Source organism: Erythrolamprus reginae, chromosome 4 (genome assembly GCF_031021105.1).
Source record: "Erythrolamprus reginae isolate rEryReg1 chromosome 4, rEryReg1.hap1, whole genome shotgun sequence".
Classification (NCBI taxonomy): domain Eukaryota; kingdom Metazoa; phylum Chordata; class Lepidosauria; order Squamata; family Dipsadidae; genus Erythrolamprus; species Erythrolamprus reginae.
In genome coordinates this window covers 21,710,677-21,854,855 of record NC_091953.1, presented here as the reverse complement: position 1 = coordinate 21,854,855, position 144,179 = coordinate 21,710,677, and the positions used below count along the sequence as shown (strand labels likewise).

Sequence of the window (144,179 nt, the reverse complement as noted above, 5' to 3'; positions counted from 1 at the left end):
AGGAGATGGGTGATTGGAAGGATGAGAAAACTAATAGTAACAGGGCACATTTATGCTTTCTGATCAAGGGAGCTTGATTTTCCACCTTTTGAATTTGGAGATAAAAGCATACATGCTTTCAAAAAAAAAAGCTCTAACCATTTGTTTGTTTGAGATACACTTAGTTATTGTCATAGAGTACAAATAAGCAATCAGGAAACAATCAATATGAATATAAATCGTAAGGATACTAGCAACAAGTTACAGTCATAAATGGGAGATGAGATCTTTCTTTCTTTCTTTCTTTCATTCACTAACTATACCTTTTATTTATTTATTTGTTTGTTTGTTTGTTTGTTTATTCCAATACAAATTGAAAGTTAAGGAGAATAAAAACGTGTACTAGTAAATATCAGGGAAGGGATAGAAGAAGAGATATGAGAATAGAATATATCAATGAAGAGTAGAGGAAGGATGTATGGATGAGAGAAAAGATATATAAAATATAGGAGAGACAATTGGACAGGGGACGGAAGGCACACTAGTGCACTTATGCTCGCCCCTTACTGACCTCTAAGGAATCTGGATAGGTCAACTGTGGAAAGTCTAAGGGGAAAAGGTTGGGGGTTGACACCACGGAGTCTGGTAATGAGTTCCACACTTCAACAACTCGAATCTAGGGACTCAGGGCGGCTCACAACAAAAACTAGCATAGATCCACATAAAACCCTTTCAATTTAAAATGGTTACAGTCACCCATATCCCATCCTTGTCCTATTGCTGACCCCAAAGGTGCTGTTATAATTCCGGGCCAGGATCCGGACCGGGACAATTTCCTAGGCGGGTGCGTCTTCTCACCCGCCTCCGGATTGAATTATTGCCCGCCTCGTTTTCGCAACAGCCTCTGCTAGAGGCGTTCACTTAAAAAAAAAAAAAAGGCGCCGCACCATCAACCGGGAGGAACATCCCTAGAAATCATCGAGGCGGCCGTGAGCGGTCGGACGCAGCCGGCTGGCAGTGGCGCAAAAGAGGGACCGAGAGAACCGGGCGCCAAAAAAAGACGCACGGTTGTGAGGAGGTGAGGCGGGGCGGGGGGCGCGTTCATTTTCCCGCTCAAAATCGAGTGAGCAGATCTGGCGAGGGTACCTGGGGAAGGTTGCGGAGTGCATGAGGGGAAATGGGAGGTTTTAATTTTATTTCTTTAATTTTATGTGTTTATTATATTTGTCAAATAAGTCAAACAAGAGCTGTGTAAGAGGCGTGCCTAAGTGCACCAACGTGCCTCCCGTCGCCTGTCCTAATGTCTCTATGTCTTATTATTATTATTTTTAATCTTTATTAATTTTCTACATATAAAAAACAGCCAAAACAAACAAAACCTACATAGAGAAAAAAGAAGAAAAGGATAAAAAATGGACAGACAAATGTGCTTAAAGCATATAAGACGTTAAGTTTCAATAGTAAAGTTTAGGTCTTATTATCATCGTGTATATGAATATTGTTATAATATCTCTAATGTTATCCTAACCTTTTATTCCTGTATATTAATATGATTATTTCTTCACATTCCTACATTATGTACTTGACAAAACAAACAAATAAAAAATAAATGAAGGATTATAGTTCGGGTTAACATAAACAAGTATAAAGAAGTGATAAAAAGGATAACTCAATAATAATAATAATAATAATAATAATAATTATTATTATTATTATTATTATTATTATTATTATTATTATTATTTATTAGATTTGTATGCCGCCCCTCTCCGCAAACTCGGAGATCAATGAATAAGTCAAGAATGCTGTTAACCATCCATGTAGTGTCCTTCTGTCTTATTATCCTTTTTATCACTTCTTTATACTTTGTTATGCATACAAACTATAATTCTATACTTCTTTGACAAACATAATAAATAAATAAATAAAAGGACAGGGACTGTAGGCACAATGGTGCACTTATGCATGCCCCCTATTCATGTATACAGTATTAATATTATTTCTTCACATTCCTACATTATGTACTTGACAAAACAAACAAATAAAAAACAAATGAAGGATTATAGTTTGGGTTAACATAACCAAGTATAAAGAAGTGATAAAAAGGATCACTCAATAAACTCAATAAATAAGTCAAGAATGCTGTTAACCATTCATGCAGTGTCCTTCTGTCTTATCCTTGTTATCACTTCTGTACACTTTGTTATGTTCATACAAACTATAATTCTATACTTGTTTGACAAACATAATAAAAATAGATAGATAGATAGACAGACAGACAGACAGACAGGGACATTAGGCACAAGGGTACACTTATGCACACCCCTTACAGACCTCTTAGAAAAGGGGAGAGGTCAACTCTAAATAATTAAAGGTTGAAGATTTTGGGGTTAAGGCAAGAAACAACAGAGTCAGGAAGTGAGTTCCAGGTATTGATCACTCCGTTGCTGAAGTCATATTTTCTGCATTAGTTTATATCTATGACGTGCTCTTGTGTTGTTGTTGTTGAAGGTTATTATTATTATGTACCAAAAAAAGAAATATATTTTGATTGTTATTAAAATACTAAGCATTACGAAAATTATAGAAGAGGTACACCTATGTCAAAAGTTTGGAAAACACTGGTCTAAAATGCTATTGCTAAATGCTATCCAACCTGTTGGAGCTAACCGGAAGCATCTAAGCCAGTGATGGAGAACCTTTTTTGGTTCGCGGGCCAAAAGGATGTGTGTACGTGTGCTTGCACATCCCCCACTCCCTCACACATGCATACACCCCTGCGCTGCACATGCGCACAATCTTCCCCCACCCTGTCCCTGCACAGGCCTCACTAAAGCCTGGAATGGTGAAAAACCAGGCAAACTGGAAGTTTAGAAAAATGACCTTCCCCAAGGCCAAAATCAGTTGCTAGCATGCACATGTACGCTGGAGCTAGCATAGGGCAACACCTCGCATGCCCTCTGATATGATTCCATGTACCATCTATGGCACGCGTGGCATAGGTTCGCCATCATGGATCTAAGGTGAGCAGATGAATGCGGGAATTCCTTTTCCTTTTTTTGAAGGAATCTGGATTTTTTGGTGGAGAAACAATGGGCTGCTATGAATTTGCCCTTTGTAGAAATCTGTATGAGAAGGAGAACGAGAGTAGGAGGGAAGAGGGCAAGAATTTATGGGGATGATTTTTTTCTCCCTCTAGTGATGTTCAGGTTCAGCAAATTAGATGCCTAGCTACTACTTTAGTTGCAGGAAGAAACAGGGAGTTTTACAAGCAGTAGTATTCCCTCGTTCTTCTTGGGAGCAGATTGCAGACAGGAGAATGGATGACGGAAGTAAAGAGATATTACTTTCATTCATTAGTCATTTTGTCTAGAACAGATTCAGCAAATAATTGGTGAAGGCGAAGACAACCAAACAAAACTCCAAAACTGTGTGATGAAAAGGATCTCTCTCTTTTTCTCTTTCCAAGGGAACACCCATTTCTCTCCCCCACCGTAAAACCACAAGATCGGATTTGTATTCATCTTTTCAATCCTGGTAAGTTTTCAATCAAAATATTGTATGCTGTGTTACGGATGGATTAATGTTTGAAGTTTCGTTGCAGGTTTTTTAAAATTTATTTTTAGATAAATAGAAGCTGGATCCAGAAGCAAATATAATAAGGAAGAAAATTGTACATGGTTATGCAAATTAACAGCATACTTAAAAATTGAAGATGTGGATTTGATCAATTTTCCTGAATTGATCGTCTGGGACCACGCAGAAGGAGCATTCTTGCCTCTGCAGTTGCTTTAATAGGCACTTGAAAAGGAAAAACGTATCCTGTATTCTGTACTATTGTTTATAGATATATTATAAATGTATAGATTATTAATAGCTTTATTCTGAATGGAAACCAGTTCTTTCTCTCAAGTTTGTTAATTTCTGGATTCAGACAATCTGCTTCAGCCTTAGATTATCTTCCCATTCACCAGAATTTGTTCAGTGACTTTTTGCCCCATTTTATGACATTTCTTGCCAGTTTTTAAGTGAATCACTGCAATTGTTAAATTAGTGACATGGTTTTTAAGTGGTTCATTGACTTTGCTTGTGAGAAGGTCACAAAAGGTGATAATATCACCACTAAATACTGTACTGAATTGTCATAAATGTGAGTCAATTCCAAGCATATGAATTTTGATCACATGATTACAGGGATACTGCAATGTCATAAGTGTGAAAAATTGTCATGTCACTTTTTAAAAAAATGTCATTGTAACTTTGAATGGTCACTAAATAAATTGTTGTAAGTCAAGGACTACCTGTAAAGCTTTGTATCAGAAAATTGTTTAGCCAACATCCATTTTACATATTTAATTAATTTGATTGTTGTAAGCCATTTTAAATGGCTATACAAATTCATTCATTCATTCATTCATTAATAATCAACTGCATAGTAAATTATATTCCTTAATGATAGCTTTTGAAATCTCTCCCAGTTTTTTGCGATACATAATGCTGTTTTTAACTTCTTTTGCATTGCTGGATTTGAGGAATCTATAAGCCCTGCAAATAACATTAATTAAATAGAATAGAATAGAATTTTATTGGCCAAGTGCGATTGGACACACAAGGAATTTGTCTGAGGGAAGATGCTCTCAGTGTACATAAATGAAAAGTTTGTAAATAATCATAAGTTACAACACTTAAAGTTAGTCCGGGTACAAATAAGCAATCAAATCATATTAAGAACCAATGGTTCCTTTAATTGTTAGAAACGGAGCGTGGCAATTTGAAACTGCTGCGTATCATTCTCTCATTACGTGGACAGCCGCGCAGCTTACAGGAAACATTGTTAGAAACCAGTCAATATAATTGTAAGGATACAAGCAACAAAGTTACGGCCCTACAGTTATTTGTGGGAGGAGATGGATGAATAGGAACAATAACTTAGTAAATAGTGCAGACTTAGTAAATAGTTTGACAGTGTTGAGGGAATTGTTTAGCAGAGTGATGGCATTCAGGGAAAAAACTGTTCTTGTGTCTAGTTGTTCTGGTATAGAGTGCTCTATAGCGTCATTTTGAGGGTAGGAGTTGAAACAGTTTGTGTCCAGGATGTGAGGTGTCTGTAAATATTTTCACAGCCCTCTTTTTGACTTGTGCAGTATACAGGTCTTCAATCCTCAAACAAAATGTAAAGTTTGTTTGGACATGCAAATAACAAGCTGGTATCTTTTTTCATTCCATTATGGATTCAAACAGCAAAATGGTTTCTCAATTAGTGTATTTATGATAATTAGTGTGTCTAAGGTTAAAGGATACTCTTTTTTAGGTATCCTTGATTTACAAGTTTGTTTACATCTGCATAAATCATTTGAACCAATACAGCTTAACTATTTATAGAATAGAATAGAATTCTTTATTGGCCAAGTGTTTTTGGCCACACAAGGAATTTGTCTTATTATTATTTATTATTATTTATTAGATTTGTAGGCCGCCCCTCTCCGAAGACTCGGAGCGGCTCAGCATCTTGTGCGTATGCTCTCAGTGTACATAAAAGTGTACATAAAATTATATTGTCCTATCTTCCGTTTTAGAATAGAATAGAATAGAATAGAATTTTTATTGGCCAAGTGTGATTGGACACACAAGGAATTTGTCTTGCTGCTTATGCTCTCAATGTACATAAAATAAAATATACATTTGTCAAGAATCATGTGGTACAACACTTAATGATTGTCATAGGGGTCAAATAAGCAATGAAGAAGCAATATTAATTAATTTAATTAATTTAATTCAAGAGGAAAAGAAAAAAGAAACCCAACTTCCTAATAGAGTAGAAATGTTTAATAATAGTGATATAGAAAATTTCAACTTATGAAACTACTTATCAATTGGCATATTATTATTATTTTGTCTTAATAGACTAAAAGAACACACCATTATGGACTGGGGAGCTCTACAAGCCATCTTAGGAGGTGTAAACAAACATTCCACCAGCATCGGGAAAATCTGGCTTACCGTCCTGTTTATTTTCCGTGTTATGATTCTTGTAGTGGCAGCAGAAAAGGTCTGGGGAGACGAGCAGCAGGATTTCTCTTGTAATACCCTACAACCTGGATGTAAAAATGTCTGCTATGACGCGCATTTCCCGCTTTCTCACATTAGACTTTGGGCTCTCCAGCTTATCTTTGTCTCTACTCCAGCTCTGCTAGTGGCCATGCATGTGGCATACAGAAGACATAAGAAAAAACAGGAATGCAGGCACAAGAAGATGGCCATCGAAGATCTCAAAATGCAGCGGTTTCATATCGAGGGTCCCCTGTGGTGGACATACACTAGTAGCATTTTTTTCCGAATTATCTTTGAGGTAGGCTTCATATATATATTTTACTACATATACAGAGACTATCAAATGCCTCGGGTAGTGAGATGTACTGATTTTCCTTGCCCAAATACAGTGGACTGTTTTATTTCCCGACCCACTGAAAAAACTGTATTTACTATTTTCATGCTTGCTGTTTCAGGCATTTGTATGCTTTTAAATGTGCTTGAATTATCTTACTTAGTGATAAAGTTTTGCAGGAAGAAGTCAAGAAGTGTACATTCTCCGGCTAATCATTAAATGTGTATATTATTGATCTTTTATTTTGTATTAATTGTAAACATTAGTCAACAATACCTCCAATAAACATGAAAATTGTATGGAGTTTTATTTTAATAGTCATAATTATATTGTTGGAAGAAAAAAAAAGCCAAAGTAACTGAATTTAAACATGGCTGGGATAAACATATACCGGTATTCATCCTAAGATAAAATACAGGAAATAGTATATGGGAAGATTAGATGGACCATGACGTCTTTTTCTGCCGTCAATCTTCTATGTTTCTATGCTTCTATCTCTCCTGATGAACTGTTGACATCTCCCATGACAGCCCTGAATACAAAAACAACAATGGCACAATGGCTCTACGCTTCTGGAGAGTCATTTCCAATAGTGAGGCCAGTAAATGCACATTCATCAACTCAATAAATACACTCGCCAGAAACTACACTAACCATAATAAACTGCGTTTGTAGCCTGATCTATCCATATTACAATGTGCATGCTCCTGGGAGCTCCATGCAGAACTGAAAATACATCTAGATCATGAAAAGACTGATTTTTACATTGATTACCACACTAACTATATCAAATACAATACCAATGGTTCATGTCCAGGGGTGGGCTACTGCCCGGAGGGGGGACGGGACGGGACGCAGTGGGCTAGCAAAAATGGAACTCCACCCTTGAGCACCCAATTTGTACTGAAAGATGTTGAAAGAAAATCCAGGGCGTCTGCATAAGCCGTGCCCACATTGGTAGTAAAAATTTTGGTAGCCCTTCACTGTTCGTGTCCCTATAACCACAACAATCCAATAATCAACAGTCAACAAAGAGCAACAAGTATGATCAAGGAAATGGAGCACCTCCCTTATGAAACCAGGTTGCAACGCTTTGGTCTCTTCAGGCTTGAAAGACGGCATTTAAGGGGTGACTTGATTGAAGTGTATAAAATCATGCATGGGATAGAAAAGGTGGATAGAGAAAAATTATTTATCACACAATACTAGGATGAGGGGGCAGTCCCTAAAGCTCATAGGTAAGAAAGCGAGGACAAATCAAGGGAAATATTTCTTCATCCAGAGGGTCGTTGGTTTATGAGGTCGTGACAGCTGTCAGCCTTGATAGCTTCAAGGCAGAATTAGACAGATTCGTGGATGCCAAGTGTATCGGTGGTTATTGAAACAGATGTCCATGTGCCGCCTCTATGTTGATTGAGACAGGCAGGATTTCCTTGAGTACCATTTGTTGGGGGCCAAGGGAAAGGGAGGGTCTTGCCTTCTCTTTCTGCTCAAGATCCCCATGGATAATTGGTGGGCCACTGTGACACAGAATGCTGGACTCAATGGGCTTTGGTCTGATTCAGCATGGCTCTTCTTATGTTCTAACAATCCCAACTTCCCAACAACCAACAATTTCAGCAACCCAACATCCCAAAGTAGGCATGCACCACCCAAGATCATCCAGGTTTACCGTTACAGACCTTAAATTCAAGCTATTCAACACAAGGTCTCACAAACAAAATGCTGGAAATACTTCTACCAAATACAGATCAATTTGACCTTATACTTGTCTGCAAATTAGATTAGATTAGATTAGATTTATTGGATTTATATGCCGCCCCTCTCCGCAAACTCCATTACCACTATAAGTGATGACCACGTCCACTGGTCTGACCATGAAATCCGAAGAGGAGGTGGTGTTGCCATCTATAAAAAGTCCCTAGATCTGAAAAATATTCAAGTAACACAAGGGCTATCACTAAATTCCACAATTCGCTTCCCATTATGTTACAGACCCCCTGATTATGACCTTCATCATATGCAAGCCAACTAACTACATTTCTAATGGGGGCAACCTCATGCCTACTTCACATTTTCTTTCTTGGTGAACTTGACTTATCTCTTATTAATTTGACCCTAAATGAGTGCACAACTGAAACAATACATACGACCGTGTATAATGCCATCACTACTTTAGGACTTGATCAATTGGTAATTATCAACACTAGATTCAACAACTACCTCGATCTATAATCTGCAACAGTTATAAACACAATTTATAGCCTTCATATCAAAGAACCTTTTTCCAACAGTGATCACAGCATGATTGACTTTTGTCTAAATTTACATCCATACATAATAGAATCCCTAAATACAACTTCAAAAAAAGCAAACTACAATCTCATAGCTGCTGACCTCTCCTCTCTAGATTGGCAAATCCTATTCAATGACTGCAACACTGCAGAAGATTATTCTAACACTTTTGCACTTGAAGTTCAAAGAGTCATTAATATATATGTACCTTTAGTAACACCCAAAGTCACAAAAGAACAAATTACCCATATCAATAAGAAAACTCCAATCCCCTCAAAAATCCCTCTGGCAGAAAAATAAAATTGGCTATGTCGCTAATTAAAAAACCAAATAAAAACAGAAAGTACCAATTACCACTGCAAACAGGAGGAAGTGCTGTTACACACGAAATCCAATTGAGCCTTCTATAATTTCGTAAATGCCAAGCTTAAAGATTCAAAAACCATCCCTCCTCTTAAAGGGCAGAATGGTGAATATTGATGATGCCATTAAGGCCAATTTCTTCAACCCTTTTTTCAGTTCAGTCTTTGCCATCTTCCTCTCAAATCCTAGTTGCAACCAGTTGCAATGATCTAGTCCACATTGATTTTGCATAGCATACAGAGCTAGAATAGTACACCTGGAACAATTTCAATACAGAAGTAGAAATAAATTAATGAAAATATGAAACCAGACAACTCAAGTGATCCAATACAGGTGTGAAAGAAACAGGAGAACTAGTAACATTCAGAGGGAATCAAATCTTGAGCTTAATAGCCTTGAATTTCCATCACTGGGTAATGTGGTTCCCCCATCTTGTTTATGTCCAAGGAACACATTTAAAGCGCTTCCAGGTTGAAAAGATTAGCTGGTGGCATCACCATTGCCTGGCAGACATTCTTGGAGTCTCTTCATAACCCTGTCAAGGAGCTGGAGCAAGTGATGGAAGTTCACCTGGCCACACAGCAGCACTCAGGTCTTGAATGTGGGCTTGGTAAACTCCTGTCCAGTGTCCAAGCCACATGAACCACCATGGTCCAAGACAAGTCATGTAGTTTTAGGGTGCAATCAGAACAGAACAGAATAGAATTCTTTATTGGCCAAGTGTGACTGGAAACAAAAGGAATTTATTTTGGTGTATATGCTCTCAGTGTACATAAAAGAAAAATATACATTTATCAAGAATCCTGTGATACAACACTTAATGATTGTCATAGGGGTCAAATAAGCAATGAGAAACAATCAATATTAATTAAAATCTTAGGATACAAGCAACAAGTTGTACAGTCATACTGTCCTAAGTGGGAGGGAAAGAATGATAGGAATGATGAGAAAAAACTAGAAATAGAAGTGCACTTAGTAAAACGTTTTACAGTGTTGAGGGAATTATTTGTTTAGTAAGAGTGATGGCGTTTGGGAAAAACCTGTTATTGCGTCTGGTTGTCTTGGTGTGCAGTGCAGGCGAGGTTTTGAGGGTAGGAGTTGAAACAATTTGTGTGCAGGTTCTGAGGGGCCAGTAAATATTTTCATCGCCCTCTTTTTGACTTGTGCAGTATACAGGTCCTCAAGGGAAGGCAGGTTGGCAGCAATTGTTTTTTCTGCAGTTCTGATTATCCTCTGAAGTCTATGTCAAGTTGCAACACCAAACCAGACGGTTATAGAGGTGCAGATGACAGACTCAATGATTCCTCTGTAGAACTGTATCAGCAGCTCCTTGGGCAGTTTGAGCTTCCTGAGTTGGCGCAGAAAGAACATTCTTTGTTGTGGTTTTTTGATGATGTGTTTGAAGTTAGGTGACCATGTTAGGTCTTGAGATAGGATAGAACCTAGAAATTTGGAGGTCTCTACTGTTGATACTGTGTTGTCTAGTGCAATGACTGCATTGCTTAGCAATGGCATTTCCAGCAGTCCTCTTGCTGTTGTTATTAAACGAGGAACACGAGTCATTAAGCAAGGATTTTCCTAACAACTTCTTGCCATCTTCCATCCAATGAAATCAACGAGGAAGCAAATGCCAGATGACTCACAAGGAGAAGGGCAGAAGGTAAATGAACGTCAGGGCCAAGCCCAAAGACAATGCAGTAAAACCCAGTCAAGCCCAATCCTTTGTTTGCTTATACCTAATGGACAGAAATGGGATCTGGTGGCCCAGTGGCTAAGATGCTGAGTTTGTCGATCCGAAGGTTAGCAGTTCAATAGTCCGAATCCCTAGCACCGCCTAATGGAGTAAACTCCCGTTACTTGTCCCCGCTTTTGCCAACCTAGCAGTTCAAAGGCACGTAAAAAATGCAAGTAGAAAAATAGGGACCAGTTTTTGGTGGGAAGGTAACAACGATCTTGTGCACCTTTGGTGTTTAGTCATGCCAGCCATGTGACCTGGGACGTGTTCGGACAGCGCTAGCTCTTCGGTTTAGAAACGGAGATGAGCACTGCCCCTAGAGCTGGAAACAATTAGCGCGCGTGTGTGGGGTAACCTTTACCTTTATTTTTAATGGACAGAATCTTGCCAAATTAAAGCTATAACCTAACATACTAGATATTGTCAGTGGGTGAACAGAGCAGTCAGGCGGTAGGGAAAGCAAGTAGGATGCTTGGCTGCATAGGTAGAGATATAACAAGCAGGAAGAGGGAGATTGTAATCCTGCTATACAGTAGTACCTCTAGATACGAGCTGCTCCACATGCGAGTATTCCAAGTTACGAGCCGCAACGCGAGCAAAATTTCTGTTTGACACCCGAGCTCAAATTCGGGATACGAGCCGAGCTTCCACTAGGTGGTGCAAGAATCTCCTTGCTTCCGGTTATCTCGGCGCGAAAAACAAAGTCTAAAGGCATTCGTTCGAGATGCGAGTTGATCGACTTACGAGCTCAGGTCTGGAACAAATTAAACTCGTATGTCGAGGTACCACTGTATAGAGCGCTGGTAAGACCACATTTGGAATATTGTGTTCCATTCTGGAGACCTTACCTACAAAACGATATTGATCAAATTGTATGGGTCCAAAGACGGGCTACAAAAATGGTGGAAGGTCTTAATCATAAAACTTATCAGGAAAGACTTCATGAACTCCATCTGTATAGTCTAGAGGACAGAAGGGAAAGGGGGGACATGATCGAAACCATTAAATATGTTAAAGGGTTAAATAAGGTTCAGGAGGGAAGTGTTTTCAATGGGGAAGTGAACACAAGAACAAGAGGCCTCAATCTGAAGTTAGTTGGGGGAAAGATTAGCAGTAACGTGAGAAAATATTATTTTACTGAAAGAGTAGTAGATGCTTGGAACAAACTTCCAGCAGACGTAGTTGATAAATCCACAGTAAGGGAAAGGAGGGACATGATCGAAACATTTAAATATGTTACAGGGTTCAATAAGGTTCAAGAGGGAAATGTTTTTAATAGGAAAGTGAACACAAGAACAAGGGGACACAATCTGAGGTTAGTTGGGGGAAAGATCAGAAGCAACATGGGAAAATATTATTTTACTGAAAGAGTAGTAGATGCTTGGAACAAACTTCCAGCAGACGTAGTTGATAAATCCACAGTAACTGAATTTAAACATGCCTGGGATAAACATATATCCATCCTAAGATAAAATACAGGAAAGAGTATAAGGGCAGACTAGATGGACCAGGAGGTCTTTTTCTGCTGTCAATCTTCTGTTTCTATATTTATTGAGAGACGTTAAGGATTGCACATTATCTTAATCTGGCCATTTCTCTGGGAAAGCTCTTGGGTTGCCAAAACTCTTATCCACTCATTCTCCAGCTGCACATTTCATCACATTGCTGCAGTGCAAGTGTGGTCAGGCAAGTAGTGAGTCCTCCAAAGTGGAGGAAGGAACGTGGGAAAGTAGAGGGAATGACTTACTGGAGAGGCTTGCAACCTTTCCTTCCCGCTTCCCTTTTGACTTTCCATGTAGGAAGCCGGCAGGGAAGATTGCAAATTGCAATTCCATGACTGTGGGATATCGCAACCATGGTAAATGACAGCTGATTGCTAAGGATCCAGATCTTAATCATATGGCTGTGGGGATGCGGGAATGCCTAGATCTTTGAGTAACATTCATTTTATGAATGATGAGTACAATAATGCCATTAGTGCACCAGTTGCGGCCCTATTTGGACCGGAAGTCACTGCTCACAGTCACTCATGCCCTCGTCACCTCGAGACTCGACTACTGTAACGCTCTATACATGGGGCTACCTTTGAAAAGTGTTCGGAAACTTCAGATCGTGCAGAATGCAGCTGCGAGAGCAGTCATGGGCTTCCCCAAATATGCCCATGTTACACCAACACTCCGCAGTCTGCATTGGTTGCCGATCAGTTTCCGGTCACAATTCAAAGTGTTGGTTATGACCTATAAAGCCCTTCATGGCACCGGACCAGATTATCTCAGGGACTGCCTTCAGCTGCATGAATCCCAGCGAACAGTTAGGTCCCACAGAGTGGGCCTTCTCTGGGTCCCGTCAACTAAACAATGTTGTTTGGCGGGACCCAGGGGAAGAGCCTTCTCTGTGGCGGCCCCGGCCCTTTGGAACCAACTCCCCCCAGAGATTAGAATTGCCCCCATCCTCCTCACCTTTCGTAAGATTCTTAAAACCCACCTCTGCCGTCAGGCATTGGGGAACTGAGATATTCTTTCCCCCTAGGCCTTTACAATTTACGCATGGTATGTCTATATGTATGTTTGGTTTTTATAATAAAGGTTTTTTTAGTTATTTTACTATTGGATTGGATTGTTACATGTTGTTTTTATCATTGTTGTTAGCCGCCCCAAGTCTACGGAGAGGGGCGGCATACAAATCCAGTAAGTAAGTAAGTAAGTAAGTAAGTAAGTAAGTAAGTAAGTAAGTAAGTAAGTAAGTAAGTAAGTAAGTAAGTAAATAAATAAATAATAAATAAATAAATAAATAAATAAACAAACAAACTTCACATACTGAACGATGGTCATTAATTGAGGACTACCCACATAGCTGATTTAAATAAATTGTTTCATTTCTTATTGCTATTTGTGCAGAATTCAATATTCTTCCCTTGTCCATTCACCAGCCAGCCAAATAACTGAGAAATGGGGACATAGATAGTTGCTTTTCATTTTTTCCCCCAGTGAAAATAAGAAAAAAAGGTCAATTTCTTTACCTGGCAACAAGAGAAGACTTGTTGCTTTCCCTTAATTTCCAGCAGCCCTTCCCAAAAATCTTTTGATGGGTGGAGGCAAAAGAGAAGTGAAATAAATATGAATGATAACAGTTTGCTGAACAATGGTGTTTAAAAGTTTGTGAATCTTTTGACTATTCAATATTTCTGCATAAATATGACCTAAAACGAGATCGGTTCTCATTCACCTAAAATCCTTGGGGTTAACAAAGTTACACATCCATAGTTACTATTAATATTTGGATAATTTTCCTTTGCAGTAAGAAATCTGTTAATTGCAAATATTCTATTGGTTTTAATGGGTGTGTGATCACAGCTCTGGTATGAAAATAACTGGTATTTAGCATGTCCAGACTTAGAGCAACTGAAGATCGTTTTAAAATAATTGCCTTGGGTGAATGCAAGTAAAATGCTTTTTACATCATAATTTCCATCTTCATAACTTCTGAAATTAACGTGCTTTAATAAATATTCCAGAATCAATTCAATAGAATGCAATTTTATGAGCCAAGAAGTTACCCAATGAAGGACACACACAATTTAAAGCTCATCAAAAACAAAATATAGATATTAGCTGTATCAATAAAGGAGAATATTTGTAGTTCAGGGTTGAAATGTGATACTCTCTGAGTTTTCTTGTTTTCTTGTAGCTGTTTCATTACCCAAACTAGGTGAAACTAGCACTGATGATGTTACTAGTTTGGGTAATGAAATACCTTCAAGAAACAAGCATCAGGGTGCACCAAGGACTCCTTATTAGAAACATAGAAACATAGAAGACTGACGGCAGAAAAAGACCTCATGGTCCATCTAGTCTGCCCTTATACTATTTCCTGTATTTTATCTTACAATGGATATATGTTTATCCCAGGCATGTTTAAATTCACGTACTGTGGATTTCCCAACCACGTCTGCTGGAAGTTTGTTCCCAGGATCTACTACTCTTTCAGTGAAATATTATTTTCTCACGTTGCTTCTGATCTTTCCCCCAACTAACTTCAGATTGTGTCCCCTTGTTCTTGTGTTCACTTTCCTATTAAAAACACTTCCCTCCTGAACCTTATTTAACCCTTTAACATATTTAAATGTTTCGATCATGTCCCCCCTTTTCCTTCTGTCCTCCAGACTATACAGATTGAGTTCATTAAGTCTTTCCTGATACGTTTTATGCTTAAGACCTTCCACCATTCTTGTAGCCCGTCTTTGGACCCGTTCAATTTTGTCAATATCTTTTTGTAGGTGAGGTTTCCAGAAGTGAACACAGTATTATTCCAAATGGGGTCTCACCAGTGCTCTATGCAGCAGGATCCCAATCTCCCTCTTCCTGCTTGTTATACCTCTAGCTATGCAGCCAAGCATTCTACTTGCTTTCCCTACCGCCTGACTGCACTGTTCACCCATTTTGAGACTGTCAGAAATCACTACCCCTAAATCCTTCTCTTCTGAAGTTTTTGCTAACACAGAACTGCCAATGCAATACTCATATTGAAAAATTCAATTATTTATTTATTTGATTTGATTTGATTCGATTTCCATGCCACCCTTCTCTTGAAACTCAGGCGGCTTACAACAAGACAAATACACAATATGTAAGAAATCTTAACATTTAAAATACTAAAAAAAAAAAAAATCAAATCTAAAATTACATAAAAGTCTAACAAGAATTATGTTGTAAAACCCCTAATTCATTTTTTAAAAAAAACCCCAATCATCCACATTTCATTCACTCAAAGCCAGGGTAGCTGTTAAAACTCAGTGGCCTCGGGCCTGTCGGCAGAGGTGCATTTTTAAGGCTTTTCAAAAGGCTGGGAGGGGGGAGCAGTACGAATCTCCGGGAGGAGTTGATTCCAGAGGGCCGGGGCCGTCACCGAGAAGGCTCTTCCACATGGTCCCGCCAGGCGGCATTGGCTGGCTGACGGGACCTGGAAAAGGCCGAATCTGTGAGACCTTTCTGGCCACTGGGATGCATGAGGGAGAAGGTGGTCCCAAAAATAATCTGGTCCAATGTCATGTAGGGCTTTATAGGTCATAACCAACACTTGTTAATATTGACTTGGAGGATTTGACTTGAGAAACGATGGAAACTATTAGATTTGGACTATATTGTTATTGTTGTTGTGAGCCGCTCCGAATCCTTGGAAAGGGACGGCATACAAATCTAATAAATAATAATAATAATAATAATAATAATAATAATTATTATTATTATTATTATTATATAATTTTTAATCTCCTTTGGGTGCCAATAGCAACAAACGAGAGTTCAAGTTTCCAGGTACTCAAACTGTAGAGGTTGATCTGTAATTTGGGAAAGGGGTTAAAAATACGTTAATTTAATACCTCCCCAAATGAATTTCATTTCATTTAATTTATTAAATGTATAAGCCACCCAACTGCTTCTGGACTCTGCGTGGCCTAGAACAGATAAAAACAATATTTTAAAAAACCACCTAAAACCCCTGAGGTAAAAGCATTCATTTCTTCTTGGTCGGAGCTGGGTGGAATGTGGAACGAAATGTGATTATTTGAAAAACAACACAAAACAACCCTCCATCGTTGAAATATTGCGGCCAATCCCCTCACATCAGTCGCTTTGCCTCAGCTTCCTAATCGTGCAAGACGACCGGCGAACTTTCCCTGTCAGGTCAGAACAGAAATAAAAACGAAATCAAAGAACAATCCTGTCACTTTTCTTTTTTTGGCCACGGCGCACGTCGATATTTTATTTTTATTCCTGTTTTAAATGCGTAGTTTGCCCTTCCACACACCCCAAACAACCCCACCCCCAACACCAAGATCAATTTTGACGTGTCGAGAGTTCAGAGCCGTTGTCCATTTTTTAGCGAAAACCACAAAAAGGGAATTTTTGGGAAGGGGCGTTTTTTTTCTTGAGGGGTTTATCAGCCCTGAAATTAAAGATTTATTAAAAGTTTTAATTAAAAGCTTAAATTCAGTGAAAGGTTGCCATTTATCAAGGGTGGTAGAACATCCACTGTTCTGTTCTGTTCTTCATCTATTATTTTATTCTATTCCATTCCATTCTATTCTATTCATTCCAATATTCTATTCTATTCATTCCATTCCAGTATTCTATTCCATTCTATTCTATTCATTCCAATATTCTATTCCATTCTATTCTATTCTATTCTGTTTTATTCATTCCAATATTCTATTCCATTCCATTCATTCCAATATTCTATTCTATTTTATTTACTCCAATATTTTATTCTATTCTATTCATTCCAATATTCTATTCCGTTCCATTCCATTCTATTCTATTCTATTCATTCCAATATTTTATTCCATTCGATTCGATTCCAAAACTCCATTCTATTCTATTCATTCCAATATTCTGTTCCATTTCATTCCATTCTATTCATTTCAATATTCTATTCTATTCCATTCCATTCCAATATTCTATTCTGTTCTGTTCTATCTTTTTTCTATTTCTATTCTCTACTCTATTTTCTCTTCTGTTCTCTTCACTACTCTACTGCATTCTACTCTATTTTCCCTCCCCTACTTGCCCCTCCCCTCCTCACCCCTCCCCTCCTCTTCTATTCTCAGAATAAGCCAAATAATAGTAAATAAAAATGTAGTCAAACTATTCCTGACAAACTGCATAGATCCCGGAAGCTATCGAACAGAATTTGGTGCCAGTTATAAGAGAGCTCATTGCTCAGCTCGGCTAGGCAGTAACTAAGGGAAAGAATCAATGCAACCTGAAACTTAAGGTAATAAAGAGTAATTAGATTGTGTTGCAATTTGTGGTTAAGATTGACAAAAGAGGCGCTTGTGGGCAAGGCCTCTAAGACTATCTCTGTGAGGCAGACGAGGATAAATAGCAGGCCCCGTCTGGAGTAAATCCATCCGACAAGCAGGTTTTTACCCAATTTGCAAATCCTGCATCTTTTCACTCCCTGGGATGCAGTTTGTATATTGATTTTCACCGCCGGTCCACGTTTCGAGACGCAGCTCGCCATTAAACTTAACGCCTTACAAAACTGCACGCTGGGTTTTGCAGCTGGGGATGTGTTTCTTGAACCTAGAACTTGATTTTTTTCCATTAAAAGCTTTTGTCGCTTTGACCTCTGCAAATTGAGTACGCAGCATGGGGCATGTAATCTTTAGCATAACAAATATATGTACAGTATACCGATATACAGAACGCCTCTACTTACAAACTTTTCTGCATAAGGACCGGGTGTTCAAGATTTTTTTGCCTCTTCTCAAGAACCATTTTCCACTTACAAATCAGAGCCTCCGAATCTGTAACTGGAAAAGGCAGGGAGAAGCCTCCATCGGGCCTCTCTAGGAATCTCCAGGGAGGAAACAGGGCCAGAAAAGGTGGGGAGAAGCCTCCGTGGAGCCTCCCTAGGAATCTCCTGGGAGGAAAAAGGGCCGGAAAAGGTGGGGAGAAGCCTCCTTGGGGCCTCTCTAGGAATCTTCTGGGAGGAAACAGGGCCAGAAAACGTGGGAAGAAGTCTCTGTGGGGCCTCTCTAGGAATCTTCTGGGAGGAAACAGGGCCAGAAAAGGCGGGGAGAAGCCTCCGTGGAGCTTCTCTAAGGATGTCCTGGGAGGAAACAGGGCCGGAAAAGGTGGGAAGAAGTCTCTGTGGGGCCTCTCTAGGAATCTTCTGGGAGGAAACAGGGCCGGAAAAGGTGGGAAGAAGTCTCTGTGGGGCCTCTCTAAGAATCTTCTGGGAGGAAACAGGGCCAGAAAAGGCGGGGAGAAGCCTCCGTGGAGCCTCTCTAAGGATGTCCTGGGAGGAAATAGGGCTGGAAAAGGTGGGAAGAAGCCTCCGTGGGGCCTCTCTAGGAATCTCCAGGGAGGGAACAGGGCCGAAAAAGGTGGGAAGAAGTCTCTGTGGGGCCTCTCTAGGAATCTCCTGGGAGGAAGCAGGGCCTCCACCCCCCCTGTGGTTTCCCCAATCACACGCTTTACTTGCTTTTGCATTGATTCCTATGGGAAAAATTGCTTCTTACAAACGTTTCTTAAGAACCTGGTCACGGAACAAATTAAGTTCGTAAGTAGAGGTACCACTGTATATGTATATTGATTCTCCCCCCCCCCCTTTCTTTTTCCCTCGCAGTGGAAAAATGTATGAGTTCCATGCAAGACGGCACGCAGATGATCAAACTCAGGGGCAGCTCCAAAGGCCTCGTCCGTTTCTATTACCTGGATGAACACAAGTCCTGCATTCGCTGGAGACCCTCGTGCAAGAATGAGAAGGCTAAAAGTAAGTGGAGCATTTCAAACTGGTCCTTCTTTGATCAAGGTCACAGATCAGAATTTTGTGACATAGCAAAAGCAATCTCACCTCGAGATTTGACTACTGCAATGGGTCCTATTCTTTTTAATATGTTTGTGAGTGACATAGGGGAAGGTTTGGCAGGGAAGGTTTGCCTATTTGCCGATGACTCTAAAGTGTGCAATAGGGTTGATATTGCTGGAGGCGTCTGTAATATGGTAAATGATTTAGCTTTACCAGATAAATGGTCAAAGCAATGGAAACTGCAGTTTAATGTTTTCAAATGTAAAATAATGCACTTGGGGAAAATAAATCCTCAATCTGAGTATTGCATTAGCAGTTCTGTGTTAGCAAAAACTTCAGAAGAGAAGGATTTAGAGGTAGTGATTTCTGACAGTCTCAAAATGGGTGAGCAATGCAATCTGGAGTTTCTGAACACTCTTCAAAGGTAGCCCCATGTAGAGAGCATTGCAGTATACCACAGCAATGGGGCATTTTAATAAAAAGTACACTTTTTTTTCTTATCGCTTCCGGTTATTATTCCGGTTTGTCCATGGGCCTTTTTTCGCACTCCGGAGGCTTCACGGATGTCTCCTTGAAGACTCCAGAGGGCAAAAACGGCCTTCCCCAAGGCCAAAAATGAGTTGGCCAGCTCACGCATGTGCGTTGGAACTGACATAGGGCAATGGCTCGCGTTTCCTTAGATACGGCTCTGCGTGCTACCTGTGGAATATGTCTTAGGTTCACAATTACGGCTTTAAACCCTTAGATACGTGCAAATCTTTTTATCCTTTAAATTGGGGGTCTCCAACCTTGGGAACTTTAAACCTGGAGGACTTCAAGTCCCAGAATTCTGGGAATTGATGTCCATCAGGCTTAAAATTGCCAAGGTTAGAGACTGCTGCTTTAGGTTATCATTCTGCTTGAGTAATTTAAGGAAGTCCCTTCAAAATGCCCAGCTTTATAACATGTAGACAATCTGCCTTTAATCCTCCAAAATCTTCACCTTAAATATGGATCAGCAGGTTATCATACTTTCGATCTTTGTTTCAGAAGCCTCCACCTTTTAAAACATTTTGCAAGCAAGGTTTTTGTAATATTTAACCCGTAAAACCTAATCAGGTTACGATCAGGAAGTATTTTCTCATGTTGCTTAATTGGTTTGATGCAATCCGTAAAAATCAAAATGCTATCCTCAGTCATTGCACTTGGAAGAGATCTTCATTAAATGGGACTGAACCAATCCTTCATCCACAATAGCTCTGTTCTTCAACTCCCTTTAAAAAGATATTTTAAAAAATGCATTTAAAATCCAGATTACAATCAAAATTCATATGATGATTAATAGCCTAATTCTGGAAACTCATTAGAAAAGCAATCCCTTCCACCCAAAAAAATGCAATCTGGATGATCAGCGAAAACTGCAATGCACACTACTCAAAATGAACTCGAAGTAAATCAAACTTCTGTGAAATCAAACTGTCCATTTAGGAAGCAACACTGATTGACGATCAATTTCACATGCTGTTGTGCACTTTCAACTTTGTACAGAACAAAGTGTTCAATGAGAATATTTCATTCATTTAGATCTGGGATGTGTTATTTGAGTGTTCCCTTTATTTTTTTGAGCAGTATATTTATCCATGAAAATAGATGAATGAGGGCCAATGTAATACAGGTAGTTCCTGATTTACAACTACAACTAGGACCAGAACTGGGTTGCTAAATCAGACAGTTGTTAAATGAGCCACGCCTGATTTTATGACCTGTGCTATGCTGTTAAAGTGAATTGTTGCAGTTGTGGATCAGGTAGTAAGAGAATCCAACTTCTCCCATTGACTTTACTTGATAGAAGCCATTTGGGAAACTCATAAATGGCAATCACATGACCGATCTCAAGATGTTGCAACCATTATTATTTATTTATTTATTAGATTTCTATGCCGCCCCTCTCCGTAGACTCGGGGCGGCTCACAACAGAATAAAACAGTTCATAACAAATCTAATAATTTACAATTTAAAATATTTTTAAAAACCCATTATTAAGCAGACATATGTACAAACATACCATACATAAACTGTATAGGCCCGGGGGAGATATCTCAGTTCCCCCATGCCTGACAGCAACGGTGGGTTTTGAGGAGTTTACGAAAGGCAAGGAGGGTGGGGGCAGTTCTAATCTCTAGGGGGAGTTGGTTCCAGAGAGTCGGGGCCGCCACAGAGAAGGCTCTTCCCCTGGGGCCCGCCAACCAACATTGTTTAGTTGACAGGACCCGGAGAAGGCCCACTCCGTGGGACCTAATCGGTCGCTGGGATAAATATATGCCGGTTGTCAAGCACAATTTCAAATTTTGTACTCTCTGTAGTACTGATTGATAGTTATATTAGTTATCACACTAACTTTACTAGATAAGTGGTCAAAGCAATGGAAACTGCAGTTTAATGTTTCCAAATGTAAAATAATGCACTTGGGGAAAAGGAATCCTCAATCTGAATATTGTTTTGAAAGTTCCGTGTTAGTAAAAACTTCAGAAGAGAAGGATTTAGGGGTAGTGATTTCTGACAGTCTCAAAATGGGTGGACAGTGCGGTCAGGCAGTAGGGAAAGCAAATAGAATGCTTGGCTGCATAGCTACAGATATAACAAGCAGGAAGAGGGAGATTGTGATCCCGCTGTATAGAGCGCTGGTGAGACCACATTTGGAATAATGTGTTCAGTTCTGCAGATCTCACCTACAAAAAGATATTGATAAAACTGAACTACAAAAATGGTGGAAGGTCTTAAGCATAAAACTTATCAGGAAAGACTTCATGAACTCAATCTGTATAGTCTGGAGGACAGAAGGGAAAGGGGGGACATGATCAAAACATTTAAATATGTTAAAGGGTTAAATAAGGTTCAGGAGGGAAGTGTTTTTAATAGGAAAGTGAGCACAAGAACAAGGGGGGACCATCTGAGGTTAGTTGGGGGAAAGATCAGAAGCAACGTGAGAAAATATTATTTTACTGTAAGAGTAGTAAATGCTTGGAACAAACTTCCAGCAGATGTGGTTAGTAAATCCACAGTAACTAAATTTAAACATGCCTGGGATAAACATATATCCATTGTAAGATAAAATACAGGAAATAGTATAAGGGCAGACTAGATGGACTGTGAGGTCTTTTTCTGCTGTCAATCTTCTATGTTTCCAACTTTGGATTTGAGTCAAGGTTGACTCAGTCTTCCATCCTTCTCAGGTTGATGAGGGCCCATCTTGTTGGGGGAAATACGCTGACTCTAATGACAATGTATTTAGAGTAAGGCTGGGGAGATGCTGGCTACAGGTTGAAGCTGCAAAAATCTAGATATTGCTAATAGCTTACTGCCATCTACTGGTCATAGGGATTTTTGTAAATCCGATCTTTTAAAATTATTCTATCATTTAAGTTTCAGTCTTCTGTCACCAGAGAAGGGAATTTTCCAATTTTTCAAGCAACATCTTAATGAATCAAATCACAATACTGCCATCTAATGTTTACCAGCCAATATCCAAATCAATGATTTATGAAAAGCAAGAAAGTAAATGTTTATTAAACACCTAAGGTTTCTACAAAATCAAAAAGTAAAGGGTAGTGTGCCATTTAGCAAAAACTTTCTCATCTGCTATTATAATACCTGTTGTCTCAATGCACAAATCCTGAGTATTCACATGTACATACACAAGCTAACATCTTTAAGATCTCTGAAAAGAAATCTTAGGGTTTTTTGGTGTCCCAAAGCTCTAAAATATTTCACATTTTTCCTTTTAAGGGGAGAAGCAGGTGGGTGGAGAAGAGAATTATCTTTTATAAGCTGTACAAAGCTCTATCATCACTGAGTTTCCACTCTCAGCCAATAAAACAAAGAAAAATGAATTGTGCTCCAAGTATCTGCCAATTTTTCTTTCAAACACCTCTTCCCCACATTTTTTTAAAAATCAAGTTTTATGCTTTATATTGCATAATAAAAAGTATTTTGTAAATTGTAGGTTCTGAACGTACCTTTATGTAAGCACATGGATCATCTATCTCAGGGGTGTCAAACTTGATTTCATTGGGGACACATCAAAGTTGTGTTTGACCTTGGAGGGCGAAGGGAGAGTGGAATGTATGTGTGACCATAGCGGGCGTGACACAGGACTCACATTGGGGCATCAGTGCTGGCCAAGTGCTAAGCCAAGACTTTCGTAAGACTCTTCCTCACTCTCATTATAATCTCCTTCCTTCTTCACTGTTGTGGTTGGCTCTGGGCCAGCTCCTGCAACAGGGAATTTGGACGTTGGTTTAGGGGAATCCTCAGGGTCACAGAGACTTGTATTATTGCCAACAGCTTGATAGTGAAGAGTCATTGCCAAGGTCAGACAGTGGGGAAGCAGAATCAGACGGAGAGATGGGTGCAGCCAGCCCATTAGTTAATGACCCCATTAGTGAGTCATCAGACTTGGAGGAGGATCGGTGGATAGATGCCCATATGCACAGGCTCATGGCTAGAAGGGAACAACTGCACAAGTATTGTCGGAGATAAGGGAGAACACCTGTTGCTGAGGCAATTAGGTTAATGGGGTTGATGATAAATTACGTGTGTTGGGGAGTGAGCATGTGGCTGTTTATTCGTTTGGAGAAGGATCATTGCCAAGGTTTGGACTATTCCAGGACTTCTGTTGACTATTTGGACAATTCACAGTTAACTCTTGTGGACTCAAAGAAGGGGGAGCTGTGCAGAATCACAGCTGCCTTAATTGCTCTATTTTGTTCCTGCTTTTGACTGCATTCCAGGACTGTAATCTGGGTGAGAGAAATTTGACTCTGCTTAAACGTGTGTGCTTTTAACACTGTTTCACATAAATTACGTTTATTTCTTCTGAGCCGGTGTGTGTGTGTGTTTGACTTTGCATTCCTCTCTCACTGGGGGCTGTTCTGTCGGGCTCTCTGGTAGACTCCTCCCAAAAATTCACAGGTACAAATTTCAGACACACACACGTTTGAAAATTCAAAACAATGTTCTTTATAATGAAAAGTCACTTAAACCAAGCCCTCTTTTGGTATAGCAAAGAGCACTAAATCTCCAAACAAACTGGTAATTTATACAAGTCCCTTATCAGTTCTGTGATACTTAGCTTGCAGCTGTGAGGCAATTCACAGTCCTTCTTCTTTCACAAAGTGAAACACACTTTGCTCTGGTTTAGTTTCAAAGCGGGGGAAAATCAGCACGCAAAAAGTCCAAGTCAGTAAAGCAGTCACGAAACACAACGATCAGATAATCCTCCACAATGGCCAAACCCACAGGCTGCTATTTATAGCAGCCTCACTAATTACCACAGCCCCACCCAACCACAGGTGGCCTCATTTTCTTTGGTAATGATCTCTCAGTTGTTGTTGCCTATGCATGGCTCTCCGCATGCGTGGCTGTATCATTAATTCTTGTTCTGAATCCAAGGAGGAGCTAGATAATTGATCTCCTTCTGAGCTGTCTGCCACACTCTCCTCCTCTTTGTCACTCATGTCTTCTTGGTCAGAGGAGCCTTCATCAGCAGATTCCACCGGGGGCAAAACAGGCCTGCAGCATGTGGATGTCTCCCCCACATCCACAGTCCTTGGGGCAGGAGCTGGGCCAGAGCTAACCACAACAGGGGCTATTAACGAGAAGCCCGGCATAACATTCTCCGTTTCTCTTCCTTCCCTATTTTTCATTCCATGCTCATTTCCCATCTTCCCTTCTTTTTTTAGTTTTTAGTTTGTTTTGCTAGCCCTCTGCCAGTGAAAACAAGGCTTGCCTCCCTCCAAACCCCGTTTTCACCCTGCCCAAGCTCCATTTTTGTTGGCAGAGGCACTGTGGGCTGGTTCTTTGCTACTTCCAAGCCGGTCCCATGGGCCAGATCTAAGCATCCTGCGGGTCAAATCTGGATTGCAGGCCTTGAGTTTGATACCCCTGACCTATCTGCATCAGACAAACCATGATAAAAAAAATTAATAATTAAGGGATGGCAGGTGCAGGTAGAAAATGGTGTCTTGTGAATGCTTGCACGCCATGCAAAAGTGGCCATAGTATTAATAGAGCTCTAAACATTTACAAATGTTTATGAACCTTCTTGATCCATTTTATCAAAAAAAAAAAAGCAGAAGGAACAGCCCATGTTGGTAAACATTTTATGCAGGGGTCCCCAAACTTTTTACACAGGGGGCCAGTTCACTGTCCCTCGGACTGTTGGAGGGCCAGACTATTAAAAAAACCTATGAACAAATCCCTATGCACACTGCACATACCTTGCTTTAAAGTAAAAAACAAAATGGGAATGTATTATTTAGAGGGGGGAGAAGGTCTGAAATTCATAAATGTTTATGTTTTGTTTTTAATTTTCTTTTGTTGACATCTGATTGGCTATACAAGGTTTTCTTGGCTTATGAAAAATGTATAAAGAAAGAAGGAAGCACTTTGGCATAATGGTTAATAAGTTAGAAATATAATTGGTGTTGCACTTTTTGAAGGAACATTAATTAAAAGAAAATGAATGTAACTGGATGACAAAATTAGAAAAAAAAACTTTTGCAACTTTTTTGATTATTGATATTAGTTACTAACAAAATACTGCATTTTATTCATGGAAAATTAGATGGTACACTGTGTTGTTTGAATGCATGTTGAGAGAAAAATTAAAAAAAATTACCCCCCCCCAAAAAAGACCTTCCTTCCTCTGTCCCTCCATTCATTTCATTCTTCCTTCCCTCCTTCATTCCTATCCACTTCTCCTCCCCTCCCTCTCTTTCCCTTTTCTTTCTTTCTCTCTCTCTTTTCCCTGTGCTCGTCACTCACCGGCGGGCCGTATAAATGGCCCCAGAGGGCCGCATGTGGCCCGCGGGCCGTAGTTTGGGGACCGCTGGTTTTATGGGGCGGCATACAAATCTAAATAATAAATAAATAAATAAATAAATGGCTCTCGAAGGATTTGAAAGTATCACGCACTTAGTTTTGTGGCCGTTATTAATCTGCCGAGTCTTCTTTTGAGGAGGAGCAAATTAAATTTTATTTTTTTTTAAAAAAAAAATTAAGACAGTAAAACTGGAATAAACAAACAAAATTTTAAGAAACAAAGTGGAAAAAGACAGCATAGCATTAAATAAACAAATACAATTATATACAGAAAGTTAACTACACATCGGCAGCAAATTCTGATCATTTTTACTGCAAAGAACAACTTTCTCGTCGAAGAGATGTGCCAGGCAATACTCACACATTGCAATCCACACACATTGCATTTCTGATAACCTAAGACACCACTGCCTCCCATGAGACGTATTCATTCTGTGCCCATTTATCGCAATTATCCTAACCATGGAACACTACTGCGGTGTATACATTGTGCTAAGCCAAAACCAAGCAACCCCCATTATGGATTATTGTGCTTTGTGAATCTATAAATTATTCTGCATCAGGACTAACCATGGCTACTAAAATCGGTTTGTCTAAAAATCTGAAATTATGAGTTAACAAACTTTTCCAATCAGATTTAAATCTTCTGTTTTGGTTAAAGCCAAGTGAGGGTGAGAGGGAAGATTGCATTACTTTTATTACTGACTAAACTTACATAGAAACTTACATAGTTTTCTAGAGTCAGAAATGACTATTTTTAGGATCTTTACCTTTTTAAACGTACATGTTTCACTTTAATGGGATTCACACCTTTTAAACTTGACAGGTTTTTTTCCTCTTTGAAATGTAATTCATACCTAAAGTACAGTTAGGGTTCTGTTAATATAGCTATACGCAATGCTATATTTCATTGGAAGAAATACATTTTGTCTGTGGGTGCAGACAAAAGTTATACACCTTTTTTGTTTTACATCCACACACAAGAGAAACTCTTTAAACAAGGTTATAGGATTATTGTGTATGTAAACTCAAACAGCTGCCATTTTGTTATTCTCATAAATACAATATGATCACTTTAAAGGAGACCATCTGGTTTAACCCGATCAAGGCAGTAACACATGGAGCCTGTAATCCAGATTAAAGAGTCGTATGTGGCAGGGATTAAAATGGGACTTGTACACACGCTTGGTAACTATTGGTAACCATGCATGTTGCACTAAATAGTGAAATTCTGCAAACATGTTTATTTCTCAAAACAAATCCAGAACCGCAACTGAAGGAGAATTGAGCACAAGATGGATTAAAATCCCTCCATTAAAAAATAAATTTAAGACACATCTGAGCTTCTTGTGAAAAAGTTAAAAAAAAAAAAAAAGTCCCTGAGCTCCAAGTTAAGGTCAGCTGTACATGTTTGAACTGTTTCTTTTTGTTTAGTATCTTATCAAAATAGTTTGAGTTTTGGCCTGAATACCTTTCAAAAACTTGAAGATTGTTATTGCCATCTAAAGAAAATGTTTGAGATCAAAGTCTAGATCAGTGTATCTCTACCGTGGGAACTTCAAGACGTGTGGATTTCCAACATGGATGGATGAGGAATGCTGGGAGTTGAAGTCCACACAACTTAAAAGGGTTGAACAACACTGGTCCAACATTGATCCTTGCTAATTAAGGAAGCATATTTTGCTTGCCTATATAACCAGTGTTTGGAATCGGTCCACTATCAAGATCCATGGACTTTTGGGGCCATGGAAAGCACTAAAAACATTTGATGCTTGAAGGATAAATCTGTACGCTACAATAGATTTGCGATCCATGTTTTTTAGGAAGGCAAGGAGAACATTTTCAAGTAAAAAGTTAAATTGTCAGGCCTTTCCCACCTCCCAGTTATGTGGGTAGGAGGGTGAATTTCAATAGTAGTACCTCTAGATACGAGCTGCTCCACATGCGAGTATTTCAAGATACGAGCCACGAGGGGAGAGAAATTTCTGTTACAGTTCCAAGCTCAAATTCGGGATACGAGCTGAGCGTCCACTAGGTGGCGCAAGAATCCTTGCTTTTGGTTATCTCGGAGGGGAAAAACAAAGTCTAAAGCAATTTGTTCCAGATACGAGTTTGCTCGAGATACAAGCTCCCTTCTGGAACGAATTATGCTCGTATCTAGGGGTACTACTGTATTATACCATTAAATTAACTGTTTCAGCCTGTAGTTTTTCTTTTTAGTAATTCATTGGATGTGATAAAATACTGCAGTGGAAAATAATACATGTTAGCTATTTTTCTATGAGTGCTAAAGAAACATAACTTTTAATGCCTACGGTAAGAATGGAATCAGGGTAATAAAAGAACTGCAGGGGGAAAAAAGATAAACAGCACATTTCTAGTATGGATCTTAACAAGCACATTTTTTCAATATATAATCTTGAAGATTATTTTAGCATGCTATTGTCAATACAGCTAACATTTAAGTCTCCATGCAGAGTAAAAACATGAGTTATGTGCTTTTTGATTTAACGTTGTTCAGCTATGATTTTGTGTTAAACGCTACGACTGACCTTTAAAACCCCTGCATAGATACTAGATTTTGAGTTCCACAATAACTTCCAAAAGTTATCTATATTTAGCTTATTCCGGTTTCAACGAGGTTGCTTTTTCCCAAACGTTGCATGCTTTTGGAATAAAATGGCATCCTTGAAATGACAAATGGCTATCACTGAAACCACACATGTACACACACAAATAAGCATGTGACCCATTGCTTTGTAATCTGCACCACCAATCAATTTTGTTATTTTTTGTTTAAAGTACAGTGGTACCTCGGTTCTCGACCACAATTCATTCCAGAACTGTGGTCGAGAACCGATTTGGTCAAGTACCAAATTAATTTATCCCATAGGAAATAATGGAAATGGATTTAATTGGTTCCCAGCCCTTGTTGACTCGCTGGGAACCAATTAAATCTATTTTCTTTATTTCCTATAGGATAAAAAATCTGAGGAGCTCTATAAGCGCTCCAAGCTGCAGGAAAGGTGGGGGCGGCTGCAATCCCGGCAGCTTCGGGGGGCTCCTTTCCTCAGTGCTTCGTCTTGTTACCTGTAGGCAGCTGCACCAGCTTTCTCCTTCCCGGCGGCGGCAACGGCAGCAGCTTCCCTTCGAGTAACAACAGCGCCGGGAACGTCACGTAATGAAGGGAAGCTGCTGGAGCGGCGGCAACTGCTGAGATGGGTCCGGCGGCTTCCCTTCATCACGTGACGTTCCCAGCGCTGTTGCTCCTCAAAGGGAAGCCGCCGCCGTTGCCGCCGCCGGGAAGGAGAAAGTTGGTGCAGCTGCCTACAGGTAACAAGACGAAGCACTGAGGAAAGGAGCCCCCGGAAGCTGCGGGGATTGCAGCCGCCCCCGGCGGTAACATTTCGGATAATGAACAAAATTTTCTGTGGCTGTTCGGTATCCGAATTTTTGTTCGGATACCGAAGGAAATTTTTGCTGAAAATTTTGTTCGGTATCTGAAATGTACGACAACCAAGGCATTCGAGAACCGAGGTACCACTGTACTTCAATTTTGTGGCAAAAGCATTTGCATTAGTAATGCAATGCTCAATTGTGGTGCCCCTCTCCACTTCCAAAGGTCACTACTAATTCTGAATGTGCGGTCACTGTATCTGTTCTATCACTATATTCTGGTTCCAATGAGTGTCAATTTCTACCGGCCACGTTCACTCCAAGGATCTAGCGTCTTTGATGTAAATCTGCCTCTGATTGGTCCACTGTTTATTAAATGATGGACACCAGCAAGATACTTGTTCAAGAATCATCTTTAATGTGAAACTGTTAGCATGCTAAGTATTTCTGCACTGCATTGAAGAAAGCATATATCTAATAGAATATAATCTAAAAATGGGGCCAAGCATCAAGCACATACAATTGTATAATTCTTATATGCAAGTATAGGATTAGACCAGAGGCATCAAGGAAGGATGTTGGTACCCAAAGTCACGATGGATCCCCTTCCTGTTATAAAAGGGACTTTGGTTGCCACCATCACCAGGACTGTTTTGATTCTAATACGCTACTGGTTATGTGCGGTGACTACCACCTTACCCTTTGCACTGAAAAACCCAATCCTTCCAACTCCAGGAATTCTCCACAACTGTACTGCACAGAGCCACAGAGAAGTAATGAGAGGCAAAAAAAAAATACTGTACATCCCCTTTCTGTTTGTGCAAGGCAATTCTGGGCGACTACTTACAAAAGGCAAAATGCAGCTGCATCATTTGTGCTGAACTTGTCGGAATTCTGCAGCAGCCATTCAAATAGCTCACGTCTGCACAAGAAATATTCCAGGTGATGGGGGAGCAATGATTGTAGAGAGTGAAGAGAAATGAATGTATAAGTACATGCAACAAAGTCAGAATTTCATTTACAGAATTGCAGATGTTTTTTTTTTAATGCTGTAATCCAGTGTTTCCCAACCTTGGCCACTTGAAGACATTTGGACTTCAACTCCCAGAATTCCCCAGCCAGCAAATGCTGGCTGGGGAATTCTGGGAGTTGAAGTCCAGATACCTTCAAGTAGTCAAGGTTGGGAAACCCTGCTGTAATCTATTAATGAAGATAACAGTGATTTCCAGCAGTGAATGTCAAATTAAAATTTTCTCCCCCCAAAGAGCTTTCTCGACACCATCTTTTCAATGCTAATTAAACCTGTTTTTATTTCTTCCAATTAAAATTGCTACCTTATACTGCGGTTAGGTTTTATCTGGCTGCTCTATGCTGTTTGTTTTTGTTGCATTTGTTTCATTTATTTTTGCATATGCCTTTCTGTGAATATACTGAGGAAAAGCATAAAGAATATTAACAACATAAGATAGATGTACATTTTGAATTTAAGTTAAAAAAAAAATCACACAAAATTTTGCAGTATGCATCCTATCCAAGAGCAAAATCCAAATGGATACATTTTCCCCTCTTGTGCTCTTATCTAAAATACACTGTATTTGTAAGTTCAAATTCAGAGAGTCACAAGGAAAGATACTAAGATTTTTTTTTTAATAAGAGCAACCCAGAAAAGTAATTTTCACCAGCATTGATTCACATTACAGTACATCAATATTAACAGCATTCTCTTTCTTTCCCTATTTTTGGTACATAAGATGGAACCTCTCTAGATAACCTCATAAGGCATCAGTAACTAAGAGTAAAAAAACCTATTAGTTTACAATTCATTTTAAAAAATCGGAAATACACAGCAAGTCCTAAGCTTTAGTAGTGCTATCCATACACAACTACCTGATTTCAGAACCCATTTAAAAGCCCCAACTCTTTCAAGGAAGCTCCGCAACAGTGATGTTGTGCAATATGGATGTTGCGCAATATGGATGTTGCTTACTATGACCATCCTTCCCCACCCGCCCACCCACCCCCGAATATTACACATGGCACATTCTCATTCAAATTTTGCAATGTAAAAAGTTACAAACATACCTAACCAAATAAATAATAATTAAAAACGAATGTGTTTGTTAAGTATCCTAAAACCACTATGCAGAATAATGGCCGTCTTCGCTCACAGATTATATACATGGTAATACCCAGCAAAGGGTACACTGCTACAAAACATGTTAAAACAAAGAGTAAACTTGAAATGTTTTATTTTCTTCCGTAATAAAAATCTAGCAGCTTGACTAGCTAATGCTGTTGTGTTTTCCTTGGATTTGTGAAATGTTTAATCTATGTCTTCATCCAGTTCATAATTGTCTTTATCATAAATATCTTTTACTAAAAGAACCCGTACAAGCATATTTTCCAAAGTATTGCGGTCCACTGAAGTGGAAGTATACCAAATAGGACTCTCCGAAGATACAGGGCAAGCTGGCTGCAAATAGAACACGTCCATTCTCTGATTGAGATTCGACGGACTGAAAGGAACAAAACAAGAGCAAAATTAATAAGGGGCACATATTATTTTAAATACATGGTCATGGTAATCTCAAGTTTAAAGCAGGGGTGTCTTTTTAAAAATATATATACAGTGAACCCTCGATCATCGCGAGGGTTCCGTTCCAGGACCCCACGCGATGATCGATTTTTAGCGAAGTAGCGGTGCGGAAGTAAAAACACCATCTGCGCGTGCGCAGATGGTGTTTTTGCTTCCACTGCCGCCCGCCCTTCGCCCGCCCACCCCGTTGCTCGCGCCTAGGGTGCGCGCGCGCTTGGGGACTCCCTAGCTCCGCTTCCCAGCTGGGGAGTGGAGCTGGGATGTCCCCAAGCGCGCGCGCTTTCCCCAGCAACGCGCGCGCGGTGGGGACTCCCTAGATCCGCTTCCCAGCTGGGGAGCGGAGCTGGGATGTCCCCAAGCGCGTGCGCTTTCCCCAGCAACGCGCGCGCGGTGGGGACTCCCTAGCTCCGCTTCCCAGCTGGGGAGCGGAGCTGGGATGTCCCCAAGCGCGCGCGCTTTCCCCAGCAACGCGCGCGCGGTGGGGACTCCCTAGATCCGCTTCCCAGCTGGGGAGCAGAGCTGGAATGTCCCCAAGCGCGCGCGCTTTCCCCAGCAACGCGCGCGCGGTGGGGACTCCCTAGCTCCGCTTCCCAGCTGGGGAGCGGAGCTGGGATGTCCCCAAGCGCGCGGGCACCGCCCGCCCGCCCACGCTGTTGCTGGGGCCGCTTCCCAGCTGGGGAGCGGAGCTGGGGTGTCCCAGGGAAGCCTCTGGGGGAAGGGGGAAGACCCAGGGAAGCCTCTGCCCGGCGGGGAAACTCCACCATCTACGCATGCGTGGAAGGGCACGCATGCGCAGATGGTGGAGTTTACTTCCGGGTTGAAAACTCGCGAAATAGCCCTTTCGCGATACTTGAGGACGCGAAACTCGAGGGTTCACTGTATATATATTTTTATTAAATTTTTATTACAACAAACAAAAATAAAAATTACTTAAAGAAAACATGCCCAACCCCAATAAAAACCCCACCACCATTTAGGGGATTAAATTATTTGCAATAAGTTTCAATTTCTTCCTTGGCTCCGGTTTACATTTCTTTATGTACAAAAAGTGATTGGAATTTATTTTTCACATTGTCGTCATAAATTCTACTTAAGATATAATTTTTCACCTTATTCCATCGTGCCATCAGCTTCTCCAATTTATTTTCATCAAAGTTATTTAATCTTATTTCCCTAATTTCAAAGTGGATGTGGTCCACCATGTACCAGTACCAATTCTGGATTGTCCATTTATTGCTATCCTTCCACCCTAATACCACTACTGCTTGAGCGCTTTCCAAAGCTGCTGTTTTGATTTCTTTAAATTCTCGTAATTCCCCATATTTAACTAGTGTTGCTAATTCTTTTGTGATTATCCAATTAATGTTTAGCATATTGTTAATTTCATTCTGTACTTCCTTCCAAAATTTTTGAACTTCAACGCATTCCCAGAGCATATGCATAAAATCTCCTTTTATTTGGCAACCATGCCAGCAATTTCCTTTTCCTTTCCTCTGGAAGTGTGCTAGTTTTACTGGCGTAAAGTACCATTTATGTAAAATTTTCCTTCTCATCTCTCTAATTCTTGTGTTCTTTATCTTATATATATTTTCTACTACTTCTTCCATCTCGTTAAGTTTAAAGCAGGGGTGTCGAACTCAAGGCCCACGGGCCAGATCCAGGACAGGCCCAGGGTGCCTCTGGCAGCCAAAACAGGGTGTGGTGAGGGGACATGTGCTGTGCCCCATTTTCAGCCTGGATGGCCTCCTGAAGCATTCTGTCGGCCTAAACGGGGCACGTGGGGCCACTATGCACCATTTTGGCTGACAAAGTGGTGTAGGAGGCCGTCCAGGCTCAAAATGGGATGTGAAGGATCTCATGTGGCCCTCTCCGCCTCCATTTGGGCAGGCAGGGTGCTGCCGTCTTCCTCCTCCCCTTATACTACTCTGCCCCAGCCTGCTGATGGAGGAGAACTGCAGCGCTGATCTGGCCCTTGAAGAAATCCAGTTTGACACCCCTGGTTTAAAGCATAATATAAAATAGGTTAAAGCAAAAGGAATATTTATTTAGCAGACAACAACTATTGACTTTTGAATATCAATGAAATATTCATACAATCTGGATTTCTTTTACCACTCTGGTGTTGAAGGGGATACAAAGTGCGGTAGGTCCTTGCTTAACGACCCTAATTGGTCATGACCTTTAAAGCCCTACATGGCATTGGACCAGAATATCTCCGGAACCGCCTGCTACCGCACGAATCCCAGCGGCCGATAAGGTCCCACAGAGTTGGCCTTCTCCGGGTCCCGTCGACTAAACAATGTCGTCTGGCGGGCCCCAGGGGAAGAGCCTTCTCTGTGGCGGCCCCGGCCCTCTGGAATCAACTCCCCCCGGAGATTAGAACTGCTCCCACCCTCCTTGTCTTCCGTAAACTACTTAAGACCCACCTATACCGTCAGGCATGGCGGATCTGAGACACCTTTCCCCAGGCTTATTATAATTTATGTTTGGTATGTATGAGCTGTTTGGTTTTTAATTATGATAGGGTTTTTAGTTTTTTTTAAATATTATATTTGTGCCTGTATAACATTGTTTTTATCGTTGTTGTGAGCCGCCCCGAGTCTTCGGAGAGGGGCGGCATACAAATCTAATGAATTATTATCATTATTATTATTATTAATTCGGACTAGAATTTTCATTACTAAGTGGTAACGTCTTTAGATAAAATGTTAGCTTTAAGTATAACTTCACCCAACTGTTTAAGTGATGACAATTTTGGTAGTCCTGGTTGCAATTGTTAGGTCAGGATTGCACTATTATTAGGCTAGGATCTCATGCTGCTCTGGCAAAAGTGGTCCAGTTAAGGAGCCAAGAAAAACCAAAGATAGGATCCTGGGACCTCAGTAATGGTGGCTGTTGAGATGGACATACAAGCTGGATGTGAGATGCATATCATCAAAGGCAGGAACTGAGGGATGGGAGCAGCGATGGGCTACGAGCCGGAACGCTAAATTGCGCTCGCTGCCGCGGCTCATAAGTTCTTGCGGGACCAGCGGGACTTTGCTGCTGCACCTGGGGAGGTAGCAAAATTGCGCCCATGTTTCAGCGAGGCTTTATCTGCAACTCCGTGTGCAATTTTGCTACCTTCACGGGTACAGCAGCAAAATCGCGCTGGTCCCACAAGAAATTACAACCCACAACAATGAGCGCAATTTAGCGTTCCGGCTCGTAGCCCACCACTGGGTGGGAGGGAAGGTGGACCAAGGGTATACGCTACCCTGGAACTTTGGAAGGAGAATGTGTTAGGATAAGTAGGACAGTGGAAAGGGAAGATGCTGGGAGGATAGGGAGAACAGTATTGAGAGCTGCTATAGCGCTGAAGGGGTGATGTACTATAGCTTTACCCTTCTTGCCAAGTCTGGATTTTGTTTGCTCCAAAACCTGGAGGATATGAGCCGGGGTGGCGCAGCAGCTAGAGTGCTGTACTGCAGGCCACTGAAGCTGACTGTAGATCTGAAGGTCAGCGGTTCAAATCTCATCACCGGCTCAAGGTTGACTCAGCCTTCCATCCTTCCAAAGTGGGTAAAATGAGGACCCGGATTGTGGGGGCAATAGCCTAGCTCTGTTAAAAAGTGCTATTGCTAACATGTTGTAAGCCGCCCTGAGTCTAAGGAGAAGGGCGGCATAAAAATCGAATACATAAATAAATAAATAAATTTTAAGTTTTGGCCTGTTAAGCATGAAAGAGCTGCTAAGCATGAAAAGATAACTAGATGTGCAAACATTTCGGATACTTTGTAAATAGGTTTGTTTAATACAATATATAAGGAGATAAGATCATTTAGCAGAATTATCGCTGAATGTGAATGATGTTTTAAAATTAATATGTAGTTTTACTGTATCTTTCCTTTGGAATGTTTTTGAGTGCCCATTGATAAAAATTGTAAAACCCAATGAAAAAAAAAGTCCACATATAGACACAGATACAATTGAAATCTTTTTTTTAAGAAAAATACCTCCTAGATAAATAGCATTCAAACATTTTCACAGGACATCTAGAAGGATCTGCGATGTTTTCCATTTGTTCAAATACTGGCTCATCGTCTTCGTGCTTCCTTTTTCCAGTAGTAATTTTATCTTCTTTTTAAAAAAAGGAAAATAGTACAATATGATTTTTGTTATTGGTTTTATTTTACAAATAGACATATTATATCACCAAGGGACTGAATTAAAAACAAAAACAACAGCTATAATGCGGTGGCGTTGCAATAGCTGTCTTACCTGAAAGGGAGATTCAGGAATATTTTTTCAGTAATGTATCATTTTTTTCAGTTAAGTATATGTTTTCAGCAACTTCTAGACAGATTAACACTATGGGCCCACACTAACAACATGATGTTCAATGTCGACAAGAGCAAAGTCCTTCACCTTGGTAAAAAAAAACTAGACACTCATACAGCCTGGGAGAAACCCCACTTAGCAGAAGTGACTGCGAAAGAGATCTTGGAGTCTTGGTGGATAATCAACTAAACATGAGCCAGCAATGGGCACAGCGGCCAAAAAAGCCAACACTATCCTAAGCTGCATCAACAGGGGGATACACTCCAAGACCAGGGAAGTATTAATACCACTCTACTACGCCCTGGTCAGACCACATCTGGAGTGCTGCATCCAGTTCTGGTCACCACACTTCAAAAGAGACATTGAAACTCTGGAGAAGGTGCAGAAAAGAGCAACCAAAATGATTAGGGGACTTGAAACCAAGACTTACGAAGAGAGCTTGCGGGAACTGGGCATGGATAGCCTAGAGAAAAGGAGGGCCAGAGGGGACATGATAGCTGTATAGGTATATGAGGGGTTGCCACAGAGAGGAGGGGGGCACTCTATTCTCCAGAGCACCAGAGGGACGGACGAGGAGCAATGGCTGGAAGCTGACCAAGGAGAGATTCAACCTAGAAGTAAGGAAGAACTTCCTGACGGTCAGAGCGATCAACCAGTGAAACAACCTGCCTGCGGAGGTTGTGAACTCCCCAACTCTGGACACTTTCAAGAGGAGATTGGACTGCCATTTGGCTGGGGTGCTTTAGGATTCCTGCTCAGGCAGGGAGTTGGATTTGATGACCTGCATGGTCCCTTTCAACTTTAACAATAAATAAAATAAAATAAAATAATAAATAAAAATAAATAAATAAATAAAATAAAAAATTCATCGAAGTAATTTTAACTGTGGCTTTATCAAGGAAAAAATGAAAAACCTAAGTCCTAGTTCCAGTTATTTTCCTTTGCTGAATGAAGACTCTATCCACACAAGTATTTTTTCTTACAGAATGAGCTGAGAATCTGATCGTCTACATTTCAATTTGCTATTTAAAGCAAATATATTATTCTAATTCATCAGTCTCTGTCCCAGTTTGACACACAATTCTGTTATTTCAGCCCTCAAAAGTTAGTAATTATTTACTTAGCTTACTTGTCTTTAATTTCACCAATAATGAAGGATGGCTTGTTGAACTAATTAGTCTATAACAGCGAGCTATAACCACACAATATGTGTATATTAAACCAAAATCAAACAGATTGCATAGGACAAAGCATAATATGTGAACCCAGTTAATATGAGATCAAGTAGAGGTACAGTGAATAATATTTAAAGAATAAACAATAAGAGAAAAATAAAGTTATCTAATGAAATCAATAATCTTTAATAATAATAATAATAATAATAATAATAATAATAATAATAATAATAATAATAAGCACCTAGGACTGCGTGATGTAGTGGCAAATTATGTTTGCCGATCCCAGTAGAGCGGCCTTTTGCAATTGACAGATGGAGATTTCGTCAATTCCGATGGTTTTCAAATGTCCGTTGAGATCCTTTGGCACTGCACCCAGCGTGCCAAGTACCACTGGGACCACTTTCACTGGCTTATGCCAGAGACGTTGCAGCTCGATTTTTAGATCTTCGTATTTCAGAAGCAGCTAGAGAAATTAGTGAAATACGAAGATCTAAAAATCGAGCTGCAACGTCTCTGGCATAAGCCAGTGAAAGTGGCCCCAGTGGTACTTGGCACGCTGGGCGCAGTGCCAAAGGATCTCAGCAGACATTTGAAAACTACCGGAATTGACAAAATCTCCATCTGTCAATTGCAAAAGGCCGCTTTACTGGGATCGGCAAACATAATTCGCCACTACATCACACAGTCCTAGGTGCTTGGGAAGCGCCTGACTGGTGATGAAATACGAAATCCAGCATAGTGATCTAGTTTGCTGTGTTGTATTGACATAATAATAATAATAATAATAATAATAATAATAATAATAATAATAATAATAATAATAAATAATAATAATAATAATAATAATAATAATATGCCGCCCTTCTCCGAAGACTTGGGGCAGCTATGGCCCAGCTACAGAAAAAGACTGATACTCCACATATAATAGGTCCCCTACATTTAATTTCTGGGTAAAGACTTCCAGTCTAAAAACTGTGGAGTAGCGTTGCCAGAAAGTCCCTCCCTCCCTCCGTGTGTGTGTATGTGTGTGTGTGTGTGTGTGTGTGTGAGAGAGAGAGAGAGAGAGAGAGATCAATACTGAATCGATCTTACATTATTTTATTTTATTTCCAGAAGCTATATAAAATAGAGCCCTCTGCTTAAGATAGAGACCAATGAATTATAGGAAAAATCGTACCCAAGTATCACAGAGGCCTCAGTGTCTTTCTACAGTGCCTACTGGCTTTGCAAGCAGTGTAGCTCAGTAACTTTGGGACAAAAAGTTGTAATACCTTCACTATCTGTTCCACACAGAGAGGAAACCTGATATCGAAGACAAGCTTTGCTTTCCATTGTTAGAGGATTCTTCTTCCAATGTCTATAAACAGTGCCAAAGGAAAGTCTTAAGTGCTGCTCCACTGTTTTCAGACCAAAATACTTAGTGTTGAAGTAGAATAGTGTATTTAGTAGAGCAGCTGGAGAATGGGATCCCAGCTGTTTAATCTTCCAGAGATAGTCCTCCTCAACTCGAGAAAATATCGAACCTGGCAGGTGAAAAAGAAAAGACATAAAGAAATAAACCTAGGCGAATACATTAAAAAAAAACTAAGTAAATAAAAAAGTGGTTCTATTAATCTGAAAAACATGTTAAGTATTTAAGTACATTAGCCCAACAAATTAACCAAAGATTTAATTGTATAAACCCAACATTCTTTACCTATCTTATAACAATTAGTCATGAATTATTCCGGGCGTCAATTCCTTAAGGAACATAAAGCCAAAGACAAAAAAATACCAAAACAAGATAAATTACCATCTGGAAGTATGCTGGGCTGCCAGCTTCTGAGTATTTTATTTATTTCCTGCATAAATGTATGATAATTAGTATCCAAAAAGATATTTTCTTCTCGATTGCTTCCGTTCAGGTACTATAGAAAAAGAGGAACATAACAGTTAGTAAATTCGAACAAAAGAAGATTGCCAAACTGTTTTTGATCATTTGCATGTACATATAAAAATAATTGCACAAGAAAGCAACCTTAATTGAACAACTAATTGGCTTGATCTTTGTGAGAGATTTGGGATTGATTTATTCAAGGAAGTAGAGAGTGATTTTTACATAACCTCTCATTCTATTTCAAGGATCCTGCAGCAAGTCAATCTTAAAACACATGACTTGGAGGAGCCTTGTTTTAAAACTGGCCAGGGTTTGTTATAAACCATGATCCCTAGATGGTGAGCAATGAAAAGCTGAAATTCAGGGAGTGTATGACATGATAAATATGAGTTTTCCAGACCATAGAACAGGGGTGTCAAACTCGCATCATCACAGCGTCGTCACATGACGTATCGTGGCATTTCCTGCCTTCGCTAAACTGGGCGTGGGCATAGCCATCGCATAGTGCATCAGTTCTACGAGTTTGACAGCTCTGCCATAGAACAGGAGGAGAAAAAGTACATAAACCCGGGGCCTGCTGTTCTGTCCCTTCCAACTGATCTATATAACATTAAAACGTGGCTTTGTAGAAAGTATAAATGCAGTTAGTATTTCAACTGATCATTCAATGTCCTGTCAATCACTTATTTGAAAAAATATACATATAGCAACCACATGCAGATTATCTAATATTTAAATTACTCACTTCCTGAATCCCAAGACACAAATAATAGATACTGTCAGGTGCATAGTTTTCTCCGTTTGGTCTTCGGACTTCATTTACAAAGTGTGCCAGCCCAAAATTTAGCTCAGTAGAAGTATGTGACATAATATCTTCTTTCAATTTTACTGACTTCGCTGTAGTGGAAAATGTAGGGTATCATGTAATGCTGTCTCTTATTGATAAAATAAAGCACCCAGCAGATGAGTACCAAATAAAGAAAACATATTCAGAAATTGCAAACATCACCATTAAAACCCTTTCTTCAAATATAAGACATATAGTGAGGGCTTTTTACTTAAAATATTGATTTCTATGCTATGCTTAATGCTTAGTGACTTTGCAGTAGTTGTCCACATACAACGACCTCAATTTGACTGATCAGATTCTGAAAATGAAATATAGAAACATAGAAGACTGACGGCAGAAAAAGACCTCATGGTCCATCTAGTCTGCCCTTATATTATTTTTTGTATTTTATCTTAGGATGGATCTATGTTTATCCCAGGCATGTTTAAATTCATTTACCAACCACGTCTGCCTGAAGTTTGTTCCAAGGATCTACTACTCTTTCAGTAAAATAATATATTCTCATGTTGCTTTTGATCTTTCCCCCAACTAACTGCAGATTGTGTCCCCTTGTTCTTGTACTCACTTTCCTATTAAAAACACTTCCTTCCTGAACCTATTTATCATATTTAAATGTTTCGATCATGTCCCCCCTTTTCCTTCTGTCCTCCAGACCAGTGTTTCCCAACCTTGGCAACTTGAAGATATTTGGACTTCAACTCCCAGAATTCCCCAGCCAGCATTCGCTGGCTGGGGAATTCTGGGAGTTGAAGTCCAGATATCTTCAAGTTGCCAGGGTTGGGAAACACTGCTCCAGACTATACAGATTGAGTTCATGAAGTCTTTCCTGATACGTTTTATGCTTAAGACCTTCCACCATTCTTGTAGCCCGTCTTTGGACCCGTTCAATTTCATCAATATCTTTTTGTAGGTGAGGCCTAACATGTCCTTCACAAGCCCATTGCAAAACCAAAATCTGAGTCCATATCCAAGCTCTACAGTCTTATCTGCTAGGCATGCTGTCTTTATGATTTAAACGAAAGACTTAAAGGTAAGCCAGATACTTACTTGATTTTAGCTCATCTAGTACCGACAGATCTTCCTCTAGGTTCCTCGCTTTTACCCAGTGTTTCCATGCATTGACACCGTATGCATACTTGAAAGGGAAATTGCATTCTGAGTTCTCAGAGCCATCATCTTGTGAATGGTATTCTGACACTGCCTTTCTTTTTAGTCCCTGCCATTGAAATAGATTTTATTAATTAACCATGCTTATTAATACCAAACAATCAATGATGAATGTTTAAAAGAGAAGTGTGATCCAAGTAAGCACCAACTATGAAACAGGCATTGGGAGCAAAGCTTGAAATTATTCCACTTCCATGTTTTATTTACTTTATTTGAATATCATAAAAATTCCATTTCAATCAAACAGTGTGTTTTTCCGAGTCCTGTTCTGCCGGCTCTCTGGTATGAGCCTCCCGAAAATTCAAGGGTACAAATTTCAGACACACACACGTTTGAAAGTTCAAAACAATGTCCTTTATCACAAAATTCAAAAGAAACAAAGCCCCCTTTGTGTATTGCAAAGAGCACTCTTCCCCAAAACAACCTTGTAGGCTGTACAAGTCCCTTAATCAGTCCTTAAGTACTTAGCTAGAAGCTGTGAAGAAATGTAACAGCCCTCCTTCTTCCAACGAAGTGAAATACACACACATTTTACTCTGCTTTGGTGTCAAAGGCGTGAAAAATCCACAAAGTTCAGAAACAGCTAGGCACGATCCTGAAGAACTGCGATCAGATAATCTTCCACAACGGCCAAGCCCACATGCTGCTATTTGTATCAGCAGCTCTAATTACTGTGGTGGTTAGCTCTGGCCCAGCTCCTGCCCCAAGGACTGTGGATTTGGGGGAGACATCCACAGGCTGCAGGCCTGTTTCTCCCCCCCCCCCGTGGAATCTGCTGATGAAGGCTCCTCTGACCAAGAAGACATGAATGACAGGGAGGAGGAGCGTGTGGCAGACAGCTCAGAAGGAGATCAATTATCTAGCTCCTCCTTGGATTCAGAACAAGAGTTAATGATACAGCCACGTATGCGGAGAGCGATGCATAGGCAACAACAACTGAGAGATTATTATCAAAGAAAATGAGGCCACCTGTGGTTGGGTGGGGCTGTGGTAATTAGTGAGGCTGCTATAAATAGCAGCCTGTGGGTTTGGCCATCTGATCATTGTGTTTCGTGACTGCTTTACTGACTTTGACCTTTTGTGTGCTGATTTTTCCCCGCTTTGAAACTAAACTAGAGCAGTGTGTTTCACTTTGTGAAAGAAGAAGGACTGTGAATTGCCTCACAGCTGCAAGCTAAGTATCACAGAACTGATAAGGGACTTGTACAAATTACCAGTTTGTTTGGAGATGAGTGCTCTTTGCTACACCAAAAGAGGGCTTAGTTTAAGTGACTTTTCATTGTTTTGAATTTTCAAATGTGTGTGTGTCTGAAATTTGTACCTGTGAATTTTTGGGAGGAGTCTACCAGAGAGCCCAACAGAACAATTACTGGAGCCCCACCCAAACACAGGTGGCCTCTCTTATCTCCTGTAATATGTCCTCAATTGGTCTTTTCTACACATAATTCTGCGCCTGCGTGGGTCCAAGACTTCCTCATCCGAAGCGACCGAAGATAATGAAGATTGGCTTCCTTGGCTGTGTGCCAAGCCCCCCTCTTCCAAGTCACCCCACCTTCTTCTTCGTCCGAGGAAACTGCACTACTTGCCTCGGCCAGCAACAAAAAAGGCCCAGGACATGTTGACGTTTCCCCTGCATCCACCTCCACCTTCCCTGGGGCAGGAGCTGGGCCAGAGCCAACCACAACAAGTACAGTTGTTTTTTGGCAATCGTAATCAAAATGTTTACAATAACATTCATCACAATAATATTGATACTATAGTAACAATGATATTTTGTTTGTCTATTTTATCAAATTTCCGTTTTCACATTTATTCTTTTTATGTGCCTTCATTTCTAACTTCTGTTTTTATTGTCTAAACCAGTGTTTCCCAACCTTGGCAACTTGAAGACATTTGGACTTCAACTCCCAGAATTCCCCAGCCAGCAAATGCTGGCTGGGGAATTTTGGGAGTTGAAGTCCAGGTATCTCCAAGTTGCCAAGGTTGGGAAACACTGGTCTAAACCATTGGTAAAATAAGTCCCATGTCAAAAAGTATTCAGTTTCTTCTTTGTACTTAATAGTAAGCATTGGTCTATCCATTTCTGCACATTTTAATATTTTACCTTGAAATTCTAAAATTACCGGTAGTTGTGTTCATGAATATATGCAAAAAGCAATGTCTATTCCATACCATAAATTATGAAATTTGGAAAGACGTGCAGTGTATAAAACAATACCCAGAAACACAAGTCACCTGCCTCATTTGCTCCTCAAGGTACAGTTATCAGACTCCCATCACAAGAAGACGCAACCAAAGAAGACATTATTTATGTTTACCACTCTAATAACAATATAGATTATACCTTCTTTTTACTTCGAGGTCTTGGCTGTTCCTCGTATTCTTCTCCAAATACAGGTGGTAGCAAAAATTCATTCTCTGTATCAAGTTCTTCTGTTGCTGCATATATATAAAAGGATAACCATGAAGGATAGTAAACATGCTGTCCAACATTTTGTACCTATGCCAGTGATGGCGAACTTATGGCACAGGTGCCACAGGTGGCACGCGGATTCATTTCGGAGGGCACATGAAGTGTTGTCCTATGTCAACTCCAGCGTGCATGTGCCTTCTTTTTGGCTGTTTTTGCTCTCCCCAGGCTTCAGGAAAGCCTCCTGAACCTTGGGGATGACAAAAAATGGCCCAACGGGCCTACCGGAAGTCCAGAGGTTACGGTGAGGCCTGTGAGCATGTGGGGGAGGGGAAAGTGGGTGGGTGGGTGTGCGTATGTGCGGGGTGAGAGCATTGCCCTTCATGGCATCAGACCAGAATATCTCCGGGACTGCCTTCTGCCGCACGAATCCCAGCGACCGGTTAGGTCTCACAGAGTTGGCCTTCTCCGGGTCCCGTCGATGTTGTCTGGCAGGACCCAGGGGAAGAGCCTTCTCTGTGGCGGCCCCGACCCTCTGGAATCAACTCCCCCCCCCCCGGAGATTAGGACTGCCCCCATCCTTCTTGTCTTTCGCAAACTCCTTAAAACCCGCCTTTGCCACCTGGCATGGGGAAATTGATTCCCCCGGGCCCTTTCCGTAAGGTTTGTCTGAGATGTATGATTGTTTTTATATTAAGGGTTTTAAATTGTTTTTATCATTGGATTTGTACCATGTTTTGTGTTGTGAGCCACTCCGAGTCCGCCTGACTGAACTGTTCACCCATTTTGAGACTGTAAGAAATCACTACCCCTAAATCCTTCTCTTCTGAAGTTTTTACTAACACAGAACTGTCAATACAATACTTAGATTGAGGATTCCTTTTCCCCAAGTGCATTATTTTACATTTGGAAACATTAAACTGCAGTTTCCATTGCTTTGACCACTTATCTAGTAAAGGTAAATCATTTGCCATATTACAGATGCCTCCAGGAATATCAACCCTATTGCACACTTTAGAGTCATCAGCAAATAGGCAAACCTTCCCTACCAAACCTTCCCCTATGTCACTCACAAACATATTAAAAAGAACAGAACAGACCCTTGTGGCACACCGCTTGTAACCAGGCTCTGCTCAGAATACCCGCCATTAACAACAACCCTCTGATATCTACGCTTTAGCCAGCAACTATCTAGCGATTAAGTCCAATCTTCACTAACTTATCTATCAGCTCTTTATGTGGAACTGTATCAAAGGCTTTGCTGATGTCCAGATAGGCAATATCCATGGCACCACCTTCATCCAACACCTTTATGACAGTCAAAGAAATCAATGAGATTAGTCTGATATGATTTTCCCTCAGTAAAGCCATGCTAGTTTGGTACTTGTATGGTAAAAGGAAGTAATTTTGTAGTTTTAACTCTAGGGGGTTTGCTGACCACTCCCAGCAAGTATAAAAGCAAAGGATCTTGGGAAATTCTGGGTGGGGTTTCAACGTTGATTCATGGATGCTGTGTTAGAGCTGGGGTGCTTGAAAATGCCCCCCCTAAAAAGCTGATTTCTGCTTTGCAAAAATTCTTTGCAAGACATTGCATGCCTGTTAGAAATTGATGAACTGAATTTTATCCTCTACGATTCATTCCCTGTCTTATCTTGCTGGAATGCAATTAGGCTGAAACTGGCGCTTTTCCCGGAAGCTAATCCGATAACTTCGCAGCAAAGAAAAATATTCCCTGCTTTCTGCCTGTAATGCTGTTTTTTCAATTAAAAAGTGTAATTCAAAGCTGAAATAGGGGGTTTTAGCCGTTTGTTTCAATCTGAAAATCCCAGGATAGAAAAAATACCTAGTCACTTTGTATTCTGCAAGTATTTTTCATAGTTGCCTTCAAGTTTTCCAAGGATCTCCATTGATTTGTCTTTGTATTATGTGTTCAAATACTGAAATTTTAGCTTCATTATACAGTATTTCTTTCATGGACAGTCTATTTTTAACTTTATGGAATTATGGGGGGGTGGGGAGGGTTGTTGATGACTTAAAGTGTTTTCCTGGCAGGGTTGGGTGCTCTGAGTGTTTTTCAGTGTCATCTATCATGGTCTTGGAAGTGTGTTTTCTCTGTAGAAGCACCTGCCCTCTGGAATAAGATTCCCCTGGAGATTCAGATGGTCCCCACCTTACTGTATTTTGAAGGCTTGGAAGACCTGACTCTTTGCCAGGCCCTAGATTATGTGGTTTCAATTTTCTTTGTTCCCATATCTGTGTCTTGTGCAGAATCATTAGGAGTTGGGCAGCATATGAAATGAATAAATAAATAAAACCAATTTCTGGCAGCATTGCAATTGAAACGCATCCATTTTCCTCCATTTAGTCTTTTGATAATTTAACTTTCAGAGTTTTATGTAACAGCTAGCAGCTAAATGTACTCTTGTCCCATATTCCTGTAATGACTCAGCACCAAGATATTTTGTCTGTATTTATCCCTGTCTTTCTTATTGGCTTTGGATTTCTCATGGACCTCTTTGCATGAAATACAGTATTCCTTTTGTTTAAATATATCTGTGGTTCCTGTTTTATCCTTTGTTTCTTTAAAGAGGGAATAGTGCCCTTTTAAACATTACTGAGCAAATATAATGCATAATTCAATCTTCTCTTTAGCTTCACTGCCTAAACATATAGAATACTATTGACATACATTGTTGGTCTGATGGTTTTATTTGCTTTCTCAAGTTTAAGTTTTAACTTTGCAAGAAGAAATTTGTGATTTGAGCTGCAGTCAGCACTTGGTCTTAAATGTTTGTTTCTTGATTCATCATCTATTTTTCCTTCAAAACTTTATTGGCTTATTTATTTATTTGATTATTATGGACTTTTTTGGAATATTGCAGATTCATAAAATGTTGAGCTAAAAATCTAATACAGGTTAACCAAGTTACAACAGTGTTTCCCATGATGCTGGCTGGGAAATTCTGGGAGTTGAAGTCCAGATATCTTCAAGTTGCTAAGGTTGGGAAACACTGAGTTACAACCATAGTTAGTGACCTTCACAAGAAAAGTCTTCTTGCCTTCTGACAAGAAAAGCCAATGGGGAAAGCCAGATTCAGTTACAACCATGTGATTCACTTAACAATTATAGCAAAACTGTCATGAAATAATTAGTGAACAATAGATGATTTATAGTGCACTGAAAAAAATGTATGAAATTGGTTGTATCTTTTTTTCTTTTTTCTTTAGTATCTTTAATGTTTGTGATTTGATAGACTATATAGTGGTTTTTAGATTTAAGTAAAATGTGTGAAGAGAAATAGGAGGCACTACAGCCTACCAGTCAATTAAAATGTTAGAAATATTGTTTATTTGTCAGTATATACAGTGGTACCTCGGTTCTCGAATGCCTTGGTTGTCGTACATTTCGGATACCGAACAAAATTTTCTGCAAAAATTTCCTTCGGTATCCGAACAATTCATTACGTGACGTTCCCGGCACTGTTGCTACTCGAAGGGAAGCCGCCGCCGTTCCCGCTGGGAAGGAGAAAGTTGGTGCAGCTGCTTACAGGTAATAAGACGAAGCACTGAGGAAAGGAGCCCCCCGAAGCTGCCGGGATTGCAGCCGCCCCCACCCTTCCTGCAGCTTGGAGCGCTTATAGAGCTCCTCAGCCCCCTGAAGCTGCAGGGATTGCAGCCGCCCCCACCCTTCCTGCAGCTTGGAGCGCTTATAGAGCTCCTCAGCCCCCTGAAGCTGCCGGGATTGCAGCCGCCCCCACCCTTCCTGCAGCTTGGAGCGCTTATAGAGCTCCTCAGCCCCCTGAAGCTGCCGGGATTGCAGCCGCCCCCACCCTTCCTGCAGCTTGGAGCGCTTATAGAGCTCCTCAGCCCCCTGAAGCTGCAGGGATTGCAGCCGCCCCCACCCTTCCTGCAGCTTGGAGCGCTTATAGAGCTCCTCAGCCCCCTGAAGCTGCCGGGATTGCAGCCGCCCCCACCCTTCCTGCAGCTTGGAGCGCTTATAGAGCTCCTCAGCCCCCTGAAGCTGCAGGGATTGCAGCCGCCCCCGGTGGTAACATTTTTCCCATAGGAAATAAAGAAAATAGATTTAATTGGTTCCCAGCGAGTCAACATGGGCTGGGAACCAATTAAATCCATTTCCATTATTTCCTATGGGATAAATTAATTCGGTACTCGACCAAATCGGTTCTTGACTACACTTCTGGAACGAATTGTGGTCAAGAACCGAGGTACCACTGTATTTGAGAGAACATTAAAGAAGAGAGGTAATACATGATGATTGTGATTGCTGGAATACAAGATTAGATTTTTTTTTGTAATAAGGGATAAAGGATTTATAGAGAAATTAATAATTTTGTATTATGATTTTTTTTACAATAAAAACAATAAAAAAATTTTATACCTGTAAAAAGAAATCTGAGGATCAGCTGTAATCATAAAATCAAGGACTGCCTGCAATTATTAACCATCTCAATTTTTTAATGGGGATATAGAAGTAAAACACAAGTCAAGTTAACAATCATGCTATACTTTTAAGAAATCCATGTACCGACCTCTAGGAAAATCAACTTCGATATCAAGATCTGGCTCATATGGGACATCAGGCAAGCTTGTCTGCGTTTCTGTCACAGAACTGAGCAATTCTGCCTCAATTATCACATCTATAATTGAATAAAGACAAATGTATTACAATTCTTTTTGGTATAATCCATGCAATATTCAATGAAGGTGATTTAGAAACATAGAAACATAGAAGACTGACGGCAGAAAAATACCTCATGGTCCATCTAGTCTGCCCTTATACTATTTCCTGTATTTTATCTTACAATGGATATATGTTTATCCCAGGCATGTTTAAATTCAGTTACTGTGGATTTACCAACCATGTCTGCTGGAAGTTTGTTCCAAGGATCTACTACTCTTTCAGTAAAATAATATTTTCTCATGTTGCTTTTGATCTTCCCCCCAATTTAGAGCCATAGGGCAGCAAAAGCAAGCAAGCATATAAAAATATCCGGAAAAAATAAGCCTTTATATGTTGAAGTGATATGTAATATTTAAGGAAAGAAAAAAGTTGATTAATCCAAGAGTCACTCCATTTCAAAAGAATGAAAAAGGCAACTTTTTAAAATTAGATGAAGTGATATATATTCAGACCATTACATAATTCAAAGATCAAAAACCAGAAATTAACACCATAATCCTCACAGGCACCTTGATATACGTTATCCTCTTCCCAGATAGTGTTAATAAGCTACCAAAACCAAATAAAAGTTTTAAGATTTGGTTCATTAGACTGAATACCTACTACTCATTTATATCTCTCTCCTTCTCAGTGTACGTGTGGGCATTTTGGTAATTGTATTACACATCTCCTACAATGCCCTCATGAAATAGAAACATTGAAGACTGACGGCAGAAAAAGACCTCCTGGTCCATCTAGTCTGCCCTTATACTATTTTCTATATTTTATCTTACAATGGATATATGTTTATCCCAGGCATGTTTAAATTCAGTTACTGTGGATTTACCAACCACGTCTGCTGGAAGTTTGTTCCAAGGATCTACTACTCTTTCAGTAAAATAATATTTTCTCACGTTGCTTTTGATCTTTCCCCCAACTAACTTCAGATTGTGTCCCCTTGTTCTTGTGTTCACTTTCCTATTAAAAACACTTCCCTCCTGAACCTTATTTAACCCTTTAACATATTTAAATGTTTTGATCATACCAAAGTTTTATAGACCAAAGATATTCCCATAAAGAAATTCAAGTTTGTAGTAGGTGTTCTGATTTCTGGTAGAACTTTAGCAATTACAAATAACTCTTACTAAATGCAGCATTTCATAAACAAAGAAACTCAATTTTATTCTCTTCTCTTGCGCATCCAAATACATTTCATGCTAGCACATTTGTCTCAGCCCGTTATCTTTCTTAATTGCATTCCTCGCATTCCTTCTAACCTTCTCCAGTTAACAAGATTTATGTCCTCACAGCATGATTCTAAAACAGCAGAACTGACTGTTAATCAACACAGAATACTTTTGCTTACTTGGGAGCGGAAACGGAAACCTTCCATATTTCTCTTCTCCAACGTTGAATCTCCATCCTTCTTCCCCACTGACCCCCTGACGTACCAAATACATCACTACAGTATTTAACCCATTCCTCCCCTTAATATTTTCTTCCCAACACCTGTTCTTTACGTTTTTGGACCCTTTGAATTTAGGATTGACCCATCGAACATCTGATTCTTCCTCACTAGATTCTGGACTCATAGCCACATCCTGTTCTACTACCTGTAACCCAGGACCCACCACCAATGTTCCCTCTAATTTTTTTTCGGTGTGGGCGGAAAAGTATAGTGTCTGAGCGGCAGTCCCCTTGGGACTGGGCGGCATAGAAATAAATGAATAAATGAATGAATGAATGAATAAATAAATAAGAAAAAAATCCCTTCTTCTTTATTAAAAGAAAGTAATAATTTAAAAAAACCAAAATCCATTACTATTAAAACTAAAACAACCAGCAAAACCAAAAATCCACATTCGTATAACATCCATTCCATCTATTCGTTTACCATACATATTTCTTAAATATCAATCTCCGCAATGTTCGACTAAATTGTATGTTTTCATGACATATTCATTTCTATTATACAGAAAGGAAGGCAGAGACACAATCCTGTACCCAACTGCTTTTGCTTCTTCTGAGGAACATAAACTCCTTAGAAGAAACCACATACTGCTCACCACTCCATCTTCCTATCTTTAATAAACATTTTAATATGTACTCCAGTTTTTCATTACTATGTGTAACATTTTCATTTTATGTTCCCAAACACAATTGCCTTGGTCTTTAAGACATTGACTTTCAGACTCATAATTCGTATACAATTTATCTAACATTTGCTATAAATCAATCTCAGTCTGGCATCATACAAAAAACTATGCACAAATTTATACTCCCAACAAACTCATCTCTAATGTCAATACATCATATATTCTTTACTTCTTATGTCTCTGTGTAATATACATGTTTGTCTTATATTTTACTCATTGTAAAGTAATTTGCTAAGCATTCAATTTATTTTCATCTATCCTGTACCATTCTTACTCCATGTAGCAACTTGCTTATTACTCCATATTCATGCTAAACATTCTATAATTTCAGCCACTTCATTTCTTCACAAGCTTTCCCTAAATCAAACAGAAGAATGGTTTCTTTTCTTTTTCAAACCTGACTCATATTTTCATTTCCTTGAGTCACACAAATTTTATTCTACTTTCTTTCATGTATTTTCTTTTCCTGGTATTGCAATTGCCGAAATTGTTGTACAAATGTTTATTTATTTATTTATTTATTAAATTTGTATGCCGCCCCTCTCCGTAGACTCGGGGCGGCTAATGTGATAATTGATTGATGCAAAGATTATAATGACATAACCTATAGACCAGTGATTTTCAACCTTTTTTGAGCCGTGGCACATTTTTTTACATTTACAAAATCCTGGGGCACACCACCAACCAAAATGACACAAAATGACACCCTAAGACACTCTCCTCTCTTTTTTCCATCCCTGTCTCCTCCCCACCCTTGTGTGTGTGTGTGTGTATACACACTCTTGAACCATTTGCAAAAACAGGTGAGGGCTGGGGGTTTTCTCTCTCTTATTCTTTAGGTGCTTTTTATCATATGCTTTAAACCAAGAGTCACTTCTCTCTCTCTTTTGTTTCTCTCTCTTTCCTCTCATTCTCTGTCTCAATCATTTTCTCATTTCTCTTTTTTCCTCCCCTTTTTTCTCTCATTTCTCTCTCTCTCCCTTCCTCTCCTTTTCTCTCTCTCTCTCTCTTTCTTTCTTTCTCTCTTGCTTTCTTTTCTCTCTCTTTCGCTCTCTTTCTTGCTTTCTCTCTCTCTCTCTCTCTCTCACTCTCTCTCTCAGCAAAAAGTTGCGAGACCGGAACCTGAGCTTCCTTCTTCGCGGCACACCTGACGATGTCTCGCGGCACACTAGTGTGCCACGGCACACTGGTTGAAAAACACTGCCTCTAGACCACCGATAATGGCAAAACATAAATTAAATACATACTTTGGAGCTCTGCAGGTTCTTCGTGCTCTTTTTTTTCAGAAATATCTTCTGTTACATTCAATGAATTCAAAGTCTCTTCAGGATTCGGGGGATTTTTATTTTTTAGTTCTACTATTGCTTCAAGTATCTTCTCACTGCTATCCAGCGTAGTAGGCAGAAAAATTGGAACGGGAACCTAGAATATAAATTATTAATATTGTAACTTTGCTAAGTGCCATTATCAAATGAAATACAGAGAAGAACTGGATAAAGCCCTTGTAGCATGTAATGGCATTTAATAATATCTATGTTATTGCATGTTCCTCTGAATTGATGATGGCATTTTGGTATGAAAAGCACCTTCTGAATCCTAGTCTACTTACAATAACTTAAATACGCATGACTGCCCCTAATCAGTACAGTAAGTACAATAAACAAGAAGAGAAAAATGCTGCCTCTGGCAATATATTTATATATTTCTTCCCTGAATTTATAAAAAAAATTATACCGTATTTTTCAGAGTATAAGATGCAGCTTTTTTCTTTCTAAGAGGCCGAAAATTTGGGTGCATCTTATACTCTGTATAATACCGTGGTAAGAATGCCTTTACTTAAGAACTTTTCTAGATAAGAACCGGGTGTTCAAGATTTTTTCGCTTCTTCTCAAGAAACATTTTCTGCTTACAAATCCGAGCCTCCGAAAGTGTAACCGGAAAAGGCAGGGAAAAGCCTCCATGGGGCCTCTCTAGGAATCTCTTGGAAGGAAACAGGTCAGAAAAGGCAGGGAGAAGCCTCCATGGGGCCTCTTTAGGAATCTCCTGGGAGGAAACAGGTCAGAAAAGGCAGGAAGAAGCCGCCATGGGGCCTCTCTAGGAATCTCCTGGGAGGAAACAGGGTCTCCACCCTCCCTGTGGTTTCCCCAATCGCACTCATTATTTGCTTTTACATCGATTCCTATGGGAAAAATTGCTTCTTCTTACAAACTTTTCTACCTGGTCACGGAACGAATTAAGTTTGTAAGTAAAGGCACCACTGTATAGCTTTTCCAAAGTTTTTTTTTCCAGCCTTAACTCTTACCAGCTCTTACCGGCTTGCAGGCTTTTTCATTGCTACTCTCTCCAAAGGTGTTTTTTTTCCCAGCCCTAAATCTTGATTGACATTTCATCTAAGTAGCTATAAACAGATCTATTTATGCTTTAGAATGAGATGTAAAAGAGAAATAATGCTAATATGTTAACAAGTGAAATGAATATAAGAAAAATAGATGTGTTGTAAATCTATGAAATTAACAGAAAAGAGGTTGCTGTACTGCATATGAGTACTGATAGTCTAATCTGGTAGAGTGGTTGATGAGAAGCGCAAAGAAGTGAAAATGCAGACTAAACTCTGAATTAAAGAGCTAACATTTCAGAAAATATGAGCTGATGTCATCTGGCTTTTTGCAGGCATTTATGGCAATAACAATAGCACTTCAACTTATATATCCTGCCAATATTTCCAGCATTCTCTGACATTACAAATGTCAGCTTATTGGCCCCAACAATCTGGGTCCCCATTCTATCAACCTTGGAAGTATGGAAGGCTGAATCAACCGTGAGCTGGTCAGGAACAAACTCCTGACTATGGGCAGAGTTAGCCCGCAATACTGTATTCTAACCACTGCACCACCACAAATTTTATATAAAAATAGGAATCTGTTGGTTAGTGTTAGCTATATATTATGGTCTAACGCAGGGGTAGGCAAAGTTGGCTCTTCTATGACTTGCGTACTTCAACTCCCAGAATTCCTGAGCCAATCATGCTAGCTCAGGAATTCTGGGAGTTGAAGTCCACATGTCATAGAAGAACCATCTTTGCCTACCCCTGGTCTAATACATAGTAGTAAAGGAAGACTCAGATATGAATGTTTGGGGAAAAGCCATAAAAATTCTGAAAATTTTTGAAGAGTACAAAAGTAGATGGTATAACTGAAGATAAAATAAATTGGTTGAAAATGAAAATCCCAATTGTGGAATACAATTGTCTAATTTTAAAATCCATGTTTTAGTTTGGAATATCAATAGCAAGATACTTACAGGAGATAAAAGCTCCACGTTGTTTTTCTTTTAAATTAAGTTTCCCCTCTTTAGATCACATGCAACAGAAGGATGCTTAGAATGAGGTTTTAACCTAGGGGTGTCAAACTCAAGGCCCAGGGGCTGGACCCGGCCGGTGGGGTATTTAGATCTGGCCCACGAGGCTGCCATGGAAACAGCAAAGGATCGGCCTGCAGTGCTTCTGCCAGCGAAAACGGGTTCCCGAACCTCATTTTTGGCTGCCAAGGCCTCCTACAGCCCTCTGCCAGTGAAAACGTAGTTTAGAAGCAGTGAAAGGCTATCAAAATTTTCACTACTACACTGTGGGCATGGCTTATGCAGGATGCTCTGCATTTTCTTTCAACCTCTTTCAGTGCATATTGGGTGCTCTGGGGTGGAGCTCCATTTTTGCTACCCCACTGTGCCCCCCCCACCCGGTCCGGGCAGTAGCCCACCCCTGCTTAGGAGCCTCTTTTTGCTGGCAGAGAGCTTGGGCCACTGAAGATGCCCCTGACAGGAGTGACATTGAGCTGGCTAACGCCCACCCTGGCCACACCCACTCCCCCACAACCCTGACAGGCCTCTCAATGACATTACATTTGACAGCCCTGCTTTAACTTGTCGTCTCTGTCTTTTACAAGTCTTTTACCAGCAGAAAAAGTTGCTGCATCAAGTTTATAATGACTTGACAATAAACCTCTTCAGCAGACATCTAATTTTCTTACAAAGCATTTTGAAATTCCCTGATACTTCCCTGACATTTCCCTGTAACTTGAGATCTAGTTAAGGCATGGTCGTAGATTATGTCACACCAAATGGCTAAGCCATGGAGAAATATCGGTAGCTGAAGAAGCAAGTTGTTGCCACAGTTATGCTGATTTTTGCTTGACTCTGCCAGACAGAGCGATGCATGTGTTTTTTTAACATGATTTTCCCCTGACTTTTAAACATTTTAATACAGTTTGGTTTTTCACCCTGATTTATTCCGTTTTTTTCATGAATTCCCTGATAATTCTGATATTTCTCGTACCGCCGATTTCCCTGATAATTTCCAATTTCCCTGTACAAAGCTTTAGCCTATCCCTGATCACTATTTCATCCCTGGGATGATCTTCGTGGATCTCTCTTGGTCTTGTCTGTTGTTCTATTACTTTTTAAAAAAAATACTGATTCCCTTTCTGCAGCCTGGCCCTTTCTCCTTTTGTCTGCTCTCTGTTGTGTAGTAAACCTGAAGCCAAGATTAATCACACTAGGATAGGTGTTGTGGTTAGCTCTGGCCCAGCTCCTGCCCCAAGGACTGTGGATGTGGGGGAGACATCCACATGCTGCAGGCCTGTTTTGCCCCTGGTGGAATCTGCTGATGAAGGCTCCTCTGACCAAGGAGACATGAGTGACAAAGAGGAGGAGAGTGTGGCAGACAGCTCAGAAGGAGATCAATTATCTCTCTCCTCCTTGGATTCAGAACAAGAGTTAATGATACAGCCACGCATGCAGAGAGCGATGCATAGGCAACAACAACTGAGAGATTATTATCAAAGAAAATGAGGCTACCTGTGGTTGGGTGGGGCTGTGGTAATTAGTGAGGCTGCTATAAAGAGCAGCCTGTGGATTTGGCCATTGTGGAGGATTATCTGATCGTTGTGTTTCGTGACTGCTTTACTGACTTGGACCTTTTGTGTGCTGATTTTCTCCCGCTTTGAAACTAAACCAGAGCAAAGTGTGTTTCACTTTGTGAAAGAAGGAGGACTGTGAATTGCCTCACAGCTGCAAGCTAAGTATCACAGAACTGATAAGGGACTTGTACAAATTACCAGTTTGTTTGGAGACGAGTGCTCTTTGCTATACCAAAAGAGGGCTTAGTTTAAGTGAATTTTCATTATAAAGTACATTGTTTTGAATTTTCAAACGTGTGTGTGTCTGAAATTTGTACCTGTGAATTTTTGGGAGGAGTCTACCAGAGAGCCCGACAGAACAGGTAGGATTAATGCCAGAATCTCCCAAACATTTCCACAAGCAAGGGAGAAAGGAATGCTGGTATAGTGAACTTTGAAAATGAAATTCAAATATAGATTGAAACCTAGCTTACTGGAACAGGAACCGTTGTAGGAACTGGAACAGTTTGACTATACATATGCATAGGAGCAGGTACATATACGGGTACAGGAACAGGCACAGGGACATATTCTTTCTTCCAATCGTCATCTACAATAAAAGACAATTTGTAATGTTACTTGCCACCACTACATACATCTCATAGAAACATATAAACATAGAAGACTGACGGCAGAAAAAGACCTCATGGTCCATCTAGTCTGCCCTTATACTATTTCCTGTATTTTATCTTACAATGGATATATGTTTATCCCAGGCATGTTTAAATTCAGTTACTATGGATTTACCAACCACGTCTGCTGGAAGTTTGTTCCAAGGATCTACTACTCTTTCAGTAAAATAATATTTTCTCATGTTGCTTTTGATCTTCCTCCCAACTAACTTCAGATTGTGTCCCCTTGTTCTTGTGTTCATTTTCCTATTACAAACACTTCCCTCCTGAACCTTATTTAACCCTTTAACATATTTAAATGTTTCGATCATGTCCCCCCTTTTCCTTCTGTCCTCCAGACTATACAGATTGAGTTTATTGAGTCTTTCCTGATACGTTTTATGCTTAAGACCTTCCACCATTCTTGTAGCCCGTCTTTGGACCCGTTCAATTTTGTCAATATCTTTTTGTAGGTGAGGTCTCCAGAACTGAACGCAGTATTCCAAATGTGGTCTCACCAGCGCTCTATATAAGGGGATCACAATCTCCCTCTTCCTGGTTGTTATACCTCTAGCTATGCAGCCAAGCATCCTACTTGCTTTTCCTACTGCCCGACCACACTGCTCACCCATTTTGAGACTGTCAGAAATCACTACCCCTAAATCCTTCTCTTCTGAAGTTTTTGCTAACACAGAACTGCCAATGCAATACTCAGATTGAGGATTCCTTTTCCCCAAGTGCATTGTTTTACATTTGGAAACATTAAACTGCAGTTTCCATTGCTTTGACCATTTATCTAGTAAAGCTAAACCATTTATCTAGTAAAGCTAAATCTCATGAAGTGACCCCACCCTCTGACAGAAAGCCATACATAAGAACGTTTTTTTCTATTAAATAAATACCTGTCTGACAAGATTTTGTTTGCATGTGGGGTTTACAGAAGGTAGCTTTTGTCATCGTTAGCGGTTTGCAGAGAACGGCTTTGTTCTTCATTTCTTTATTTGGTGTCGGGGAAGGAGGTGGGGCTGATCCCTGCAGATTTTTTTTTTTAAAGTAAATTTTAGAAAATGCAAATGATACAATCAACCACATTTCAACATCTTTTTCAGGTTCATCTGAGAAAAAAGAATCCACGAAGGAAAGGAGAACACTTCTCAGCTAACTATAGAAACATAGAAGTCTGACGGCAGAAAGAGACCTCATGGTCCATCTAGTCTGCCCTTATACTATTTGTTGTATTTTATCTTAGGATGGATATATGTTTATCCCAGGCATGTTTACATTCAGTTACTGTGGATTTATCTACCACGTCTGCTGGAAGTTTGTTCCAAGGATCTACTATTCTTTCGGTAAAATAATATTTTCTCATGTTGCTTTTGATCTTTCCCCTAACTAACTTCAGATTGTGTCCCCTTGTTCTTGTGTTCACTTTCCTATTAAAAACACTTCCCTCCTGGACCTTATTTAACCCTTTAACATATTTAAATGTTTCGACCATGTCCCCCCTTTTCCTTCTGTCCTCCAGACTATACAGATTGAGTTCATGAAGTCTTTCCTGATACGTTTTATGCTTAAGACCTTCCACTATTCTTGTAGCCCGTCTTTGGACCCGTTCAATTTTGTCAATATCTTTTTGTAGGTGAAGTCTCCAGAACTGAACACAGTATTCCAAATGTGGTCTCACCAGCACTCTATATAGCGGGATCATAATCTCCCTCTTCCTAAGTATCTGAATTTATCTTTTAAGACATAGAATAATGGGTTCTAAACAAATTAGCGACTTAAAATTATTATAAAAGTGATTACTACACAATTTATTTATTAACATAAATATGTGTTTTGTTACTATTTGTATTTGTATGTTATCTAAAGAATTAGACATTTATTATATTTATCATTGAGAGCCATATATTACCGAAGTATAAATGTATGGTCTTCTCACTGTAACTTATATCAGTTTAAAATATTGAATATAATAATGAAGGAATACAACCCATCATGTCTTGTCATATTTTTTTTAATGTACAGGATATGTATCCTAGCAGATAATGAGGAATTCTATGGGTTAAGACAGAAAAATGTATACAATTCTCTATAGGCTGCGAGAGATTTTGTTACCCTAGCAATGAATTTTGAATACTTTATGATTTACTTACGGTGTTTTTTGATCGGGGAGTCTGGCAGTTTTGATCTATAAACAGAAGACAACAATCTTAATATAATTGGCTTACAATGATTTGTACATGATATATACCACAATATCTTATCCTAGTCATGCTAGTTTTATAGATTATCCAGTAAAAGATCAAACAGTAAGATGCTTTTCTTTATCACACAATACTAGGACAAGGGGGCACTCCCTGAAGCTCATAGGTAAGAAAGTGAGGACAAATCAAGGGAACTATTTCTTCACCCAGAGGGTCATTGGTTTGTGGAATTCACTTCCAGAAGAGGTCGTGACAGCTGTCAACCTTGATAGCTTCAAGGCAGGATTAGACAGATTCATGGATGCTAAGCATATAGATGGTTATTGAAACGGATGTCCAAGTGTTGCCTCTATGTTGGTTGAGGATTCCCTTGGGTACCACTTGTTGGGGGTCAAGGGAAAGGGAGGGTCTTGCCTTCTCTTTTTGCTCAAGATCCCCATGGACAATTTTGGTGACACACAATGCTGGACTCGATGGACTTTGGCCTGATTCAGCATTGCTCTTCTTATGTTCTTATGCTTTCAAAACAATTAACTTCGTAACTGTGGATAATGTGGCATGCTCGCCTTTCTTTTGGAAGAAAAGTTGTTAAGTAGCCAGATTGTTAATGACCAGTATACTAATCAATTTCATTTGATGTGTGATAAACTAGACCTTCAGTAATCCTAAATTGAAGTAAAGGTATGCCTTGTTATCTGATATTAGAAAAGAGAAGCTTATGCAATTTGCCATTTTTCTGAAATGTTAAAAAATAATAATGTAGAGTTCATGATCTCTGGGTCCCGTCAACTAAACAATGTTGTTTGGCGGGACCCAGGGGAAGAGCCTTCTCTGTGGCGGCCCCGGCCCTCTGGAACCAACTCCCGCCAGAGATTAGAATAGCCCCCACCCGCCTTGCCTTTCGTAAGCTCCTCAAAACCCACCTCTGCCATCAGGCATGGGGGAACTGAGATATTCTTTCCCCCTAGGCGTTTACAATTTATGCATGGTATGTTTGTATGTATGATTGGTTTTATAACAAGGGTTTTTAGCTGTTTTAGTATTGGATTTCTACATGCTATTTTTATCACTGTTGTTAGCCGCCCCGAGTTCACGGAGAGGGGCGGCATACAAATCCCATAAATAAATAAATAAAATGATAAAAGGAACATACCATAATGTAAGTTTTCTGGTCCTTTTTGTGTTGCCATATTCGGTTCATTTTGTTGACAGTAGAAGCGCAGAAGGCAATGTTGATCACAAAAGTGCTTCATTTCCCCTCTCCACTGTACTTTCTCTTTAAGAGTCCCTTGGCTTTTACAGCAGTCACATCTTGCAGCCTTAAAAAAAATAACATTAGCTAAAATCATTTGGTAAAAGAATTGCTGCTGCCTAAATGCTTTAATGGAATGATGGTTTATGAAGTTCTCCATGACTGAATAATGCCTTTTGCTCTCTCAGAAGACAAAGTATATCCTTATCTATGAGAATCCTCTCTAATTCTGTCATAAACAAACAAATATGAGCATAAAAAATATCTTAACAAATTCAAAAGGGACTGATACTCTTCTGAACAGAATTAAGTGTACAATAAATGCTACAGTGTTTTCATTGATTGACCAGGAAAACATTGGTAATGTTTTTAGAAAAAAGCTTATGTTATAGTAAGAGATACAGGGTGCATTCCAAAGGTAATGCAATTATTTTTTTAAAAAAAATTAATTTATTGAACAGATTTGCACAAACACTTAAAATTCTTCAAAGTACTGTCCTTGGGCCTCTACACATTTTTTCCAGCGACTCTGCCATGACCAGTACATGCCCTGGAAGGCGTCTTGGGGGACCTCTCGCAAAGTCTTCGTCATGGCGGATTGGATGTCTTCTATGGACGAAAAACCCGCCTTGCCACAACGTGCTACAAGTCCGCAAGTTCCTGGTCAAACACCAGGTGCCAACGCTGCCCCAACCCCCCATAGTCCTGACGTCGGCCCAGTAGATTTCTTTTTGTTCCCAGCCCTGAAAGGAACCCGTTTTTCATCCATAGAAGAGATCCAATCAGTCGTGACTAAGACCTTGCGAGAGGACCCCGAAGACGCCTTCCAGAGCGCATACCGGTCATGGCAAAGTCGCTGGAAAAAATGTGTAGAGGCCCAAGGGCAGTACTTTGAAGAATTTTAAGTGTTTGTGCAAATCTGTTCAATAAATTACTTTTTTTTAAAAAAATTGCATTACTTTTGGAATGCACCCTGTATCTTGAGGAGCCAAATGGGTGAGAACATTTTCCCTTCAAAGCATGTATTACCCCCACAAGTCTGATCTTGAATTGAAGGTGGACAGGCACAGTAAATATGCAGTCATAGCCAGAAAAAGACAGAGGTGGAATATAAGCTAGAAGATTTTTTAAAAAAAGCAGCATCTGTCATGGAACATGTTGTGCTTAGCTCTGGCCCAGCTCCTGCCCCAAGGAATGTGCAGGTGGATGTGGGGAAAACATCCACATGCCGCAGGCCTGTTTTGCTCCCGATGGAATCTGCCGACGAAGTCTCCTCTGACCAAGGAAGCGTGAGTGACAGGGAAGAGGGGAGTTTGGCAGACAGCCCAGGAGGAGATCAATCATCTGTATCATCTTTGGATTCTGAACAAGAATTCATGACACATCCACGCATGCGTAGAGTGATGCATAGGAGACAACAACTGAAGGATTATTACAAGAGAAAATGAGGCCAGCTGTGCTTGGGTGGGGCTGCTGTAATTAGTGCTACAGATAAAAGTGCAGCCTGGTGTTTTAGCCTCATGGCAGTTTATCTGATTCATTGTTTCGTCAAGATCGTGGTTTTTGTACTGTTCAAGATTGTGTGTGGACTCTCTGGACTTTAGAATTGGACTCAATTTCCCAGTTATTGGGTGAGCAATTGGATTGCATTTAACCTGTGCCTCGTGTGTCAAATCCCTTTGACATTTAAAAAGGGAGCTTTTTCTGTTTATAAAAACTTTTGGGTTTTCCTTTTATCGTGTGGTGTGTGTCTTCCTGGACTAATTATCCTGTAATTACAGGCAGTTGGAACACGCCGGCAGAACAGAACAGATGGCATGGCAAGCACTAGGACAAATCACTGGATTAAAAAGAACGGAGCAAAGAAATTATTTCATTGTTAATTTCTTCAGAAATGCAAAAGGGCCACACTGAGGTCTTTAAAACTAACTTTGATATTGGGATGCTTCTTAAGCTTAAAATCTGAGCCCATTTTAGGATTGAACTATAAATCTGCAATTCAACATTCATCTGAGAGGTAGTTGACCATAGTATACACCTATTTCTTGAAATGTAACTTCGACAGAAATAAGTGAACATAGATTGATACAATAATGATTGAGATTTGAATATTGTTCATTTAACCAATGTATTTTAATAACAGCTTATAAAAGAAACATAGAATGGATACATACACACACATATACACACAAAACATACACACCAACATTGTGGAAAATATCACTAATAATTTAAATATGGACTTAGCAATCATTATAAAAGATTGTTAAATATTGCAATACCTTATAGTACCAATCTTGAAATTTTCTGCAACACTCTTCACTACAGAAATCTCTTATTACTCCATCAAGTTCCTTTGATGCTCCCTTTTTACAGAGTTGAGAACAAAAATTGCAAGTAACACAGCGTAGTCCTAACCGTCTTGCAAAATCTTGTTTATATAGCAGCTTGCAACCTGGAAAAAAAAGGAAGCAGCATAGATGATTTTCCAAAATTATGTCACTGCAGATCCGTTTCTTAGTTGGAATTTTTATGTTTAGTTTCATAGCTTTTACAAGGTTGTCTTGCAAAGTGATGATACCAATTTTGAGAAAGAATTTTAGCCATTCCCCAAGTCAATAATCATCAACCTTTTTGATTTATTATATATGGTTTGCACATTCAATTTTGACGTCCTTGTTATCTTTAGATTCAATTATAAGCAGTGTTTGAATTACCACTGGTTGCTTAGTGATTATATGAAGTCACAATAGACCTCCTTGGGAGTGCTTACTACCTGGATTTGAAGTTTCAATGGCCATTTGAAGTGTCCCTGCTCATACTATTGTGTTTTATGACAGTTTTTCTGCAAGCTAGCATTTATTTCAGTTTTCAGCAAAACTAGCCCATATTGAACCATTGGTTCACTTAATGGCAATAGCATTCACTTAACAACTGCTGCAAAAATAATATGATAAAATCAGTAGGTCATAAGCCTGCCCATTGTAGACATTACTCAAGAACTACCTACACTATACTTATGTACTCACTTACTGTATAGCCAGGTTAAAAAGTAGAAAGTGTGCCATGGATACTTTCAGCTATATATTTATTTCGAACCTCTATAAAAAGCTACTTGGCTCAAAAAACACCAATGTAAACACATTCTAGCACTGTTACTATTAGAAACAAAATATTGTAGTATTTTTCATGTACAAATAATTCTATTGTTTCCAATGAGATTGATGTCAATTTTTTAAAGTACTGAATCTACTGGTGGTATAACAAAGGACAAAAATACCCTCACCCAAAGATGTTCAAGATTATTCTTTCAATTTCTAAGCAGTTCTAGAAATAAATCAGGATTTTCTAAGTAGTATATAATCTACCCTGCTTTGAAATAAGAGCGCGAGGAAATCTCATCTCCACCCATTGCATTGCATTGTAATGCAGGGATATAAGGTGATAAAATAGTCCCAGAGTAGAGCAGAATATATGAACTATTAAATCGTTATACATACAGTTCCAGATCCAACAGAAAGCAGAAATAATGGGCTGCAAGGTTGCTGCAAATTATGTGCAAAATCTAATGTTTTATGATGCAAACTCCCATTTCCCTTCTGGACATATCAACATAGTCTTAGCAAAAAGAGTTCACTGATTTCAGTAGAATAGAAGAATAGAATAGAATTGAATTGAATTGTATAGAAGAGAAGATTGGATTATAATAGAATAGAATAGAATTCTTTATTGGCCAAGTGTGATTGGACACACAAGGAATTTGTCTTTGGTTCATGTGCTCTTGATTAAGCTTAATTCTGGCAGTTATAATTGTTTATAGGTAATGTTTAGAGTTAGTTTCTATTTTAAATAATCTGTTTTGTCATTATTAATTTTTGGTTTTACTTTGCACTGAGTTTTGTGTTTTATTATTGTATGCTGCCATTGAGGTGGACGATTCATCCATATAGAAGTGTAATAAATAATTCTGCACAATTCATTTTTTTGTTTCCTTATTATACTTCTACATGACTATACTGGCAATCATGTATTCAACCTACCTTCACTACAGAATGGTCTCTTGATACCAGAAAATTTTACCGTTTCATGCAAAGTCTTCTCCTCTTGACAATATTCACAGTATGTTACTATACAATGTAGCTTCTTATAGTCATCGGAACAAATTTTACTGCAAAACTGGTACACTTTGTTCTAGTTAAAGAAACAGAAATTATCTGGTGAGCAACAAGGCATCAAATGCAATGCATATTTTACATAAATAAATAGCAAAATTGTACATTACCTGGACAAGGTTTATATCAGCCCCACTAAGTAGGCCAAAAAGGAATCAACTCTACAGAAAGGCTATGACTATTTTTATCGTTGCTATAGCAAGACAACTTTGCAAGTGTGATTGTGCTTTCTCAACTGCTTGTTTTTCTCTTCATTGTTTTGATAACAGATGTCATTTATCTCCATCATGTTTGACTTCCTTGTGAAAAATTTCGTTTTACCCAAAGAAAAGAATTAGTTATTTACCCATAACTGTTTACATTTTGATAGGTCATTTGTGAATTCACACAAATAGACTCCGTACCTCTGTTAAATACGTTCAGAAACCCTTATTTCTTCATTGTAGTGTCTGTATTTCACGAAAGGAGAGAATAGTAGTACAGTGGCACCTCTACTTAAGAACGCCTCTACTTAAGAACTTTTCTAGATAAGAACCGGCTGCTCAAGATTTTTTTGCCTGTTCTTAAGATCCGTTTTCTACTTAAGAACCCGAGCCCAGAAAAATTTCCCAGGAAATTTAAGAGAGGCAGGAAGGACCGGCCAGTTTCCTGCCACTCCCCCTTTAATCCTGGCCATCTCGGGCTTTTCTGGACTGCCAGAGGAGCCTTTCGGTGATGCTTAAGGAGGCATAGGCAGCCCAGAGTGAACGGAGCGTTTTCCTTTCTCTGGGCGCTTGGAGAGGGAATAAACCACTTTGCTGTAGTGACTCCCTCGCGCTGTCTCCCATACACCCGGCGCAAAGTTGCCTCCCGGAGCATCTGGGCACAGAAAGGCAAAGGGGGCGCTCACCTCACCTTCTTCGGCAGCGACTGTCCTCCTCCTCTTCTTCCTCCTCCTCCCACCCAAATTCTGAGCTTTTATTTCTTTCCTAATGGGTTTGCACGCATTATTTGCTTTCACACTGATTCCTATGGGAAAAATTGCTTCCACTTAAGAACATTTCTACTTAAGAACCTGGTCACGGAGCGAATTCAGTTCTTAAGTAGAGGTACCACTGTAGTAGGTGGGAACTTTCAGGCAGCAATGGATAAAAGAATCACCCCATTAAAGGCTTCTAGAAACTTCCTGGCATTTTTGGACTTGGCTTGGACTAGGATGGTCACATTTTCGCAACTGAAATTATGGTTAAATCTGTCTATATGTTGTGAAATTAAAGAATTTTCATTGTGTTTTCTAACTGCCAGCTGGTATTCATGGATGCGTTCAGCAAACTGCATTCCTTGCTAGCACTGATGATGTTACCTAGTTGGGTAATGAAAGGTCTGCAAGAAAACAAGCAAGCTCGGGGAGCACCCAGGACCCTTGTGTTAAACAAGGTGTCTAGCAGCAAACTTTAAAACTGATTTTCTGAACCTCTATCACGCTGAACAAACTACCCCATCAAACAAAATGATTTTGATTTTGCCTTCAGTTTTTCTATCAGACAACAAAGCAGATCAAACCAGGACATCAAGAGTTAATAGAGAGAGCCAGTGCTTTAAGCCACAGGCATTTCCGGAACCGGCTGCTACCGCACGAATCCCAGCGACCGATAAGGTCCCACAGAGTTGGCCTTCTCCGGGTCCCGTAGACTAAACAATATCGTTTGGCAGGCCCCAAGGAAAGAGCCTTCTCTGTGGCGGCCCCGGCCCTCTGGAATCAACTCCCCCCGGAGATTAGAACTGCCCCCACCCTCCCTGTCTTTCGTAATTACTCAAGACTCACCTGTATCGCCAGGCATGGGGGAACTGAGACACCTCCCTCAGGCTTTTATATTTTATATTTGGTATGTATGTGTTGTTTGGTTTTAAATGATGGGGTTTTATATGTTTTTTCTCTTTTAATATTAGATTTCCCCCACTGTATCATTGTTTTTATTATTGTTGTGAGACGCCCCGAGTCTTCGGAGAGGGGCGGCATACAAATCTAATAAATTATTATTATTATTTCAGTGTGCCTAATTATATATATATATATTTTTTTCCTGGTTGATATCAGTGGCTTCACAGCCAAAGGTCTGTGCTAACAACCTACTATTATCTGGCAAATGGGTGAAGAAAAACATCTTTTCCCAAAGGAAATGCTGATATTTGTGCAAACTTGTTAATTAAAGGTCCTCAAAGAAAGGAGTCGTGCATTATTTATTCACCAGGTCGAATGCTGCCTACACTGACACATAGATTAAACATGTCTACTGTGATGGAATTAAAAGGGCATTCTGGAAGAGGAGAGACAATTGTTTGTCATCTAGTACAAATCTCAACATGCTACATGGGACTACAGTAGCAAGTGCATAAGAATACCTGAGTCCAAAAACAGGTATCCTGGCATATCCAGAAACACCACTGTGAAGATAATAATAATAATAATAATAATAATAATAATAATAATAATAATAATTTATTAGATTTGTATGCCGCCCCTCTCCGAAGACGGGGAGGCTCACAGCAATAATAAAAACAATGTTATAGAAAAATGAAAGCATATAAAACCCTATCATATTTAAAAATCAAGCAACACATACATACCAAACATAAAATATAAAAGCCTGGGGGAAGGTGTCTCAACTCCCCCATGCCTGGGGATATAGGTGGGTCTTGAGTAGTTTGCGAAAGACAAGGAGGGTGGGGGTAGTTCTAATCTCCAGGGGAAGTTGATTCCAGAGGGCCGGGGCCGCCACAGAGAAGGCTCTTCCCCTGGGGCCCGCCAAACGACATTGTTTAATTGACGAGACCCGGAGAAGGCCAACTCTGTGGGACCTTATCGGTCGCTGGGATTCGTGCGGTAGCAGGCGGTTCCAGAGGTACTCTGGTCCAATGCCATGTAGGGCTTTAAAGGTCATAACCAACACTTCGAGTTGTGACCGGAAACTGATCAGCAGCCAATGCAGGCCACGGAGTGTTGTAGAAACGTGGGCGAATCTGGGAAGCCCCACGATGGCTCTCGCGGCCGCATTCTGCACGAACTGAAGTTTCTGAACACTTTTCAAAGGTAGCCCCATGTAGAGAGCGTTGCAGTAATCGAACCTTGAGGTGATGAGGGCATGAGCGACTGTGAGCAGTGACTCCCTGTCCAAATAGGGCAACTTATAAGCAAACTTGCAAATTACACCTAAGATCTTGGGTACTGTGTCTTTCATGAGGTGAATTAAATGCCTTTATTTCTTGCTCATAAAGGATCCCCATGAAGCAATGGGATCTGCTTGGCAGTGCTTGCAAAATTTTACAAAATGGTCCTCTCCTTGAATAATAGGTGATTTGCCTGTGTGATGACGGATGTTTGCTACTGCATTTATGAACGTTAGCAACAACATCTGCTTTATCAACTAATGCAAGTGATTCTCAAGTGTATTTTGCTACTCCGGATCATACTGGAACTGATACTGTAAGCTTGAACCAGTGTCTGGTGTCCATCAAGCCTTTAGACAAGACAAAATAAACCCAAAATAAATCTCTCCAAAAGCGAGATGCTCTTCATCAATAAATATAAAAATATCATTCCCAGAAGTTATTTTGGCTCAGGTTGGGTTGCCTTTAAAACAGTTGGCGTATTGCTTTAAAAAAAAAAAAAGATCTATATGGTGTATTAAGCATATCAAGCACTGCCTTGCCAAAATGAAACTGTCCATCTGATGGGGAAAAGGTTTGTTAGAAGGCTGTCCTCTAAATGAAGAATGGTAAGGAGGGCATCAGGAATATGATAGACATTCACTATAGCCCCATTGTTTAGAACATTCTATCTCCAGATTTCATACAGTATCCTCTACTAAGTTTTTAGAAGCCCTTCACTTTTATATGGTTTTGTTTAACTCGACCTTCCATTATCCATCTTCAGGAGTTTGATTTGATATTCTCATTGTTATTGATGATGTGTTTGATTTATTTATGTTGATGACTGTGTGATTTTGATGTATCACAACTCCAAAACCCTCAATTGGATGTAAAATAAATACAAAGAAAGAAAGATGCTACTATTTTGGTATGAAATGGTAACTGAAAGTTGAATGAAGAGACACTTTATAGAGCAGTGATGGCGAACCGATGGCATGACTAAGCAATGTCGTTTGGCGGGACCCAGGAGAAGAGCCTTCTCTGTGGCGGCCTCGGCCCTCTGGAACCAGCTCCCCCCAGATATCAGAGTTGCCCCCACCCTCCTTGCCTTTCGCAAGCTCCTTAAAACCCACCTCTGTCGTCAGGCATGGGGGAATTGAAATTTCCCTTCCCCCTAGGCTTATAGAATTTATACATGGTATGCTTGTATGTATGAGTGGTTCTTTAAATTGGGGTTTTTTAGATTGTTTTAATATTAGATTTGTTTACATTGTCTTTTTATATTGTTGTTAGTCACCCCGAGTCTTCGGAGGGGCGGCATACAAATCTAATAAATACAAAATACAAATACAATATGGGTGCCACAGGTGGCACGCAGAGCCATATCTGCTGGCACACAAGCCATTGCCCTAGCTCAATTTCAATGTGCATGTGTGTGCTGGCCAGATGATTTTTGGCTCACACAGAGGTTCTGGGAGGGTGTTTTTGGCTTCCAGAGAGCCTCCGGGGGTGGGGGTGATGGGGGAGGACGTTTTTACCCTCTCGGCTCCAGGAAAGTCTTTGGAGCCTGGGGAGGGCAAAACATGAGCCTATTGGGCCCACCATAAGTTGGGAAACAGTCCCTTTCCTGCCTCCAGAGGGCCTCGGGGGGGTGTTTTCACCTTTCCCAGGCATTGAATTATGGGTGTGGGCACTCGCACATACACAATAGCATGCACACATACTCTTTCGGCACCTGAGGAAGAAAAGGTTCCACCACTGGTCTACAGGAAGAACGAGAAGTAAAGGAACAGGAGAAGTAAAGGAACAGGTCTTTTGTCTAAATTCTTGAACCCCGGAATGTTCTTAATCTGTTTTGCATACATGTAGAACATACTGATGTGAATAATAACAATAAGTATCACAATGAAGTTATAGTTATTCAATGTTATTATTACTGCAAATTAGAACTGACTCCTTTTTATGGCTGGATTAGTCCTGAAGTACTCCTCCTCTAAATTATGATTAGATTAGATTAGATTAGATTTATTGGATTTATATGCCGCCCCCCTCCGCAGACTCGGGGGAGGCTCACAACAATGGCAAAAACAGTACATAGTAACAAATCTAATATTTAGCAATCTAATTTACAGTTTTAAGTTAAAAAGTCCATAAAAGCAACCCCAATATATATAAAAAACAAGCACACAATCAATCATAGACCAAAACTACATGGGCAAGGGGGAGATGTTTCAATTCCCCCATGCCTGATGGCAGAGGTGGGTTTTAAGGAGTTTACGAAAGGCAAGGAGGGTGGGGGCAGTCCTAATCTCTGGGGGGAGCTGGTTCCAGAGGGTCGTAGCCACCACAGAGAAGGCTCTTCCCCTGGATCCCGCCAGACGACATTGTTTAGTCGACGGGACCCGGAGAAGGCCAACTCTGTGGGACCTAACTGGTCGCTGGGATTCGTGCGGCAGAAGGCAGTCCCGGAGATATTCTGGTCCGGTACCATGAATGGCTTTATAGGTCATAACCAACACTTTAAATTGTGACCGGAAACTGATCGGCAACCAATGCAGACTGCGGAGTGTTGGAGTAACATGGGCATACTTAGAGAAGCCCATGATTGCTCTCGCAACTGCATTCTGCACGATCTGGAGTTTCCGAACATTCTTCAAAGGTAGCTCCATGTGGAGAGCCTTACAGTAGTCGAGCCTCGAGGTGATGGGGGCATGAGTGACTGTGAGCAATGACTCCCAATCCAAATAGGGCCGCAACTGGTGCACCAGGCGAACCTGGGCAAACGCCCCCCTCGCCACAGCTGAAAGATGTATGACCTGAGGATCTAATCAGACTAGGGGCACAAATGGCTACTACAAGAAAGAGAAAAATAGGAAATGTTCAGTGCTAAAAGCATTATTTAAAACAACCACTGCTAATTTATGAAATGTTAAAGGATGAACCATATTATTTATCAAGATGAACAATTTATAATCAATTAATTTGCATGCACTTAAAAAAAAATCACACTATCAGTTACTTACTTCCCATTCCAGTACTTCAGGTTTTGAACAGAAAGTATTTTTACAATAATTGCATTTCAACTGAATATCACTTGGAGCCACAAACTGGCCATTGGTTGAAGATGGTGCATTAAGAGTCTGGGGGAAAAAAAGATATATAATTTATTCCAGGACAACAACATAGCAATTTGCTATTACTTAAGAATTAGGGCCAAAATTAATATTCACTAGTTTCTTTGCACATTTAATTTCATTATTCTAAAAAGGATAAACCACTGAATTTCTAAGCTTACTCTATTATGAATGCATCAATACATATAGCAACTTCAGACCATATAAGGAAAACAACAGTCCGTACCACAAATGAACCACAAATTCAAGTTTTAAACAGTGGGAGTCAGAGGAAAGATAGAGACAAAGATAAACATGAACAAATATTAATGTAAGCCCAACAGGGAAACACTGCGCATAAGAAGAAGCTGGAGAATAAAAGTACAGTATTTGTTTGGGAGAGCAGAATTAATTAATATAGGGTGAGCTAGAACAGCAAATGTTGCCAAGAGAATGTGCATTATATATGAAGATGAGATGGAAATTAGGCTACGGTGAAATATGAAATACAGAGAACGATTCTTCAACACATATCCTATATTTCACTCGATTATTTCCTTTCAAACCAAATTCATTCCTCATAATTTTTGGTCATTATCATACAAACAAACATACACATACATTTGCCAACTACTACCAAAACTATATTTTATTTTTTTATTTAAACATGATGGGCCACTGCTGTCATGCCACAGTTGTAAATAAATTAATTTAAAAGAAGTAACATAATTTATTCACATAATAATGTTATAGTGTGGGCTTAATCATTCATGTTTAGATACACAGAACTGTATATAGGCAGAGAAAAATGCCAAATCCAGTCTAAACATCTGACTGACTGTGCAATGAACCATAATAATGATAATAAAGGACTTGATAGTTTGATAAAAAGGCCAGGTTCAGTCTAAATATCTAGCTGACTGTGCAAAAAAACCTAGGCAATAATAATTTTAGATGCAAAATTTAAATGCAATTTAAATTTTAAAATTTAAATTTTAGATGCATAACTTTAGATGCAAAACCAGGTCAAGGTTGACTCAGCCTTCCATCCTTCCGAGGTGGGTAAAATTAGGACCCAGATTGTTGGGGGCAATATACTTCCCATGATATGGGAAATGAACAAATTAAGATTCTGTTTAAAAATAAGAAATCAGAAGTTTCAACTAAACATAACAAACAAAAGCACCCATCAAATTCTCCATTGCTCATTTGGCAAAGCTCACTTGGTGTGATATCGTAAACTTGAACCAGAGCCTGGTATCTATCAACCCTGATTGCAACCCATTATTTTTTATACAATTAGCATTTTTAAATTCTTGAGAGAAATGAGAAAGAAAATGGACAAGCAACAGCACAGTGGATAGACTCAACCAGAGCAGCGATGTTAGAATCATAGAAAGATGAGAAGGTCTATACAAAATCTATACAATCTCTAAGAATTTCCACCAATTTGATGGCATGCAATTCATCATTCAATGCATACTTTAAATCATCACCAGAAATATTTTTGTGCTTGTGTTCCATTCACAATTTTAATAATCCAATTTTTTATCAGTTGATTCTGTATAAAGTGAAAGTGAGCAATGACAGAATAAATAGAAGTAGTATCTTTGGAACCAACAAGCGATGTATCTACACAGGGAAGAGTTTTCTTAAGCTTTTTAAAAACAATGGTATTTGTAATTCACTTCATTCATTCATTCACTTACTCACTCACTCTCCTTGTTTGCTGCCCAAATCAAAAGACTCTAGGCAGCTGATAATCTCAAATGCAAAATGATTTTTTAATCTTCAAAACATATGTAAAAAAGGGGGAAAACAGATAAAAACAAAAGAAATATCAACATCAAGCACCTGAAAACACTGAATTACAACAAAACATTTCCTGTCCTAGACAAACAGGTAGTTTTTTAATTTTTTAAGCTTAAGAGAGAGAAAGCTGACTGAATTGTAGCACAGAGTGAGTTACCAGATTGTGGGGTCTATTCGATGACAATTTCATAGTGATAGGACCTAGAGGAAACTGACCACATTTGATTTGATTAAGTGGATACATAAATGAAGAAGAGATAACTTAGATAACAAAGTCTAGAACAATATAAAACCTTAGAGGTTATAATCAAGCATCTAGAAAGGCACTCAGGTTTCAAACAATGCTTCAAAAAGAGGGGGATATCTAAATCTATCAGAGCACAATCATGTCCAAGCTACTGATCTTGTCTAAGCTACCGATTCTTGTTCCAACTAAAGTTTTCTAATATTACACTAATCCAGTGTTTCTCAATTATTTTCTGTTATCTCCCCCCCCCCCCCGAAGAAGTAAACATTTTGCGTGCTCCCAACTCTTCCCCGGGATAATAGTTTGCAATATTCAGCATGTTTTTGCTGAAAATAATAATAATAATAATTATTATTATTATTATTATTATTATATTATTATTATTATTATTATTTATTAGACTTGTATGCCGCACCTCTCCGAAGACTTGGGGCGGCTCACAACAACAATGAAACAATACAAATACAAATCTAATAATTAAAAACTGTACCTAAACTGTACCTAAAACCCATTACATTAAAAAACAATTGATACTACACAATCATAAACACACATAACTTTCAGCAGTCGGGGGGAATACACTAGTTATCCCATGCCTGGCGACATAGGTAGGTCTTGAGGCTCTTGCAGAAGGCGAGGAGGGTGGGGGCAGTTCGAATTTCCGGAGGAAGTTGATTCCAGAGGGCCGGAGCCCCCACAGAGAAGGCTCTTCCCCTAGGCCCCGCCAGACGACATTGTCTGGTCGACGGGACCAGGAGAAGGCCAACTCTGTGGGACCTAATCGGCCGCTGGGATTTATGCGGCAGAAGGCGGTCCCATAAGTATTCTGGCCCGATGCCATGTAGGGCTTTGTAGGTCATCACCAACACTTTGAATTGTGTCCGGAAATTAATTGGCAACCAATGCATCAAGCAGCTTATCACCGTTATTGGGGTGTAATGTGTCCACTGGGGGGTCACGTGCCCCCCTGGTATCCCGGGGGGGGGGGCGCTCCACTATTTGAGAAACACTGCACTAATCCAAGCAGGAGGTGACTAGGACACAGTGACTGGTCCAGAAATGGCTGCAATAGTTGTAAATGTGCAGGACCCTTCCTGGCTATAGTGTCAACTACTTTGCAGGCAGAAGCTATGAGGTTATAAGAACTCCCAAATTGCAGACTATGTCTGATTGATGGGAGTACAACTCTGTTCAGAATCAGTGATAAAATTTCCCTGGGATCATTAAGCTCAGATTCCCAAGACCTCTGCCTTGGCAAGATTCAACCAATGTCTGTTCCTCCCCATCCAGATCTTTATATGATAGTAACAAATATTGTGCTCATCCATCTTACTTTATCTGTGCATTTTCGATTTGCGATGAGTAAGAATCTTGCACTGAAAGAATTGCCTGCCTTTCCACCATATAAAATTAAGTATTACAGGCCACTTGCATCAAATGAGACCACAGGTCTTGACTTTTAACCAATCCGTTTAACAACTGTTCAAAGTTGAACAAACTGTTCACAGTTGTGACCACTGCAATATCCCTGTAGTCTTGGGCTAAAATTTGGACACTTGACATGCATTTACAATGGTTACATGGGTCATACATATACTATTTGTGACATTCCCAGGGGGCTTCTGACAATAGAGAAGCCAGATTTGCTTAACTGCAGCAAAAAAGAGTTTTTTAACAAAGGTAAACATTTCTCTTTTACTGATAGACCACATTGTGTAATGACAAGTGTGGGTTCCACTTATGGTAATAGGTTGAGGACTATTTATTTCTCCATATGTGCATTTGAAATAATATTATCTCATGCAAATACTTTATATGCAGTGATTTGTAACCACAATATCTAGTTTCTATGGTAATCAAAATAGCCAACAATTCTGTTACAAAAAAGCTAGAATTATTTCATTTCCAGTATACTACTGGGAACGTAAGACATTAATCTACCATACATCTCTACAAAAAGGATTAACTAAGGTCCAGGAGGGAAGTGTTTTTAATAGGAAAGTGAACACAAGAACAAGGGGACACAATCTGAAGTTAGTTGGGGGAAAGATCAAAAGCAACGTGAGAAAATAATATTTTACTGAAAGAGTAGTAGATCCTTGGAACAAACTTCCAGCAGACGTGGTTGATAAATCCACAAAACATGCCTGGGATAAACATATATCCATTGTAAGATAAAATACAGAAAATAGTATAAGGGCAGACTAGATGGATCATGAGGTCTTTTTCTGCCGTCAGTCTTCTATGTTTCTAATAGAGTGAGATTTAGGCTAGAAATACATGCATAAAAATAAGTGAGAAATAGCCCAAAATGATTAAAATTAAGAGCACTACTGCTTTGTGTCTTATTTCCCCCAGTTTGTCCAAAGAAGGTATTTATGGTTGAGACAAAACAGCATTAATTGAAAAGGAAGTATAGATTACAGGTATAAAGGTGGTGCATGTTAAATTATTGTAGTTATTTCAAGATACAGGTCTGCTAATGTAATTTAGTATAAAACAAACAAACAAACACACTAAACAGCAAAAACGTAGTGGATCTGAAATTTCACTTAATGAGACTTTCATCTTAAATAGTGTAAGGATGATCTATGAATATAAGTTCAGGCTAAAGCTGGTTAAAATAAATCTAAATCAAATCTGGAAACGAAGTCAAGAATCACTTTCATGCTTAACTATTAAAGATCCCAATAAAATTAGCCAAAACTAAAACAGTTTTAAGATCTGCTGGTTCTTCTACAAAAGATACCTGAATCTATCAATGCTTAATAGAAATTAATTTTTACTAGCTTGCACCTATCCATCAATTTAAAAGCCCACAATGGAATATTTCTGTTCTATTTTCTATATATCTATTATATTTCTATTTCATTTATACAAAGCTAAGTTGGCAAAAAATACATCAAAATTAAAATTGTTTATATCAGATCTAGGCAAAAGTATCATGATTTATACTTTCAAATAATAAATGCTTGAATATATGCTCCTGGAAGTTGTACATAAGTCCACACTGTATAATTTTCAGTTAAAAGTTGTGCAAACCTTTAGGAAGCTGCAGTTTTATCTATCCTCAAAACACATTCATTTTATCTATTATTAAATTCATACTCTGCCTTCCCCCCTCTTCCCCACTTTTTTTTTGTTTTTCTCCAGATTTTATTTTACACTTGAAGTAATGTATAATAACTCTAGGAGTAATGCAACAAGGCAGAATGATTAAAATGTTGAATTAAAGGCAGGGACCATCCAATTCTAAACAACCACCAGCCATCGAATATCCCTGGGTGACTATAGGCAACTTTTCTACCTTGGTCACCAATGTTCCCTCTAATTTTTTTTCGGTGTGGGCGGAAAAGTATAGTGTCTGAGCGGCAGTCCCTTTGGGACTGGGTGGCATAGAAGTATGTATGTATGTATGTATGTATGTATGTATGTATGTATGTATGTATGTATGTATGTATGTATGTATAAATAAATAAGAAAAAAGTCCCTTCTTTTTTATTAAAAGAAATTAATAATAAAACAAAACCAAAATCTATTACTATTCTTACTATCTTCTCTTTTTCCATCCCTGTCTCCTCCCCCCCTGTGTGTGTGTGTGTGTGTGTGTGTATGTGTGTGTGAACTCTTGAACCACTTCCAATAACAGGTGAGCTATTGGAAATGGTTCAAGAGTTCACACACACACACACAGACACAAACGGCTGGGGTTTTTTTCTCTGTTATTATTTGGGTGCTTTTTACCATATGCTTTAAATCAAGAGTCATTTCTCTCTCTTTCTCTCTCCCCCTCTTGCTCTCTCTCTTTTTTTCACTTTCTCCCTCTCTTTCTACCTCTCTCCCCCGCTTGCTCTCTTTCGTTTTCTTTCTCTCACACTCTTTCTTTCTATCTCTCCTGCTTTCTTTCTCTTGTTCTCTCTTGCTATCTCTCCCCCCTTTCTCTCTCTTTCTCACTTACTTTCTCTCTCCCTCTCTCTCTGTCAGCGAGGGAGCTGTGAGAGCGCTTTCTCTGAGCGCTTCGGGAACGCCTGCCCTGCCTCAACTGCAGCCGGGACGAAAGCACTCCCAGCGAAGGGGCTGTAAGAGGTGCGGGGCGGACATTTCGGAAGCGCACAGAGAAAGCCCTCTCTCACAGCCCCGCGGGCTGGCAGGGGGATGGGGAGTGCGCGCCCGTGGAAAAGGGTGTGCAAGGGGGTATTTTGGGGGGCGCGCACGCGCGCAACTTACAAGAAACACTGTTGGTCACTGTAGAGAAAATAGGAGAAGAGAACACAATAGACATTGCCTTGAACTGCTGAATAAAAGGTGCAGTATAAATCTAATACACAAAGGCCTTCAGAATGCTAGCACATAAAATATTATGCGGTATAAATAATACATGGCCATCTTATTTCATATTTGCATGTGATCATCCTAAAATACTGGCTATTTTGACAATCAATGCACTTAAAACCAATTAAGTGTCCTGTTGAGTATAATGTAATCCCTGAAAGGAATAGGATTTGTCAGTAAGCTAATGTTGCTATTTTAGCAGTAGAAGGAACTCAAAAATCAAAGTTTCTTTTTCATTAGCATAAGGGAGGAATTAATTTTTTACTTCTTGCCCAAACCAGAAAATCCTGTAGTAATTATAAAATAGCTGGATATACAGTATTCAAGTACAGTGATACCTCATCTTACAAACGCCTCATCATACAAACTTTTCGAGATACAAACCCGGGGTTTAAGATTTTTTTGCCTCTTCTTACAAACTATTTTCACCCTACAAACCCACCGCCGCCGCTGGGATGCCCCGCCTTGGAACTTCCGTTGCCAGCGAAGCGCCCGTTTTTACGCTGCTGGGATTCCCCTGAGGCTCCCCTCCATGGGAAACCCCACCTCTGGACTTCCGTGTTTTTGTGATACGGCAGGGGAATCCCAGCAGGGGAATCCCAGCAGCGCAAAAACAGGCACTTCGCTGGCAATGGAAGTCCGGAGGTGGGATTTCCCAGCAAGGGGAGCCTCAGTGAAATCGCAGTATCGCAAAAACACAGAGTTCCGGAGGTGGGGTTTCGAGGATTTTGGTGTTTTTGCAATGCTGCGATTTCACTGATGCTCCCTTTGCTGGGAAACCCCACGTATGGACTTCCGTTGCCAGCGAAGCACTCATTTTTGCACTGCTGGGATTCCCCTGCAGCATCGTAAAAACACAGAATTCCGGAGGTGGGGTTTCCCATGGAGGGGAGCCTCAGGGGAATCCCAGCAGTGCAAAAACGGGCGCTTCAGCTGGCAAAAGGGGGGAATTTTGGGCTTGCACGCATTAATCGCTTTTCCATTGATTCCTATGGAAAACATTGTTTCGTCTTACAAACTTTTCACCTTAAGAACCTCGTCCCAGAACCAATTAGTTCTCGAGTCTTCGGAGAGGGGCGGCATACAAATCTAATAAATAAAATAAATAAAATAAATAAATAAAATAAATTAAGTTTGTAAGACAAGGTATCACTGTACTCATAGGATTACCCGTGTGCTAAATTATCTTTTTTTTAAAAGGAAGATAATGAAAATGTCAAACATTAGTCACATACCTCTCAGAATAAGCAGAACAGAATTCAAACAGCCCTCAAGAAGAAAGCACCAATTGTCCATGAATTTTGGAAATAACTTTCTTATATATACACTATGATGATAATAGTCAAGCTTTAAAGAGGTCTTTATTGATAAGTGATAAACTTACCAATAAAGATACAAAGAATTTTATTTGTGAAGAGTAGCCACTAAGTAAAAAGTGGTTTCACAGTAATATTAGCCTCCTAAGAATACCTAATAGGATATATGCACAGAAAAATACATATCCAGGGAAGAAGAGATTGAACACAACAGCTAACCTGATATTTAGCTACACAACTGGAACTGCAAAAGTGGTACAGTACTCCATCAGGCATTGTGGCTTGATACTGAGGTAAAGAGTTTCGCTTACACAATTGGCAAACAATTCCCAAACCTAAAAGAAAAAAAATGTAGTATACAAACAAAAATAAAATAAATGCAAATTTCCAGGTTATAAATGACAAGCTAGCATTTATTAAAAGTACAGCAATGGCTGAGGCATGAACAATCATTTATTCCTCTACAAGCAGCCTTTTTTGGAGTAAACAATCAAACAAAATAATTTCTATTTACGCACACTTTCCCAGATATGGCAATAAACTATAATTAATGAACAGGGTTTTTTGAATGCCAAAATCAGTGGGAATGGTATGTGTAGCCTAGTCCTAGACTTACCAATAAACATACATTTTTCACTTTTACATTTTATTAAATACAACTCTCTCTCTCTCTTTCTCTCTCTCTTTCTCTCTCTCTCTCTCACACACACAGAGTTTAAGAGGTTTTTCTATAAACTCACACTGTTTATATAGTTACCTAATCTATATATCTATCTACCAGATCTCTACCTAAAAATGCCTCTACTTACGAACCTTTCTAGATAAGAACCGGGTGTTCAAGATTTTTTTACCTTTTCTCAAGAACCATTTTCCACTTACAAACCCAAGCCTCCGAAAATGTAACCAGAAAAGGCAGGGAGAAGCCTTTGTGAGACCTCTCTAGGAATCTCCTGGGAGGAAACAGGGCTGGAAAAGTTAGGGAGAAGCCTCCATGAGGCCTCTCTAGGAATCTCCTGGGAGGAAACAGGGCTGGAAAAGGCAGGGAGAAGCCTCCGTGGGGCCTCTCTAGGAATCTCCTGGGAGGAAACGGCTGGAAAAGGCAGGGAGAAGCCTCCGTGGGGCCTCTCTAGGAATCTCCTGGGAGGAAACAGGGCCTCCACCCTCCCTGTGGTTTCCCCAACCACACGCATTATTTGCTTTTACATTGATTCCTATGGGGAAAATTGCTTCTTCTTACAAACTTTTCTACTTAAGAACCTGGTTACGTAATGAATTAAGTTTGTAAGTAGATGTACCACTCTATTCTCTTTTAGGGTTAAGGTCACAGTGGTATAATTCAGCCAGTTCACACCGGTTCAGTCGAACCGGTTGTTAAATTTCTCACCCACCCCGCTATCAAAGTGGATGCTGGGTGTTGTGCTGCAGTGGAGCAACAGGCAACGGAGCAGCCAGCAGGGGGAAGGAAAAGGCCACTTTCCTTCTTTCTTCTCCCTGCTCCTCCTCTTTCCCTTGTGCTAGCAGCTCCGTTGCCCATTCCTCCATTTCAGCGCAGCACCCAACGTTCATTTTGATAGCTGGAGGGATAATTTAACAACCAGATCACCCAGGGTCAGGTTGGCCATCGCGAACTGGTTGTTAAATTATTTGAATCCCACCACTGGTTAAGGAACAGTATTGATTAATGTATAAGTTAGCTATATATTAAAAGGTATGAATTAATTATAGAAATCATGCAACTATATCGTTTCTAACAAAGCACAGTCTTAAATATTGTGCTACCAATATTTCTGGTCAATTTCCCAGTAACATTAAATATCAGAATGCTAAAATACATTCAAACTAAGAGTGGAGTTACCATTAATCTTGTACACCACCCTGAGTCCAGACGGTCTTGGTATGTTCGGGTTTCTTCCCGTGTAGGATTTGGAAATTTCTGGCGACGTTTCGATGAGGTCCCACTCATCATCTTCAGGCTGGTGTTTCTGTCCTTGTTCTAAGGCGAACACTGCGAGACCTAAGCTGCCTTCCTTCTATAAATACTGGTGGCTGGGTGTGGTTTGATGGCTCAGCAATTGCCTGCTGTGTAGAAACTTCCTGGTGAGTCAGTGGGGTAACATCTGGGGTCGTTGATGTAGCTGAAGTATGCTGATTAGTTAATGGTTGTTGATTAGGCGTGACATCCGGAGTAGTTGGAGCTTGCAGGCTACTTGATTGTTTTGCAATATGTGTTCTGAGTTTAGTTTCAGTTTTTATGGCTGGGTTACGTTTGAGGGCTGGTTTCCAGATGTCTGGTGGGCGGGAGGTATCATCCCACTTGTTCATATTTTGGGGATGTATTTATAGAAAGAAGGCAGCTCAGGTCTCGCAGTGTTCGCCTTAGGACAAGGACAGAAACACCAGCCTGAAGATGACGAGTGGGACCTCATCGAAACATCGCCAGAAATTTCCAAATCCTACACGGGATAAAAAGAGCTCAAAAATATTTTATTATATTACATTTTTGATTTAACTCATAAGAGTCATATTCTAATAATCTAAATATAATGTGGACATCAAATAAATCTCTCAAGAAGAAAACCAGATAGAAGCAAAAACAGAAACAGAATTTCTCTATTTTGGAAAGGTATTTTATCTGTCGAGAAAGACACTCCGCCCTTTTCACTTACTTTGTGATTTTGCATTTTTTGATTTGTGTGTGTTCATGCATGTGGTTGAGCAGTATGGCTCCATATGTCCGTTAGTTCCTATGCACTGTGTCATGTCAAAAAACTTGCACTGAGTTGTGCAACCAGTACAAGCGGTTAATTTGCCATATTTCTAAAAAGCAAATAAAAAGGGAATAATTATATTAATTATATCTGATTTAATCTTATTCAACAAGCATGCAGGAATTTATTTGATAAACTTTCTATCAACACATATACTTACAAATCCAATAAATTATTAATTATTATTATTAATAAAATTTAAATATATAGGGGGAAGGAAGCACATCACATTCACATCCACACCTGCTGCACCTCAATGCCCAAACATGTGACACAACAGATTGGCACATATGCATCGCTAATATAGGTTTAAAGTTAAGACACTTAGTTTATGTTGGTATTTTGGGGTCTCTCTTTCGTGAATAACTGTGAACTACTCAATAACTGAGTTCTTAACAACGGGGTGCAGTGGGCAGCCTTGAAATGAACTACAGTAGTCCCTCACCTATCGCTGGTGTTATGTTCCAGACATGGCCGCGATAGGTGAAATCCGCGATGGGGAATTTACCGACTGATAGTACTGATTTAAGTATTTATATTGTAATTGTTTGGTAAGTTTTCATTGTTTTAAGTGTTTATAAACCCTTCCCACACAGTATTTATTTTAGATACAGTATTTAAATATAGTATTTACAATTTTAGATATATATATATATTTTTCAAAACCTGCCGATCGAGTTCGGCAGGCTGTTTAAATCTGCCGATCGACTTCCTCAGAAACCCGCGATGAAGTGAAGCCGCAGTAGGTGAAGCGCGGTATAGCGAGGGACTACTGTATTTCAGATGTTGAAAAAGAGGCAGTGGGAAGCATTCTATGTGAAAAATAATAATAAAAATGACAGGATCTGCCATAAAGTCCAAGTTATATTTGAAAGCATAAAATTAACTTGTGGAACACATCATTTTGAAACCGAATTCTAATGGTATCTAGAAATTTCAAGCTTTGAAACATAGAAACATAGAAGACTGACGGCAGAAAAAGACCTCATGGTCCATCTAGTCTGCCCTTATACTATTTTCTGTATTTTATCTTACAATGGATATATGTTTATCCCGGGCATGTTTAAATTTAGTTACTGTGGATTTACCAACCATGTCTGCTGGAAGTTTGTTCCAAGGATCTACTATTCTTTCAGTGAAATAATATTTTCTCACGTTGCTTTTGATCTTTCCCCCAACTAACTTCAGATTGTGTCCCCTTGTTCTTGTGTTCACTTTCCTATTAAAAACACTTCCCTCCTGAACCTTATTTAACCCATTGACATATTTAAATGCTTCGATCATGTCCCCCCTTTTCCTTTTGTCCTCCAGACTATACAGATTGAGTTCATTAAGTCTTTCCTGATACGTTTTATGCTTAAGACCTTCTACCATTCTTGTAGCCCGTCTTTGAACCCGTTCAATTTTGTCAATATCTTTTTGTAGGTGAGGTCTCCAGAACTGAACACAGTATTCCAAATGTGGTCTCACCAGCGCTCTATATAAGGGAATCACAATCTCCCTCTTCCTGCTTGTTATACCTCTAGCTATGCAGCCAAGCATCCTACTTGCTTTTCGTACTGCCCGACCACACTGCTCATCCATTTTGAGACTGTCAGAAATCACTACCCCTAAATGAATATCCCGAGTGCTTATTTTCTTACCTCAAAGAAAGAAGACACCCAGATTTTGTTTTTCTCAGCTACAGAAACTCCAACACCAGTTATGATTGCAACCAAATGGTAACTCTTCTTAGCTTCAGTTTTGTTACTTGAAGAATATATCACTACGACTGTCATTTTAGTTTATTCAATATCAATCAGCAAAAACCATTAAGAGCTCTGGATGCTGCTTAAACAACTTCATGAAGAAACAAAAACCACTCAGAAAAAAAGTTGGTTGGATTATATTAAAATTATTTGATTAGAAGGATAAGGTTCTCCCCCGTCTAAAATATTTGTGAATGGAAGGTGTGGGAGGGGCCTTTATATTTACTGCTGAAAATGAATACAGTGATACCTCATCTTACAAACGCCTCGTCATACAAACTTTTCGAGATACAAACCCGGGGTTTAAGATTTTTTTGCCTCTTCTTACAAACTATTTTCACCTTACAAACCCACCGCCGCTGCTGGGATGCCCCACCTCCGGACTTCCGTTGCCAGCGAAGCACCCATTTTTGCGCTGCTGGGATTCCCCTGAGGCTCCCCTCCATGGGAAACCCCACCTCCAGACTTCCATGTTTTTGTGATGCTGCAAGGGAATCCCAGCAGCGCAAAAACGGGCACTTCACTGGCAACGGAAGGTGGGGTTTCCCAGCGAGGGGAGCCTCAGTGAAATCGCAGCATTGCAAAAACACAGAGGTCCGGAGGTGGGGTTTCCTATGGAGGGGAACCTCAGGGGAATCCCAGCAGTGCAAAAACGGGTGCTTCGGCTGGCAAAAGGGGTGAATTTTGGGCTTGCACACATTAATCGCTTTTCCATTGATTCCTATGGGAAACATTGTTTCATCTTACAAACTTTTCACCTTAAGAACCTCGTCCCGGAACCAATTAAATTTGTAAGACAAGGTATCACTGTACAGAGAAATACAGATGGCTGTAGTGCAGATGGAGTTGCTACAAGGTGTGGATGTTTTTGGAGTATAGATTCTTCTTGAAGATAAGCAGTTACTTGTGAAGTGCTAAATGTCTGATAGAATTCACCTAGACAAAAAGTCTAGTTGACTTTCTCCACCCCGCCCCTTTCTTTACCTCCTGTTTTATTTTGCCTTTTTGCTATTTCTCCTTGAACAAAGGCAGGAAATGTTTACATATCCATATGCAGGGAGTAGTGACTCTCTTTTAATACAAAAGAAATTGATAGCCATACGCACATGGAATTAATTAATTTTATAAATCTGAACACATGCAGTTTATTTTAATGAGCAGTAATTAATTACATCAATATAAAATTACTTTTTAAAAAAAATCTTAGCCTGCATAATAGACATATGTATTATGCATCCCCACAAACACACGCAAACTTGCATAAGGAGGATTTGTTTCAGCTGAAATTAGCAATGTTACACCAACATTCCTGCTATTTTAAGATTACTTTCATCATTAAAACGATCAAATAATAATTAAAAAACACATTAAGAATCTTGAAGATGATTTCCCTATTATGACCCCTTTAGGTATGTTAAATTACAGGTCTATCAATCTCAGCTGGTTGGAAGGTACTATATATAGGAGAAAGTAATTTTTAAGAAAAGTCCCCAATATTGATATTTATTTATTTATTCATTTATTTATTGGATTTGTATGCCGCCCCTCTCCGGAGACTCGGGGTGGCTATACTAAAATACATTCCAATATTAGGGCCATCAAAGGTTAAAATGCTTATATAACAAACAAAAGAAATTAATTCTATTGTGGATATAATTATAGGATTATTTGGAAAGGATGTTTAAAAAATATAGATAACAGACAAAAGAATGCTTCGGAGCAATAATAGGAAACAATTACTCATAATAATCAATGTAGGATAATGATTAAACTGTTGGGCCCATGAATGGAAAGATCTAGGTATTAGTCCATTCTCAGCATCAAAGCTCTATGAGTGACTTTGCCCAACTTACCTTTCAGGGTTATTGTTGTGAGAACAAATAGGTGGGTATACTACATCAAGCTTCTGAACAAAAGATAGAGTGGATTAACAGGAATCTTATTATGAAAGCCCAAGGCTTGTTTTGCTTAATCTTCTGTAAACACTACCTTGTATTATGACTTCAGTTGTCAAGATTCTATTTAATTTGTTTATAAAAATAAATTTATTTTGCTTTACGACTAATTTCTGAACGTGGTTTTTGATTTAATAAAAATTTTAGCTAAGGCATCTATAATGTAACTGTATGACTGTGACAATCTAATAAAAACCTTCACTGGCAGCTGATACACTAAAATAGACTTGATTTATAAAGAATCTCTTAAGAGACGATATTTAACAAAGTAAAATCTAGCAATGGTAAGGATTTCATACACTAAAAACGGATAAAGCTGCATTTTCAGATATTCACTGTGTAATGCAATTCAACCCATTAGTACATTGGGAAACTTTTCTGATGGGGGAAGTATAGCTATATCAAAGATGATTCACTTGTCTGTGGTCTTTCATGCTGTATAAACCCAACTGACTATAGCTTAATGGACAAAGCAGAACATAACTTGGCATAGCTTTCCTCAATTTTGTAGAAGTATTGATTGTTGTTGGCTGGGGATGTCGTTCAAAACATTAGACTGGCTTTGCATGTTATGAGAATACAGCCAAGGAGTGGTCATTCTTTCAAAGTGCTTTTGAATCAATCTTTTCTACCTCTGGGATACAGGAATAAATTTTATATCTTAAGATCTGCAAAGCAAAACGAAACCCATCCCCTTTTTTTGCAAATAATGTTTTGCAAAACATGCCCCCTTCTTCTCTGACCGTTAAATGTTATGTGTGGATGTGATTGAGTAGACTGACTTTTAACATAATGGGATTTTTAGCGTACTGTTTTAACTATTAGATTTATATACATATTGTTTTGTATTGCATGTTGTGATCCGCTCCGGATCCTCGGAAGGGGCGGCATACAAGTCTAATTAATAATAATAATAATAATAATAATAATAATAATAATAATAATAATAATAATTGTAGATGATTGAAGAACAGTGGAATTGTGATTGTGGAGAAAAAGAAAGTATGGATCATCGACATCGCAATCTCAGGAGACAGCAGAATTGAGGAGAAGCAGCTAGAGAAATTAGTGAAATACGAAGATCTAAAAATCGAGCTGCAACGACTCTGGCATAAGCCAGTGAAGGTGGTCCCAGTGGTACTTGGCACGCTGGGCGCACTGCCAAAGGATCTCAGCGGACATTTGAAAACCTTCGGAATTGACAAAATCTCCATCTGTCAATTGCAAACGGCCGCTTTACTGGGATCGGCAAACATAATTCGCCACTACATCACGCAGTCCTAGGTGCTTGGGAAGCGCCCAGCTGGTGATGAAATACGGAATCCAGCATAGTGATCTCGTTTGCTGTGTTGTACTGACATAATAATAATTGTAGATGATTGAAGAACAATGGAATTTAGTCATCACAGGATTGCAGCAACAAAACAGTAGAATCTTGGGATTTACCGTATTTTTCAGAGTATAAGACGCACCTTAGTTTGGGGGGAGGAAAATAGGGGGGGGGAGAAATCTACCTACCAGATATTCATCTGGCTAGTATCCTTTAGTCTGATCTGCTTCAGCACATTATTTTATCCCCTGGTTAGGGCTGAAAAAAACCATCTTCTTTGGAGGGAGTAGCAATGAAAATAAGCCTGCAAAGACTTAGCGCTGGAAAAAAAATTATTCGGAGTAGCAATGAAAAAATCCTGCAAGCCGGAAAGATCATTAGCACCTTGATGGGGCTGAAATTTTTTTTTCTGGAAGACGGATCAATGAAAACAAGCCTGCAAGCCGGGGAGATTGTTAGCATCTTGTTAGGGCTTTTAAAAAAGGCTTTGGAAAAAAGAGAGCTAGATTTGGAGAATAAGACACCCCCACATTTTCAGGCTTTTAGGGGAAGATGCGTCTTATACTCCGAAAAATATGGTATTCTTCCTCGTAACTTATCCTACTGAGTTCTGCATCTGTGCTGAAAAGACACTTGGGGACTAAAGTGGAAATTTTTAGTGGGAAGTACAACTTCACCTTTTATTTCCTTAATAGTATTACTCTCCTCTTTTCAATCTGTTACAGTTGCCACCTGGTTGGAGCATTTGACATGGTTTCATTTTTGCTGAGAACTTAGGATAGTTTTAAAAAATTCATGGTGTTGCTGGAAATGAAAATTCAAAGAACTTGCCTTTAAACCTAGCTGTTCTCTGCAAGATCATTGGCCTTCAAAACACCATTTTGCACGTGTACAGTGTTCCCTCGATTTTCGCGGGTTCCAACTTCGCGAATAGCCTATACCATGGTTTTTCAAAAAATATTAATTAAAAAATACTTTGCGGGTTTTTTTCCTATACCACGGTGTTTCCCGCCCGATGATGTTATACATCATCGCCAAACTAATAATTTTTGCAAATAAATAACAAAAAAAATAATTATTTTTAATAAATAATTATGTTTATAAATATCAGGATCACTAAGTGTCTTATTCAATGGTGAGTACCAGTAATAATGGTGAGTAAATGGTTGTTAAGGGAATGGGAAATGGTAATTTAGAGGTTTAAAGTGTTAAGGGATGGCTTGTGATACTGTCCATAGCCAAAAATGGTGTATTTACTTCCACATCTCTACTTTGTGGAATTTCGACTTTCGCGGGCGGTCTCGGAACGCATCCCCCGTGGAAATCGAGGGAAGACTGTATACGTATACACAGTGACAGAAACCCAATTCTCTATCTCATGTTCTGCATTTTTTGTTGAGCAAGGGATGTAAGATAAGGCTTGGCATTTTTTCAGGAAAAAGTACTGCTGTTTGATCTTTTGATGGTTCTGAAGCCACCCTTTCTTGTATAGTCTAGACCAGAGGTCTTCAAACTTGGCAACTTTAAGACTTATAGACTTCAACTTCCAGAATTCTTCAGCCAACATAGCTGACTAGAGAATTCTGGGAGTTGAAGTCCATACGTCTTAAAGTTGCCAGGTTTGAGAACCCCTGGTCTAGACTAAGGATCTCCAACCTTGGCAACTTTAAGACTTGGGGACTTCAACTCCCAGAATTCCTCAGCCAGCAAAGCTTTGAGTTGAAGCCCATAAATCTTAAAGTTGCCAAGGTTGGAGACCACTGGTCTAGACTTCTGTTAACAGCTGTTCAGCTCCATAGTTCACCTTCCAAATTAGAAGATTACAGGTAGTCCTTGATTTACAACAGTTAGCTTAGTGACTTTTTACAGTTACAATAGCACTGAAAAGATAACTGATGACCTTTACGACTTATGAAGATGTTTTGTAAAGATGATTTTTCACCTTATGGCTGTTGCAGAATCCCCATGGTCAAACAATTACATTTTGGATGCTTGGAAACTGGTTTATATTTATGATGGTAGCAGTGTCCTGGGGTTACGTGATCAGCTTTTGCAAACTTCTGAAAGCAAAGTCAGTGGGGAAGCCAGATTTACGTAACAACCATGTTACTTACTTGACAATTAGAATGATTCACTCAACTGTGGCAAGAAAGGTTGAAAAAAGTGGCAAAAATGTCTCACTTAGCAATACAGTGATCCCTCGATTTTCGCGGGTTCAAACTTCGCGAAACGGCTATACCATGGTTTTTCAAAAAATATTAATTAAAAAATACTACGCAGGGTTTTTTTTCTATACCACGGTTTTTCCCACCCGATGACGTCATACGTCATCACCAAGAGTCACCTCTCTTTCTCTCTCTTTCCTGTCATTCTCTGCTTCAATCATTTTCTCATTTCTTTTTTTCTCCCCTTTTTCTATCATTTCTCTCTCTACCTTCCACTCTCCCCCCTCTTGCTCTCACTTTCTCCCTCTCTCTCTCTCCCTCTCTCCTTTCTATCTCGCTGTCTGTTGCTCTCTCTCTGTGAGAACGCCTGCCCCGCCTCTCCTGCAGCCCCTTCGCTGACAGCTGGGACGAAAGCGCTCTCAGCTAAGGGACTGCGAGAGGGGCGGGGCAGGCATTCTCAAAGCGCTCAGAGCGGCTAGCAGCCGAATGAGGAGGACAAGAAGCCGTAGCCGCCAGCGCTGCTGCAGGACCCATGCCCCAAGAAAGCCAGTGAGAGGGGCGGATAGGGCAGGCGTGGGGTAGTGGCGAGGGGACCGGAGGCGCTGGGGGGGCGGGGGGGGGGGCCGACATTCAAAACAATCTTTGCTGGCCTCCGCACTTTCGTCGCTCCACGCCCCCAATTTCAAGCCTGGCTCCTTGCATGGCCTTGGAAAACGGTGCGCGGGGGTAGTTTTTGGCTGTCCATAGCCAAAAATTGTGTTTTTACTTCCGCATCTCTACTTCGCGGAAATTCGACTTTCATGGGCAGTCTGGGAACGCAACCCCCGCGAAAATCGAGGGATCACTGTATAAATTTGGGGCTGAATTGTGGTCCTAATATCAAGGATTATCTGTACTAACCATTAACCAAACCTTAAAACCTAATTCAATAATGAAATTTCCAGATTGTTGAGAAAGTAATTTGACCCCTCCCCTTGCTTTAGGTTCACCAATGTTGATCCGGTTTGCAAGATCGTGTATTTACTAGTTCAAATCTATGAGATCTTTGAAATTCTTCTCGAGGTCAGCAACAAACTGTTATACGGTCAACAATTTTTTTTACATGGATTGTAATGAGTGTTGTACACTGATTTTTTCAAGCTGAATTTTAAAGAAAGAAATCACGTCTTTTCTATCAGGTTTAGTTTTCTTATGATTTCATCTTCGTTATTCTGTTCAATTAGAGTGTTAACTACGAGGGTTATCTGGAAAGTAAGTTTACAAGACATGTAAGCTCTTGCGGGGAAGGTTCGCAGAGGAAGTGTCCTTTAAAGCCCTACATGGCATTGGGCCAGAATACATCCGGAACCGCCTTCTACCGCACGAATCCCAGCGGCCGATAAGGTCCCACAGAGTTGCCTTCTCCGGGTCCCGTCAACCAAACAATGTCGTTTGGCAGGCCCCAGGGGAAGAGCCTTCTCTGTGGAGGCCCCAGCCCTCTGGAATCAACTCCCCCCAGAGATTAGAACGGCCCTCACCCTCCTTGTCTTTCGCAAATTGCTCAAGACCCACCTTTGTCGCCAGGCATGGGGGAGTTAGGATATTCCTTCCCCTAGGCCATTACAAGTTATGTATATATGTTATGTTTGTGTGTATGTTTGGTTTTTATAATAAGGGTTTTTAGTTGTTTATTAAATTGGATTGTCACATGTTGTTTTTTATCATTGTTGTTAGCTGCCCCGAGTCTGCGGAGAGGGGCAGCATACAAATCCAATAAATAATAATAATAATAATAATAATAATAATAATAATAATAATAATAATAACTATTGTGTAGCAGGAAGCCAGCAGAAGAGAACGAGCAGGGCCAGTGGTCAGTAGATCATTGACTGGTATGGTGAAGGTTAGAAATGAGCGTCCTCATTCCATTTCTCTCCAAGTGTGAAGTGCACGCTGTAATAAGATACCTGAATGCTAAGGGCATGAACGCTGCTGTGATGGGTGCCAAGATTTTTCTCGCCGATTACTGAGTTTTGGATTTTTTTGGCTGAAGGAGAATAGGTGTGGCGCCACTGCATGAATTGACGTTTGCTCTCTGGAGTATGATGGCAAGCCCAAGTTTCAGCTCTTGTCACTATACAGTTGAGAAAAGCCTTGCCGTCAATCTCGAAATGGTCAAGAAATTCTCGAGCAGCACTGATTCTGCCGATTTTGTGTGCTTCCGTAAGCCTCTTGGGTACCCATCCCAGCAGCGTTCATGGGGGGGAAACGGAATGAGGACACTCATCTCTAACCTTCACAAAACCAGTCGGCGATCTACCGACTGGCACTGCTCATTCTCTTCCGCTGGCTTCACGCTACACAATAGTAATATCAACCTCCACCACGAACATTCCCCACGAGAGCAACGTGCCTTGTAACCTTGCTTTCCGGATAACCCTCGTTCAGTAGTACCTCTAGATACGAGCTGCTCCACATGCGAGTATTCCAGTTTACGAGCCAAGACGCGAGCAAAATTTCTGTTCGACACCCGAGCTCAAATTCGGGATACGAGCCGAGCATCCACTAGGTGGCGCAAGAATTCCATGTTTCCAGTTATCTCGGCGCGAAAAGCAAAGTCTAAAGGCATTTGTTTGAGATGCAAATTGATCGACATATGAGCTCCGGTCTGGCACGAATTAAACTCGTATGTCAAGGTACCACTGTATATTTATACGAATCATTGAACATTATTATACTGTAGCATAATCTCAAGACAAAGGTGGACAACTTGCAGAGAACAGCCTATTGTGCAGATTGAGCCAAGTTTGGGCATGTTTAGACAGAAGTTCAGTCTCTCTAGCCCAGTGTTTCCCAACCGTGGCAACTTGGAAGATATTTGGACTTCAACTCCCAGAATTCCCTAGCCAGCATTTGCTGTCTGGGGAATTCTGGGAGTTGAAGTCCAAATATCTTCAAGTTGCCAAGGTTGGGAAATACTGCTCTAGCCAGAGAGCAATTTCTTATCAGAAACTGGTGCCAGAGCTCAGTGAAATAACTTAAACATTTGTCTTCTGTAGTCAACTTAAATATGATGCAAATCATGTAATACTTTCTGCTACATATAGTCAGTTACTACATAAATCTCAGAAATGAAACCTTTATCACTCATCCAAAACACTCCAGTCAGCGAAGCAGTGGAAGTGATGTGCCGGTGCCTGGAGGCTGTTGGGGCCTGGATGGATGTCAACAAACTCAAACTCAACCCAGACAAGAAGGAGTGGCTGTGGGTCTTGCCTCCCAAGGACAATTCCATCTGTCCGTCCATCACCCTGGGGGGAGAATCATTGACCCCCTCAGAGAGGGTTCGCAACTTGGGTGTCCTCCTCGATCCACAGCTCACATTAGAGAAACATCTTTCAGCTGTGGCGAGGGGGGCGTTTGCCCAGGTTCGCCTGGTGCATCAGTTGCGACCCTATCTGGACCGGGAGTCACTGCTCACAGTCCCTCATGCCCTCATCACCTCGGGGCTCGACTACTGTAACGCTCTCTACATGGGGCTACCTTTGAAAAGTGTTCGGAGACTTCAGATCGTGCAGAATGCAGCTGCGAGAGCAATCATGGGCTTCCCTAAATATGCCCATGTCACACCAACACTCCGCAGTCTGCATTGGTTGCCGATCAGTTTCCGGTCACAATTCAAAGTGTTGGTTATGACCTATAAAGCCCTTCATGGCACCGGACCAGATTACCTCAGGGACCGCCTTCTGCTGCACGAATCCCAGTGGTCAGTTAGGTCCCACAGAGTGGGTCTTCTCCGGGTCCCGTCAACTAAACAATGCCGCTTGGCAGGACCCAGGAGAAGAGCCTTCTCTGTGGCGGCCCCGGCCCTCTGGAACCAACTCCCCCCAGAGATTAGAATTGCCCCCACCCTCCTTGCCTTTCGTAAGCTACTTAAAACCCACCTCTGCCGCCAGGCATGGGGGAATTAAGACTTTTTTCTCCCCCTAGGCCGTTACAACTGTATACATGGTATGTTTGTATGTATGTTTGGTTTTTATATATTAAGGGGTTTTAATTTGCTTTTAGTATTGGATTTTATTGTATATTTTCATGATTGTTGTTAGCCGCCCCGAGTTTTCGGAGAGGGGCGGCATATAAATCCAATAAAACTTAAACTTAAACTCCAAAAACCAATGAATTCTGGTAATATAGTGGGTGAGCAAGCTAAAAACTGCATGCCAGACTGTTGCTGGATGACATGTGTTAGACTTTTAGCAGGAAAGCCATAGGTCATTTGCCATTCCTGTTGTTTTGATGGAGCCCAAAAGACCATCAAACTGTTATTTTGAGAGCAATGAGGCTGAATTGAATGAATTCCTTTTCCCAAGAATATGGTTTTGTGAAGATTATTGGTTATGGAAGTTCTTGGCTATAAATACAATGTGTGCAGGTGACTTCTCAAAAGTTAATTTGAAGGTTATTGTTTCACAGCAGAAATAAATTACCGTATGTTTTGTTAGCCCACGTTGCTAAGATTTAAGAATTGTAGAATGTGTAACTACTTTTGAAAAGATCCAGTCTGAAAAATGCAAATGAAATAAAGGTGGAGCTATGATGGTCACTGCACTTAAGCTTGGGCCTATACATGCATACAAAAAGTATTGCCATTTTGTGTGTGAATAGGACAGTATGAACAGGGGGGAAATACTGCTTTCACAAAGAATGACCAAAATGTACTTCGCTTGCTCCAGCAAAAAATAATGTGATAAAAGGTCCATATGCTGACCACAAAAAAGTTTTTCTTCCTCTTTTGCGCATCAAACTTGAACTTACGAAAAACATTGTTACTGTATAAAACAGGAACTGGTTTCACATATTTCAGGATAAAACAGGAACTGGTTTCATGTTTTTGAGGATCAAATTTCCCAGGATTTCTGATGCTAAATAAAGAAAACATTTCTATAGATCCACGGACAAGAAAACTGATACTAGGATGTTAAAAACAATGAAGAGTCAAGCAAAATTGAAAAAATCTGCCTGCCAGGCATTTAAAAACTGTATAAAAATCTTTTGAAAATCATAAAGTAGGAGATTATCGTGAAGCAGTGACCTCTTAATGTTGTACCAAGCCATGGGATGGAACACGTCATGGAAAATGTGTGTCTTCAACTTCTCCCCCCAGTCTTAGAGTATTTGAACACATTGAACAATTTCATTGGGACATTTCAAAAATAGAAAAGTGGTACCAAGGCAAATGGGGTCCATATTTGGCTGATAATGCTGGGTTCTTAGGAGAGATATTCCTAAAGTGAAATTCAGCAGATAACACACTTACATTTTTAAAAAAGGACAAATCTTTGTGCTTTTAACCGAGTTGAGAATACAGTGATACCTCATTTTACAAACTTAATTGGTTCCGGGATGAGGTTCATAAGGTGAAAAGTTTGTAAGATGAAACAATGTTTGCCATAGGAATCAATGGAAAAGCAATTAATGCGTGCAAGCCCAAAATTCACCCCTTTTGCCAGCCGAAGCGCCCGTTTTTGTGCTGCTGCGATTCCCCTGAGGCTCCCCTCCATGGGAAACCCCACCTCCAGATTTCTGTGTATTTGCGATGCTGCAGGGGAATACCAGCAGGGGAATACCAGCATCACAAAAATGAGCGCTTCGCTGGCAACAGAGGTCCGGAGGTGGGGTTTCCCAGTGAAGGGAGCATCAGTGAAATCGCAGCATCACAAAAACACCGAAGTCCTCGAAACCCCACTTCCGGACCTCTGTTTTTGTGATACTGCGATTTCACTGAGGCTCCCCTCGCTGGGAAACCCCACCTCTGGACTTCCATTGCCAGCGAAGCACCCGTTTTTGCACTGCTGGGATTCCCCTGCAGCATCACAAAAACACGGAAGTCCGGAGGTGGTGTTTCCCATGGAGGGGAGCCTCAGGGGAATCCCAGCAGCACAAAAATGGGTGCTTTGCTGGCAACAGAAGTCTTGAGGCAGGGCATCCCAGCGGCAGCGGCGGGTTTGTAAGGTGAAAATAGTTTGTAAGAAGAGGCAAAAAAATCTTAAACCCCGGGTTTGTATCATGAAAAGTTTGTATGACGAGGCGTTTGTAAGACGAGGTATCACTGTATAGGTTATTACAAACTAAGTGGTGTGTGGCTCAAACTAGAGAATCTTGAAAACATTCAAATTCAGCACAAAAGATATTTCAAGTTTAACCACTTTCAGTTGGTAGAACGCAATTCTATTTCCCCCCTCCAGTAGTATAAATTTTGATGTCCTTGTGTTCAACCTTTTCCAATATTTTTTCACGTTTGTATAGGGCTGCCCTAAAATCTTGTTCACTTTAAGAAACATATCACTGGTTCTTGTGTAAAGATGATAATTAAACATAGCCTCACTTGCCCTCCCACTCACCTTAGCATGGGCTAGGGCAGTGCCAGGTGGCACAGAGCCATATTTGCGGGCATGCGAGCTGTTGCCCTAGCTCAGCTCCAGCACGCATATGTGTCCCGGCCAGCTGATTTTTGGCTCACAAAGAGGCTCTGAGAGGGAATTTTACCCTTCCAGAGGGCCTCAGGTGAGAGGACATTTTTGTCCTCCCCAGGTTTCAGGGAAGCCTCTGGAGCCTGGGGAGGGTGAAAACAGGCCTACTGGGACCACCAGAAGTTGGAAAGTAGGCTGGCTTTTTCCTCCAGAAGACAGGGGAGGCCATTTTGGAATTATGGGTGTCGGCACTCGCACATCTGCAGTAGCGTTCACACACGAGCTTTCGGCACCCAAAGAAAACAAGATTAGCTATCACTAGGCTAGGGTGATTGAGTGGCCTTGGAAATCCAAAGTACAGTGGTACCTCATGATACGAACTTAATTGGTTCCAGGAGGAGGTTCGTAAGGTGAAAAGTTTGTAAGATGAAACAATGTTTCCCATAGGAATCAATGTAAAAGCAAATCATGCGTGCAAATCCTTCAGGAAAATCCCAAACTTTAGAAGAGAGGCGAACAGAGGGCAGGCAGGAGCAGCTAAAGGGGGCGGGTGGAAGAAGCAAGGCTAGGCTAAAGGGTGAGTGGGAAGGAAGAAAGGCAAGGGGGGCGCCCCTCCCTTTTCTTTTTTCAAAAGACACCGTTTCAGTGCCTTTGCAAGCATGCAAAATCTTTACTCCTCCAAGCTGCCCCTCCCTTTTCTTTCTTAAAAAGACACCGTTTCAGTGCCTTTGCAAGCATGCAAAATCTTTACTCCTCCAAGCTGCCCCTCCCTTTTCTTTCTTCAAAAAAGGGGAAAAAAAGAAACCCCTTCATCCCAGCAGCAGCTGCTTGGGTTCGTAAGGTGAAAATAGTTCGGAAGAAGAGGCAAAAAAATCTTAAACACCGGGTTCATATCTTGAAAAGTTCGTTAGAAGAGGCGTTCATAAGATGAGGTACCACTGTATAAACAAACCCGCTAATAAAAAGCAAACATTTTCCTTGATTCAAACCTCAAAACCAGGTATGTACTGTATAACACTTAACCTGACAATGGTTGCACTCAGATATAAGCCATCTTAGTGGCAATAAATCTTTAAAACATTCCTATGACTGACCAAGAAATGCATAAAGCCTCTTCTGCCTCTCTGAATGTCGTATCTATAAAATAATCCAATTACAAGAATCTTAGGAATGTTCTTGTATCCCAACTACCTCCGTTACTGAGCAACCCAATCTCTTGTTACATGAATGACAGAATCTGACAGGCAATCGTTTAAGTCCTGATAAAAAAGTTATCTGGCTGAACTTCATAAGAAAAGGAAGCATCTCCTTTCTTGCTGCACATGCTGATCTTCCATTTAAGAGCTTTCTGCATAATTTTCTCATGTTGACAACTTAACTTTTACTATTTCTTCTAAAAATCTACTTCATATATATATTCCAATTACTGTATTTACAATCAGGTCTTTTTCAACATATAGTGAAGTGAGTTCATGAATTCATTTTCATCAATAAGACTAAGGACTGCATAGAAACATAGAAGTCTGACGGCAGAAAAAGATCTCATGGTCCATCTAGTCTGCCGTTATACTATTTTCTGTATTTTATCTTAGGATGTATATATGTTTATCCCAGGCATGTTTAAATTCAGTTACTGTGGATTTATCTACCACGTCTGCTGGAAGTTTGTTCCAAGGATCTACTACTCTTTCAGTAAAATAATATTTTCTCATGTTGCTTTTGATCTTTCCCCCAACTAACTTCAGATTGTGTCCCCTTGTTCTTGTGGTTCACTTTCCTATTAAGTGCAGTAGCACTTAGGGGACTGATAAGTGTACAAAAAGTACTTATGTTTGTACTTTTTGTCCTTAGCGGAAAACCTTCACATTCTTAAGTAGTAACTTATCCAAATTGCAAAATTGAAGTGGATGAAATGGGATTCAAAAACTGAAGAAAAGTTTGATTAAATGGATGCAGACTTGAAACAGTGGCAGAGTAAAAGAGATGGGAAATGTATAAATGTCATGTATAAATGTCAATTTTTAACAGAAAACCATTAAATTTATTCCAAATATTATATTCAAAGAAAAGTGATACAAGATGTTTTATTGTTGGTACAGTGATCCCTCGATTAGCATGGTCTCGATTAGCGCGAAACGCTGCAACGCGGTTTTTCAAAAAATATTAATTAAAAAAATAAAATATTAAAAAATAAAAAATAAGTCCACGCTAGTTCTCTCTCTCTTTCTCTCCCTGTTGCCGGCGTGGTATATGAGAGAGAAAGAGAGAGGCAGAGGTCGGGCGCATTACCGGGAGGTGGAGGCGGCGTGGGGACGCTGGGTGCCGGGGACACCGAGGAGGGGGTGGACGTCTGTTCCCTGAATGGAGACCGCCGGCCGCTCAATCGGGCCGGCAGGGAACAGAATGGAGCCTTCCGCGGCGGGGCTGGTAAGGGGGGGAGCCGAGGGGGGAGCCGAGCCCAGCCCCGTGGCATTCGCTTTCCTCCCGCCCGCAGCCGACTGATCGTGGGCTCCTTCGCAACCTCGGAGAGCTTCCTGGTTTTCGTGAGCTTTCATGCCCTGGAAGCTCTCCGAGGTTGCGAAGGAGCCCACGATCAGTCTTGGCTGCGGGTGGGAGGAAGGCGAATCCCCCGTGGGCTCCGTTACATCTTCCGCTGCCAGCCAGGCCATGCTGGCGGCAGCGGAACAATCGCTGGCTGTCAACTTTTCTTTTTAAAACTGGGCAGGAGCTGACTTGCCTCCCCAGTGCTAAAAAGAAAAGTTGACAGCCAGTGCTGCGACTGACGGAATGCTGAGCCTCCCGTTTTCTCTCCCCCCCCCTCGCCCCTTCGCCTCCCTGTGTTCCTAGGAGAAGTGCTGGGGATTGAGGCAAGACAGACCTTCTGCTCCTCACCAGCACTTCTCCTAGGAACAAAGGGGGGCGAAGGGGCGAGGGGGCGGAGAGAGAACGGGAAGCTCAGCATTCCGTCAGCCGCAGCGCTGGCTGTCAACTTTTCTTTTTAAAACTGGGCAGGAGCTGACTTGCCTCCCCAGTGCTAAAAAGAAAAGTTGACAGCCAGCGCTGCGACTGACGGAATGCTGAGCCTCCCGTTCTCCCCCCCCCCACCTCGCCCCTTCCGGTTTCGGCGTTCGGCAACGGAGTCCGGCGCTGGGGCCATGCGGGGCCGCTCATCCAGGGGGGCGTGGACTGGCAAGCGGCAAGCGGCAAGTGATCTGGCGGGAAGACCAAGGGAAGGTTCCTTCAGCCGCCCAACACCTGATCCGCTCCGCAGCGCGGCAACGGGGAAACCCCATCTTCGGCTCCTCGCTGCTTCCGCGCTGCGGAGCAGATCAGCTGTTGGGCGGCTGAAGGAATCTTCCCTTGGTCTTCCCCGCCGCCCACACGCAAACTCCACCATCTGCGCATGTGCGGCCATGAAAAAAATGGCGCACATGCGCAGATGGTGGTTTTTACTTCCGCATCCAGTATAACGCGGAAATCGGTTAGCGCGGGAGGTCTTGGAACGTAACCCCCGCGCTAACCGAGAGATCACTGTATATTATTTCAGTCCGTTTCTAAAATGAATTATTTATTCTTTAAACACTCCTGGAAATGTAATGAGGTCTATCACTTTTTTTCGTATTTTATCGTAATGCTGAAAAGCTTAATAATTTTTGGAAATGATCAATATTAAACTAATTTTTAAAAGTTAATGTACCATTTTGAAGCATATTTTGTTAAATTTTACTGAACTATATATTCTTTCAAGTACAGTAGTACCTCTAGATACGAGTTTAATTCGTTCCAGAACGGAGCTCGTATGTCGATCAACTCGTATCTGGAACAAATGGCTTTAGACTTTGTTTTTCCCCGCGGAGATAACCAGAAGCAAGGATTCTTGCGCCACTTAGTGGAAGCTCGGCTCGTATCCCGAATTTGAGCTTGGGTCTGGAACAGAAATTTTGCTCCCGTCATGGCTCGTAACTTGGAATACTCGCATGTGGAGCAGCTCGTATCTAGAGGTACTACTGTATACTGAATATATGTTAACTACTGCAAGGATATCCATACAGTCATTAATGAAAATGCCTGTTTATTGCCATCATGAAAAAATGGTGACCTAAGTTGAGATAATATGTTTCAATGTTGAGAATAGTGTTGTACCTTAAAATGTAAATATGATTCAGTTCTAACTGAAAACCATTCCTGGACCCCACAACTTCACACAATGGATTGTGTATTTTATCCAACACTTGGCTTTCTGATAGCTTGTTTAGGACTATAGTCCTATAGTTCCTATTACTATTTCAATTTATACTGGTTAATCGTGTATTTTTTGTTAACGTTTAATAGTGATTTTTTTTTTAAAATTAAACACATATTATATATTCAGTAGTTAACTTATTGGAAAGCTGTGATCTCTGTAGCATTTTATTTCATATTTATTTGTTGTGGTTAGCTCTGGCCCAGCTCCTGCCCCAAGCAATGTGGAGGTGGAGGTGGGGGAGACATCCACATGCCGCAGGCCTGTTTTGCTTCCAGTAGAATCTGTCTCCTCTGACCAAGGAAGCGTGAGTGACAGGGAAGAGGGGAGTTTGGCAGATAGCCCAGGAGATCAATGCATAGAGTGATGCATAGGAGACAACAACTGAAGGATTATTACAAGAGAAAATGAGGCCACCTGTGATTGGGTGGGGCTGCTGTAATTAGTGCTACAGATAAAAGTGCAGCCTGGTGTTTTAGCCTCGTGGCAGTTTATCTGATTCATTGTTTCGTCAAGATCGTGGTTTTTGCTCTTCAGGGTTGTGTGTGTGGACTCTCTGGACTTTAGAATTGGATTCAATTTCCCAGTTATTGGGTGAGCAATTGGACTGCATTTAACCTGTGCCTTGTGTGTACCAGAAAATCCCTTTGATATTTAAAAAGGGAACTGTTTCTGTTTTTCTGTTTATAAAAACTTTTGTTTTTCCCTTTTATCATGTGGTGTGTGTCTTCCTGGACTAATTACCCTGTAATTACGGGCAGTTGAGACACGCCGGCAGAACATTTATTTATATATTCTTTTATCATTTTTCTGTTGCAATTTTATTTGTTTGCTTTCTCTAAAATGTGTAATTTTTGAAAAAAAATAAAATCTTTGACTATCAAATTTCACATTACTTACCTCAAGGTGATCCTTCTAGTGGCAATTCCATTTAGTCATCAACTTCTGAACTGCATGCACTTAAGAATGGACTCACCATAATTTACATTTTATCAAGACATCATTCTGTGACAATAGTTTTCCTCCCAAAGGTAAATTTTCTCTTGTACTTTTATACTATTCTATATGTTCCACATTTAGAGTTAAACTCCTCCCTTCCATTTGCTTTTTATGTAGTCATCGACTTATGGAAATAATTGAGCCCAACATTTCTGTAGCCAAGCAAGGCAGTTCTTAAATGAGTTTTGACCCATTTTACAACCTTACTTGCCACAGTTGCCAAGCGTCAAATTTTTTATCAGATGACCACGGATGCTAAAATGGTTGTCAGCATGAAAAATAAAGTCGTAAGTCACTTTTTTCAGTTGTAACTTTGGAATGATTATAAATTGAGGGCTACCTGTAGTTTATCTGTATCATAAACTGCTGCTCAAAACTCTCTACAATAATAATCAGTAGAAGAAATGACAAATAAGTGGTATAAAAAATTATAAAAGATAACCAAGATGAAGAAAAGCAAAAGGGCTAAGTGTAAAAATATGTTCATATATCAATTTCTATACTGCATACTGGGTGAATTCTCTTTGGCCCAATGTACACACTGCACCCATTACAGTTTCATGCATTGTGTGAGCCAGCATGATTTATAGAAGTGTTGAATAAATTTTAATTATTGTGGTTTCTGAGAGTTTTGATAGTATTTGCTTTTGCAAATCAACAAAGAATAGGAATTTTAAAAGAACCTGTGATCACTTTAAAAAGTTTTTTATTATGGAGGTTTAGTAAGACAACCAACAACAGTTGCAATATAAAATTAGCATTTACAATTTATAAAAACTGCAACAACCTGTTTTTTTTAATGTGATTATTTATCTCCCTGATTGTGCGTAAAGATGAACACATAAGAATTTACTCATATGCTGTTACATGTTAAAAGTTACCAAGCAGTTAGATTTTCCCCCTCTAATTTTTATGAAACTTGTTTGCTTTTTATATTTATGTCTTATATTTTTTCTGTTTTTCAGAATGTACTGCATGTGTGTTTATTTGCTCCAAAGCAGATAAGCTTCTTTGACTTGGAATGTCAACGTGTTATATATTATAATAAAAAATAAAAAACACTTTCAACTAAGGAACAGTATATTTAAATGTTATAGGCCATTATATAATTGATTAACAAATTACCATTGTTTATAAAAATTAAGCTTGCAGGATTTTATGAGGATAAGGATTTTATGAGGAGTGCTATGGGCAGGAAACACTTTGCTATACATTTTGTGAATGAATAGGATGAAGATAAATATATTTACACATTGCAAAATATCGGACAAAGTTTGTTTAACTTGCAAGATGCAGACGCATGGTAGCTTTAAACAGCTTTATGTTCAAATAAATACACTAATGTTAACAGACATGGAGCAAAACGTTTTCCCTCATGAAAGGGGCTTTATTGAAATATCATGTTTACTCAGATGCAATATTCTGTCTTATGCATAAAAAAGATCTGCAGCGGTAGAAAAATCAGAGAAACAAAAATTGAGTGGTTTAAAAGGGGCAATATTATGTAAATAAATCTTACATAATATTGTAAATCAAGTTTTCAATCTTGAGACAGGAGTACATATATACATACCTATCATCAAGCTATTTCTTTTCAGGCAAGCAACATTAGGTAGACAGAGTTAAGTAGTATTAAGCCAAAGATATTAGAGGCATGAAATCAGAAAAGATAATCTAACTAAATATAGTTTAAACCAGCACATTCAATACACTTTCTCTATCTTTTATCACATCCACACAAATTCACATTCTTTAAATTTTTCATTTTTAAGTATCCATTAATTTCACCAATCACAACTTCTTTAGCATTCCTCTCCACCTTATTTACTTTTTATTCAACTATTATTTATTTTAATTCTGTCTAACCAATTCAACATTTCTTTTGTAATGATCAGTATTCAATCATTCTTCATCCTAATTATTCTTTTTTTTTTACCAGGCACAGCTCTTAAAAAGTATTTCATTCCCATTCCATTCTACTTTTATCTTTTTCTTGATAACAAATTCTTCCCCTTGCACATAAAAAAATGGCAAAAACCAAATTCTTTCTTAAAGAAAAAAACACCACCTTCTTTCAGCAAACATACATTCCTTACAAGTCTCCCTCCACCTACTACCAAGATTTGCCCATCTACTGGTACATCAAAAATCTTAATACAAAAAGTAACTTTTCTTGCTCAATTTTTGTTGCTGATATATAACTTGTGGTTTACAGTAGTACCTCTAGATACGAGCTGCTCCACATGCGAGTATTCCAAGTTACCAGCCACAACGCGAGCGAAATTTCTGTTCGACACCCGAGCTCAAATTCAGGATACGAGCCGAGCTTCCACTAGGTGGCGCAAGAATCCTTGCTTCTGGCTATCTCGGCGCGAAAAACAAAGTCTAAAGGCATTCGTTCGAGATGCGAGTTGATCGACTTACGAGCTCGGGTCTGGAACGAATTAAACTCGTATGTCGAGGTACCACTGTATTCACTATATTCCCCTTTGTGAAAAAATTACCTCAATATAGATTTTTATAAAATAAATATGAATTATCACACAATTATAAAAATGTTACCTACAGTACAGTCAGAAAGTATTCACACCTTCACTCAGAAGCAATAACAAAGTGAGACAGAATTTTAGAAATGTCTGTAAATTTATTAAAAAGAAAAAAACCTGAAATATCACATTGGCACAAGCATTCAGATCAGTGGTGAAATCCATTTATTTTTTTTACTATTGGTTCTGTGGGTATGACTTGATGGGCATGGCAGGGGAAGGATACTGCAAAATCCCTGTTCCCTCCCAAATGAGGACCCGGATTGTGAGGGCAATAGGCTGGTTCTGTTAAAAAGTGCTATTGCTAACATGTTGTAAGCCGCCCTGAGTCTAAGGAGAAGGGCGGCATAAAAATCAAATCAAATCAATAAACAAACAAACTAACTAACTAACTAACTAACTAACTAACTAACTAACTAACTAACTAACTCCTGGGGGAAAGCTATTGCAAAATCTCCATTCCCACTCCACTCGGAGGCCAACCAGCGGTGGTATTTGCCGGTTTTCCAGACTACTCAAAAACTTCCACTTCCGGTTCTCAAGAACCTATCAGAACCTGCTGGACTTTACCCGATTCAGACACTCGGCAACAACACTCGGAATTTTGCTCAGGTGCCTTCCCAGTTCTCTTGACAGTTGCTGACATGTTTTTACACCTTGATTGAAGTCTACCTGTGCCAAATCAAATGGATTGGACATGATTTGGAACGGCACACACTTCTCTATAGAAGGATTCACAGCTGAAAATGCGTACTATAGCAGAGCAAAAGCCATAAGGAGATCAAAGGAACTGCCTGCAGAGCTCAGAGACAGGGTTATATTGCAAGGCACAAATCTGGGGAAGGCCACAGTAAAATTTCTGCTGCTCTGAAGGTTCCTAAGAGCGCAGTGCCCTCCATAATTCTCAAGTGGAAGAAGTTGGGCACAACCAGGACTCTTTCAAAAGTTGGTTGCCTGGTCAAGAGGAGCAATTGGGGGAGAAGGGCCTTAGCAAGAGAGGTAACCAAGAAACCCATGGTCACTCAGATTGAACTTGGGAGATCATGCGTGGAGATGGGACAGCCCTCCATCGATCTGTGTTTTATGGCATAGTGCAGTGATGGTGAACCTTTTTTTCCTTGGGTGCCGAAAGAGCATGGGTGTGCGCTATCATGCATGCGTGAGTGCCCACACTCATAATTCAATGCCTGGGGAGGGTGAAAACAGCTTCCCACACCACCTGGAGGCCCTCTGGAGACAGGAAACGGCTTGTTTCCCAACTTCTGATGGGCCCAGTAAGTTCATGTTTCACCCTCCCCAGGCTCCAAAGGCTTCCCTGGAGCCGAGAGGGTAAAAACGTCCTCCCCCATCATCAAAGAGCCGGGGTGGCGCAGCAGGTAGAGTGCTGCACTGCAGGCCACTGAAGCTGACTGTAGATCTGAAGGTCAGCGGTTCAAATCTCATCACCGGCTCAAGGTTAACTCAGCCTTCCATCCTTCCGAGGTGGGTAAAATGAGGACCCGGATTGTGGGGGCAATAGCCTAGCTCTGTTTAAAAAGTGCTATTGCTAACATGTAAGCCGCCCTGAGTCTAAGGAGAAGGGCGGATAAAAATTGAATGAATGAATGAATGAATAAATAAATAAATAAATAAATCATCACCCCCGGAGGCTCTCTGGAAGCCAAAAATGCCCTCCCAGAGCCTCTGTGGGAGCCAAAAATCAGCTGGCCGGCACACATGCACATTGGAGCTGAGCTAGGGCAATAGTTCACGTGCCAGCAGATATGGCTCCGCATGCCACCTGTGGCACCCGTGCCATAGGTTCACCATCACTGGCATAGTGGCTAGACAGAAGTCTTTCCTCATGAAAACCCATTTGGAGTTTGCAAAAAAGGCACCTGAAGGATTCTCTGACTGTGACTTGAACCCTATTGGTCATATCTGGAAGGGCCTATAAATGGCTGCCCACTCGCCATCCAACCTGACTGAGTTTAAGAGGATTTGCAAGGAAGAATGGCAGGAAATCCCTCAATCCAAGTGCACAAAGCTTGTCACGTCATACCGAAAAAGATTCAAGGCTGTAATTGCTGCCAAAGGTGCTTCAACAAAGTACCGAGTGAAGAGTCTATATACTTATGCCAATGTGATATTTCATTTTTTTTCTTTTTAATATATTTACAGACATTTCTAAACTTCTGTTTTCATTTTCTCATTATGGGGTACAGAGTGTAGATCAATGAGAAAAAAATGAATTTCAACAACTAGAATCAGGCTGTAGCATAACAAAACTGACAAAAATGAAGGGGGTCTGAATACTTTCTAAATACACTGTATTCATTAGAATATATCAAATATATTTGAATAGTTTTTCATGTTTGTTCTATGGTACAAATTCCTTTGCTCAAAATCAAGTCAGTTTTATTGCTTCACACTTGCCATCTACTCTTCCTTGTCCCTCATAAAGTAAGACAGATTTCTGCAAACATCAAAGCAGCAGCAAAGAAAATAAGAAATATCAACAGAGAAAGCAAGCAGGTAAGCTAGAAGCAGCAGCCAAAAACTATAAATAAAAAAGGTATTTATTTATTTATTAGATTTGTATGCCACCCCTCTCCGCATTATGACCTACCTAGCAGTTTATGTAAATAGTCATTTCCCATGTTCATGGGCTGTTTGGAGCATAAAACTGTGAAGGTGCCATGGAACCAGAAAAATTATTATATTATCTTTTTCTAATAGCCTGAAGTTATTGTCAGAAGAACAGGAATGATACACTTTTATAATTATGAATAAAATGTTTCAGAAGAATAGTACTTTTACCCTTCTCAAATAATATCAGTATCACAATGCAGAAGGAATATTATTGTATTTATAATTATATTTAAAAAAACAAACTAATCTTTCTTAAAAGAACGTTGCCATTTGTAGAAGAGTATTTACTGCTCTTCTTTACAGGACATTTTCCTGTTTTTTATCTTTGGTTCACCTTTATAAATGTCATCTGTTCCTGTTCTTTCCCAATTAAAAATTTCAGCATTGGGAAGAACTCCTGGTTCCTCAATTTCCCTTTTGGATCTCCAAATGTGTTGTATATTTATTTGAAAGGCAATGAGTTCTGAATTTGATATATATGTTCTGTTTAAGCTAAATGATAAAGACCTGTCCAGATCCTTATCTAATGAGATCTAACTCTGATCAGTATTAGACAAGATCAAGTACCATCTAAATTCTAACAAATCATAATTTAACTCTTTATATTTGATACTTTCTGATTTATCTAAGCATACATTAATTATAAATTTAATATACCATCATGAAGATTTTAGGATCAAATCAAATTACGCAAAATATTATTACCATAATTTTTGTTTAAAAATCTTATTTTTGTTTCTATTATTTCTCAACAATATGTCTTTTCCAAAACAGTGACAAAAAAAATGTTTTTGTTTTAAAATCTTATTTTTGTTTCTATTATTTCTCAACAATATGTCTTTTCCAAAACAGTGACAAAAAAAATGTTCACATCAACATTTCCCCAAATTTTTATTGGTATTAATATTTATTTTACAAGGAACATGAATGTTTTAGCATGTAAATAATAAAATAATACATATTTCATTCCAAGTTGGACTCATCAGCTTGCCAACAAATTATTAAAAACTACGTTCTCAAATCTATAATGCTTTTTTTATTCACATGTGTAACTGATGCATTCAAACAAGCAAATTATGTAAAACAAATTATGTTTGGTTTCCTGAATAATGAAAATATATTTAAGCAGACATGCATATGCACTATATTGCCCATAGTTATTAAAGACTTGCCATACTGAAACATAGAATATATGATCTATGAAGTACTATCATATTCCATAGCTTTTGGAGGAGCTACAAAATTCAAATAATGAATAAAATAAATATGGCTACAAAAATGTTTCAATATCATTTCCACATTTTTTCCTCCCTCCCAAAGTTTTAACACTGGAAAGATTTATAATCAGACAAACATTTACCAGGAGTTCTATTCTATCTTTGGGTTAAAAGCCCTCAAAAGATGCTTACTGTAAAAGTACTACAATACACTATGTTTCTAAAAAAATTAATTGTTAAGCGTAGCTACTAAGTAATTTAAATAAAACCTGACTAAGAAAAATGTCCAAAAAAACAAAAGGAAAAGGAACTGAGCACAATTTTTAAGGGAATTCATTCTGTACAGTATCGAATATTAATACCTAGGAAAGTAAGGGGGTATATACTTCTTTTTCTCAAAGATTCCTAGATTTTGTCCTGGACTTTCAAAACTGTTCATAAGAAGGATACTTAATAAATCTAACTTAACTGATAAAATAGGATGAAGTAACCAAAAATATACCTGCCAATTTTTTTTCTTTCTGCTCAAATCTTGCCTTAAATAAAACATCTAGCCCTAACATTAAGCAATATTTTTGGTTCCATTTTGGCTTTACTATAATGAATTCAGATAAAAATACATGGCCATTGGAGTTCCTGGTATAATAAATTGAAGTTCTTTACATTATTTCAATTTTTTAAAAGAACAGTAATTATCTTTTAAAACAGGGGTGCCAAACTCATGTAGTCATGGTGTCGTCATGTGAGATGGCGTGGTCATAGCCAGCAGGATGCATCCAGCTCTTGGCTTTGACAGCCCTGTTTTAAATAGATAATAATTAAATTTGAAATAAATCTTTGCAATTTCATTTACATGTATTTGTTGCTATAGTAACTTTAGATGTTCATTTTAAAAATAAACCACAATCCAGGATTTAATGTTCCAATACCAAGTATGACATTCATTATACTACACAAGGCAGATAGATAATCTAGTAAGATAAAAGTTATCACACATTTTCAGGTCGTCCTCGCTTAATGCCCACTCATTCAAAAACCATTCAAACTTATAATGTTATAGGTACTTGCAATTACGGGTAGTTCTCAATTTATGACCACAATGAATCCAAAATTTCTGTTGCTAAGTGAAACATTTGTTAAGTGAATCTCCCCCAATTTTATGACCTTTCTTACCACAGTTAGGTGAATCATTGCAATTGTTAAAATGAATTGCAAGGATGTTAGCTTCTTCATTGACTTTGCTTGCAAGGTGGTCACAAAAGGTGATCACATACATGACATTGGGACACTGCATCCATCTTAAATGAATCAGTTGCCAAATAGTCAAATTTTGATCACATGACCATGGAGATGTTGCAACGGTGATAAGTGTGAAAAATGATCATAAGTAACTTTTTTCATTGCCGCTGTAACTTTGAATGGTCACTAAATGAACCATTGCAAGTTGAGGATGACTTGTATGATGTTGCAGCATCCCATAGTCACATGACTGCCATTTGCAACCTTCTTTGCCTGATTCTTACAAGCAAGTCAATGGTCGGAGATTGCAACTCGTAATGTCCTTGCTTAATGGCCCATGATGATTGAATATCACCACATGACATAGCACCAAAAACTACATCACTTAGTATTGGAAAGTCTGGTCCAAATTGCCAATGTTAAGTGAGGACTACCCGCAAGTAATTATTTCCAAATTCTTAAACTAGAGTTGATAGCCTCATTTATTCAGTGAACAATAACTGCGACAAAGAGGAAAAAAGAAAGTTCTGGTTCCCCTGAAATCTAGAATTAGCCAACTATCAGAATGCACATTATTAAATTAGATGGCCTAATATGTCTCATTTTACATTCCTCTTTGCGGACTGATGCCTATAAAATTGGTCCTTGAGACCATACTAAATGTTGGGTCATTTCTCAGAAGAATTAAATTAAACTCAATTCTTTTCAGATGTTCAGTATGGCTTCACGGAACCAGAAATATCTTATTTGATCTACAACTCTACGATGTCATTGAGAAAAAGGTCAATGATGGAGTGTGTACAATAGCTAAAAAGCAGTGCTGTCTTTACTTGTCATACATTCCTGTATAACCATGTCAAATGCAGAATGAAGTATGCTTTAGTTTGCAAACATCTGAGCACTTTTCTCACATGGCAATCATAATAAAAGAAAACCTGATAATCCAAAAAGGAATAAACAATCTAGAACAGTGGTTTGGATAGCTATTCTTAAAGCTAACAAGAATGAAACCGAACAAGACCAAAGTGAGTTGGAACTCAAGCAATTACTTCAAAAAAAGTAATTTGTAAAAATGTATTTATTAACAAATTTTAAGTAGCAACAAATATTGCGAGTATCAGTTCTAATTTTTCTTACTACATAAATATCAAATATTTGTGCAGCTATTTAATACAACTTATATAAAAACAAAAGGCAAAATCAGCATTTTTTTAGCTTACTGTATTTAGAGAAATTTCAACTAATTTTCAAGATAAAGCTCCAAATTTTGAAACAATCATATAGCCTGTAATGGCATGCTATTATTCTATTACTGAAAAGCTCTCAATATTTAAACATTTTTAAACAATGTTTTTAACTGTAACTAATGATATGTTGAATTTTAAATCAAAAACCTATGTAATTAACATTTTATATAAAGCTCATATTAACTCTCTTATTCAAAATATTATGTAAATCTAAGGGTACTAAGATTTTATCCTACATCCTATATAAAGATAATTTAAATTTAGCCTAAAGAGCCACTGATTTATTAAATGATTCTAAACTAGGTTATTTGAAGTTAACAGATTTTCAGATATAGAGAGATAAAAGAATAATATAAGTATCTCCATAAAGTATTATTCATATACTATAATGTTGCCTAAATATTAACTGCAATGGGAATTTATAACTTTCTCTTATGGTAAGATCCAACAGTTGGTTAGAGTGAAATATAGAAAATTTACTTATTAGAATTGCTTCTGAGAATAAGCAACAATAAAGGAAAGTAAGCCTACTACATTTCACTATAAGACATACAACCCTACTGCATTGCAATGGTAAAATATATCCATTGAAGTCAAAAAGCACCAGAAAAAAGTTACTATAACAGTGCTTAATGACAACTGAATGTAATGATTTATCATCTTTCCATTTTACAGATAATGAAATCATCCCACTATCACCTACATATTTAAACTATTTTATGTGTTATTCTATCCCATATAACTTCCAAATATAGATCCCAAAATTTAAAAAATTAAGGATTCAAATACTAATTTAGAGTGACCTCTACACATATCAAATGACCTCACTCTTTTGAAAACATATGGGATAATATGGTAAAATAGCATGAAGTATCTATACAGGTGAAAAAAATGTACAAGTCACAATAAACTGAGATACAGAGTTATCATTTAACCACATTTCATGTTCACTTGGAATTTCTGCAATGCATGTTATTCTTGTATCTTTTGGGTTCCTTCATGAAATCTTATTCAAGGCTTCTCCAAGTTTCTCCGTGGCTTCTCTGTATGCCTATCATTTTTAGTATCTTGGATAACCTATTTTGCCCCTTTTGTTTTGCTGTGTAATAAAACAACAAGGCCTGTGTTATGTTTCTAAAAGTGCTGATTGCATATTATCAAAAATATAAGCAGCATCTCAACATTTCGAACAGGATAAATTAAAACAGAAATTCTAGGGTATTTTCACTCACTATAATGTATATTTAGAAGATTAGCTAAAGGTTTTCATTTTTTTAAAAACCCACAGAAAATCCCTCATTTAAAATAGGATCTTCTAAAAAGTATCTTGAAAAAACATTGCACTAGCCTAAAGTTCAAAGGTTACACTCAATGCAAAAGGAAGTTTCTGTAGCAGAAACTTTCCTGATCTCCAAGAATCTGTGCTTCCAGAGAAGAATCTTTTTTCTGAGGATCAGAAAATACTTTGGAAAGAACTGGGATACAGGGAAGCAGGAAAAACTGGATGAAATAACTTCAGGCTATTAAAACTAATTCCCTCCCACCCCAATGTAAAAACAGAAATATATCACCCTAAACTTGAGAAAACAAAAACACTAAGAGTGTAAGTGCGCCTATATTGTTGGAAATTATTGGTTATGTTGTCTAGAGAGCCTGCTGTAGATATTTAGTTGTGACAATTTAGCTTCAGAGTTACAAATGAACTATCCACAGAAAATGGGGGGAGGGGACATTCAAAACAATAATTGCATCTGGAAAAAGTCAACGACTATTTCTCTTTCAAGATCCTTGGTGAGACATGTGTGCAGGCAGACAAAACATGTAGGGTAATAGTTATTAATATTATTAGTATTATTATGTTATTATTATTTGTATTCATTTCAAAACAACTGGGAATTTCTAAAATGAAGCACATAATTTCTAGACCATGATAAAAAAAAGGAAACCTCATTTACTGTGAATAGCAGAATGCTTAGGAAAATAGTTTTACTGTAAACAGCTAAATAATATTTTACAAATCCATGGGAAAAGAGCTTATGGAAATACTACTTCAATCAATAGTCACAACATATTCTTATTTTGTCTTCATACTTTAGCAAACATGCTTCTAAATTAACAATGAAAAGCACAATTCTTGACTGTAATGATACAATGTAACTAAGATTTTACAATAGTGTTTCATAAAAAATAAATGTAGAAGTTACCTGTTTATATTCACTAACACAGCTTTGGCAACAGAATCTCTTCGGCTCTCCATCAACCATAAGAATATTGTTTGCTGCGCCTTTACTTGGAAGGTATTCTCCACATTGCTCACAACAATTCATGATTAAACCATTTGCCATTCTGTATCGATTGAAGCAGTGATCACTACACAACTTATGAGTCATGTTTTTAAAGCTAACTTCATGGCGTATCTAGAAACAAAAAGATTAGTTTTACCATGAAGATCTACTTTTATTCTAATTATGAATTTCAAACGTTACTTTAAGTTAATGTTTTAAGCAACCTCGGAATCTGCCATTTCAGAAATAGAAGCTTGCACTGCCATTCAAAATACAGATGTTAGGCTCTTTAGCTGTATATAAAATATTTCATACCAATGTAGAAACATCCCTTATGTTAAAAAGAAGGTGGCACAGAATTCTAACGTGCTATAAAGATTATGACACAGGACATGCTTTTTTATCATCCCTATATTCAGTCACTACATAAATTAAATAGACCTGTAATTATTGGTTTAAAAAAATGTAAGTTATGATAATGCATTTATAAGTTACACAAAATTGCATAAAATTAATTAATGATGTTCACAGATGTTAACAAAAGTGAGTTAAAAAAACCACAAATGTAAGAATACTCTTACATTTCAATGTTCAAACATAAAGCTAATTTGCTTTCTCAACATCTGCTTGCCTAATAATCTTAATTCCACAACAGTTTATTTTCTTTGGACAGCAAGCAATTAGCATAGATTTGATATATACAGTGATCCCCCGGGTATTGCGTTCCCGATCATTGCAAAATGGCTATATGGCGATTTTTAAACCCGGAAGTACAAACACCATCTGCGCATGCGCGCCCTTTTTTTCTATGGGCACGCATGCGTAGATGGCGCCGGGCAGATCAGCTGCTGGGCGGCTTCCCTGGGTCTCCTCTTGCTGGCGGGAGGGCGAGAAGCCCCCCCCAGCATCCGCTCGCCCGCCCTTCGCCCGGCTCGCCCGCCCTTCGCCCGGCCACCCGCCGTTCGCTCGCTGCTCGCCCGCCGTTCGCACGGCCCCCCGCCGTTCGCCCGGCCACCCGGGTTCGTTTGGCTTCGGGACATGCCGGCGGCGACGTTTTAAAACAGCTGCGCGGCTTCCTAACTGAGTCCCGAAGCCAAACGCGGAAGTTCGCCTTTGACTTCGGGACTCAGTTGGGAAGCCGCGCGGCTGTTTTAAAACGTCGCCGCCGGCATGTCCCGAAGCCAAACGAACCCGGGTGGCCGGGCGAGCAGTGAGCGAACGGCGGGTGGCCGGGCGAAGGGCGGGCGCGCGGGCAGGCAGGCAGCGGACAAGTGGCGGGCGCGGCAGCAGCGAGGAGTTTGCGTGGGCGGCGGGGAAACCCCAATCTTCGGCTCCTCGCTGCTGCGGCGGAAGTAAAAACACCATCTGCGCATGCGCAGATGGTGTTTTTACTTCCGCAGCGCTACTTCGCGAAAACCCGCTCATTGCTAGGGGTCCTGGAACGGAACCCTCGCAATGATCGGGGGATCACTGTAAGTGATTTCCTCCCTCTGAAAAATAACTATGCATTCTTGCAGATATTGGCGGGGGGGGTTGCACGCACGCATGCACAAATGTTTCAATTAAGAAATATTTAAACATTTTAAAAACAAATCTGAAGGGGAAAACCTTAGATATACACAGGAGAATTTCCAAAGGCCAATATGATACTTTACTCATTCAACTATAGAACTTTTTTAAAAAAAAATATTATTGAATTTTCAAAAGGACAAACAAGGACATACAACACTAAACATTTAAGGAGCTACCATTGCTCCTCTTGTCGTAAAAGACTAACTAATACAAAAATATAAAAAATCCTAACTATGATCAGATCCAGGCAGAAATGTCATACATGTAAGTTACATTCTTGTTAAATTTAACTCTATATTTTTGATATTAAACTTATTAATTAAATTTCTTTACATTTTAAAATATTCTATGCTTACACAAACAGAAAAAAAAAGAAAAGTTATTAGTAATACTATTTAATATTTAATTCTATATTATAGTTAATTATTAATAGCATTTTTAAAATTCCACCAATTATATACTTTATCCCATATTTTATAATATTCTGTTTCAGTTTGATTATTTAAACGTTTAGTCATCATATCTAGTTCTGCATATTCTATATATTTTTTTAAGTACTTCAGTATCTTTTGGTATTGTATTTTCTTTCCATTTCTGTGCAAATACTACAGAACTTTTATGTATTCTACTTAATATGAGTATTTATCAAGAGATGAAACGTGATACATGAAATAAAATTTAATCTACAGTTGGCAGAGAGTCTTAACTAAACAATACACTTTTTCTCTAAACAATGATATAATTATATTGATAGTTTCTTAAGAAACTCAAATAAAACTGACTTTAGGGGGGGGAATCAATGAAAAATAGCAAACAAACCTCAGTTAGTTTACCACAGATAGTGCATCTTGATTTATTTAAGATTCCTTTTGAGGGATTCTGCTTGTCTTCATAAAAAGACAGACATGATGTACTGCAAAACTCCTGGAAAGATTCACTTGAATCAACCTGAGCAACAATGGTTCCTTTCATTGTTGTTATGTCTCTGAAAAACAAAATGATTATGTCTCAATACTTCAGCAACCATTGCATGTTTTTTTATTCTCAGAAATTAAGCTCTTTAACCTATCGTATCGTTATGAATGTAATTCTCAATCTCACCAGAAGATAGTGTAACATCTTAATGAAAAAGCAATTATGCTACAAAAAAAGTAATATAGTGGAAAACAAATATAACTGGTCAAATACTAATTTCTATCATCCTGCTTTTATGAAACTTTTAACAGGTTTATCTTCACAAAGATATAAATCCCAACAACCTTCTTCCTCAAACCTCTATTTATCCCCTTTTATATTATTAATCATGTTTTAATATGTGTATATACAAGAAGGAATTAACTGTCAATGAGACAGAAAGTATCACAGTACGTTTTGTTATCAATTTTTGAAGTGATACACTTGATTATTGATTATGAACGACATAAAAAAGATGAGAATACAGTGATCCCCCGTTTATTGCGTCCCCAACCATTGCGAACAGGGTACTTCGCTATTTTTCAACCCGGAAGTCAAAAATACCATCTACGCATGCGTGCCGGGCACGCATGCGTAGATGGCAGCGGCTTCCCTGGGTCTTCCCCCTCTTGCTGGCGTCAGCGAGGAGTTTCCCCACCGCCCACGCAAACTCCTCGCTGCCGCTCGCCCGCCCTTCGCCTGCCCACGCCGTTCGCTCCCCCCTCTTGCTGTCGGGAGGGCGAGAAGCCCTCCCCAGCACCCGCTCGCCCGCCCTTCGCCCTGGCGGAGAAATTCCAGCCCCCACCTGGTCCCGCCCGATCCTCCTCCCTGAGGCAGCTCGCCCTCCCATGGCCGCTTCCTCCACCCTCTATTGCAAGCCTCTCTCCTCCCATATTCTGCCCCCCTGCCAGCTTCCAAGCCGCATTCGCCTTCCTCCGCCACCACCAGCATCCAGCTCCCGGCCAAGCAGCCAGGAAAGCCGAGCCGGGCGTGGCGGGGAACATCGGCGCGGGAGGCAGGAGACGGCCGCCGTCACCGCCATACGCGGCTCGGCTTCCCTGGCTGCTGCTCCGGTCGCCCGATCGTCTCCTGCCTCCCGTGCCGATGTTCCCTGCCAAGCCTGGCTCGGATTCCCTGGCTGCTTGGCCGGGGGGGGGGCTCGGCCGAAAGGAGCTGGAGACGCAGAGCTGAACACACCCCTTCATCCCCAAAGGCCGGCCTTTTTGTCTGGGAGGGAAGATGACGTGCCGGTGGCACAGGGGCGAGGGGCGGGAGGCAAATCGCTGCGTCTCCAGCCCCTTTTGGCCGAGCCCCCCCCCCTCCGGCCAAGCAGCCAGGGAAGCCGAACTGGGCTTGGCGGGGAACATCGGCACGGGAGGCAGCTTCTGCCGGACATGGGCAATGGGCGGGACAGAGAAGCGGGGAGAATCAGGAGGCTCCTTTGGCAGCTGGGGGCTGCCTGGCTTTGTTGTTTTGGCTGCAGCGGGTGCCAGGCAGCCTCCAGCCGCCAAAGGAACCTCCTGATTCTTCCCGCTTCTCTGTCCCGCCCATTGCCCGTGTCCGGCAGAAGCTGCTGCCTTATTGCTCTTTGCCGGCGGGATGCAAAGTGCTGGGGTGGGAGGGTGTCCTGACAGCCCCCCCACCCATATGCTTCGCCTCCCGCCGGGCAAGAGCGCTCGGGTGGCAACTTCTTCTAGATACGGGCGATGTCCACGCTCTCTCTCGGCGCTTTCGAGCCGAGTCCGTGAGCGAGTTCGCTCCCGGACTCGGCTCGAAGGCGGCGAGAGACAGCGCCAAGGAACGGGCCTGTCCACGCTCTCTCTCGGCGCTTTCGAGCCGAGTCCGTGAGCGAGTTCGCTCCCGGACTCGGCTCGAAGGCGGCGAGAGACAGCGCCAAGGAACGGGCCTGTCCACGCTCTCTCTCGGCGCTTTCGAGCCGAGTCCGTGAGCGAGTTCGCTCCCGGACTCGGCTCGAAGGCGGCGAGAGACAGCGCCAAGGAACGGGCCTGTCCACGCTCTCTCTCGGCGCTTTCGAGCCGAGTCCGTGAGCGAGTTCGCTCCCGGACTCGGCTCGAAGGCGGCGAGAGACAGCGCCAAGGAACGGGCCTGTCCACGCTCTCTCTCGGCGCTTTCGAGCCGAGTCCATGAGCGAGTTCGCTCCCGGACTCGGCTCGAAAGCGCCGAGAGACAGCGCCCCCCGGACCCCCAACCCGGGTTTGGGGGGCTGCTAGGAAGCCCTCCATGCCGGCGGCAAACAGCCGCGCCGCCCCCAATCTTCGGCTCCTCGCTAGCGCTGTGGGAGTAAAAACACCATCTGCACATGCGCAGACGGTGTTTTTACTTCCGCATCGCTACTTCGCGAAAACCCGCTCGTTGCGGGGGCTCCTGGAACGGAACCCTCGCAACGAGCGGGGGATCACTGTATTGCTTTTGAGATAAGAGACACTGGAAAATGTTTATGATGGAATGAGATAAATTAAGAGATAAAATGGTGACCTAATAAATGCCACTACAAGCAAAATTACTCCTTTATGTTTTTCCTGACAAATGTTTATGTTTTATGACAAATAAATTTATTGCTGAAAAACACAGAAAATAAAAGATCTTGCTTTTTTATTTATATATATTAAATAGATAAATGTCAAAGACTGAATAGCTATAAGTCTGTATGAAGCCCAACTTTCTATAACCACTGTCATTTTTAAAAAATCTGAATGCATAATTATTACAGCAGTTTTAAATAAGAATTAATCTAACGCAGTGATCCCCCGATCATTGCGAGGGTTCCGTTCCAGGACCCCTAGCAATGATCGGGTTTTCGCGAAGTAGCGCTGCGGAAGTAAAAACATCATCTGCGCATGCGTAGATGGTGTTTTTACTTCCGCAGCGCTAGCGAGGAGACGAAGATTGGGGTTCCTGGGAAGGGGACTCAGCTGAGAAGCGGCGCTGGGGTTTCCCCATCGCCCACGCAAACTCCTCGCTGCCGCTCGCCCGCCCTTCGCCCGCCCACGCCGCTCACTCGCGCCGCTTCCCAGCTGAGTCCTGAAGCCAATTCGCTTCAGGACTCAGCTGGGAAGCGGCGCGAGCGAACGGAGTGGGCGGGCGAAGGGCGGGCGAGCCGCGGGCGCGCGGGCAGGCAGGCGGCGGACAAGCCGTTAGCTCGCGCCGCTCGCGCCGCTTCCCAGCTGAGTCCTGAAGCCAATTCGCTTCAGGACTCAGCTGGGAAGCGGCGCGAGCGAACGGCGTGGGCAGGCGAAGGGCGGGCGGGCGAGCGGCAGCGAGGAGTTTGCATGGGCAGTGGGGAAACTCCTCGCTGATGCCCGCCGCTCGCCCTCCCGCCAGCAAGAGGGGGAAGACCCAGGGAAGCCGCCCAGCAGCTGATCTGCCCGGCGCCATCTACGCATGCGTGCCCATAGAAAAAAGGGCGCGCATGCGCAGATGGTGTTTTTACTTCCGGGTTCAAAAATCGCCATATAGCCGTTTCGCAATGATCAGGATCGCAATACCCGGGGGATCACTGTATATCACTTACTGATATAGGTAGCTATAGAAATAAAATAACTTCCAATTTGACTACTAGTTTACTGTAGACACTTATCACAAAAAAGTAGGTCAATTGTGAAGCATTAGAAAATGTGGGTTTTCCCCCTCTCTTTTTAATTCAAAACAGGGCACTTTTGATTTATGCACCTATAAATTAGAACCATGCTTATATCTACATTCACTATTAATTTTAATTCCTACCAAATGTCAGAACAGACAATGGCAACTAAATTATTACTAGCCAATAACAAACTTAACCGCTCTTCTTAATCATTTGCCCAGGACTATACTACTATGCAAGCAAATGATGAAAGAACATAAATAAAAGTATTTCAGTTGTCCACGAAATAATAAAATGGATTTCACAAAGTTATTAGACCAATTAATGGCACTATAGTTTTAATAAATGTGATCAAGAAATAAGAAAAATCCTTACTTTTTGCACATAACACAGAGTTTCTTTGGAGCTGGTTTGTGTGAAAATGATGAAAGGCAAGTAGTAGAACAAAAAAGATGAACAGATCCTTTCCGCTGATATGCAGTCTGGCCCTTCTGTAAAGGCTTCTTGCAGTTAGCGCATGTAACTTTAACCTGCTTGGAAAGTTGCTGTTGTGTAGGTGGTTGGAAGACTTGTTTGGGAAGAGATGCCACAGGAGATAAGGAATCTACACCTGGTTGCTTCTGATTCCTTGGAAATGAAGCTGACTGAGAAATCCAGGAATCTTAAAAATACAAAATGAAAAAACTAGAAGTTAAGTGAACAACTTTAGGAAATTTACAATGACAATCTGCTGGCGGTAATCTGACAGTAAAGCACAACATTGCATAGCTAGTTCAGGTAAAAACTACAAAAATAGTTTAACTGTTGTTAAGAATAAATTGAACTGCAATAATATCTATACAGCCCTATTTTTAAGAAAGATACTTTATCATAGAAATTGCAATGGAACATTATAAACCTATGATTGCAAACCTATGGCACGTATGCCGGAAATGGCACACGGAGCTATGTTGCCTGGCACATGCGGTGTCACCCATTCCTCTTCCGTGTTTGCAGTGCATGCATGCGCACCGGCCAGCTAGTTTTCTGGCTACCTGTGCGCATGAGTGCATAATGATCAACTGGCCTTCACGTGTGCGGCAGTGCCAGAAGCCGTAAGATCAGCTGGTCATGCACATATGCGTGTCAATAACCGGAAGATTAGCTGGCCAGCGCGCATGCGTGCCCCAAAATATTCACCCACTTACCAGCCAGATGTGCTGTCGCCAGTCGCTCCCCTGCGCCAGCCTGCCTTGTTACTGCCACTGCAAGGAAAGGCTCTAAAGCTACACTATCTGAGATCCACATGGGCTACAACAGGGGGAGACCAGACATGGCTGACTGAATGCTACCCAGAGCATGATGCTGGCAGAACAAGGAGACACCACTGCCTCTTAGCCAACACCAACGGCCTGCTTCTGCAGCCTGCCCCATTGGCTGTTCCTGCCACTGTCAGGGAAGTGATTGTGCAAGAACTGCCACCACCAGGGGCAAAGTGACGGCAATATCAAGGATCGGCTGGCTGGGCTTCCCTGTCTCCCTGCCCGAGAGAGCTTTTGGCACGGCCCTAAGCCTCCGGCATGGAGAGACAGAAACCGTAGCTCGCTGTTCCTGCCACACCCAACCTCTAGCATCCAGCAGTGGTGGTTCTCACACTGCTGCTTTTTCGGCAGCTGCAGGAACAGCGGGTTGTGGTGTTCCTCCTTCCCTGCTGGAGGCTTGATCCTGCCAGAAGCGCTCTTGGGCAGGGTCTGACCAGGGCACTGTGAAAACTACTGCCGCCAGAGGCAATGAGGTGGTAGCAGCAAGGATAGGTGGGCTGGAGCTTAGCTGCCTCCCTGCCTGAGTAGGCTTCGGGCATATCCCCAAGCCTCTGGTAGGGAGGAACAGAAACACCAGCACGCTATGCCTGCCGCTTCTCACCCTCTCGCGTGGTGGTTCTCACACTGCCATTTCCACAGCAGCTGCAGAAATAGCAGGCTGGGGTTTCCCTCACTCCCTACCGGATGCCCGGGACCACACAAGAACCCCTTTTAGGTGGGGAGACAGGGAACCCCAGCCTGACTGGCAGCTCTGCTCCTTTTCCTCTTCTACTTCCGGCGTGCCCCCTTGCCTCTAAGAGAAGGAGAATTTTATTTAATTTATTAAATCTATAGGCCACCCAACTCCTGTCGGACTCTGGGCGGCAGACAGCAAATAAAAAAACAATATAGGAAGCCTCCAGCGAGGAGAGAGAGAAGTCCCAACCAGTTGTTCCTGCCACCCTACCCCTTGCAGTGGCAGTTCTCACACTGCTGCTTCCCTTGCGACTGCAGGAACAGTGGGCTGGTGTTTCCCTCCCTCCCTGGTTTCTCCTTCTCCTGGCTGTGAGGGGCGAGAGAGCACACCGGAACTTAGAAGAGGAAGAGGAAAAGGACAGGGAAGACTCAGACTGGCCAGGGAAATGGCAGTGCAAGAACTGCCTAGAGGGGCGAGAGAGTTGGGGCAGCAACAACAGTGGACTGGGGCTTCTCTTCCTCCTCCTTAGAGGCTTGGGGCCGCTTCAGAAGCCTGCTCGGGCAGGGAGACAGGGAAGCCCCAGCCTGGCTAGCAGCTATGCTTCTTTTCCTCTTCAATGTTCCAGCATGTCCCCTCACCCCTCGCAGCCAGGAGGAGAAGCCACTGGTGAAGAGGGGAGCTCCACACGAGGACCAGAGGAGAGCGCTGTAAGTGGTAAAAGGGGCACTGACCAGGAAGCGGTCATGCTCCCTTGTGGCGGAAGAGGGTTGCACCAACATTTGCCAGCACAAATAGTCATGTTGGACACTGCCTGGAGTGTGATGCTGGCAGCTGGAGGAATCGGGCAAAGTTTGGTTCAGGCGGCTTTCCAGGCCCAAAACAGGCCAGGGGTCATGTGCAGGTGGAGCATGCACGGGGATGCACCCATCTACAGTATGGTAAGCATGAGGGTCATGCATGCATGCACAGGTGAGGCACACATTGCATTGTGGGTGCTGGCACACACGCTATCACGCACGTGTGCACAAACACTTACTTTTGGCACACGAAAAGAAAAAGATTTGCCTTCACTGTTATAAACCAGGGTAACTTTGAACATATTACTGTTTAAATCAACATTTCAAAACCTTTTAAAATATGAACTGTTCCTATGTAAAGATCTTGTCCAAATTTAACATACCACAAAGCAAGTTAAATGAAATTACTTTTGACAATGGCTTGAAAAAATAAGGGCAATTTGGAAATGATTTATTGGTTATGTAAACAAACATCCTCCAAGCAAAAAGATAAAGGTTAACATTTTAATTTCAAGTAATGAAATAAGGACTGTCAATTCCCAAAGAAGTTTCAGGTTTGTCTACTTCCCTAGTGTCTTACCACATCTTACAAGGCTGTATAGGAATAATTCAGTATCTGAAAAGCATGTCATATTGTTTACATTGTACAGTGGAACCCCGACATACGAGCTGCTCTACTTGCGAGCAGCTCGAGATAAGAGCTGGGAGGGGAGCGACATTTTTGTTCGTCTCCCGAGCTCACATCCGGGATACGAGCCGAGAGGAGCCACGCCCCCCTGACGCTTTCGGCAACTTCCGAAGACGCTGGAAGGAAGGAAGGCAATCCAGCGCCCGGCTCCTCTCAGCTCGTATCCTGCCACTTGGTAAGCGGAGAGGCGTTCGCCTCCCCTGCCGCCCCACTCTGGGGGTCCTTGGCTTCTGCTTGGGGATGAGTGAGAGAAAGGGGGGGAGAGAAAGAGATAGCAAGAGAGAGAAAGTGAGAAGAAGAGATGGAAAGAGGGGGAGAGAGAGAGAAAGAGAGGGGGGGGGAGAGAAAGAGAGAGGGAGAGAGAGAGAGGAGATAAAGGAAGAGGAGAGAGATAAAGGAAGAGAAAGAAAGAAAGAGGGATAGAAAGAGAGAGAGAGTGAGAGATGCTCAGTGAGCCTTTCTTTGAAGTTGCCTTTCTTTCTTTCTTTCTTTCTTTCTTTCTTCACCGTGTGTCGGTGCGTCGCAGCTCTCTCTCCATTCTTCTCTTTCCCCCTCTCGGGCTCCGAAAAACAGAGGAAACCCATGGAGATCCAGACGGGAGGATGGGGCAGGAAAGAGTGCAGAAAAACGGAGGAAACCCATGGAGATCCAGAGGGGAGGATGGGTCAGGAAAGAGTGCAGAAAAACAGAGGAAACCCATGGAGATCCAGAGGGGAGGATGGGTCAGGAAAGAGTGCAGAAAAACGGAGGAAACCCATGGAGATCCAGAGGGGAGAATGGGGCAGGAAAGAGTGCAGAAAAACGGAGGAAACCCATGGAGATCCAGAGGGAAGGATGGGGCAGGAAAGAGTGCAGAAAAACGGAGGAAACCCATGGAGATCCAGAGGGGAGAATGGGGCAGGAAAGAGTGCAGAAAAACGGAGGAAACCCATGGAGATAGAGAGGGGAGGATGGGGCAGGAAAGAGTGCAGAAAAACGGAGGAAACCCATGGAGATCCAGAGGGGAGGATGGGGCAGGAAAGAGTGCAGAAAAACGGAGGAAACCCATGGAGATCCAGAGGGGAGGATGGGGCAGGAAAGAGTGCAGAAAAACGGAGGAAAAAAGCGCTTTCCCAGGCAGCCGGCTTGCTGGCCGGGGAAGCAAGCGATCCGGGACTGCCTCGTTTCCTCTTCCCGCTGCCGCATTCGAAGCCCGGGAGAGGGAAAGAGAAGAATGGAGAGAGAGCCGCGCGTGTGTCGGTGCGTCGCGGCTCTCTCTCTTTTTTTGTTGTTGCACGGATTAATTGACTTTACATTGTTTCCTATGGGAAACAATGTTTCGTCATACGAGCTTTCCGACTTACGAGCCTCCTTCCGGCACCAATTAATCTCGTAAGTCGGGGTTCTACTGTATATGTATTATATACCAGTAATAAACACTTACCTTGAATAGCATCAGAGAATTTTAAACTACAAATCAAATTATTGTTACTATTATTTTAACTTGAACATACTTTCCATAATTCAGTGTTAGCTACCTGCTTTTAGGAATATCTTTTGACTTGAGGTACATTTTTTAAATATCTGCAACTGCAGTTCAATGTAGCATGTTAATTTCATTCTCATTTATGTAACTTGATAACTGAGTCCTATCAATTTTGAGTTTAGCCAAATATTTTATAGGCCTTGAGATGGTACATAAAGAATCTTTATTTTCTTGAATTTTTTTAGTGTTGATACACACATGTAACACTGTCTATGCTCTCACATTATTACTCAAAAAGTTTTAAAAAGTCAATACTTCCTTTTTTATTTTTGTAACTATCAGCAATAAGTATATGCAAATAAAAGTATCAAAAAAATGAAAACAATTCTGTTTGTGGGCTTCACTCTAACAGATAACAAAACAAAAAGAAAAAAACTCAACACCTATAGCAAATTTTAGTGTTCTCTTTGGCCTATGTATTTACTTTTCAAAATGAGATGGATGGCAAATATATTTACTAAATAAATAAAAATACCCAAAGAATACAGGTATAAAAAAGTAAAGTAATTTAAAAGACCCTTCTCTCTTCTTTTGGTTGAAGACAGCAGAGCTAGCTTTTTGGATAACAGTTGATGACAACAGACTTTTCTCTTAGAAAACTCATTGTAATGTTCCAAAATATTCCACAATCTGGTTACCGTATTTTTTTTTTTTTGGAGTATAAGACACACCTTTTCCCTCCCCAAGAAGATGAAAATTCAGGTGCATCTTATACTCTGAATATAGCTTTTTTTCAAAGTTTTTTTTCCAGCCCTAACTAGGTGCTAACAATCTTCCCAGCTCTTACCTTGCAGGTTCTTTCATTGTTACTCTTAGCGAAGTATGTTTTCCAAATTTTAAGTCTTTGCAGGTTTTTTTCATTGCTCTACTTGCTATGAATGTTTCTTTCCAGCCCTGACCAAGACGCTAATGATTTTCCCAGCTCTTACTGGCTTGCAAACTCTTTCATTGTTACTCTCTTTGAATAAGGTTTTTTTAAAAGCCCTAACCAGGGGGACAAAATATTGTGCTGAAGCTGACAATCTAAGGATGTTAGTCAGATGAATATCTGGTAAGCAGATTCTTTACCCTATTTTCCTCCCCAAAAATGAAGGTGCGTTTTATACTCTGTTGCGTCTTAAACTCCCAAAATACGATAATAGGCAGCACTTATATAAATTACTACATTATCTGAGACAAGAAACTATTGGATGGAAACTGATCTGAAATTTTCATTGATAGTCAGGAAACTCAGAAACATTTCCAGCTCTGTTCTGACAGAACACTTGAGTTGTTGTGAGTTTTGTTCCAGGAGGTACAGTTTTCTGGTGTGTGATAGAACACACTGTCTATTTATCCTTTTATTAACCATATCCACAACTCCAATCCCTAGATTTCAAGGTTATTTTTATCTTTCATGAAAAACCATTGCTTTGCCATCATTTTCTACCATTGGTTCCATTCCAAATATGTTGGTTCCTCTATTCAGTATTGCACTTTCTTGCATAACAATTGATAATGAAGTCAAATTCTATTCATGTGGCAAAAATACAGTTATACAGTTGTATTTTTAATCTTTTTAACTTCTAGTAATGATCAACTCAATAACATCACAACTTCAGTGATGTTTTTAACCAATTATTTTGCTACATTTGCAAAACCATCAAACAACCATGCAAAAAGTAATGCAGATACCATGTACCTGTCCTAAATAATGTTATTTAAAATCTAGTGATGATCATGAAACATTGTAGGGTTTGTATGTGAATGCGCTGAAAAAAACAATACAGGTGTGGAAACTTCATTGTGGTTTCAGGTATCTGAAGTTGATAACTATAGACATGAACCCATTAGGCAGAGTAAATGACATCACATATCTACAATTTTTGTCACACTGTAGTCTCTATGTTGCACACATGCAAACTTAACATCAGTATCTAGCCCCAATAATTCCTGGCATCTTCATTATTCTGACCTTATAATGCTCTCTTCATGTTTATTTCTATCACACTGAAAATGAGGAAGCACCCAGCAGAGGAAAGTGGAAAATGTTTGCTCAAAACTGAGATCTTACTGATGGGAAATGCATTGGAGAAGAACGTATATGACCTTCAACACCATCAAGAACAGCATCAAGCTCAAAAATTAGCTAGAACCTTCAATGTAACCCTGTAATGTGTACAAAGCAACACTAAACAAAGCAGTATCAATAAGTACTTAGAAACATAGAAACATAGAAGACTGACGGCAGAAAAAGACCTCATGGTCCATCAAGTCTGCCCTTATACCATTTCCTGTATTTTATCTTAGGATGAATCTATGTTTATCCCAGGCATGTTTAAATTCAGTTACTGTGGATTTACCAACCACATCTGCTGGAAGTTTGTTCCAAGGATCTACTACTCTTTCAGTGAAATAATATTTCCTCGCGTTGCTTTTGATCTTTCCCCCAACTAAACTTCAGATTGTGTCCCCTTGTTCTTATGTTCACTTTCCTATTAAAAACACTTCCCTCCTGAACCTTATTTAATCATTTAACATATTTAAATGTTTCGATCATGTCCCTCCTTTTCCTTCTGTCCTCCAGACTATACAGATTGAGTTCATTAAGTCTTTCCTGATACGTTTTATGCTTCAGACCTTCCACCATTCTTGTAGCCTGTCTTTGGACCCGTTCAATTTTGTCAATATCTTTTTGTAGGTGAGGTCTCCAAAACTGAACACAGTATTCCAAATGTGGTCTCACCAGCACTCTATACTTTGAGAATGTAGCTACAACTATGGTTGGTGCAGAATCAGGAGTGAGATGGTCCAGGTTTGCTCGTGCCTGTCAGTGGTAGGAGACCCAGTCACAGTTATTTTAACCACTGTGCATGCGCAAAGCCTTCTATGCATGTGCAAAGGGTAAAAGAACCCAAATGGTGGTGTCCGGGTGTGTGGGCGGAGCCTCACGCTCCTTTTGTGACCGGCTCTTCTACGACCGACAGACACGAGCAAACCCGGAGCATTTCAGTCCTGTGCAGTCATCAAAACATGACTGTTATTTCCACAGCTTTAAAAAGAAGTGCCCCAATGCTTTATTTTTATTTTGTATCTTTAATTCTTCTTTTTCCTTGCATCTTTCTTCTTTTGAGACACATGAGGTTTCATGATCTGTAGTTGCATGGTATGGATTCTAATCTTACTATATAAAACCAGGCCTGATATTATTCCCAGGTAAGAGAGAATGCTAACACATAACAATAATGGTAGCAGGGAAATTTTCCTCAATATGCTAGCTGGGATGAAATATATTTCAGAAAAGAATCAGGTATGTGGCATTTGACACATATTTAACTATTATCAACTATTATCAACTATTTCACAAAGGAATGTAGAAATTTGTCAGGAAGCACATCAAAATCCAATAGTTATGAGTAGTTCCAATACTCAAAATTCAGCCATTAGTGAACAAGATTATTCATTAGAGCCACTGATATACTTAGTACATGGATGTAAGAAATATAACTTTTTATTCACCATTCTTAAACTATTTTTCTTTTTTCAAGCACCACCAATTTCCTTATACATCTTTTTCAACCAAATATTTTCAATCATATACTTCTCATCTCAAAATGAAGCTTTAGTTCTTAGATAAATGACATAGAAGCCTGCATTTATTTTATATTATTATATTATTATTATTATTATTATTATTATTTATTTATTTATTTATTTTATTATAGGCTTTATTTTAACAAACTAAATATCTGAAATGAACCTCATCCCCCCAAATTTGAACTGACAATACTGCTTTTTCAAAGGGTCTTAAATATTTGGCTCTTCAGCCATTAGGAGGAAATGATTCTTTCTCCTTTCTATTTCTTGTCATGCTTTGTTTGCCATCATTCTTTTATCTTGCTTGTTTTTTGCATTATTTTTTAAAATGTTTACCTGTAAATTACCCAGTTGTCAGAAGGGGCAACATATAAATTTAAGAATAGTTTCTTTCGCTTTCCATGTATATTATTTTTGTAATTAATAATAAGAAACTTTACTAAACAGTGGCTTATAAATAATAAACACATTTTTAAATTTGATTACAGCCTGACAACTGTTTAAAAGCACAGCTCAAAAGTAAAACTATGAAGTACTATAATACATTGTGCTTCCATCGCACAGTATTTCAATGGTGATTGATTTGAGCAAGCATATTCCATAATTTCCACTGCTCAGTCCTACTGTACATAACTGTTAGCTATTGGAGCTCAACAAATCTCTGTATTGCCACTGTCACTGTTCTGTATGTAAACATTTAAAAAGTATAATTTCATTTTATGTTTATTAACAAACTTATACCTTAACAGATTTTCACTAAATATATTTAATGCTTATTCAAATGGAAAGAATGCTGAGAATATTCATCTTAATCTTACAGTGGATAGCATGCATAATAGTTATTGATTGTACTTCAAATTATCCAGCTAAAAAAAGATGTTTTCAAAACAGGTTGCCAGATGCAATTTTTCATTCTAATGACAATTTCCAGTAAAAGTACAAAAATGGTAAGTAGGAGCATTGAGCATATTTTGGGATGCGAGGGAGGAAAGGTATTGGAAACAGAAACGATTTGTTGTTCTATGTGCATGTGATAATGTTTGTCTTGAATGTTTTTGTAAGGCAGGCAAAATTATTGGCAAACAAATTTAATAAAGAAATAAAATAAATAAATAAAATCATTATTTTTATGCTTTGGGAAGGTAAATACAGGATTTAGTGTGCAGTGTTCAGTTTCAGTCCTGCTCCTGTGAAATCAATTTCTCAGTAAACTTCTTTTTTAGTAAAGAGATTAAATGATTTTCTGTTTTACAACTGAAACTCATTTTTTTCATAGATTCTATGCTAAATTACTTTATTTTTTTAAAATTTGATAAGATTTGCAGGGCCAACACAATGTGCAACATGTTCATACTGATGTAATATTGTATATTACATACATATATGGAAATGTGTGTTAGTTATTACTTATTTGGATTTATGGATTCTATTTCTTTCATTTATTGAGTTATTGAGATGTATTTTGTGTTGGGGAGGGGTTGTACCAAGGGAGGTTCATTTAATTGAATTCTACACATTGTGCATTGACAATAAAGATTTGCTTTGAATTTCACACTTTCGCTTTCTGCACAATTTTTAGAAGACTTAGAATAACAGAGTTGGAAGGCACTCGTAGGAATCTAGTCCAATCCCCTGCTCAAGCAGGAGACCGGTACCATTTTTGACAAGTGGCTGTCTAGTCTCTTCTTGAAAGCTTCCAGTGATGAAGCACCCACAACTTCTGAAGACAAGCTGTTCCAATTGATTGATTGTTTTCACTGTCTGAAAAATTTTCCTTATTTCTAGGTTGAATCTCTCCTTGACCAGTTTCCATCCATTGTTCCTTATCTAGTCTTCAAGTGCTTTTGAAAATAGATTGTCCCACTCTTCTCTTTGACAGCCCTCAAATATTGGAACATATTTGTTCTAATATTATATAATATATAATATTATATAACATACAATATTATATAACATTGGAACATCTAACTAACTACATCCTCATGGCTGCCTTATTATAAAGGAATCAACAATACTCAATGTATTTAATTTGCTTATCAGACCCAAAAGATAGGAATTCTTTTAAAGGCCACAAGTTCCAGATAATTGTACTCAATAAATGTTAACTGTTTAAAATCCTTTTATTATAACAGTGTGATTTAAATTAACCTTTCAAGCAATGTACAATGTAATTTTATAAAATCGCACCAAAATAGTTTCAAAATAACTGGCTTAATGAAAATTTTCAAGTCTTAGGATAAAAGTATACACATAGATATAACTTATATACATATTAAAAATATACTTATAGATATAACTTACCTGGATTATGATGAGTTGCAGATTCTCCATTCTGAAAGACATCACCAGCTACGTTCATTCTACCGGGATTGAAAGGTCCTACACCAGTCTTGGTCTGTGAAGTTAAAGATGGGGTGTATGTTTGTATATTAACACCAAAATTACTTGACTGCAGTCCGTTAGATATATCTCCCAAGTTGGTATTCTGTAGTGATGTTACATGTGTTATCATTAAGTTCATGTCACGCCCTTCAGTATTTTCTAAACGGCCAACACTCACAGAGCTCAAACCTCTTTCTAATGTAGTAACATTAGCTATTTGAATTTCAGAGTCTGGTTCTGTGGTTATACCACTAATACCTATTCCTGCATTTACCTTACTTCTGGAAAAACTGGATGTTGAGAATTCCATTTCATTGGTTCTGTTTTTACCCTCTGGAAATCTTCTTTCACTGAAACTGGCATCATTTCTCTCTTGTCCCTGATTTGTTTCAATGTCTTCTTCATCATCAATAATAATAGTCTCAGTTATACTTCCTTTCTGAGCACTCATGTCTTTTGATGGAGCTGATATTTTAGGATCATTCCCATGTTGCTCTTCATTACTGGATGAATTAAAAACATTTCTGTGTTCTGTTATTAATGGTGTAGAGATTTGTGGAGGTTGTACAGGTTCAACAAACACAACATCATCATCATCTTCTATGGAGGTACTCTGGAACTTAGATCTAGACACCATAGAATTAGATGGACCTCCAAAAGAGCTTCCTACATTGGCTAGGCCAGTTGCCATTGTGATAAGCCCTTATAAACCAGACGTAGGTTCAGAGAACGCCAATTTTCAGCTACCTTCTGGCCTTCCAGAAAAACTGTTACAAAAAGAGAAAGCAGTTTCACTATAACATAATCCAATTATTTTTTCAAATTATTTTTCAAATAATTTAATTCATCTTATGTTATTATTTTATTAATTTATTTAAATATGTTCTAAATACAACAAAGCAAGGCTTTATTGAATGGCTAAGACCAGTGCTCTAGCATCTCCCCTTTGCAAAGCAGGGCTCATTTATAAAAGCAATTCAATTAAAATAGCAACCTAGGAACTGAACTGTTTCTCTGAAACAAAGCATAAATTGGAATCTAAGAACTGAGAATAAACCACGACTTTTTAGGATAGCAAAAGCAAATTCCTAGTCCAGCATTACAATCAAAGCTGATAAGAAGCTTCCATTTCTCTTGGTTAATTAAATCTGAAGTCCTAGAGCCACATGTCTCCTTCCTCAATTCTGGGAGGATATATGGAGCTTCCTCAAATTTTTATCTTATTTATGAAATGAAATAATTAAAAATACTGGACAAAAGCCAATACTGGATAAAAACCAGAAGATTTTGAGTTGTAATCCACCTTAGGCATTACTAAGTTGATTGATTTGGGGACAGTCATCTCTCTCAACTCATGAAATCAGGTTTGGGCAAAAAGCTGGTATTTCTATTCATGTCACAACCAATGATTACATTGTTGTGTATTTAAATGAAATTGAATAAAATCAAATTTAGGGTTTGCATGGGTCCAATTCACTTTTGCCAATAAAGTCTTGAATTGATAAAGATGGTCAGTCCGTGCAGCAATCTGTCCGTCCCTCAATCAGTCTCTCTATCCATTCATCTATCTACAGCTTTGCGTCAGTCTTGACCCCTGGCAACGACACAGAAATGCAGTTTTCTTAGCAATATTTTCAAAAGTAGTTTACTACTTTTTTTCTTCCAATGGCTGAGAGAGAATGACTAGTGATATAAGACACTCCTTAATGGCTTCATGCTAAGGACTAGAGCACATAGTCTCCCAGTTCTAGCCCAGTAAATTTAATTGCTACCGTGTTTCCCCGATAGTAAGACCCCCCCCGATTGTAAGACATATGGGGGGTTTCAGGGGGGTCGGCTAAAATAAGCCATACCCCGAAAGTAAGACATATGTCTTACTTTCGGGGAAACACGGTACGATATGCCGGAGAGCCGGAGAAGGGGGCGTCCGGACCCCCCCACCCCCAGCAGAAGCCAAGGGGGGGTTCCTTTCAAGCGGCGTTGGGCGAAAGAGGGCGGGCAGCCAGCAGCAGAAGGCGAGAGGTGCCTCCTTCTCCGGCTCTCCGGCAGATCGAGCGCGCCAAGAGGCACCTCTCACCTTCCGCCGCTGCTGGCCGCCCTCTTTCGCCTAGCGTCGCTTCGGAAGCCACCAAACGCCGTCACGGGGGCGCTTGGCGACCGCCTCTCCGTTCGCCAAGTGCCGCTCGCCAAGCACCCCCCTGACGGCGTTCGGCGGCTTCCGAAGCGACGCTGGGCGAAAGAGGGCGGCCAGCAGCGGCGGAAGGTGAGAGGTGCCTCTTCGATATGCCGGAGAGCCAGAGAAGGGGGCACCTCTCGCCTTCTGCTGCTGGCCGCCCACCCTCTTTCGCCCAGCGCTTGAAAGGACCCCCCCCTTGGCTTCTGCTGAGGGTGGGGAGGTCCGGACGCCCCCTTCTCCGGCTCTCCTGCATATCTCAGAAGCCAAGGGGGGGGGGTCCTTTCAAGCGGCGTTGGGCGAAAGGGCGGGCGGCCAGCAGCAGAAGGCGAGAGGTGCCTCCTTCTCCGGCTCTCCGGCAGATCGAGCGCGCGAAGAGGCACCTCTCACCTTCCGCCGCTGCTGGCCGCCCTCTTTCGCCCAGCGTCGCTTCGGAAGCCGCCGAATGCCATCATGGGGGCGCTTGGTGACCGCCTCTCCGCTCGCCAAGCACCTCCCTGACGGCGTTCGGCGGCTTCCGAAGCGACGCTGGGCGAAAGAGGGCGGCCAGCAGCGGCGGAAGGTGAGAGGTGACTCTTCGATATGCCAGAGAGCCGGAGAAGGGGGCACCTCTCGCCTTCTGCTGCTGGCCGCCCTCTTTCGCCCAGCGACGCTTGAAAGGACCCCCCTCCCTTGGCTTCTGCTGGGGGTGGGGGGGTCCGGACGCCCCCTTCTCTGGCTCTCCAGCATATCGCAGAAGCCAAGGGGGGGTGTCCTTTCAAGCGGCGCTGGGCGAAAGAGGGCGGGCGGCCAGCAGCGGCGGAAGGTGAGAGGTGCCTCTTCGCGCGCTCGATCTGCCGGAGAAGGAGAAAGAAAGAGGTCGGGTTGTGTGAAAGAGGCCGGGGTTGGGGGAAGGGGAGACGTAAGATGTGTGGGGGTTTTTTTGCAACGCCGCTCAAAAGGTGCCTTGGCTGGAAGAGTAGCTGGTTTCCAGGGCATAAACTGGCTCGCTTCCGGGGATGGTAATGTAAGACATACCCCGAAAGTAAGACATAGTGGGGCTTTTGGGGGTAAAAAGAAAGTAAGACATGGTCTTACTATCGGGGAAACACGGTATATCAAATTAGGTTCCATTAAAGTACTTAAAATCTAGTAAAACAATTTCAGCAATTTGGTAAGTCATAGTAAACTAACGTTTTGAAAATTCTGGGTTTCACATAAGTATAGCAGACAACCCAAATGTATATGGCTACTAGATAGCAGTAAAAGAATGGGGGGGGGGTTGTTGAGTATCAACCCATACTACCTAGTTATCTATATTTTTGCAGTCCAGACATGGCAGATCCTACTTTCATGTATAACTTATAACGTTTGAAATATAATGTAAAGAAATTTTAAAGAAAAATGAAATATCAGAGTTCAAATACATTTATAATTGTAACAAGCTTGACATATTTCCCCTACCGTAACTGCACAAAATCGAAAGAAACTGAAATTCTGAATAAATTACTCTACCTCCCATTTGGGAAGTGTTTCATTCTTACTCTGGTTAGCATAAGCAACTAAGTTCTTTGAACTACTTTTATAAGCTACTGCTTCAATAAGCCTTTTATGGTCAATCTTTCTTATTACTTAGTTAATTTTATATTTAATTTCCCCCAATTCAATTGATGGCTTGTTAGTATCTAAAAAGCAGTTAATGTTTAAAAAAATATTTGTATTTCAAATCCAAATACTTACTTGTTCAAAAACATCCAGTAATTTAGTAAAGTTATCGTTTTCCAATGCTTTTTGATCCTGGAAACTTTATTCACTTCTCTAGACAAACAGGAAATGTTTGTTTGAAAACAAGCATCCTGAAATAGATTTAATAAATATTGAGAATGCAAATTTGCCATGGAAGGTGACAATAAAGTAATTCAATTTTCAGCCAAAATCTTACAATTGTTCAAACCTTTAAAAACAATTCAAAAGCAAGTTGGCTGTTGAGATGAACACTATAGTCAAGTTCACCCTCAGCAGAATCTCAGCAAATATCATAAAAATATTATATCAATATATTTCCCATTGCAAGCAACATTTCCCAAAGTAGATACAGTACTATTTTCTTTAAAAAGAAGAAGTCACGTTTATATTTTGTTTTCCTTATTAATATTATAATTGACCAAAATTTTCAATGTGATTTTTAAAAAAAACCTTTCCTTTGAACTAACATAATATTTTATGCTGTTTGGAACTAATTACTTTCACCTTATTCCTCTTAATGCTATATAAAGTAAGCCAATGAAGTTGCTCTTTAGTATAATTTTGTTCTATATAGAGAGACAAGGAGTCATTGGAAGTTGAGCAACATACAGCTTTATTTATTATTTATTTATTATTTGGATTTGTATGCCGCCCCTCTCCGAAGACTCCGAATAAGTTATTACTGGTATATTCACTAATTTTAGGTTACAATAGACAACTCTAATAATCCTAGTACGTATTTAGTTTCATATATTTCAACAAGCTTCTTCAGTAATTCATGATCAGGTTTTTAAATAATCTGCAACATCCACAACTGAAATAATCTAATACAACTTCTATACAAAATCCACAGGCTAAATATCTATACAAATCTAAAAAATAGCCACACTGTGTTCTAGGCTACCTTGCTACTATCCTACTTACAAAACATAAAACAAGTGATTTTTCTAAACATATCTGAAGATTCATGTATGATAGAACTGGGAACATGGGATATTTCCAATTCCAATTGGGCTATCTTCCAATCAGAATGGAATGACAGCAGCAGTATCAGTTAAAAAAGCAATTTTAACCCATTCTTACCAAAAGACAATTACCAACAACGCACATATTTTGTTAAGCTACTTTACTTAAACACAGGAGTCATTATAGTTACAAATTCTGTGGCACATAATCAAGTTTATAAGCTATCATGTGATTGTGCTAACCCTAAAATGTTAATTTTATATGTATGCTAACGAGTGCATGTCCATATACTTGCCTCCCATAAAAAAAAGAAATAGAAAAATAGAAGACAGAAAAATTAAGTCAATAATAGTAAATAAAATATGTAAATAAATGTGTGCCCTTTCATCACAAGTATAATTTTAATAACTTATCACCTTCTCTTAAAATACAATTTCTTCTTCCCATATCTCATCTCTTATCTAAAAACAGTTTCTTAAAAATCTTGTCATTCAGTCCTGATCAGCAAGTCCATTAAAGATTACCTAACGTGTTTATTTGATCAAATAAACTAACTTTATGTTCTTTTACTTTTTACAATCTTGATCTTTAATCTTCAACCTTCAATAATGTCCTAGAAAGTGATTTCATTTTTTCTTTATTCTTTCTCATAAATTTTTCAAAAACTTTTGTAAATTCAATTTTGAAAACATACCCAAATCACACTTTTGGTTCATTAGTTCTATATTTCTTTTGTTTTAATAAACTAAGACAACAGCTAATATCTTCTCTATCTCCAGCACAGAATTTTTTTCAATGGCCGCATAACCTCTCATTTTAAAATCCCCTTCCTATCTGTCTGAGTCCTGTTTTGGTAAAACTTGTTCCATAAAGTCCTTTAAAAACAGTCTCTAATGGCACACATATTTGGAATGAGTAAGCAAAATGTAAGTGTTCTTCCTTTCATTGCAATCTTTAGTATCTTCAGGTTCCCTCCAAACAGTATTTTTCTACATGAAGGATTCTTATAATTAATTTTGAAATCTTATTTCAAACCATCTGGACCTTTATTCCATCTGTAATTTTTCAAAATCAATTTTCCAGTGATAATTTAGCTATTTACACTAAAATATATTTTTAATTGTTAAGTATTGAAGAAAACTCACTAATGCTATGAAATGTATTGTTCCAAAGAGTTTTTAGCTGTGGAAAAAGTTTAGATTAAAAACAAAGTATGAAAACTCCGATCCATAAAAGCACCAATCTTGGTTTGAGGTAACATTGTGTTCCTCATCTCCCCGAGATCTAAATCCACAATAGACTGCTGTCTTGAAGTATCCTCATAAGGAGGAACTGTCTGGAGGATTTGAGGCTAATCGAGTCTTCTTGTCAAGAGAGGATTCACAAAAAGCCAGTCTAGTCACTGTCTCTTCATACCCCTTGCTATCTCCCATTTCTATTAGAACTCAACTGTACTGAACACTCCATAAAAAGCTGGTTTTTAGAAACTTCCTAAAAGCCAGAAGGGCCCAAATGTATTTCTGTATCAAGATGTACCACTGGGTTACAACCCAAAAGGCCCGTTATCCTCAGCTCTCTTCATTATCTAAGTAGCTGGGCCTGGGCTGACTCTTTTTGGAAAAGGCAACACCTTAAGGCAGTGCTTCTCAAATAGTGGGGCGGGCCCTGCTGGGGGGCCGTGGAGCAATGCGAGGGGGGCGTGACCCCACAGGGAGTGGGGGTGGGTGGGTTGCACCAAACAATAGCACACAGCACAGAGTAGGAGATATGAAGTGCAGATAACAAACCTTTAAAAGACACCATGGAAAAATATTTAACAGGGATGAAAAGAAAGGAGGAGAGAGATGGAGATAATGAGACAAACGTTTTCAGTCTGCCGAAAGCTCAGACGAGAAAATATGTAGCGTATGGCTTCACTGTGACTATGATGGGAGGCAAAGAAAACCGTTATGTTTACTGTATCTAAAAATGTTGGCAGTGGACAGCATGAAGCCAAATAAATTAAGGTGTCACTTAAACACCCCAATCATGCTGATAAGCCGCTTGAGTTTTTTCAGTAACATTGTGCTGAATATTGCAAAAAAAAATCATCCTGGTGGAGAATTGGGGGCATGCAAATTGTTTATTTCTTCCTAGGATGGCATAACAGAAAATAATTGAGAAGCACTGCCTTAAGGTAACTCAATATTCTGATGCATCATAAAAAGCTGAACAAGGTCCCTTTTTTGGACATAGTCAGCATATAATAAAAATAGTGCTTGACATACAACCATTTTTTTAGTGACCAAGTTTTAATGGCACTAAAAAAAATGACTTGACCAGCCCTTGCACATATATCACAGCATCCTCATGGTCATGTGATCAAAAGTTGGGTGCTTGGCAATTGACCTTTATTTATGACAGTTGCGATCCCAAGGTCATGCCATCACCATTTGCAACCTTCGCAGGCAGTTTTTAACAAGCAAAATCAATGGGGAACTGAATTCACTTAACGGCTGACCACAATAGGCCCTAATATTGTGTACTATATCCAGATTCTGATAAAGGTCAGCCCCCAAAATAACTGGTGCTGATTTCTGTGTCTGGTATGGACCTCGACTGAAAAGGATCAGGTTAATCTTTTCTTTAAAATATTCTATAGCCTAACTATACTCAAAGATATGAATAAAAGAGGAGTGATTCGAGACTGAGTAAAGGTTATTCATACTGAGAAATGGCATCCTTAAAAGAGGTAACATATGTTCCTTCAAGGCTGGCAATACCCTTCTGTTTTTCAAAATGCCTCCAAAGCCATCCCATTGTCCTGAGTAGGAGGCCTGAAAGGATCCTGGATAGGCAAGCATGTAACCCACAGATGGCAGAGTTCATATACAAAGATTCTATCCATCTTCTAAAATTTCAAATAATCCCTATTAATATTGCAGGATTTTGCCCTGTCACCTTCCCTGATATCAGCTGATTAAATATCCCTGTAGGAATACAAGACATCATTTGCAATTTAGTTAGCTTTAACGCCTCTTCTTTGCACATATCAATTTAAATGATTTAACTGCATGTACTTTTAGTTTCTACTTTATGTCTGAAACACGTTTGTAACATGGCTAATATATTTATATTGGTAGCCCACTGGTGAGCAGTATTGCCTGTTGACAGAAGATATGAACATGTTGTGGTAATACATCAATGAACTAAGCATTTTTGTGGGCCTTAAGGCCTATCAAACATTAAATTTCTTATATTGTTGTTTTGTGATAGACTCTGACTCTAGCTTAAACTAAATATTAATTTAATCTCAAACTCAAAACTAGTTGGAAACTATTTTGCTTAAACTATACCAGCTCAGGTATTGGTCTAATTATATTGTATCATTATATAATTATTGTAAACTGCCTAGAGTCCTAGTGGATTGAGGTGGCATATAAATTGCATAAATAAGTGGATATATATATAAAACATGAATTCACAAGCACATTCAACTGGCTTGAATGGACACTGGAACAAATACAAATAATTGATGAGTCAGTCGAGGTGACCGGCTCATCTTAGTCCTGTTGTGTGGTAGGAGTTTGATCTGGTAATACCTGATGAAGTGGATAAGGCCATGGGAGCTGTGAGCTCCGCCACCTGTTAGCGGGGAGGTCAGCAGTCGACTACTAAGTCCCTCAGGGGTCGGTCCTCTCCCCCTGCTGTTTAATATCTACCCGAAACCGCTGGGTGAGATCATCTGAGGATACAATTCATTGGCTGCCGCATGAGTCCCAGAGACGGTCAGGTCCCACAGAGTCGGCGTTCTCCAGGTCCCGTCAACTAAACAATGTTGCTTGGCGGGACCTAGGGGAAGAGCCTTCTCTGCTGGGGTTCCGGCCCTGTGGAACCAGCTCCCCCCAGAAATTTGCACTGCCCCCACCTCCTCACCTTCTGTAAGAGTCTGAAAACTCATTTGTGCCATCAGGCTTGGGGCTATTAATTACCTGCCCCGGCTGATGAATATAATATGTCTGCTTTGTGAATGGGAGTTATTAATTAGTAATAAACTTGGGGTTTAGATTATTTAGCTAAATTGGATTTAAGATGTTTTCATCGTCTTTTATATGATGTAAGCCACCCCGAGTCCTCGAAGAGGGGCAGAATATAAATCAAATAAATAATAAATAAATAAAGTTTATTACATCTTAAGAGAGATGTCACACTACAAACCCTTCAACTGGAGTGACGATTTCACTGAGTTATTTGTGAATTTCTGTTCAAAGAACAATGGGAAAATTAATATTTTTACATATAATTACCATGCTGTCTGGTGACTTTAAACATGAGGGTACTCAAACCAAAGTTTACTAAAAATATATGTTTATAAATATATAACTATATGTTCATAATTACAGTATGACTTACAATCAAAATTGGTGGGTGCTTATAAAACAAACGTTTGTATCTTGGTCTCGAAATAACTAAAGTTTCATCTAAACTTGAATTAGTAGACCAACTATTATAACAATAAATCTCATTTTTAAGTTCCTACTTATTCTTGCAACTCTCTAGGTAATTTTTGGCCAGTTACCACCTCTCAGGCTCATTTATCTCACAGATTTAGGGGGTTTTCTGAATATGAAACAAGTTTCCTGGAAGTTCTGCTGAAGTGTTCTTGATTTATTTTTGCTTCATATCCAAAAGATACATTTTGAAGTTCTGCAAGATCAAGAGCCATTTTGATTATTATCTTGACAGAAAAATATCTGGAGAGGTCTCATAAGGCAAGTAGGGCACGGTTGGTGTGTCTCATCCTCCTCTCCACATGACTCATGTTCCAGTTCACCTGTTCCACTTCTCAATGCTCTCCTTTCTCTCTATCTTTGTATACAGATCTTTGTATATTTGTATTCAAGCATGGCTAGAAAATGTAAAGGCCTGGGGGAGGGATGGGAAAATGGGAGGGGGGGAAATCCTTGATGTCCCCCAATTTTTTGTTTTCTCTCAGGCATTCACATCTCTAGGCATGGAACCAACCAATCAGTTTATTTCTACATCAATCATTGTAGTTAGTTCATAATTTTCTTTTTCTGCTCTAAACCCCAGTCCGAATTATATTTAGCACCATACCCGGAAGAGAATAGCCTTAATTCCATGTATGGATCAAAATTTCTAAAAAGCACATATCAGTTTGGGGAAGACAATCTGAAAACAGCCACTCTATGCACTGCTTACCTGCAGAAACCTATAAGAATTAAACAGTGCTACCTTGCTCACTTTCAACAAGGACATTCTCTTACAACTGCCTGAAACTCTTTTTGGGGTATTGGCAGAATTTTTTCTTCTATCCCCTGATCCTTCTATAATTAACATTAAAGGCAATCTGTGGTGCCTTAAAGACTAAAAGTGCTTTTATTTATTAAATTTGTAGATTCCGCCATCTCACTCTGTAATGAGTATTGAGGCTGCCTTTTTTAAAACTAGAGCTCATATTTGCAAATAAATTAACTGTTACTCCAGATTGTGAGCGTGCATGTATGCAAAGGTGGATTATAAACAAGATTAGGAATAATTCAAATTGAAGAAACAGAGAACATGCAGTCCTCAAGTATAACAATTGGGATCAAAATTTTGGTCACTAATAACAATTAAGTGATCACAAATTTGTTAAGCAAACCTAGTTTTCCTCATTGACTTTGTGAAAGCTGGCTGGGAAGAATACAAATCATGATCATGTGACTGCAACATAGTATAACCTCCATAAATGCGAGTTAGCTGCCAAGATAATTGAATCGTGTGGCAGTGAGGGTGGTTCAATGATTAAAGTTTCAAGGAAATATCATAAGTCATTTTTTCAGCACTATTGTGCCTCCAAACCACCATTAAAGAAGTGGTTGTAAGACAAGAACCAACTGTTTATAGATTCGGGTGCTGTATAGCTATATTGATTTTAGTTCATGTCTGCCTGGGATTTATTTATCTTCATATGAGAACTAGGATTTCTATTAAGCCAGAATCATTTTAAGAACAAATAATTACTTATAATTCTTGTCTCTTAGAAAAGAGCAAGATAGACAAACCAGTTCAAACATGATGCACAAAATATTCCTTCTGACAGGAAGAACAAAAAATCCACAGTGTGCAGCATACATTCTCAAGTGAGAATCAAATTTTTATTTTGAAACAAATAATCTGCCTTAAAATAATAAGTAAAATATGGAGTTAAGTTTTATTTTTACATGTACAGTAAGTCAGAGACTTTCTATGCAACTTTAATGCTGCTTGGCATGCATTCAACTTTCGAAGAGAATTAGTAAAATAAGACTGCTGCAAATGTAAAACCTGTTCTTAGAAGTTCAGGATCTCCAGTAGACCCATGCTCGATTTCTCCCAAAATATATTCATTTGGTTTCAATACACTGCAAAAATGCCAAATGTTACCAGAAAATTAAAGCTAATTTTAAATACAAAGCTACATCCAAGTTAAAATTGTTGGATTGTTTAATGGCTTACAGAAAAACCAAAACCAACAAATCATGTGATCATTTGGTACAATGCCAACAGTACTAACCTATTTGTGCTTTCACTTAAATATTCAATTGAAAATTTTGTATGACCAACTAAACTTTGCAAACTACGGTATTTCTATTCAAGAAGTTCCCATAATACGTACTGTATAATGAAATCATATAAGAATAACCAAACCAAGGATATGAATTACATGTCAGGTTCTATACACATATTCCAGCAAAAAGAAGGAAATTTTCAAACTCTTCTTCTCATTTTATAGTGATTATAAAAGGATGAAAATTGCAGGCAAACCTGTATACATACTAAATTCCTTTGCCCATTTGTAACTATTATATATGTAGACCTCAGTAAGACTTTCATGTTCTTTAAATATGCAAAATTTTAGAACTGACCAAATTTTATTTCCTGTATTTATCCAATATTTCCATTTGCTTTCTCAACTTTCATAATTAGCCAACCATATTTTTTTCAAAATAGCCTCATTCTTATTGGAATTAACAAATTAAGTCTCTTAATTTCAAGGTTTGCTTATCCACTGATACTGAATAAAACAAATTGGTTGGACTCACACAATGCACTAAGTTATATATCACCAGTGAAAAATAGAAAAACAGGCTTTGTATGGCACATTAAAAAAAACCCATTAAGCATTAAAAAAGGTTTTTTCCCATTTTTATTTTGAATACATCTATTATTTTGACATAGCTGAGGGGTTTTTTTTTAATCCTAGGGCAACAGCTAGTTTTTAGTGGTTCACTTTGGAGCATGGAAAGAGCAAAATAAACAACAGTGCTAGTAAAAGTATCTCATCCTTTGTTATCTACAATACAGCTAAAAATACACAGATTTAAGAGTAAGAAATTCAGATTAAGAAAAGATTAAGATTTAAAAAAGTCAAGCAGGGCCTTGGCCTAATATGTAACTGAACTGCAACAATAACATGTACATTAATCTTCATATGATTTCACATTAGCATTAAAGGTAAAACTTTAACAATGTTCTATTCAAATTTAGGAACCTTTTTAAAATCTAATCAGTGTGCCCCTGAAATTATTTGGCACATCCATAATTGTAAAATAATTCTGTCAGTTTTTAAGAATCTGTTTCCTATGGTCTTATTTACAAACCATTTATTTTAATATAAAACCAATATTTAAACTCTCCCACCCACTTCCCTCAATCATTCCACTGAATTATGGTTCTGGATACTGGAATATCACCAGTGGTTATTTTAGGGGATATTTATTTATTTATTCATTCAATTTTTATGCCGCCCTTCTCCTTAGACTCAGGGCGGCTTACAACATGTTAGCAATAGCACTTTTTAACAGAGCCAGCATATTGCCCCCACAATCCGGGTCCTCATTTTACCCACCTCGGAAGGATGGAAGGCTGAGTCAACCTTGAGCGCTGATCTAGTCAGCTTCAGTGGCCTGCAGTACAGCACTCTACCTGATGCACCACCCTGGCTCTATTAAACAATAATATTTATTAAATAATATTAAATAATCCTTCATGTAGACTACATTGAAAACTACTATTTTCAACTACCACTAGCCACCCTGAATCCCTTGGAGAAGGGCAGCCTAGAAATCCAAATAAATAAATAATCCTCCATGTAGACTACATTGAAAATACTATTTTCAACTACTACTACCCCACCCTGAGTCCGTTGGAGAAGGGCGGACTAGAAATAAAATATAATATAATATAAATAAATAAATAAAAATTCTCCCTATCAGGTAATAGGTCTGTAGTTGTTTCCATTAAGGTGGCATTTGCCAAGTAACTTTACCATTTAGGGATTCCAAACTCTTGGTAGTAAGGTGAAGGGACTGGGATCAGTAAATGTAAAGTTTTCAGAATGCAACTATAAACATTTTGTTCAAAGAAAGCAACTGCATTCATCTTGAAAATATGAAACACAACCAAACACAACAGCCCACAGGATTCTCAAACCACCTCAAAGGTTTCAAGGGAAAGTAGGCCGATCCAGATAGCTGTCACCAAGTATGAACCACCATAATGTGAAATAAAACAATAACCAAACTCTGGTTTGATCTTCCAGACACCAATCCCAAGCAAATCCATTTGGAAAAGAGGGTGGGGGGGATGGTGGGATCACAGACACAAGAGAATAGTGACTAAAACCGCCACTTTGCCCAAAAGTGGGATCTCTTCTAGTCTTCTCTCTCTACTGCCTGTCAAATATGTCAGATAAGGTTGTGGGGAGGAGGGAATTCGGAGCAATGATAGCAATCATTTAAAATCAGAGTTAAAAAAAACACCACTTGAATTGTACGCTCCAAACCTCTAGAGGGCGCCCGAGATACCCGCCCCCCTCGACGGGCAAGGCGAGCAGCGGCAGGAGCCCGTCGTCTGCTTGCCAGTGTTGGTATTGCAGGGAGCGAGGTCTGCAGCGACAAGAGCCCACCCCGCGGGGGTGGAGTCGCCTCCCGGCCATTACCGGGGCTCCTTTGCTCTAGAGGAGGGCAGCAGCTTCTGCTGCACCTAACCATCTTTTTCCCCCCCCCCACATACCCTGCGAGACACCTCCTCTCAATCTCCACCCACCCCCAGTGCCAAAAATGGGTGCTCTCCCTCCGCCTCCCGAGGCAGGAAAAACATATATAAATAGCACTCACAATGGGAGCTCCTTTCGCCTTCGCTGCCAAGGCTGCGCCAAACTGGCCCGCAGCCTAAGGGGGGAAAGAGGTACTAGTCAAAAGGGGAGGAAGAGAAGAAAAGGGAGGGCATCTACAAGGGGGCATCTTCCCCTCTTTCCCCTCCAGGAGACGCCCTTCCCAATGGGCAGCAGACGGAGAGGGGCCACCACTGCTTTGGAGAGTTGGTACCCAGCACCCGACTAGATGCCCTTCCAAAAAAGGGATACTGGAGCCTCCTTGGGGCTTAAGGGATGCCCCCCCCTCATACCACGAGTCGGGGGTCTTTTCCCTCCTCGCGGTTCCCAAACGGGCAACAAACTGGACTTTCTGCCGTTCGCCTGTGGAGCCGACCCAGACCTTCCAACCTTTTCCCCTCAGTGTTCCCAAAACTCGGGAGCGCCAAGTCTAAACTCGCTTCTTTTGACTCCCGGAGGGCGCTTGAAATCTACAACATCTCCCCCCCCCCAATCCCCCGCTTTCTTCCAATTGCCCCGGGAGTTGCGCTCGGCCCCCTGCCGTCTGCCAGCAGCACTGCCGCCTCCGGTCTCGGCCGCCATTATAAAGAGACCCAGCCAAACAATACGGGAGGGGAAGAAGGGGGGGCGGTGAAAAAGAGGCTCCGTGGAGCGCAATGACCGACCCTCTCTCTCCCCGCGCCCACCTCCCTGAGGCGATGAGACGGGGAATAAATCCTCCCCCCCTCCCCACGCCGCCCCTCAGGAGGCAGTTGGGAATAAAGCCGGGCGGAGACATGGCGCGCCCCCCCACTGCACACGCACGCACCCAGATACCCCACGGCAGCCCTCTCCGCATGTCTGCCCCAGCGCCCGTCTCGCGTCGGGTTTAACCGTGCTTGCCGCCCTCCCGGTCCTTACCCGCCACCGGCCCTTACTGGGCGGGAAAAGGGGGGGTAGAAACCGACAGCAGCCGCCAGAACAACACGCAGCGGGGTATTTAGCCCGGGTTGTTCCCGAGACGCCGCTGCTCTTGCTCTCCTATCCCCACCCTGAAAGGGCAGCTGGGCTTCGAGCCAGGTCCGTCTAACCCGGCTCGGCTGTTTCGTACCCCACGACCCCGTTCTTCTGAATGGCCCCCTCGGCGAAGTCGCTCCCCATCCCCCCTGCCCGCCCGCCTGCGGGTAAAAACGCACCCTCCGCGGCTCCGCCAACGCTTCCTCAACTCTATCTCGGTCCAGTCCCGGGCTAAACGCTGCTGCTGGCGAAGGGGAGGGACAAAAAACCTAACCATCCGAGCCCGAGGAAAGGCCGGCCAGTGTTCCCGCCCCATTGGCTTTCCCAGAGGGAGGGCTTCGGTGTCGGGCGAAACCATTGGAGAAAGCGCCCGTCCATCGGCGATCTCTGTCGCCGGTTGCGCGAAGGATCTGTCAATTAGCTGCCCGCGCACGCCTCCCGTCCCTCCTCCTTTGGTTCCACCAGGTTAAAGAAAACCCGAATTACGTTGCCCACCACCAACAGCTGCAGCACCTTTGCTTCTTTCAGCTGGATGAGGGAAGGGTTTGCCATCCCAGTGTGATTAGCGTCGCTGCTGAGTACTTTCATGGAGAAGTTTGTGCTTGCCCCCCCCCCCAAGGAAAGGGCGATGGCTTCTCTAAGTCCCCCATGTCATTTAACAGCCAAGAAGGGTGTTTTAGCCCATTAATTTGTTTGCCACGGGACAATTAATTCGCTTGCCACTAGGACAAGGGGTAAAAAAAGAGGAGGGCTTGAACACCAAGCTCTGAGGTGAGGCGGCAAGTGCGATAAAGCCAACGGGTTTTTAGACGCTTCCTCCCCCCACCCTTTCTTGGGCTGTGGATCTGGAACCCTTTCTAAGGAGTGGGCAGAATAATAGAAACCAAGTCCCAAACCTAAGAATGGGGCAGCCTATGAGTCTTCTCCCGAAGACAAGAGTCTCTGTCTTCAGGAGGATTCTTTCCCCCCCCCCGCGCTCCCAACTATTCCGAGTCAAGAAAAGACGTCTCAGAAGCAGCCCAGCACGGCTCCTGGTGGTGATGGTGGTAATGGTTGGTAATGGTGGTGTCCTCCATTTTGTCGGAAGCTGCTGCGGGGAATCTGGGACCCCTTCAAGCCAACATGGGGCTTTGTGAGGCGTTCATTCCTCACTGCCTTTCGCCTCAGAGTCGAGGCAGAGCACAGCGGGGGCACCTTTGGCGATGCCCTACGACCGTTGAAGAGGTCTGGCCATTGCCAGGGCGGCAAAGGAGAGAGAAAGCCAAAGCTCTCCACCCTCCCTCAACCAAAATGGAGGATGCGCACTTCCTTTGCGTGGTTGATTTCCCCCCTTAAAGCCCTGGGATTGACGCCCCGCTCTTCCACAAACGGGGGGCGTCCTCAGGCTTTGGTGTGGTGGCAAAACCCACTTCGTTTCCCATTTCACTTATTCCCTCCCCTGATAAAACGGGAGAGAGAAAGGCGGGAAAAAAGGCAACACCGCCTTTCCTTTCTCGCTCCACCTTGCAGCAATTCCGTACACAAAAGTATTTATTCCCTGGAGAAAGGCGTGAAGAGAGAAGCTGGGCGAAAAGCTACC

At 40.3% G+C, this 144,179-nt stretch overlaps 2 protein-coding genes across 12 annotated transcripts; one reads left to right on the top strand and one right to left on the bottom strand.

The window, feature by feature from the left end:
- Positions 1-5,902: 5,902 nt before the first annotated feature.
- LOC139167236 (gap junction beta-2 protein-like) lies at positions 5,903-6,583 on the top strand. The gene has a single exon (XM_070751682.1). The coding sequence runs from the start codon at positions 5,903-5,905 to the stop codon at positions 6,581-6,583; it is 681 nt and encodes a 226-aa protein (XP_070607783.1).
- Positions 6,584-31,564: 24,981 nt separating this feature from the next.
- Positions 31,565-142,916, bottom strand: ZMYM2 (zinc finger MYM-type containing 2). 11 transcript variants are annotated; one of them, XM_070749799.1, is made up of 25 exons: positions 142,780-142,885; positions 131,494-131,609; positions 127,876-128,368; positions 127,521-127,614; positions 117,032-117,317; positions 112,918-113,083; positions 110,446-110,658; positions 80,371-80,521; positions 77,924-78,039; positions 69,908-70,024; positions 63,624-63,774; positions 61,866-62,038; positions 59,485-59,650; positions 58,281-58,315; positions 57,027-57,156; positions 55,948-56,063; positions 51,809-51,983; positions 48,275-48,382; positions 43,659-43,753; positions 41,195-41,363; positions 40,043-40,194; positions 39,214-39,328; positions 38,693-38,944; positions 35,919-36,042; positions 31,565-31,843 (listed from the first exon to the last, which is right to left on the bottom strand). In XM_070749799.1, the coding sequence occupies exons 3-25, from the start codon at positions 128,290-128,292 to the stop codon at positions 31,651-31,653; spliced, it is 3,714 nt and encodes a 1,237-aa protein (XP_070605900.1). In that variant the 5' UTR covers positions 128,293-128,368; positions 131,494-131,609; positions 142,780-142,885; the 3' UTR covers positions 31,565-31,650. The 11 variants fall into 11 exon arrangements, with proteins under 11 accessions (XP_070605900.1, XP_070605899.1, XP_070605902.1 ...); XM_070749798.1 differs by having other exon boundaries at positions 127,521-128,368; XM_070749801.1 differs by lacking the exons at positions 31,565-31,843; positions 35,919-36,042; positions 38,693-38,944; ... (13 more) ...; positions 77,924-78,039; positions 80,371-80,521 and adding exons at positions 101,986-102,579; positions 141,609-141,662 and having other exon boundaries at positions 142,780-142,916.
- Positions 142,917-144,179: the final 1,263 nt, after the last annotated feature.

Excerpts from the sequence above, each read along its gene's own strand:
- LOC139167236 (XM_070751682.1), top strand. The coding sequence starts at position 5,903 with ATGGACTGGGGAGCTCTACAAGCCATCTTAGGAGGTGTAAACAAACAT.
- ZMYM2 (XM_070749798.1), bottom strand. The coding sequence starts at position 128,292 with ATGGCAACTGGCCTAGCCAATGTAGGAAGCTCTTTTGGAGGTCCATCT. Across the intron at positions 63,775-69,907 it reads CTGAAGTACTGGAATGGGAA|AACAAAGTGTACCAGTTTTG; the intron begins GTAAGTAACTGA and ends TTCTTTAACTAG. Across the intron at positions 36,043-38,692 it reads GTGTGGAACAGATAGTGAAG|AAGATAAAATTACTACTGGA; the intron begins GTATTACAACTT and ends TTTTTTAAAAAG.